Consider the following 143,671-nt stretch of genomic DNA (forward strand, 5'->3'; position numbering starts at 1 on the left):
ATAAGGTGCAGCTGGGGACGCTCAGCCTCCTCCAACCCACTCCAAGCAGGCAGGCAGCTCTAACTCACCCCAAACCAGAGCCCTGGAGGGTAACTTTGCTGTGACTTTGCCATGGCTTTGGTTTAAGACCACAGGGAACCTGCAGTGCCAAGGGGGAGGTGGCTCCCCAGGGGAAAGCAGGGCCCAGACTAGAACTTGCTTGATTTCCGAAAGAGGCAGGGAGATGCCATGGCCCACGCCCCCTGCCAACATCCCTTGGTCCTCCCACCCTCTGTCTCCTAGGTTTGGAACAACCCCAGTCTCTGAGACACTGCCACCTAAACCCTTCCAGAGTCAAGTTGGTCCCCCCGGCCCACACACACACACTGCTCCCTCCCAGGAGGCGTCACTTACCTGGGGGTGAGATGCTGGCCAGCCCCGCTCCTGGAGGTAGAGGATGGAGAGCAGAGAGACTCAGGGAGGAAAAAGAGAGGGGAGAGGCAGGAATGAGCCAAAGAGTGATTACCAGTCGGGGAAATCTGGGGGGAACGAGTGAGGGGGAAGGAGAATCAGAGACCAGAGACGAATAAAAAGTAGAGGGGACTGGAGGGGACATAGGAGAGGGGAGAGCAGGGAGAAGTGGGGATCGTGAGAGCCCTGAAAGGAGGAAGTAAGGGGAGCGCCATGGGGGGATGGGCAGGAGAGCCAGATAAGAGGAAGAGATTGGGGTGGGGGCAGGAGAGCAGGCAGAAGTAGAGGGAGCTGGCCGTTTGGGGGCCTGCACTTTCATCAGAATCTGATGCTGGGAGAAGGCGTCAGGGCCCCTGGGGTCTCTGCTTTGGAGCTGGGCCCTCCCTGCCTCCTCCCCCAGGGCCTTCTTGGCTGCCTGGGAGAAGCAGAGACTCACACCCCTTGGGCCATGGCTACTCGGGCAAGGCCAGCACCCCCTCCCATCACAGATTTTCCGCCTTCCTGGCTGGGTCTGGACACCTGGGAGCCCTTCTCAGTCGGCTCCCACCTGCCCGGCTCAGGGGTGGGGGGAGCTCAGCACCGCGTGGGCACGTGAGAGGGGCTGGGCATGTCCAGGCTTGGCCTCGGCCCGCTGCCCAAGGCTCAGGCTCTCACTAAGCCCGGCTCAGCCTGGCAGAGTCTGTTCTCTGCACATCCCAAGCGCCAGGCTCCTGGCTTACCTGGGCCTGGAAACTTCTGTCCCAAGAAGCCTAGATTCCGCTCCCCGCTGGCTGGCACGGGCGGGTCAGGAAACACAGACAACTCTCCAGGCAGGAAGGAAGGTGCGGCCTGCCCAGCCTCGTGCACCCACGTTCCTGCCCAGAGACCCCTCTCGGGCTTCTAGCTGCGGCTTCTCCGCGCAGGAGGGGGCTTCAGTGGAACCGATGCCATGGCTGGGAGGCCTTCTGAGTTGGCCCCCACCCACCTGCCCGGCTCCCGCCGTGGGGGGCTCACCACCGCGTGGCCCCCTCCCCATCCCCCTGGGCATCTCCACCTGCAGGGGGTCCCCCCACTGGGGCCCTGACAGGACTGATGGTGGCCCCCTCTGTGCCAAGTGGCACGACCCCTTCATTCCTCACTCCAACCAACAAGTGGGCGAGACCTTCACAGGAGAAAGCAGAACCCCAGGAAGATCAAGTCATTCGCCCAGAGTCACCCAGTCGGCACGTGGGGGGACGTGACCCCAACTCCAGCCCACGTCAGACAGCATCTGCAGCGACCCCTCTGAGCCCCCTGAGGCAGCACACACATCTGCACCCCCCCCCAAAACCTCCACCTGGTGCCACTGCTTAGAGGGGACCCTGTGCCTCCATTTCCACCCCAGCCTCCTGCCCACGTCCATCCATGGACCCCCATAAGCCCGGCGTCAGTGCCCACACCTGCCACTAAACTCAAGGTTGTTGGCATAAAACAATCATCACCTCCAGTACGGTCCTTTCAGCCAACAAAGGCTCTTGCAGATTTCATTTTATACTTCCAACAACCCTATGGAACAAGTTTAATTATCCTTTTGGTATATAGAGGGGGAAACTGAGGCTCAAAGGCTCTGATCTGCTGAGGGTCTTGGTGTTGCCAGCACCTTTCCCTTTCTGACTTGAAGGCAGCCTCTGGGTGTCACCACGGATTGGTGTCATCTGTCACTTCACCCCAGCAGGGCCCTGGGGGTGCCCGTTTGAGGAATGACAAACAGGAAAGGGAGAACTGTTGTGTCCCTGCCCCTTGCCCATACCCAGTGTCAACGCCACCACTCCGGACTGCCTCTCCAAGAGAGTCCAACCTCCCGCCAGGCTTCCGGGTCATTCAGACACTTCCCGGCCTCCCCTGAGCCCAGGCAAGGCCCTTAACCTGTTCTAGGGCTTTGCCCCTTGCAGGGAGATCGGCCGAGTCAGCCACCGGGAGAAGCAGCCCCCGGGGCCAAGGACAGGTTCAGAACTGGGTGCAAGTTCCGCTGCACCTGACCTGCCCCCTCTGCGAAATGTGGGACAGACCAAGTCATCTCCTGCTCTGAGGACCTGGCAATCTTTTAGGAATTAATATTTTAACAGATTCCATGAGTCAGAGGAACTCCAGCAGAACGAGGATGATGAAAACAAAAAGGTTTTGCCCTGGAATTCACACAACGCACACGCCCTAGAATCATTCCAGAATAAAAAGTCTATTACAATAGCGCAGATGCCGCACAGGCAGCCGGTGCAGAGGTGAAACGGGGGCTGCTCCCCGCGGCCTTTGTCAGGAAGCCTGACTTGTCTAGGAAGGGGGTGGGGAGGGGGAGGGTAGCAGTGTTGGCGTGGGATGGGAATTGTGTGCATGGGTGACCTTTGCAGAACCTCAGGAGCCGGCGCTCCTGGGGAATAAGCCAGATAAAGAGCCTTGTGCCTGGGGAGCTCAGAGTCCAGATTCCTGTGCCACGACCCACGTGGGGGACAGCGAGGCGGTTCCCATCCTGCTCCCCTCACCCCCCATGCCCGGGTCTCTTGGCCGCATCCCAGCCCCGGCTGAGTGTCGGCTGCCTGTGTCCATCGGGGCGGGCAGTGAGGGAGACTTCGTGGCCCCCAGTGGCTCTCAGCAACCTTGCATTTCTCTCGGGGCTTCTGGAATGCTCGGGAGTTATATAATTTCAGGGATTCCTTACTCTTCCAGAGTATGGGGCTAACACTCAACCTCCAAACGTTTGAAAGAAACAACAGGAAAATCCGATCCTCTTTCTTTCCATAGCACATTTGGAGAGAGTTTAAAATTTCCTCCAAACAAGATACAGCCTTCTGTGCTGGATGGAGGCGCGGATGCATCCAGGAGAGAAGCCAAGCGTCCCTGGCTCCGCCTCTGGGCTGGCAGAGCTCAGGCGCCCGCCGGCTGCCGGTGGGTGGGCCGCTCAGCCCCGTCTCTGCTGCATGCGCCGCCCCAGTTTTTGAGGCCCATTGTACACTTCAAGTGGAAAAAGCAGAGTTCCACACTTTCAGAAAAATATATGTATAGCTCAGATTATGTGCCAGGCATTCTAAACCCTTCTCAAATGTTAACTCGTTTAAACCCATTTAATAGACGGCTAAATCAAGGGCACAGAAGTGCTAAATGGCAGAGCCAGGAGCTGACCACAAGTTGCCCTGGCACCCGCTGTGCCTGGCCTGGGGGGCGGGGGTTGTGTGCAGAGGAAGGGGGAGCTGGGGGCAGCGGCAGGGTTGCCCCGGGGGTGGGAGCGTGGGGAAGCCCCAGGCAATGGGGCCGGAAAGATAGGGCTCCGCGGGGCGGGGCGGGGGGGGGGGGGACAGGAGGGAGGGAGCCCGCCCGAGCACAAGCCGGCCCAGCGCCCCCAGTGCCCCCAGTGCCCCCGCCCAGGGACGGTTATGGGAAGAGGGCCACCCAGTCTCAGGTGGGAAAGCATGAAGGGCAGAGGGAATGGGGGGCCCTGCTGAGAGCTCCATTTCCTCTTTATTGGGGAGAATAGGGGCCCTGCAGGTGCCAGTGGGGAGCAGAACTTGGAGGGACCCCCCCCCACCCCCCATCGCTCCGGCTGGCACGGACCGGGCTTCTGCTCCGCCCTGCTGGGAAGCGGCGGCCCGGTCGTCCCGCGCGTCCCCAGGTCCCGCCTGCCCCCTGCTGGGCCCTGGGCGCGTGGCAGGCGAGTCGGCGCCTTCCCGGCAGAGGGCGCGAGTGCCAGCTTCTCAGGCCACGTTCACCAACGCGGGCAGCCGGCAAAACCCACAATCATAGGACGGCCTATGCTTTGTTCATCCCTGCCAACCACTTACTTGACCTGAGAACTTTGAGTTAAGTCAGCGGTTGGGGGAGGGGAGGGTGTAGTCGGTCACCGCTGGGGGCAGGAAGGGAGTGCCCAGGCTCTCGGTCCCTTCAGGATTAAATGCAGCCGCCCTGGGCTGTGTCCCTCCCCTCGGCTCTGGGGCATGTCCTGGCCTCCCTGGGCGCACACTGCACTCTGAGCATCACCACTCTTCCCCACAGCCACCAGATGTCCTCTGTCCCCCCCATCGTGACCCCAGCCCCCTGCCCCTGCTCTCCCAGCTCACGTGCATGTCTCTGTCGGGGACGGAAAGAGTGGGCGCCCCTGGAGGGTGCTTCTCCCCTCTCCCCTCTCCTTGAAGCTCCGGGACCCTCCTCCTCCCACAAAAGACACGTCTAAGTCCGAACGCATGTCCTGTGAATGCAGCCCTGCTTGGAGGTAGCATCTTCGGAAAGGCTGTTGGTTAAGATGATGCCAGACTGGAATAGGGTGTGCCTACTGGGACCGGTGTCCTTATAAGGAGAAGATATTTGGACACAGAGAGAAGGCGGCCAGGGGTCGGAGGCTCAGGCTGCGTTAGCCACAAGCCGGGAGCGCCGTGTGGCCTGTGCTCCATGCCCGGAGCCCTGCCGTCCTCGGGGGAGCCCGGGGTGGGACATCAGGCCTGGCAGAGCCATGAGGCTGGACGTTTCCGTGGTTTGAAGCCACCAGTTTGTGCTACTTCGGTAGGGCACCCACAGGGTGCTAAGACCCCATCCCAGCTGAAGACCCCGCCTGTCTTCCCACCTCACGGCCGCCCCTTCCCAGACCCTCTGCTGCCTCCCCGCTGCCCCCTCTAAGTGCCCGCGTGCCCCCCAGCCCAGTCCTCGGAGCGCTTCCCTGCTCGGCCTGGCGACGCCGTCTCCCTTGTGGTCCCGTTGGTCTCTGCGGGGCCCGGGCCTCGCCTGGAGCTCCAGGTCTGTCACTGAAATTCCCTCTGCACCCGCCCCTCCGCCTAAGCCTCTCCCATCTCCATCACACAGGCCAACACCTAGAGGTGCCCTCCATGCCCCTGTCCCTCCCCCCAAATCCTCCCACAGGGAGCCCGCCGAGCATCTCTGCAGTGCCGCCACGTTGGACCCGGCACCGTCGAGTCTCACTGGATGTTTCTAGAACTGCAAGGTCAGCATAGGGCCTCTAGCTCCAGGTAGCTATTTACATTTAAATTAATAAAAATAAAATGAAACTTAGCATCCAGCTTCTTGTCACAGAAGCCACATTTCAGATACTCAGCAGCCACATGGGCCGGTGGATGTCAGACTGGAAATGCAGGGGAGAGACCTTCCATCATTCCAGAAAGTGCTCTGGGGCGCTGCTGTAAGATGCATCAGGGGACAGAAGAGGCAATGGCCTCTGCCCTGTGTGTGTGTCCTATGCCCCACCCAGTCCCCAGCCTGTGGCCCACCCAGGTCCATCTTCCCCATGACAGCTAGAGTGGGTTTTTCTGAAGCATCAATCAGCTCATGCCACTGTCTTGCTTAAACTCTCTAGTTGCCTATTCTGGCAACCAGAAGAAAATTCAAATTCCTTCTATGACCATTCAGCAGGTATTAACTGAGCATAAACTGTGGGCCAGACACCCATCCAGCCACTTGCAACTGGACAGATGAGGGAGCAAAAGACTCAGAAATTCTCGCCTCGTGGGAAAAAGATTAAGTCGAGCAGGCAGTGGGGGCGGCGGGGGAGGGGTCCCGGGCATGCAGTGGGGTAGGGTGGCCGGTGGTCTCGCCACCAAGGCTGCAGGCAGAAGGCCAGCCCATGCAGGGTGCCCAAGTGGGAGCCGGCGGGCATGGAGGAAGGGAGAGGGGACGAGGCAGGCAGGTCAGATGGGAAGCCGCTGGGGCTCTGTGGGCCCGGGAGGGGACTTCAGCTCTTAGGCTGAGCAGGCGACGACCCCAGCAGGGTTTTGCAGGAAAGCAAAAAAGCTCCCAGCAACCACGCAACAGCCGCCCTGGCTGCTGGGCTGTAGAAGGGGCACGGGGGGCGGGGGGAGAAGTGAGCTGGGGGTACGGGGCCTGGAGCCCGTGATGGCGCTGGAGGTGGGTTCTGGATCTAGGGGACGCCCACAGGACAAGGCTGAATCGGGTGTGCACGGGAAGCAGGGAAGAGGACTCCAGGCTTTGGGCCTAAGCCACCGAAAAGTGAGACAAATGACTCAGCTTGGGGTGTGCTGGGACGTGAGCTGTTCTCTGGACCCCAAGAGGAGCTGTCACTAGGTGGCGGGATATGGATCAAGAGTTCTGGAAAGTTCTGAGCTAGAAGCTTGACCACATGGAAATTATATAGAAAGTTGGTCCGGGACCTCCTCTCCTTTCCCCGCTCCTCATTTCCTCCTTGGAGACCCCAGTATGGCCACTGGCGCCTCGTGCTCACCCACAGACGCTCTGAGCTCACTCGCTCGCCCTGACCTGCCTGGCCAGCAGCTCCTCATCCCCAACTCCGCTGTCCCTCCTTACCCTTTCCTGCTTTTCATAGTCTCCCCCAGGAGACCCGAAACTCATCTTGCTTGGGGGGACATCCCCAGCCCCCAAACCAAGCCCACCCTCATTTTCCCCGGGAGGCACCACGCATCTGAGGACAGCCCAGCAGCCATGCCCAGGCTGCTCCCTTCTCTGGCCCCTACCCCACCCATGGCGAGGGGCCCACGGTGGGGTCCTGCCTCCCAGGGACCCCGGGGGACCCGCTGCTCCGCTGCTCTCGGGGGGTCCACCCGGCAGGACCCAGCCCCAGGGGCCCCAGGGTAAGAGGCACCAGCCACACACACCCCATACACAGACTCACACACAACCCAGACAGACACACAGACCTACACACACAGATGCAGGCACACACACATACACAACGCAGACGTACACAAAGTCACCCATGCATGTGCGCTCACACACACACACACACACACACTGTTTAACGCCTCTCCTTCCCTCCTCTCCCCTTCCCACTCGTGACCTGGAGGTTTGCGTGGGAGGAGGAAGAGCAGGTGACAGGGAGAGCCTGGAAGAGCTTCTACCTGATCTGTGTGTGTATTTTTAAAACGTAATGCTACATATTAATTATGAATTTGACTTATGTATGAGAGGTGACCTTGAGACCTCCTTCTAAAGCAGTGGAGCCATTCAAAAGTGACACAAATGAATGTGCTCAGCTGGACTCCAGGGGAGGACACTTGTCTTGTGTGCATGGTCAGCTCTGCACATCTCCCGAGTCCCCAGTATACACATATGGGGGGACGCTGTCTCCTTGCTGCCGAGCGCCGACAGGCTGGCGTCCCTCTGAACGGCTCGTGGGTGAAGTCGCGTTCCCAGGGGAGGCGGCACCGCCCAGAAGGAGGCTTCTGCGGTCCCCGGCTGGCACCTGCACTGGTCACCCACCCCCATGTCCCTGCCAGAGCCCCGACATCGTTTCTCTGCCGAGAAGCACCCCAGTGGGTTGGCATGGAGGGGTGGGGGGCCGCTCATGAGCTAGCTTTCTATTTCTTAATGAGGAAGTGTCCTCATTTCCCAGCCCAGAAAGCAGCCGTCACTCCTGGGGGGACAGGGGGTGTCTTCAGCACACTGGAGCCGCAGGGTCTCGGGGACCCAGGGACCAGCTGGCCCCAGGCCGAGTGCTCTGTGCAGGCTCTTGCCCACAGCTGCAACTAAAGGAAAGCGCCTTACCTGCGCCCCCCTCCCCCCGCCCCCACTCCATTCCTGCTCTCCCGGGAGCCTCCCATCAAGTTCTCCGTCCTCTGGATTAATACAGGCAAAGCATAGTTTCCTCCGGGGCAGGGGGTGGGGGGTTGGGGGGGCAGTGGCCCTCAGGGAGCAGGAAGCATTCCTCTATCCAGCAGAAATGGAGGCAAGCCCAGGCAGGCGCTGCGGCCCCTGGCCTCCCGCTTGGCTGCAGTTCTAGACCCCCCAGCCACCTAAGGTGACCAGCCGTCCCGTTTCCTGGGGACAGAGCCTGTCTGGAGTGCACCGACACCCCGGGGACAAGCTGGTCAGCCCCAGGCCAGCCCGGCCGCCAGAGCTGAAGCAATCACCTCGCTGTATTAACTCCAAAGGCCGTGACTCCCTCGGGGGAAATCGCCACTGTCCCTTTATTCCAAAAGACTTTCCGGGAGGGGGGGGGTATTTCTCTGGTGTCCCCAGAGAGAAGGCTGGGTAAGAGAGGCACGCCCCAGCAGCAGTGCCTGCGGCAAACACCAGGGGGCAGTGCAGGGCTGTGTTTGGCACCTGCCCCGCGCTGGGCAGCAGCTGGTTTTCTGAAATGGTCTCTTGAAACCCTCCAGCTCCCCAGCCCGTTTAGCAGTTGGGAAACTGAGGCTTGGAGAAGTTACATCACGTGTTTACATCATCGTGCTCCCTGACCCTCAGTTCCATTTCTTGGCACCCATAGCCTCTGTCTCAGTAGCACCACTCCATCGCTGGGCATGGGGGGCGGGGTCAGTCTGTAACTCCCTCCCCCTGGGGTTGCTTTTCCAGTGGGGAGATGGAAATGCACAAATGACTGCAGTTCAGGGGGCAGCAACTGGGGCCACAGGAGATGGGAAACGGCCTAAGAAGGGGAGAGACCACCAGCAAGGTGTAGGGGTGTGGGACACAGGGTGTAATCAGGGAGGTTGCCATGAGGGAAGTGGCATTTGGGCTTGGCCTTGGGATGGAGTAAGAAGCAGCGCAGATGCACAGAGGCAGACAACTCAGGGCTTCCGTGAAGTGGAGACACTCGCTGTCTTAGGGGAAGTAGCTGCTTAGAAGCTGCATGGAGCAGCCTGCCCCGGCCCTGAGTCCTTGCGAGCTGCCTAGGTCTCTGTCTTTAGGACTAGGGGCTGGCTCAGCTCTGGAATTTTCCTGAATTCCATTATGTTGAAAGTACAGAAAATGGCAGGAGTTCTGCAGATGACCTCATGTGGGGGTGGACGCAAACAAGTGCTCTCCATGGGTGACTGCGGGGCCTGGAACAGGAGGCCCCTCCGCGTTCTGACACTGACCGGCGCCCACAGCCTCCGGGAAGCGGCCACTCCCCATTCCTTGACTGTGACTCGAACCCTCAGCCGAAGGAGCTGCCTGCACAGCGGCCCCTTCTTAACTTTAGAATTGGCTGTCCTGGGGCAGCCTGGGGCTCCTGGGTTCAAAATCCCCTGGCTGTCAGGGCAGGAGGGCTCAAGGGACAGCCATCCCAGCCCCTCACCGCCCCTACCCCCACCCCAGGGATGGCAGCATCCAGGGGTGCCAGGGGGCATTTCCGCCCCAGCAGCCACTGGGAGGGTGTCTGATGGGGCACACGGAGGCGAGACTGCACCTTCGGAGTCAATTCTGATACTTCCACGAAGGGATGACCCTGAAGATTGGCCCCAGCCCTGACCTCAACCCTCAGACCAGCCCCACCCAGCCTCCCAGCCCCAAATTCCCACACGCGTCCACCTGGGCTCTGCCTGCTCCACAGGCCTCCTTGGAAACCTTAACTCAGAGCTGAGAAGCCAAGGTTAAGCCAGCAGACCTGAGTCCAAGTCCCGGCTCTGCTTCTTCCTAGTTGGGCGGCCTTGGGCCTCAGTCTCCCCACCTTTACAGTGGGAATAACAACAGAGCCCCTTCCTAGCATGTGGTGGGGATCCAGGGAGACCCGTGAAGATGCACAGGGCCCCCAGCAGGCGCACGGTAAAAGGCACCTTATTCCTGTCCCAATCACTGTTGTCATGAGGACCCTTATCCAGCCTCCCTGGAACGAGGGGTCTCCATGTCCCCTCAACATCCGGCTGACCTCAGGGTGCACCCACCGCTCCTGCTTCTTGACTGTCCTGCAAAACAATCTCCCACCGAGTTTGCATTTGCCACCAGTCAATGGCCTCGGCTCCCAAATCTTCATGCCAATTGTAAATCTGTGGCTTAATGAAATGTTACATAAAGCAGCAGTTCTCGAGCATTAAAATTATTGAGGACCCAAAGAGCTTTTGTTTATGTAGTTTCTATCTGTCAGAAACGAAAGCTGAGCAGTTGTCAAACACAAGAATCACACAGTATACCAGCTGTGAGCCGCGGCGTGGCCTCTGGAAACCTCTCGTGCATTCAGGAGAAAATGAGTGAAAAGAGCAAGGGACGTGTCAGTAAGATCATGAAAAGAGTTTTGCTTGTGGACCCCCTAGAAGGGTCCTGAAGGTTCTCAGGGATCCCTGGAGCCTCCTTTGAGAACAGATCAGGGCAAGGCGGCTGCCCATATATAGAGGAGGTAATCACAGAAATGCCGAAGGAAGCTGCCTTCCGATGGTGTGCAGTAGCGCCTGGTTCTCTCCGGCCTTAGAGGAACTGAAACCAGAAATCAGCAGTGACACTGTTGTTTCTGCAAGAAAGATGATCCAGAACTCCTATCAATGAACTCTCACACTCACAGAAAAGGCTCCGGGGCCCTATATCAAAAGACAGACAGATAAACATATTTTAAATGTTCTAAATAAAAATAAAATGTATGAGAAATGTATATGTTGATAAGTAGGCGTCCCCCTTACCCAAGTGCCCAAGTAAGGCTGCAATTATGGATGCCGGGAGAACACCAGCCCAGCACAGCCCGCCCTCGCCCTCTGCGGTCGGTGGCTGCCTCCGCCGTCAGGCTGGACACTCTGACCCCGAGACTGACACTGCCCTTGATCCCACCTCCCCGCTGCTGACCACAGCCTTCCATTATTCATGAGCACGGGATGGGAAATCAAACATACTGGATTCCAATGCTGGTTCCAGTGCTTTGCAGCTGTGTGACCTCAGGAAAGTCACCTAACCTCTCTGAGTCTCGGTTTCCCCATCTGTAAAATGGGAAATTACATGCAAACGTATATCTAAAGGAGCTCTCCACCAAGGCCTGCTGTCCTGTAGGCTGTGGTGCTTGGTGACATCGTGGATGCTTTACCCCCTTGGCACAGTGCCTGTGCAAAGCTGCTTAGCTTGTCCGCCCCCCGCCCGGGGCCTTCCACTCTCAGCTGGACTCTCACCTCCCCTTGGCTTCCCACCTTAGGGCTCTACCTCAGGACACTGAATGAATGACCCAAAGCCCTGTTCTGACCATGAAACTGCCCTGCTTAGAAAACGCCGGTACTAGGGGCTTGTTCTACCAAAGTGAAATGCCTTACCCTGAAATCCAAGCCCGCGTTCATTCAGGGCCCACTCAGCATGGCGGCCTCACCTCCTTCGGCCACAACAGCTACGAGGTCAGCGTAACCACGGCCGGGGACACCCTTGGGCTCTGGGTGCTGAGCTGAGGCTTTCGCAGGCACGGGGCCACCCAGGGGGTAGCCTGTTCGCATTCTGCAGCTGAGCAAACAGAGGCCAGGTAACCCCGAGTCCCAGCCCGGTTCTCCTTGAGAGCCCGGAGCTCTCCCGGGCTCCCCACCCCCTCCCTGCGGGTGCTCTGGCCCTCCCTGCTCTCAGCCTTCCTCCCGGCCAGCATGTACTCCCCACCCCCTGCTCGGGGAATGCCCTTTCACCTTCCTAAACCCTGCCCATGTGGGGCGCTCAGCTGCTGTCTTTCTCCCCGGGGCCCCAGCCCCAGCCCCAGCCCCAGCCCGCCCACCCTGCGGGCCTCTGCCCTGTGGTTCTATTACCTGCACAGGCTGGAAGTTCTCCTGCAAGCTCCCTTGCCACTTCCTCAGGAAGCTATCCCTGGCCCCAGGACTAGGCCCCCTGCCCCTGGTTAACCAGGGGGGCTCTCAGAGCGCCCACTCCCCTTCACCCACGCCATGAGGTTTACTGAGCAGCTACTCTGCACAGGCGCTGACCGGCTCCGAGGACGCAGCTCGTGGATCTGATCCAGGCGGAGCGGTAAATGGGGGCTCCACCTGAAGAGAAAGGACCGTCCCAGGTGACCACAGTGTGACTCATTTCTGAAGACAATCAGATGGGCCCAGGGGCTGGAGAGTGCCGGAGAGGTACCGTTTTAGGGAAGGGATGGGATGAGGTAAAGGATGAGTGGGCAGGAGAACAGGGAGGGCCAGGCTGGTGAGGGAAAGGACTGGAGGTAAGAAGGTCGGGTGGCTAAAGCTGAGGGACGAGCCGGGGGGGCAGCTGAGGTCTGAGAGGTCGGGGCAGGCCGGAACAGGAAGGGGACGTCTTTGTATTTTATCCTAAGTGAGTTGGGAGGTCAGTGCAGGCCTTCAATGAAGAGAGTGGCATGTTTTGATGGATATTTTAAAAGATGGCTTGGCTGCCAACTGCAGGGAAAGAGCTGTGGGGTGGAGGCAGGGGTGTCTTGGCCAGCTCTCCTGGCTGCAGCAGAGGAGAGGGGGAGATGATGTGGAGGGCTCAGAATTCAGGGCACAGCCAGCAGGATTGCAGATTCTGTGGGGTGGGAGAAGAAAAGAGGGACACAAAGGATGGAAGGCAGCAGCCAGGTGCACAGCCTCCCAAACAGAAGAACAAGTAAGAGGAGGAGAGCAGGTACAGTGGGATCCAGCTTCAGGGAGCAAGCAGTGACCGGGCAGGAGCTGGACGAGGGGTCCCCAAAGGCCAAGGTGATGGGCCGGACCCCCGGCCCCTGCACTGGGAGAGCCAGGCCCGGAATCCGGCTCCAGGCCCCTCCTCCACACTGTCCCTCTGCCTGCCCAAGGTTAGCAGAAGCAAATCACACTGCCCCTTGTGGTCAGAGGCTGGAGAAGGACAGGCAGGCAGCCCACTGCTCCCAAGAGGTGGGCAGGGTCGGGGAGGAGGAGCCCGGTGCTTTCATGCCTGGACTCCCTGCTATGTCAGAGGAAGGGATTCATCTGGGGAGGTGGAGAGCTGGGGGCCCCCTGCCTCTACCACCACCTGACCCAGCAGCCTCGGGCAAGTCAAGACTCCAGGAGGTCAGGTTTTCAGCCTTGGCCACAACCTGTGCTCCTCGGTCTCACCCTTCACCGTGCAGAGCTGAGGTGCATGCAGGGACTTGGGGAACGTGACCTCCCCCAGGCTGCTGCCCCATGGTGGGGGGGGGGGAAGTTTGCTGTGGAAGGATGGTCTCTTTCACCCTCTTCTGTACCCCAGACCCAGGGCCGGGCATCCAGATGGTCAAATGCAGCCCAGCACAGGACAGAGGATTTCTTCTCCCTACCTGGCCGAGCTCAGCCAGGAGCACAGGCGCGGGTAGGAGCAGGTCCCTGTACCCATGGCAGGAGCACGCAGTGACCTGGGGGGTGATGGAGGTGCCAACCCCTCTCAGCCCCGCTCTCTTCACTGGTAGCTGCAGGTGCCCCAGCGCCCGCCGTCCCGCTCCGGGCCCAGGCCTTATCCATGCAACGCTCCAGGGGCAGCAGCCTTGGTGGCTGTAAGGAACCCAAGCTGTCCGTAGTTCTGTCCTTCTGCCTGAGAGCTGAGCAAGGGTGGGTTTGCAAAGGAGAGCTGAGCAGGGCGGGGACCGGGCAGGGTGGAGGGCTGGGGCCAGGGGTCCGGTCACACAGGTCGGGCCTTCCGGAAGCACAGGCAGGGCAGACGTCCCGGCGGGAGTCAAGCCGGGGCCATGACCTTGAAAGGAGGGTTGGAGGTCAGCCTTCCAAAGCCACCTCTGGGGCGTGAGGCAGCGGCCATGGGGTAGCCAGCGCCTAAGGCTGTCTTGGGAACCAGAAACCTTCTATTTTTAAGACTTTCACAAGCTGTTCCCTTTGAAGTATGACTTACTCGAAAACAGCTGAACTTCAGAAACTTGCAACAGTCCACGTGGCTGAGGTGGGTCTCCTGGGAACTGAGAAAGTAACTTCAGAAAACAAAGTCGCTACAAGTACTTAGAAGTGACTGCTCCCTAGAGCCGGGGAAGCAGTCCAGCCTGGGTGGGGGCGATCGGCTCCTTGTAAGGCGATGGCCCGTGGAAGAAATGACCCCAAACTGTCCTGCGAGTGGCATCTGGGACAAAGGTGGAGCTCTCCCTGCCTCTCTGTGCCCTGCACCGCCTGCTCCAGTCCCGGCCCTCCCCGGCCCCCGTCTGGACAGGAAGGCGTCCCTGGCAGCCTGCTCAGATCTGCTGGGCACCCCACCGTGAAAGGGCGCCCACTCCACCCTCCAGCTGGCTGCCAGCTCCCCGGACACTCCGTCTCCTCCATCCCCCCACCGTGATGGCCGTTGCAGGTGTCATTTTGAGGTGGGGGCTTCTCCCAGATTATTCTGGTGGGTCCTCAAAAGGGGGAGGTTGGAGGTGGCAGTCAGAGAAGGCAATGCGGCCACAGGTGGGAGGGTGAGCGAGAGCCTGACAATGCAACGTTTTAAAGATGGGGGAGAAGCCACAGGCCAAAACCTGTGGGTGGCTCCTGGGCTACCCCGTGAGACCTACAGAACCGAAAGAGGTGACAAATGGGTGCTGCTGGAAGCCACAGGTTTGTGGAAATTTGTCATGCAGCAGCAGGACAGGCATGCCCCTGTGACACAGCTGCCACCCCAAGGGATCTTTCCACTCCTTGTCGCTCCACAGAGAACCTGGCCAGGGCCGTCCTGGGGGAACCCCACCCCCAAAGTGCTGCCTCCCCGTGGGTCTCAGTAGGATTGGCCTCACCCGCCAGCAGAGCCGCTACCCTCAGGGTGCGTTTCCGGAGCAACAGAAAAACAGCCCCGACCCGGCCCCCACCTTACAATACCTCTCTCTCTGCTGGTGACACCTGAAACTCCTCTATGGGGAACCTGCCTTTGTTTTGAGTCCCGAATGGGGCCAAAGCATGTAGGGAAGCACCTGGGAGATGCCACTCTGTGGGAGTTTGTATTAAGAAGTACATGACTTGCCAGAACCTTCCTGGAAAGCTGGTGTTGGGTGGCAGAGGGCGTGCTCCAGCGAGGGTGTGGGAAGGCTCCTGGAAGGCCGAGTTGTGCAAGAAACACTCACAGGCTTCAGCGTGGCCTGTTTCTCCCCGCACGTCATGTCTCCCCTGCCCCCTGCACTGATTTTCTCTGCTGCACAAAGTGTTTCCTTGTCCCGTCACCAAGAGATGGGGTTGTCCTTATTTCCAGGGCTGGAATGTTGCCCCTGGCTCCCCACACCTCAAACACACCACGATGGGGGGCAATGCTGGGAGATAGGGCTCACCTGGGGTGGGCCTTCTAGAAGCAAGGACCTCCCCAAAGCTTCCTGTGGCCCTGAGGACCCAGGACCACGCTGCCCCCCGGAGGATGGAGGCTCCCAGACCCCTACACCTGAGGGGCCCCGTCTCCTCCCTCAAGCCTGCCAGGCCCCCATGGAGCCAGTGGACATCTGCCCGGCTGCTGCCCAAAAGCTGAGCATCCACTGACAATGATGTGCACCAAGTCACTCCGGGGTCTCAAGCCCACAGGCCCCAATGCGAGCGGAGGGAGCAGGCCTGGAGCACACAGGTCACCTAAAGACCTTCCCATCCGATGTCCAAGGCATCTTAGGCAAGACCCAGCCTGGCTAAGGCCAGCCTGGACCCTGCCACCCCAACTCCCACCTGCTGATGGCTGAACCCTCCTTCTCTGACCTGGAAGTCTCTTCTGCCTGGCTTGGAGCATGCTCAGACACTATTTCACACCTACCCCAGCTGCGAGCACCTCCTTAGGGCTGAGTGTACCTGACCAGGCAGGTAAGATGTCTACCCACTTCCACAGGTCATTTCACACACACTGTACACCAGGGAGTACTTACAGCGTAGAGGAGAGGCACAGACTCTTTAGGTCAGAGGCTCCGTTTTTAATTACGTTAAATATTAATAAAAGTACAGCATAACTGTGATTTGCTTAACATACCTTACATGACAAAGGGAGTACAATTTAACACAATCCAATACACAGCTTTTGGGAACCCAAAGTTACTTCAATACCAGGTCGTGAGAAATGCTTTGTTTGCTTTGGTTTGGGACGACAGGCTCAAAATCACTGCCCGAAGTGGTACCTTTGCTGCCAGCAAAGACTGGGTCTCCCAGGAGAAACAGCCACGGCGGCAGGGGCGCCCCCGGGGGAAGGTCCTTAGAGAGAAACCATGTCTGGATGGCACTGATTGGCACAGAAGAGACTGGCCTGTGCATATAAAAAAGATTTGTATAATAAACCAAATAATATTGGAAATAATACATTCATAATACTTCTGTAAGAAGCAGAATTACAGTACATGTTATTCACATGCACAGGAGTGCGTAAGAAAAATCCCTTGTAATTATATTAGGTGTGGAAGAGTAAAACGTGTACTTAAGATGACAAGTGAATTGGCCGAGAAATGAATCTATGAAAGGGCTGCACCCAGAGCGGAGGGGGCCCATCGGCCACACGGCCTAAGGGAGCCCACTTAGAAAATGTGCCCACACATGCACACATGTTGCACACACACCCTGTGTTGCAACTAAATACACACACACTGACGGGATACCTCCCTAAACACCCAGTCTGTTCCCCAGCCAGAATTCCCTGCTGGCTGCTGCACCAAGGCTGGCTGCGAGAGAAAGGGGGGAATTGTTCCTGAAAGTGGGTGTCCAGGACACACTGCTTCTTCAGTAGCAGGAAGAGCCGGGCCGCACCAGGGCAGACAGCCCTTTGCACACCTGCAAGTGGGCTGCACGTCCCGTCCCCAATGGTGCACGGCAGTACACTATGCTTGGACTGCTAACGAACTACAGATTCTCAGGCCATGGAAGCCCCAGTCTCCATCTCACACGTTCCTGTTACAGTTAGGTTGCAGACGTTTGCCCATCCTGATGGAGGCGCACGCGACCTTGACCCAAGTGCTTCAGTTTACAAAAAGCTTCCCTTGACAACACGTGAGTGCACAGCTTCGCTGAGTTCCCACCGGGGCAGGTGGGCACAAATGTTTGCTTCCACTGTCCCCATCACGTCCAAGGAAAGACAAGATCTTCAGCACATCCTTCAGTAAACCAAGCTGCTAAGCAGACTGGAAAGTTCTGGAAAATCCTGTTGAGACTCAGCTCTTACCAATCTCCTTCCAAATCCAAGTATATCATGTTTAACCCAAGTTCATGCATCATGCTTCTGAATTAAGATAAAAACATATTGCAATTTAATGACTGAGCGGGGAGGTTTGGCCACACATGATGGAGAATGTGGACAATAAACTCATTCCAAGGGCAGGGCAGAGAATCGCAGCTTCAGTCATCCAGAACTACAACTGCACCATCACCCGGTTCTCTCCCATCCACCTGATGACGGATGGGCCTACCTAGACTTTCCAGTAAGTGTCAAAGTCCTTGAAGGTGTGCATTCTGCCATTAATGGCAAAAATTTATCTTCTGATTTTAAATGGAATTTCTCATGAAAACATCTGAAGAAGCTAATTAAAGCTAGCTAAATGCTTAGGTGCTGGCTTAAAATTAGTTATTTTCTAAGTTAAACGTAAAAAGGCAACATCTCAAGCACAGAATGGGAGGGGTGCACAACCACAAACTGACATTTTTTTTCCCTTTCATAAACAGTGTAGTTCACAAGGTTTGTATTTGAAGAGACCAAAGCTAGCTCTGGAGTAAAAGGAGGAAAAAAAAAAGAAACCTTCATTCTCCACCCAAAATGAGTCTGAGTGAACTAAACAAAGATGTGTTTCAAAACTGAATGTGAAGTCTAAGCTCTGGCAAGCCCCTGGCATGACCTCTAGCTGCTTAATCAGATCCCAGAATTGTAGAAGCCCAGACTCGGTTCTTTCGCAGGCAGCAGGGCCTCCACCTTCTCCATACTTTCCCCTCGGCCCTCAGTGTGGTGCCCGGGGCCTCATCCCAGGAGCCCTGTGGATGCAGAACCGAATTATTGCGGAATTGGCAATTCCAATGCCCTCAGACAGAGACGTTTTGAGGAGTGTGGAGTCATTTACTGGGCTCTTTAACATCACAAAGGAAACTCTGAAATGGTTATAAGAAAATCGTGTCGTGCCTTATATCTTGGGGTTTTCTCCACACTCTGAATCCCACGGACCCCCACCAAAAAAAGATGGTAAAATATTAGGAATAAAAATAGCATCCAGTGCAGGGCTGGTGGCAGGAACTCGAGCTCATGTCTTTCTCCACGTGAACGCTTCGTCCGCGAGAACCTGCGCCAGCTTGGCATTGAAAGGCCCATAGAAGTCCTGCAGGACCCTCTGGGTGATGGGCCACATGGGTCCCAGGTTCCGGTCCTCAGGACGCCGCGTGTTCGATGCAGGGCTCTTGGTCATCAGGGCTTCTTGCTTTTCACTTAAGGGCCCTGGAATAAAAGGCAAAGCATCCCATAATGGCAGGAAGTAAAAGGGACTGGGCAGAAATACCTCTGTACTTCATGTTAGGACAGGAGTTTTCTCTCAGAAGAATGTGCTTTGAGATTGAAATTCTTTGGCTGGATCCACAGCAGGAGGAGAGAAGGGGAGGTGGAAATGCCATTATGAAATAGGAAAGAAGCTGCATCATGTAATCTTTTAATGAACGCCCTCAGGGCAAGCACATCCCCGTGTTTTATGATTCAGCCTTTACCTGGGGCTTACCTCCTTGGCTTCAGGTCCCAGTTGCCCTGTACGGGCTGATTTGCGTAGCTGTCTGCCTCTCTTTGGCTAACCAGCCCACGGGAATTCTGCTAAACAGCAGTTCTACTTCGGGGCTGCTGTTGTAAAGGGCTCCCTGGCTGGGTCATAACTCACCTGGGGGTCTGGCTAAAGGAGGGAGTAGAGAAGGCCACCTGTGTCCAGAAATCCCAGTGGCTGGACCACCACCTTCAGCAGGAAGATCAGTGACAAGCTGATGGGCCACGCCAGCAGTGGCCCCAGGCACAGGCCTGTGACCCTGGGGCTGCCACTTTCCCCACAGCTCTCTGGACATCAGCCTCTCACAGGCTTAACCTGCTCTGACTGTTGCTCAGGCCTCTCTATCCCCAGGTCTCTGGATCCACCCAAGGTCCGGAGCCCATTCAAAGCAAATAACCACCCCACTGCCCCAGAATTACATTAGATGGAAGGAACCAAGCTGGCCTCCCACCCCTTTGCTGTCCATCATAAAGATAAGCTTCTAAATGCTTCAGAGTCTGCCGGTGGTCAATGAAAGGAAAATGGTTCAAGGACTCAGAAAGAAAAAAGTAATCCCACTCCATCATATTGTCAGATCCCCGCCCCCCACCCCCCTAAAAAGAAAAGGAATATCAGATATGAAAGAGTCTCAACTCCCAGAGGTAGGCACAGATATGCAGAGATATCTGATTAACACAATTCCCAGGTAGGAAAGCTGGACAGGGGAGTCTTCTGTGAAGGAATATGGCTTGTCCAGACCCTGTTTTACACGTGAGCGTGGCTTCACAAAATGTGTCCATACATGCACACACGTTGCACACACACCCTGTGTTGCAACTAAATACACACACACTGACGGGATACCTCCCTACAGCACACACACGGGCAGCATGCCAAACCTGCGCTCACGTTCTTCCCACTCACCGCCTTGGACAATAGCATGGTCTGTCACCCCAACTGGGACTCTGGGACTGGTATCCCTGGATTGGGGGTGGGCTACCCCTCCCCAGAGGCCCAGGAGCTGTGGCCAGTGAGCACACGCAGCCACCTGGCTCTGACACCCGAATCCCCAATGCAATAGCATGGCCCTTCCCTCCCCCAGGCCTGGTGTCCTCGGCAGGACTGTCCAGCCACCCAGTATCCCATCTGTCTTTTGAGGGTCAGCTCACAGTGTGTTCCTTCAAGAAGCCTTCCATATCCCTCAGCCAGCTGAGATCCCAAATCATTCTGGGTGCCCCGGCTCCAGTTATTTGACCCACAGCCTCTCCCTCTGCTGGATGGTCAGTTCCCATAGAGGCAGCCGCCTCCTCACTCTCGGCAAATCCCTCACGCCACGCACAGTGACCCGTGCGCGGTGGGTGCTGTAAAACCAGGTGCTGAACTGACCTCCCTTAGGGAGTTCCTGGGTCCCACAGGGCAGCCAGCCCTACCCGGCCCTTGTGTCTGAGAACTCCTGGAGGAGCCCAAGCCCGTGGGATGCCCGCTCTGCCCCCATCTCCACCCCCACCCACCACACGGCACTCGTACCCAGGTTCAGGAACTGGAAGACCCTGTGCATGGTTGACTTGACATTGGATGCGTGGTCCTCCAGACGAAGGATGAGGAACTGCTCTTTACTAAAGACGGTCAGCCAGTCCAGGAGGTACACAACATAGAGTCCCACCTGAAGCCTCACCTAGGGGCCAAGCAGAAGGCGGGTGTTATTTCAGGAGTGGCCCCCCAACACCTTCAGTCACTCTCCCAAATGTGCTATGCTGTTTGTTTTATCGTAAAACAATACAAAAGTCATCCTAGAGGACGATGCCTTCAGAAATAGGAGTTTAGTGCTCAGTGCTCTTGTGTCTTCAGGACGGGTTTTTGCACAACATGGTCAAAGTGTTCCCACACACAGGGCCACACTGAATCTTCACAACAGCCCTGCCCGCAGCACCATTGAGGAATCGAGGTGCAGGAGGAGGCCAAGTTTACCCTAACTGATGGCGCTAACATCCTTTGCCTGATACCCTAGCTGGCTGGCTGCTCCCAGCAAACCACGAGCTGTGCCAAAGAAACTGTGAAGGCCCCGGGAGTATGCACAGCTCCATGTCCAGCCATGCCTGAGGCTGCGTGGGCATCCGTGACCCAAAAAGTGCCTGGCCATTCAAATGTAATTAGGGTGGAACAAAGCCATTGGGTGGACACTTCCTCAACCTAAATCCTTTCTCCTTCCCAAACGCACACTTACTGGGTGCCCATCCTTCTGCTCCTTCTTTCATGCCAAATGGCAAGCTACAAGAAAACGGCCCCCTTCTCCTTTCTCATGGAGACCCCCTTCCCCAGAGCCTCCACTCTGCCCCCCGCCCACTCCTGTGTCTTCAGGGACCCTACTCCATCTGCCCCTCTGTGGTCTCCCAAATATTTCTTGTCTTTTGCCTCCCCCTAGTTTAGTGCCATTTCCTGAGTTCAGGCCCCCAGCAGCTGCTGGATACTGTCATGGCCTCCTGCCTCCAGACTCTGCATCCCCTGCCACCCCTCACCCACTGCCCATGCACAAGGATCCCAACCAAGAGAGTGGCCCACCCGGCTGTCTCCTGTTTAGAAAGCTTTTAGGTAGACTTGAACTTCCAATTCATCCCCTACCACACAGACGGCACCCAATCACCCAGGACCCCCAGGTTCTCTTCTGAGTCCCACCTGTTCAGGCAGATGCTCTTGTCTCGTATTTCTGTCTCTTCCCAGCTCGACCTTGTGCTTTTGGAGGGCATCTCCTTCCCCCTGTCCCACACAACCTGGGCTCAACATGATTCTCAGGCATTAGCAATGAGCCCAAGACACAGTTAACAAAATACATACAGATACTACAGAGTCTCATCTCTCGCAATTCTTTTTCCATTTCATTGTTTTTCCAATCATGTAGGAGGATATGGAGGAAGAAAAACAATTAGGGGGGGATAAGTTGTCTCCAAAATGCATTAGCTGCATCCAACCTACGCTTTGTTGCTACCTTACTTGTCGCTCATAAAAAAAAAAAAAGATCTCAAACTAGGCCAGCAGTAAAGAGAAAGTGAGGACATGCTGGTCTCAGAAATAAATATGTGTGTCACCACCAATGCAAGAAAATCACTATGAGAACGTCTCCTCCTGCCTGTCTCGAGGACCATGGCTGAGGCAAGCAGCCTGACAAGGTTTCTCTTTTTCAGACCCTGCCTTTGCCGCTCGAGATCTTTCAGGAAGGAAAGCACCTGGGCGTTTGGTGGTAGGTGGGGGCAGGCAAAGAATATTTCTCTGAAATTGCATTGTGACCTTCTTGGTGAGAGCCCCTCCACTGCCCTCACTGAGGACAGTCACCTGCTGACTGAGTACTGTACTGCAGCCAGGTGTTCCGACACCGGCCAAGGCTTGTTCAAGCAGGGGAGGGAAAGGTCAGGGAATAAGCCTGAGAGGGCTTGCAGTGGGGAAGAGTTGGAGAAGGCTTCCAGGATACCCAGGTTGGTTCTCACAGGAGACACCCAGGTGGGTTCTCACAGGGTCTAGCTCCACTGGTCCTCTGAACCCTCCCTCTGTTCCACTCACTGCAATTCCCCCTCACCTCCCACCTCCACCCCCTAGACACCCTCACAAACCAAGTAAAGTTCCAGTCATCTCAAGTAAGTGTTTGGTGTGCACTGTGATGGTTAATTTCAGATGTCAACTTTGCTCTGTTTGGATGTCCAGTTCTTTAGTCAAACAAGTGGCCTATCATTGCAATTACATAGATTGGATTTGCATCCTACTATCAGTTGATTGTATTTACAACAAACAAAAGAGATTGCCATCAGCAGTGGGGGGTAGTCTCTTCATCCAATCAGTAGGCAGTCCTAAAAGCAAGAACTAAGGGGCTTAGAGGTCAGAAGAATTTCTGCCTCAACCCCAGAGTTGGCTCTTGCCTGAATTTCCCCCCTGGGTATTCTGGATTAAGGATCTCAAGGTTACTTTTATCAAAGTTTCTATCCTGCAGCCTGCCTTACGGAGTTCAGACTTGCCAGCTCCCATGGTTCTGTGAGCCTCTTCATATCCATCTAGTCTGTTGGTTCTGTTTCTCTGGACAACACCAAATGATGCACTGAGCATCACCCTACACTTCTATACCATGAAAACAAACCTAAGGCAGGCCCACGCATAATCCTTCCATCCTCACTTTTTCCTGGCATAGGCCAGAAAATCAAATGGATTGAAGATTATAAGGGTTGGGAGGGGAAGTGCCCCCAATACATTTAAAACTAGAAAACATCAGCACTGAGAGAGGCCTTTTGGGGTTATCATCTCTAACCAACTCACTGATGGAAAAACTGAGGCCCAAGGAGGGGCAGGGTCTGTCAGGATCAGCTGGCTGCACCCACTGGAGCTCGGATTTATAGCCAGGTCTCTGCACAGGGCTGGTTCCACCCCATAGGGAACTGGGGGAGAGCTCAGGAGAGGTCCATGCACAGGGGAGAATCAGGCTGCTCTCCAAATGGGCCTCCATGTCCCCAACCCCCCGCCCAGCCTCCCATTAGTTTCAACTCCCCCTTTATTCACCAAGTAATCTGAGTGAATGGTTGATACCAGGTGCCTGGAAGGCCAGGGAGATGTTACTATTTAACGGCTAACGCCCTGGACTCATGGAGCTTGTAATCTAGTGGGGAGACAGACTAGATGGTAACAAACATCTATAGTCATCAATTGTGATACATGCTGTAGAAAAAATGAATAGGAAGCGAGAGAGAGTAGAAGGTCAGATTAAAGCAAGATCCGAAAGACAAGACATTCTTAAACAACCAGGTTCTAGAAGCACATCCCAGGGACAGGCTCTATGGCAACAGTCTGCGGACCTGAGGACACAGCAGACTCCCCTGGAGGGGAGTGCCTACACTCCCCTACCCTCAACCAGGGTTCCTAACTCAGAAGATCTAAGGAGGGGCACCAAAATGTGCATTACTAACAAGTTTCCGAGGGATGCTGATGCTCCTGGCACATGAACCACCCTTTGGGAACCACTGAGGACCTGGAGGGAGAGAGGGTGGCTGCTGAGCACAGAGAGGGAGGGAAGCTGGGGGGAAGCAGGGAGGCAGGTAGGAGCCTTGGCATTTTGCATTCAGGTGCTCTAGGAAGGCAGTGAATGCTCTGACAGCACCAGGGTCCAGGCATGTTTTAGAAAGACAACACTCCCTGTGGGTGGCTGGGCTGGAATTCACCACAGAGGGGACATTTGCTTTTCTCATCCTGTAAGTGAAGAGTCACCTCCTCAAGGGAGGGTATCTACTTGCCTCCTAACTGCCTGGCACTTCCTCCTGGGAACATGGTCTCATGGATGTCCTGTTCAGGACACATGCATCTGAACTTGTCCCCAGGGATCCCACTTACTAAGTTACAGCCTTGTCACCCTCAGCAAAACATAGAATTGAATTTAAAAGCATATGCCTCCTGGCTGGCTCAGAGATTTGCTTTTAGGAACTAACTAGCTAAGGCAGGAATGCTGTGGGTTTCACAGGTTATTAGATCTGGGACTGAATCTTGAGTGTGCCCCTTGTGACCTCCCTGTGCAGTGAACGAGCAATGGTGTCAGACAAAGGTGTGGTCTTTGCGCCCAGCTTCTGGGGGTTCACCCGTGAGCCCCTGAGGGTCTTGGGCCACACCAGTCTATGCTGAGATGTAACCGGTGCTGCGGTATCAGCCTGACCTCTGGAAGAGCTGGAGATAAAGGTCAGCTATGCAGGCAGCCAGTCATGGCCACACGACTGACCCCAGTAAAAACCTGAGACCTCCAGGCACAGGTGAGCTTCCCAAATTGATGAAACTCAAAACTCATGCTAGGAGGCCATGAGTGTTGTCAGCATGGAGTACTGCTGGGGAGGGGCCACCTGAAGCAGCTGCCTGGTCTCTCCTGGAGTCTGCCCCAGGCACCTCTTCCTCTGACTGATTTTAATCTGCATCCTTTTGCCCCAATAAACTATAATCTGAGTTCTGAGAGTCCTGGCGATTTATTAAACTAAGGGAGTCTTAGGGAGTGGCTTGGGGTGAGAGGGTGAACTTCTGTGGGCCTCAATGTCCCCACATGTGTAAACAGGGATGGATCCCAGGGGAACCATGAACATTGAGTGGGGCAAGGCACTGCAAGAGCTCAGGAGAAAATTCAGACGTGCACAAAAGTGGGGAGACTACTGATGCCAATCAGGGACGTATCACCCAGTCTCAGCAAGGTTTCAATGTCCATGGTTGGGGTGCTAACAGGGAGGCGAGGGGAAGGCATGCCCTTTAGTCTGTGTGGGAGGAAGCAGCTGCAAAAATCCTGCCTCCTAGGAATTCATAAAGGCAGGCAAGATGCACATTTGACTCGCCTGGTCCCTGCAGCATGAGAAGATGCAAGGGGCCTGGCTCACTCTGGGGGGTGCATATTTATATCTCTTCTTCAGTGGAGAGAAACACAATTTAAAGCCATTAAAATAAACAGAAGCTCAGTCACAATCCTTCACTATCGAACCTCTCCTGCCCATCCAAACTCAGTCCACTTATGCCACTTCCTTAGGAAGCCCCTGACACCAAGCCCACACCTATCCCTCTCTTTTCTGAGTTTTTCATATACTCTCTGGAAGAGAGATTGGAGCCTGGGAGAAAGCAGTTCCGGACCCTTCTTTGAGCCACACTAGCTGGTCAGGATACCTCGCCTCTCCCAGCCCACATCTGCTAACAGGGACTCGTGCCTTCCTATCTTCCCAATTTTCCTTCTTTCCCTTCTGGTTTGTTTTGAGGACACTTTAGATCATGAGCATGAGGTTTCAAAAAGCTCAATGTGCTAACAAAACAGAGGCGCTGACCCATCACTTGTTGCAGATACAGCAGGTGCATCTCCCCAATTAGGGCCCATCTTGCAACTTGCCTCTCACACTCCAGGGTCTGCCACAGGTTGGATGCATATGAGGCATTACAAAAGGGGAAGTTGTGGGGAAAGGGTCGGGGCTCAACATGGGTCTTAAAGCCCAGATGTGGGTACCAGATCCTCCCTTTTCTGGCTGGCTGACTGCAGGTGAATGCTGCCTCTCTGCGCCTCAGGTGCACTGAGCCTGAGGCTGTGCACACACTACTAGGCCACTACAACCTCCTCTCTACTGCAAAGGCCAGTCCCTCACTCCTGCCCCATCTCCATTTCTTCCCTCCTCCAGGATTTGCACAGATGTCCCTCAGCCACAATCACAGATGACAATAATAAATAATAGCTAAGCAAGGCCAGATCCCACACCTGCCATGCAGGCCAGAAAACCTACCCGTCTCTCGTTTCTTCCTTTAATCGGTGTTGGTCCAACCCACCAGCAAGTCCTTCAAACCCTTCCTGCTAATTGTTTCAGGAAAATTCCACCACTTCCAACCCTCAGCCCCTGCCCGGACTCAACCACCAGCCTCTCTCCCTGGGGTCTTCTACCGTTAACAGCTTCTTCTACATTTAAAAACACATCTATTCTTAAGGAGAAAAGAAGACAGAAGAAACACTGAAAGCCACTGGTGGGTAATTTTGTAAACCAACAGAACGACCCATCCTTAGACGAAAAGCTCTTAGAACAATCTGAAGGTTGGGGGCTGATGGCTGCCCCTTCTAATTGTCGGTGAGTTTTCTGAGTCGCATTAAATGGCAACGCTCCTAAACGTGCCCAAAGAGACAGCAGTGGGTGATCAGCAAGGAAGAAAGCAGAGAGCCAGCGAAAGACCCATTGGTGCTCAGTTTTTACATCCATGATTTTCTGCTTTTGTATCAGCCATCTCTCAAAGGTGACGTGCAGTCCCATTTGCTCATGAAAACCTTTTTCTGTGTTTATATGCTACAATTCAGATACACAATTCCACTTGCACGGTACCCACAAAATGGCCTGTCACGAGGAGGGGGATACGCACAGGCATGGCGTTGTTCAGGGAGGTATTGTAGACACAGGCACGCAGCGAGTAGTCAAGCATGCAATTCTCAAACAGCTGCAGAGCCTCTGTCACTTTCTCATGGAAGTCATCAGCAGATTTATTCGAACTTGCAAAGTAGAGATAGTCTGAATACAACCTGTGAACAAAATAAATGGATATTTTTACCACCTGTGCATGTGAAAGCACGCCATTTAGGCGACAATGAAAATCAATGTGCAATTACATTATCTAGCTTTGTTCATTTAAACACTACCATTTCCCTTTATGCTTCGTCTGTGTGTCCTTACAGGGGAGCCACTGCCCCACTCCTCTCCCCACACATCCTCACCCTTCACACTACGCTGGATCCACTCCCCCAACTCAGACATGTCTATACTGATCCCAAACATCTCATCAGCAGGTCTTCTTTGCCACACTGTGGCTGTGTTTCATAGTAACTGTGAGCTTCCACACAACACCAGACACAAAAATCGCATAATCCAAACAGAGGCCATGAAAATTTTATGCACCTTCCAGTGTCTCTCTCTTCTATTGCAGGCAACAAAAACAAGAGCATCTGTCGCTCTTGCAATATTACAATTTCACATGAAATTCCTGGCCCTATTTTGTAGACGTTCCTAAATACGGAGTGTGCCTTTCTACATTGTTAGGGACCTATTTTTTACAGGGCATAAATGCCCCAGATATGCCTGCCACCACCTGTAGACATGGATGTCTCCCACGCAAGGGTATATGCTAATGCAGACATCTAGCATGTGCCTCACTGGGTCTTCACAGAGGAACTACGTGGTTGCTGCAGCTCCTACCACTCTGCTCTTTTTCTGCTTGCGGAGAGGTTGTCATTATCCTTCGTGAGTTCCCCCGGCTGAGTTGGAGGCACCTTCTGGCCAAGGGTGAAACTGGACAGATACGGGGCTTGTATCTGTATCCCACTTCTCTCTTCTCTCGGCTCAACTCTCTAGACCCCCAACTTCTCCAACCTGACTTTCCTCTTTCCAGGGAAGGCGATACTCCAACTCTTATCAAATACCCATATCTCTGAGGATTTTACATCAGCATCAATGACACCCAGGGCTTCCATCCCCAGCACCCATCTCCATTTCCTGTAGACCTCATGGAACCCCAGGTGGCAGGAGTCAGCTGCAAATGCTCCTTCTCTGCCATCCCTTGCTGCAAATCAAGTCACAGTAGGATACAAGGGTTCACTAATGAAACGAGCAGCACTTCTCCAGAACAGGACAGAAGCTTACTCAGCTCTGCGCCCACCTTCCTTGGTGCAGGGCCTTCATGGCCCTTTAGAATTTGCCCAAGTCCAAGGGCAAGGAGGACACCTTGACTTCCCAAGAGGTTTGCTATCTGTCCACATTTCCCTAGAGGCCAAATGCACACTGCAACAGAAGTGTTGCTTCATCCTAGCTTGGTCAGCCAGACTCCCCAAAAGGACTCCAGCTAAGACTAGTCATTCAAGACGTTCAGCGGCCGGTACAGAACATGGATTCATCAACCCCCTGACCCCACTTCCCCAGGCCATCTTCTTCCCAGTCCATTTCCCAGGATGACACATCAGTCTTTCACTGGTGCCCTCTCCAAAACTAGGACATGATGAGACATGGCACCTATCATCACAGGACTAGTCTTAGGTACTATAACCTAAAAGCTAATGGATAGATGCCAACTGTACATTCACATGGGGCTCAAAATATAGTCCAGTTGTACATGCTGTGCCAAGGGCCGCCTGTGCACAATGAGTCTGATGGCGCCCCCTCCAGGCCTCACACCTCTTAAGGCCTATCGATACTATGGTTCAGCCCAAGAAATGAGAGCAATGAAAAGTAACAGATGCCTCAAAACTGCCATCAGAATTTACATTAAATAAGAAATAAGCAGGTCAAGTGTTCTTACCCAGGACTTCCACAGAACTTCCCAAATTCTTTGGTGGAGCCACAATTCTATTATATCAACTACTCCAAAATAAACCTCAATTGTTGGCTCAAGTGTTCCAAAATGAAATTTTGCTTTGTGGTAATTATGAGCCCTGTAGATACTGAGCTCATAAATAAAATTCAGCATCTACCTTTTTCACAATTTTAAATACAAAGAAACTTCAGGAGGAATATATTGATTCCAATTCCCTCTTTAAGAGGCCAAGAAGTGATTCCTGAGGAAAAAAAAAAAGAGGGAGATGTCCAATGTTCCCTGGGGTAAGACTGTTTATTTTCATCTGTTTGCAGAGCAAGTGACCTCACGACCCCACCCCGTTTTGTGAGTCATGTTCACAGCCTGTTAGGATGAGCACAGCCAAGTCCATCTCCTCAGCAGGTGAGAAGGGACTTTCCTGGTCTCTTCAGCGGAGCTACACCTGGAATCTGCTGGATGCTTCGGGACTCTCAGGCACCCGCTGAGAGTGTGTGCTGAGACGTGCGTCTGCAACAACATCAGCAAGTCCCTCATGCCTTGTGCTTTGTCTGCAAACATCTGAACAAGGACTTGATTCTACATATAGGCCATCCATGGAGCAGCCAGGAGTTATTTCGCCAGCATCTCCTTCCCGCCCTGAGACCGTGGAACAGGAACTTAGCACACACAGGACTAGGGCCGCGGGGCCAAGTTTCCATCAAGACATGAGAAGGAAGGCAAAAGCAAATAGTCGTTCCTGCTTGCAGGGAAGCAATGTCAGGTTCCTCCCGAAGAACAAGGCCAACGCTTCATAAGAAATTTCCAACAAATATCATTGTAATTTCCCCCCATGACTATTCTTCTGGGGAAAAAAGGTAAATTAATGTCCTCAATGAGTTAAAGTCACTTAGATGGGTCAAAACCTCTCAGAAAATGTTGAGAAGGATAGCAAATGATTTAAGAATAAGAATCCAAATGGTTCTCAAAAAGCTGGGGCAGGTACACACATGTAACAAACTAAAACAGAGAGAGATAAACCTAAACGTTCACATTTTAGTGTTTAAAACCAACCGTACAACGATGAGGTAGGGGAAAGAGGCCTAAATGGAAAATGCATAACAGGTTTAGTAGACGTACGCTCACACGTACATCTGAATCATTCTGAGTCATTCCAGAAATGCAGGGACTCAAATGCGATCTTGGATGTGTTAACAGAGTACGGCATTGAGAGTGTGGGAGGGGGGTGCTCTGTGCCAAGCCAAATGACAATGACCTTAAGTAATGAATGAAACAGGGTGAGAGAGAAGGACCTATTCCACCCAGAAAAGCAAGGACTCAGTGGAAAGGCGCCATTTTCAACTGGCTGAAAGATTTGTCTCAGAGAGCTGGGAGGAGACCTGCAGGGTAGGCCATGGGAGAAGATTTGGTAAAAAAGACTGGCTTGATAAAAGGGAAAATCTCTCCAGCCAGGGCAGTCCAGCATGAAACAAGAAGGCTTGGGTGGCATGAGCAGCCTAGATTTTTTTTCGGGGATGGGGTGGGGCAGGAAGGGGGTTGAGAGCTCCAGAGCAGAGTGAGGTCCAGGTGACTCCAACACCATCCCAGCCCAAGTTTCAGGGTAGCCCAGCTCCCTCCTGCTGAACCAACCCATTTTCTTACTCTCAAACCATCCCGAACAGATGGTTGTTCCATTTGGCCAGGGCTGTTTCCAATGACAATTCCAAAGGCAGGTCCAAATCCATTCCAGACCTTCTGTGCTGTGGTTAATTTAGAGTCTGCTGCTGAGTTGCCAGGACGGTGGCTCGTGCTCACCATGGCGCAGCCCAGCTCCCTTTCCTGCAGAGGACAAGGATCCCAGGCTCCCCGTACTGATGGGAGATGGAGGGGCTTGAGTGTTTATGGAGGGGGCAGCCCCTCAACACACTCCCTCTGCAAGGGACCATGTCTCTCCCCTGTGGATAAAGGAGGGGCCAGCAATAAGCCTCACGGTCCCCCCCCCCCCCACATAAAATCAGGACATTCACTGCCCTGGGTTAAACTGTACCCCCAAAAAAGATATGTGTGAGCCCTAACCTCCGGTACCTGTGCATGTGACTTTATTTGGAAATAGAGTCTTTGCAGACATAATTAAGATGAGCCCAGACTGGATTAGGGTGGACCCTAAATCCAATGGCTGATATCCTTATTAGGGGAGATTTGGAGACACACAGACACTTGTGGGGAAGCCATAGAATATCAGAGGTGGAGACTGGAGCACCAAGGGCTGCTGGGAGCCACTGAAAGCTGGAGAAGGCCAGAAAGTCTCCTTCCCTAGAGTCCTGAAGGGTGTGGCCCTGCCAACACCATGATTTTGGACTTCTAATCCTTAGGAACTTTGAGAGAACAAATTTCTTTTGTTTTAAGCCACCCAGTTTGTGGTAGTTTATTATGGCAGCCCCAAGAGACAATGCCAGTTGTGCTAAGGCCACTCCTGAAAGAACTAACATGACGTGACTATGGATGGAGGCTGCTCTGAGCCAGAACCTAATGACTACTTCAGACAGCAGGTGTGCCTACTATTCCATGGGCCTTCACCTGGCCAGGTGACATGCCAGGTGCCCTGCAGGCTTTATCTTCTGCCAGCCTCGGGATTTCCACTGCTGACATGGTCGTGGTGTCTACCAAGAGTTGACCACACCAGGCTGCCCTGTGCTAGGAATTATGTGCATTTTTTTCTGACTGTTATACCACTTTAGGAGATGCTGACTGCTACTGCCCCTCTTCACAAAGGGGAAGGCTGCCATTTGGAGGGGGAAGGCATTTGCCCTAGGCCACAGGGTGCCACATCCTCCAGGCCTGGGGCCCAAACAAGCCCAAGTCAGTCTGACCCCCAGGGCCACTACAAATAGGACATGACCCCTGCCTTTCTGGCTTCTGGAAGGAGACAATCACTGATGAGAGTAGGGTGTTAGCCATGTGAGCTACTGGCTGATTGGTTGGCTAAATATTTTTATTGGTTTAGGTGCAGGGTAATTCGGAACCAAAAGTCAATTTTGGTACAGAATTACTTAATAAGTTACAGGAAGCTATAAAACAGTCACAATGTGACATGTCACCGAGCAGCAAACATTGAGGATTAGTGTAAGAAACATCATCATCATGATCGTGAAAAACAAATGTGTTTACACAGCAGCACATTACATCAGGAGCCCAGAAAAACTGCAGCAACAAGAAATGGTTGGTCATTCAGGCATCAGTAAGAAAGCCATTGTATGACCTTTTATCACTTGAGTGCACCAACCTCTGGATGCATCAAGAATGTGGCAGGTTCAAGCCCAAGCAGATGCTTGCCCTTGCTGCTGGGCACGAACGGTGGTGGAGTGGGGAACAGGGAGGAAGGAGCAGGTCAGTCAGTGGTTATTGTACTAAAGGGCCTATCAGTTGGTAATGGTTTTAGTTCTTAAATAACAATTTGCTTTTTCATCACTCTTCCCCTTTAGGTGGGGCATTCTGCAAGTTGTAGCCCAAATGTCACTGGTGTGTTAACTTCTCCCTACAGTTGTTTTTCTCCTTCTTTTGTAGCATTTTTGTTCATGCCATTTTTAAATTGAGTTATAATTCACATACCATAAAATCCACCCTTCTAAGTGTACAATTCAGTGGTTTTAATATCTCAGAGTTGTGTGTCCATCCATATGCTCTAACTCCAGAACATTTTCGTCACCACAAAGAGTGGGCTGTTGATTTTAACCTGTCAGTTACCAGACAGGCCCAGGTCAGAAGTCATCAAACTCCAAAGACACTCAAAAGCACAAGCTTGCTCTCAGGTTCAACTCAAAAAAGTGTAGACTCTTGGTGGCCTCAGGCTTTGACATTTCTTCCAGTGACTGTTCCATGCATTGGGCTTCTCAGAGAGCCAACCTTTGAGAAAAGAGCTGAGGCTGATGCAGAGGCTGTGGTTGGCTGGGAATGGCTGGCAGTCCTGGACTGGCTCACCCCCCGCAACACTGGCCCTACCATGCCTGGGCTCCAAGAGCGTCTGCTAGCCAATGACATCTGACAGTCATGACCACACAGAGTGTCTTAATAAATATGGCTACATAAAGGAAAGCCAGGGTCACTTGCCTCATTAGTCACCATTTGCCAGCATCCAGCTTCAAATCCTTGCTGATCAATAACTTCCTGGCTTCTGACATAGTACTATCAGTAACAATAACTTACACTTTTCCTATAAGGAAATAAGGTCACTTACGTAGCTGGGAAGGAGGGTTCCATCTGAATCACAAACTGTTAACAATGAAGCAGGTCCAAGCAGGCTGGCTACTGAGAGGAAATACCAGGGTCGCCTCAGATCTTAGCATGTACATGACATCAACCCGGTCCATTTTCTGCCAGATATGAACATTCTTTTTGAGCCTAGAAATGTCCATATGGATGCAAACCTTGTCAACCTCTCCCATTCAGTGGCGCCCCCTGGGTTAGATTCTCTTCCACCACTGCCCTGCAGATGCCTTGAACTCAAGGAGGGCTCTGGGTCCACCTTGTTCTCTTACAGAGCAACCAATCGCAAGTCTCCAGTAACGTGAGTGGAACTGAAGGGAGAGCCTCACGGAGGCAGTACTCGGTGGCCCTGAGACCCACGAGCCTGCTGCAGCTTACAAGCCATGACAGCATAATTTGCCAGGAACCCCGGCAGCAAGTGAAGGGGTGAGAGCACCAGGGTGCAGAGAGGACCAGCTGTACAGCAGGCCCGGGTCCCAGGGAGTGGGACCTCACTGTAAAGCAGCCACCACTCGCATGTCAGGGCAGGCCTCCCGTGACCTATACTGTCACCCTAGTCCCAGCTATGCAGAGATGTGCACTGCACACATGGTATGAGAGACCCTTGAACTCTGCCTAGCCGCCCACCACTCACTATCATTCCTCACATCCTGGCCAAGCCCCCACATACCTCTCCTTATGATCTCTGCAGACAGAGAAACAATGGGGCTCTTTCCACCTTTCCAAATAAATCATGCAGGAATGCATAGGACTGCCAATGACTTTATAAACATTTCCCCCGAAAATAAACAGTGTTAAACAAATGGGAGTGTTTATCAGGTCAGCTTTCCTCCCACCAATAAGCAGCTGTGGGTCCACCCCTCACCCCCCCATCAGCAGTGACTCATGACGAGCTTCGGGGACACCCTCACAAAGGCCCAAGCTGTCCCTGGCTGGGCACTGCCACACCCCTCACACAGCACTGGTGTCCAAGGCCAGCTCCCTTGCCCTCGGAGGCTCAACAATTCAGCCCTTTTAAAGTAACTCATGCCACTTTAGGGCCCACATAAAGGTGTGCTGGTGATCCCCAAACAGGCAGCTTATGAGAAGCAAAATACCAGAATTCACCAGGAAATGAAGATGAAGCTTCAAGAGGCTGCTGCAGTTATCCTCAAGGTGGCTACTTATAATTCCTTATCCTCCAAAGCATTAAGGAGAAAAAAAGGAAAGACAGTGAGAGCTGGAGGGAGGGAGGTCGGGGAGGGATGCAGGGAGAGGAGGAGAAATCAATGGGTGGTTCTTGTCAGAACCTTTTTGCTCCAACAGCCTTTCTCCCCACTCCCATCCCTTGCCCCCAGGGGAGTTCTCCTAATTTCCCTTTGCTGTGGTTTATATTAAAAATTCATCTTTCAGTGCTGGGGAACAGCCTGATTTTTAATATGTGTGTGCAAATGTGTGATAGAGAAAATAGTACATGACTTTTCAAGCACCAGGCTCTCCTCTTCTGCTTGAGAACATTTCAGGGGCATTAAGTTGGAGTTTCCAGGAGCCTGGAGAAGTTGAGCTGTTTGGAGAAGGGTTTCCAGCACTGGATGAGAAGCAAAGGAACGTCTTATGACAAGTCAAATGTCTATAGTTCCTCAAAAGCAGAACTTTAGCTCGGCTGCCTTCCAGTCAGTCCAGTTATCATTACAGCCAGCATCTTGCTGTCTAGGACATGGAGAAGAGCCAACAGCCACTCAGAAGAGTTGAGGTTGAGGTACTCACAGAAAAGGGGGTCCTTACTGCTCACAGAACTTCGCAAAACTGGGGAGTCATTCTCCTGATGGCTCACTATCCAGTCCCTCCCAGGAGCTGGCCTCTTCTGGGAAGATCTGTCTTGCCCAAGGATACCCACCCGCCTTCTAAGGCTGGTTGAGGACAGAAGCCTCCATTAGAGACAACACTGTTCAGCTACCCCAGCTCTGGAGCCCTCCACAGGATTGGTGGAGACGTGACTGCATGGCAACACACCGCTCCCCCAGCCTGTCCTGCACCCCTCGCTCCTTGCAGGGGTCGTGCCTGGGAGCATTCCCCATAAACCCACACATGAAGTGCCCTTGCACAGTCTGTGTCTCAGGGAGCCCACCCAAGCTGGGGCAGAAAGCTTGGCTCCAGATGCAGGACGGGATCCCAGCCCACCCACCCACTTGCTGTGTGACAGTGGACAGGTGACATAAGCCCACGCAGCCCCACACGCCTCACCTGGAAACCAGCCCCTACGACAGCGCCCTCACCTGACTGGAAAGCTCAAAAGAGGCAACACATGGAAAAGGCCTGGCACTGAGACCTGACCTAGTTCCATCTGCGCCAGCTCATTCCCAGTAAGGCCTGCTCCCTGTGCCTACACTCTGCATCGGCTCCACGAGGCAGACAGGAGTTCGCTCTCCAATGTACCAGCCACATCCAAGGCACTCAATGAATATTTGGTGAGTGAGTAAACACGTGATACATTTGATTATTACTGTTATGATTTGCTTCCACTGAGAAGGCCTAATAATACACCCAGTAATTATATACAGCTTTCCATTTGCACAGCAAATGGAAATATATTAAGTCATTTAATTCTCATAGCCCTTGAGGTAAGTAGGACTACTCCCCCCTCCCCCCCACCCCCATATAGATGAGGACATTAGGGCACAGAAAGGTTGAGTAATTTGCCCGAAGTCACACAGCAGGAAGTGGTAGAGCTGGGATTCTAATGCAGGCTGTCTGCTCCTGAGGCTGGGGACTGCTTGCCACCCATGCACCCCACCCAACATTCTCCAGACCAAGTGAAATCAATGAAACCAGGATTCCCATCCAAATGATTGGCCTGGCTCATCACTCCCTGTGTCCCAATGACCAGCTGCATTGAAATGGATGCATTTCATTAAGAGCCTCATTTTGTTCCTAGTTTATAGCCATAAACAACCCAGACCAGTGGGCTGTTAAAAAAATCCATTTCTATAAGCAGATGAAGAACACTGCTCAGATTCCAAGCCTCAAAGGGGCTGGGTCAAAAATCTATTCTCTCAGCTGAGCTGAGTTCTCCTTCTCTTTTGACTCATCATCATAAAATGTGAAAACAAGCCATTCCTGCAGTGGTCATTTCTGTTCATTGCTCTGAGACAACACGCAGAATTAAAACCAAACTAGAGACACGGTGAAATCCTCAGCAGATGGTGCACAACCCTACTCCAAATGTCCCCTGAAAGAAAGGGGGTGGAACCAGCACATTCCAGTCATTTTCCACATTTAATGGGGGCTGTTACTGCCTCCAAATTAAGAGGCAGACTCTAGTAACAACGTCACAAATGAAGAGAACCGTCTTTTCCAGTTAAGACTCAGGTTGAATGATGAAAAAATTCTGCTTGTAATTGCTGGCTTCTTTTTAATTAACTGGGCCAATTTGGCCTAGAAATACTTCACTTCAGATTTGAATTATCTTGATCTTTTAGGTAGAGAAACCTGGAAAATGAACTCTGGTTAGGCCGAGGGGGTTGGTGGGGTGCTGGCTCTGGAAGCGTAAATGTGACTGGTTTGACGTTGCTTAGAATTCCAATATTTTCAAATGCTCTTCCTCTGACCAACGATAGAAATAACGGCTGAATGTGAATCTAGAACTTGAAATATAAGGGCTTTTTTCTCCCCATCAAGCCAGTTTGTAGAAGAAATAGAACAATTTGATCCACACCAGCTGGTGGTGTACAACCCTGGGAATATTCCACTTTCAGAAGTCCAAGGTCACAGAGTGACTGATATGGACTAACAATCCAGTATTCAGTTTTACTAATGGGAACTTGGACTTGCACTGTTTATTTCTCCAAGAATGACCTAAACACACAATGTTTACCAACTTCCCTCGCTGCGGTATGTTTGGAAAAAAAGAAGAAATTCCTATTGTTATATATTTTTATACATGTTTAAAAAACAATGAAATAGCCTGTCACTGTAAGTAAGCCACAGAGAAAATGTGCACAAAAAAACACACACTCCATTGTGCAGAGACTCTACTGACAGCCAGAGTCATGCAGAAGTTCCTTTTCCCCTGCCGGGAAGGCCAGTGCCCTGGTTTTCCGGAGGATGGGGAGAGGAAGGGAGAAAGCAGGTTTGCTGGGTGACAGCTGGGAAAGGCCCAGTGATTTCTACTTTCTGGCATCCAGGCCCTATGGTCTCCTCCCCTTGAGTATGGCAGGACACAGTGACTTGCTTCTCACCAACAAAATATGGAAAAGTAACAGGGAGTCACCTCCCTGACTAGGTTACAAAAGCTTGTAACTTCTGGCTTGACTTGCAAATAGACTCCCTACCTGGCTGACTTTGACAGAGCAGGTCACCATGTTGGAGAGGCTCTGTGGCAAGGAATCGAGGGCAGCCTGTGGCCACAGCCAGATAAAAACTGAGGTCCCGATTCCACAGTCCTTAAGGACCTGAATTCTGCCTACAAACAGGTAAGCATAGATCCTTACCCTGCCAGACCTTCAGATAAGACCCCAGCTCTGGCTGACCCCATGACTATAGCCTGTGGGAGACTCTGAAGGAGAGCACCCAACATCCAGATTCCTGATCCCAAGAAATGGTGACATAATCAATGTGTGTGGCTTTAAGCTGCTAAGGTTTGGGATAAATTGTTACACAGCAATAGATAACTGACACAGAAGGCAATTCCACAACTGGGTTAGCTCCCTGACATAGGCTGCTGCCATGGCATTCTGCCCTTCCCATCAGCACCATCGCATTTGTCACGATAGAGTCAGCGTGCCACTTCTTTGACAAACTGTGAGCTCCAGGAGACGGCACAGGGTCTGCTTTGTCATCCACCATGTACGTCTGCTCAGCACCCAGCACAGTGCCCAGCAGGAGGCAGGGCTCCATAAACAGGTGAATCGATGAGTTATTTCAGTTGGTGAACAGGAAAGCAAGAAACCTTCACTTTCAGTTCCTAGTATAGAGCATTTGTTCTAAACAAACAAACACAAATAAAAAAAGAAAACATGACTAGCTGGGATGCCCATGCCGCCTGTGCAAAGACAGCAGCCTTTCGGTGTGGTCTGAGAGGAAGCTGGGCAGGTCCTGTTCTGCCTCAGCCATCTGCCTGGACGGCACAAGCTGCCTACCCTGTTCCACCCCATTTACTCTCCCCTGAGCTGCATCCACAGAGAAGGACGCAACATTTCAGGAAGAAAAGGAAACAGTACATGTCCTTTACCTTTCTGCTTACCAATCTCTCAACTCAGAAGGCTTCTTCCTTTTCCTTCTTTGTTTACTTGGCAAACTCATATTTGTCCTTTTATAAAGTCCAGCCCTGGCATCGGCTCCTCCAGGACAGCCTTTCCGGACCTCCTCACTGGGAAGCTCCCTCTCCCTTCAGTACCCTCCCCTCTTTCTCATTTTGCTCTTGCTGAAACTGCAGCACCATAACAAATCACAGCCATGCCTGTCGCCCCAGGCCTCAGAACAGGCTGTCCTGTGGTGGGCATGCCGTCCACTGTCGTGACGCTAAACCAAGTCCAGACACAGACCAATCCTATGTCTGTGTGCCCAGAAAGCCACATCCACAAAAGGCTGCCGTTTCCACACTCCCCTTGGACCTCTGAAGTTGAGCAGTCTGACCCGCCTCAGAATGAGAACTGGGAAGACATTTGGGGAGCATAAAGAACACTCCAGAGAGAATGTTCCAACCTTGTGACCCTCAGTTGAGGGAGGCAGAGCAGCTGTGAAAATACCTCGGCTGGCGGCAAGGGGTCAGTTCAGTTGCTGGGCCTCTCCTTTCAAGGCTGGCAGTTATGTAACCATGTCTCCCTGAGAGCTCCACTGGTTTGTGTCCACTTTTCTCCAACCAAGTGAGACCAGGAGGAAAAGGGCCAAATTCCTGCCTCTGAATGTGTGGGAACGATGAGGTAGGACACAGGGAGTCACTCCAAGGTCTGTGGCTGCCTTAGAGCCACAGTGAAGGGACCCTAAGGCTGGAGGACATGGAGAAAGTGGGGAGTGAACACACACTGGCAAACAGATGAGCTAAGGCACATTCCAGCTGCTTCCAGGGGAGCTTGGTGTTAAGGCCGAGGGAGACGTAAGGCGGTGCTATTCAGACCAGACCATTTTTAAAGCAGTGGGTACTTTCTGAGGACTCCACAAGAGAGACAAACACAGAGATCAATTCAGGAAGAGTGACCACAGCTTGTCATTTGGGGGTAACAACGTTAAATGAAAGAAGGTAGACATAAGACTATATTCAAACTATTACATTCATATACACACACACACATACACAACTGCACAATATACTTACTAAACAACAAAACTGTCTGGAAGAAAATATACCAAAATATAAATAATATTTAACCCTGGGTGGGACAATTGTTTTTAAAATATTTTTTCATTACAGTTTTCAAAAGTATTTTCTAAAATCTTCACAACAAATAAGGATTATTTTTCTAACAGGCAAGGATATGGCACCGGGGAAGTAGATCACTGAAGGAAGGAATCAGGAACTTTTAACAGGGATGGGGGTGGGGACACAAAGGGCTGTGGACACTATCTTTAAGAATCTGGCAGGTTCTCCCATTTCAGGAGAATTAGTCTTGGTCTGTGTGGATCTATGGGGAAGAAATGGGGCCAACACGTGGAAGCTCTCCATGACAGATGAGCTTGAAATAAAGAATTTTCTCACAGAGCTGCGCTGCTCTGAAATGACCATTTCAGGAGAGAAGACTCATGCCCCCAGAAGAAATGCGTTCAGGTCTTAACCTGTGTTCCTGTGGGTGTGATCCCACTTGTGGACAGGCCCTTTTAAGATACATGACTAGTTGAGGTGCAGACTCATTTGGGAAAAGGATCTCCAAAGATCCTATTTAGATGGGGCCAAACTAAAGCAGGTGGGCTATAAACTGGCTGAAGTCCTCCTGGGCAAAGGAAATCGGACACGGCAGTCAGAGGCAGGTAGTGGAAGGCAGAGAATGAAATTAGATGGCCATGTGACAGAGGCAGAGATACAAGCAAAGGAACCCCAAGGACTGCTGCAAGCCAGCCACAGAACGCGAGAGGGTACAGCCTGTCAAAACCTAGATTGTGGACTTCTAGCCTCCAAATCTGTGAGACAACACATTCCCACGGTTTAAGCTAATCCACTGTGTGGTATTTGTCATAGCAGCCCCGGCCAGCTAAAACACTGTCTATGCACCTCTTGGAATAGGCCGGTGGCCCTGCATCTCTGAAGTGGTGGTATGGGGTAGGGAAGTGGACCAGCTGATTTTCAAATTCCTGGCCACCTAAGATTCTGCAGCCCACACAGCCTCATTAGTGATTTCAGCACTGCCTAGCACTGGCCAGGCTCCTCTGAACTGGCTGCTGCTGTCATGCTACCTTTGATGCACCCATACTGGAAAACTCCTGATCTTTAAGACAAAGCAGCTCTCTCTCATTTTTCTTCTCTTTGATTTCTCAAGAAAAGCATGAGATGAGATTACACACTCAGCGCTCACAAGGATGTAAAGACGTTAACCAAGTCAAGAGACATGAAATCCTAGAAGTTAAACTATGCAGAGACCCTCCAACACCCCTGATTCCAAGGGTGTTTTGTAAGTCCTCTCAGTACCCAAGGAACCATCCCTGGTCCCTAGGTCAGACCCACCAGAGGCTGGAGGCCCACAGACCAGGGTCAGAGGGCCTAAGGAAACAACCTACATTTCATTTAAACACAGTGATGATCATCCCAAGAATAACACTTACATAAGAAATAGCAGTAACATTGCAAGTGTGTTTATTTTTTAAAAAGAGAGAACCAAAATCTTGGATAAGATAAAAAAAGAGGGTTCTTCCAAACTGCCTGTTTTTTCAGCCTCCAAGCCTAAAGGGCTCACCTCTCCACAGGGTCCCTGAGCATGACGATTAGTTTTGCATTGGGCTGGAAGGCATGGATGAAATCCTGGATCAGGAATGGAGGCTCCCCATCTGTGCTGTTGTCATAGAAGAAGGCCCAGGCGTTGTTATCCCACATCGTGGAGGCACTGGCCTCCCCTGCAAACAAAACACTGCAAATGAGCAATTGCCAGGTGACAGCTCCCACAGACCTGAGAGGCGGAGAGGGAAATGCGGCCCTGCCCTGCCCAGAAGACAAAACGGGCCTACAGGCCTTGCTCATCAACAGTCATGGCAGTCTGGCAGGTGGGACTCAGGAAGGGGGTGGGGGCAGGGAGACTGCTGCAGGGACACCCTCCCCTTAAGGGCTTCCTCTGGAAATCCAGGCAAACTCCACAGTGAGGATCCTGCTTCCCCCAGCATCTCTCCCCTGCATGGGCAATAAAACCTTCACTAGCACTGACCCCCCCACCCCAAATTCACAATATTTAATGTTGCTCTGTGGCATCTGAAGGACCTGCCAAGAATGCACAGCACTGGTGATAAAGGCATAGTTCAGAGAGACTGACCGTCTTTCCATGAAATAGCAAAGGTTAGTCACAAAGCAAATTCTCAGACCAAAGAGAAGGAAGGACCCTGCCTGAAGGCTCACGGGAACAGCCACCCACAGAACCACCTGCCCCGCCACCTTGCACGGCCACCTATGCCATCTCTCTACAAGGTCACCTAGACTGTCAATATGTACACAGCTGGCATCAATCAGTGCTAACCAGGTAGACAGGAACTTGGTTCTAGCCCCAGTTTTATCCACATGATCCAAGGGTGAAAATTCTAAACATACAATCTAGGACAGGGGTGAGGTCCAGACACAGGCATTTTCAGCAACACAGAATTCTCAGATAATTGAACAAATTTCCCTGACCCCTCACCCACACCCCACCTGCTTTTTTAGGACAATCTCCAGAGATTTAGGAAGAAAGGTAAATCAATCAACAAATTACACACTCACTTTCTTGACATTTTACACAGGACTATACACAAACAATCACAAAGTCACTTATTCGGGGTAAATGTGAACCAAGAGACTAAGTCTTTGTGTTCAGAGAAGCAATCCACCCTACAGCAGGAAGCCAGCAGGGCCCCGCTGAGCCTCCTGGAAATGCAATCACACCCAGGTGCGCAATCTGCTCAGCTCTATCTTTCTTTTTTTTCTTAAGAGATAATGCCCTAGCATATACAAAAGACAAGTCAATCAGGAGTCCTTTGAAAATTCTATCCAAAATGCATAGGGAAATCTAAAGAACAAGTGAAGTTTCTAAAACTAAATTGGCCCAAATTTTGGCCAATCTCAAAAATAACTGGTTCTGCAACCCTAGAAGCATGTATCCAACCATCCATCCAAACTTCATCTACCCAGGAAGCATTTATGTGGTGTCTTAACATGTGCTTGGCATTTGGCATTGTGAATAGATGAGTGGAACAAGACAAGCCTGGCCCCTCCCCTCCCAGACCCTCTATTCCAGGTAATCCAAAAAGTAGTCACAGCACCATACGAGGGTGCTGGGGTGGGGCAGGGCTGGGGGCCATGGGAGCAGAGCCAGGGGCCTCCCATATATCTAGAGCCCATCCCCACCCAAGTCCAGCCCCTGTGACAATCCAGCTATTAGCACAGACCACCAAGAAAAGCTCTCTCTGCCCCGAGGGACTACACAATCCCTCATGTCTCTACCAAGGATCTAAAGAGGGCGGGTGGGGATAGGTGGAAGCAGAGCTGAAGCACCTTTTAAGACCAGGAGAAGGGTGGAGCTGATCTGGTCCAACCATCCATCTCACAGATGTGCATGACACCTGAGCTGTCACAGGGCACAGAGCAGCTCTCTGCCTACCTCTCTGCCTGGTGCCCCACAGGTCACACCATGAGGCCTCATAAAGGTCGGCCAAACCTGCCTTAGTTGAATATCACACAGCAATCTTGTTCTCTCTCCTTTTTTTTTTTTTACATCTAGAGACCTTTAAAATTAGGAAACCGAAGAAAAGCTTTCCTTTTTCATTCATCATCTCAGACTGCATTTCCTGGCCTGAGGACACATATGTTTAGCTCTTTCACAAGAACATTAGATTTTCTCAGAGGCATGTGGTGTGGGAGTCATAGTCAAATATTAGACTTGTGATTTGGGGTGTGTGGACCTCCGGGACTGCAGGAAATGAACTAAAAGTCGATTCGTACCGGGGACAAGGGGAATGACCCTCATTTGGCAACCCAGGACTTGGTGTCTTTGGGGGGAAAAAAAAGAATAAATCAATCTGGGCTCAGATACGTGAACCTATCTCCTTGGACACAATAGTCCAAAATAAAAAAAAACACCTTTCAAATGATTGATTACAACTTATGTTTGTAATGAGTTGATGAGTTACTAATAGATTCATTTAATTTGGAGAGCAAAGCACTCTTGATCTAGGACAATAAAAAATAAACCACTTTCTCAGGGGACCAATCTAAGCAAAAGATATTATTAAATTTCTCTCTTTCAGAAGGAAATAAGTGGGCAAACATCTCCTAAGCTGAGTCCAATAAAAGAGAGTGGAGATATATATACATATTTTTTTTAATATTCTTGATATGTCAGATATCCTTGTTTTGAATATTTAAAGACATCAGGTTGACAGGCACTAGGCTCTTTAAGCAGCTATTAGAAGATACCTCAGTGCCAAGGCTAGTCCAGGAGAAGCTGCCGCAGGCTTCCGGTTCATTTATAAAATCCTTACTATTCAATTTGTAAGGATGACTAAACAATTCATTGTATTTATGATCCCCAATCCAGACACGTTGTAGATCATGAAAGAAGTCAAGTACAAGTGCCTGATTTTGATTTAAATTAAAACAAGAGGGCCCAAAGAAACAGCTGCTTTAAAAAAAAAATTCGTATTGGCAGTGCTTGGGCCTCCTCATGATTAGAAAGTCTACTTTCTTGGAGACTTTAAAGAAATTATACAAGGCAGGCTGGGAAATGGACACTCAACTGACCTCTGCAGTCACCTTGCAAATGTTTTGCGGGGGAAGTCAAATTGGGCAGGGAGCAGCACCCGCTGCAAGGAGGTCCCCCACCCCTCATGGGAGCCCCCCCGGAGCCTACCGATGATGATTTTATTCATCTTGCTCTGCTCCTGCGGGGAGCCAGCCTGCAGTCCTTGATGAATCTGGTGGGCGGCCAAGTCAAAGAGGTCCAGGTAATCTTCCACAGGATAGCGGTCCCGGAGCCCATCTCGCAGGCGGACGATTCCTGGAGAAACAAGGAGCAGGAGTTACCTTGCCACTGCTAGGTAACTGCACTCCCTAGGGTGAGCAACAGGGATGGAAAGGCACAAGTGGTTCGGCAGAAGCTGCAAAAGGCTCAGCTGAGGGAGGGGTCAGTGTGAGTATGAACTGGCTGTCCCCATAATCCACAAGTGGTCAAGTGGTAGAAGTCACCACCATCAAACTAGGAAGGGGCAGTGAAAGGATGGTCTGCTTCTTTAGGAGAGTTGGGGCTGGTTAACACGTGTATATGGAATGAGAACCTAAAGGGTGTGGGGCAGCCAGCCAGTCAGGAAGCACACATGGTCCAAACGGGAAAAGGGAGGTGGGCACCTAATCAAAGGGGAGCGGGGAGACAGCACCCTCTAATCAGCCAACGAATCCTTCTTCATCAGGGCAGACCAGCATTTTACTGAGGCTCTAGCTCCTTCCCCTATTCCCTCAGACAGCATTCCCATCTATGCAAATAAGGGGAACTGACTGTCCCCTGGACCTACAGCGAGGCTCAATTCACCAATTATTCTCGCATAGGCCACATACAGTCTAAATTTGCTTCTTGCCTTAAAATTGAACAAATGTCACATACAAACATCAAAAAAAAAAATGCACTGTCCAATTCCCCAACTATGGAAGTTAATGGAAAGTGGAACGAAAAGGCCCCTGACTGAAACAGCAAGAAGTTCAAGGTTGCACAGAAGTCACTTCAAGTATGGGACCGCAGAGGCACGGCTCTGTTCTGCCTGCCCGCGTGCCAGTGGGAAACAGGCTTTCACTAGGGGACAAGAGGGAAACCTTTTAGGGGAACATGACCTATTGCAGGATGTGTTCAAGCATGCCTAGCAGATGAGCAGGGACCTGACGCTCTGGCCTACAGTTTAGCGGCTAATTCCCAAAGAACTACAGATCCTTTGTTTCACTTCATGAATGCACACCAAATTGACTGCTTGTCAGAAAGAGTAAGAGTTGTTCTAAACTTGAGTGCTACTAAGGAAAGCAACTAAGATTCCTTTCTAAGCAGTCTGAGACCGTTACATGGAAAACACCAGCTTGACGGCCCAGACTCCAGCAGAGATGTCATTTATCATCCCTTAGCTCCAATGACCAAATGTCTCCTAGAAGGGAAAAGTTAAGGAAAGGAAACAATTATCTGAGAGCCTCAGGGTGCTAGGAGGCTGGGGTGGGGCTGAAACCAGAGGCAGGGAGGGGCAGGCTGTGGTCCTGGGCAAGCCAGGATCCTCTGCCTTTGCCTTCACTCCCCTTTCTCATGCTATTTTTAGATATATTCACACACTATACATTCTATCCAAAACATGCAATCCATGGCTCACAGTATCATTGCATATTTGTGCAGTCATCACCACAATCAAAATTTTAGAATATTTTCATTACTCCAAGAAAAAAATAGAAAACCCAAAACATATACCTCTTATTCCCCTCCCTTTGGTTTTCACACCTAGGGAACTTAGGCTCCCCAAAGAGAGGTATGGCCTTCATGCTGGATCCTGGGGGACAAACTCTAACCCCTTGGGGGTCTTCTCAGTGATGGGAGTATCTTCTTTACTCTTGGTGCCCACCCCCCTCAACCTGGCAGTTTATGGTTATGGATGACTTGGGGTGGGGCCAGCCACATCAGAAAAGACCAACCACCTGCCAAGGAAGCTGAGGTGGGTACTCGGAGCTAGGTGAGATCAGCTAAACCTTCAAAGAGGAAAGGGGCTGGAGGCCAACTTCAACCGCATGGGCACTAACTCAATCACTGTCCATAATGGAGCCTGGGAAAGAACTCAGCACCAAAGTTCAGGTAAGTTTCTCTGCTTGGCAATCCTCTTTGAGCATTGTCATACATCCCAGCTGGGAGAGTACTACACCCTGATTTTACTCAGAGAGGACACGGAAGCTACACATTTGAGACCCTCAGACCTCACCCAATGGTTCTCTTTTTTTTGGCTGGTTCCGATTTGTATATTTTTGCCCTACTAAAAATATCATCATAAGTATAGCACTTTACTGAGTTCTCTAAGTCACTCTGGTGAATTATTAAACTTGAGGGGGTGGTGGGAACCCCCAAATTTGTAGCCAGCCGTTCAGAAGTGAGGGTAGCCCTGAAAGCCCCTGAACTTGCAGCTGGTATCTGGCACGATGACAGTTTTATAGGGACTGCTCCCTTGACCTGCAAACTTGGCCTGACTCTGGGTAGTGAGTGTGAGAAGTCGTTGCAAGGGTCTTGAGCAAACAGGGAAGTCAGAAGCAAAGCCAAGTCAGCAAGGAAGCTGAAGCACCACCCCTACCCTAGATGGTACCTGGAGCAGTCTTTCTATTCTTTCTCCTTCAGGTGTAGGGCTCCAGCCAAAAGAGCAGAAAGCTGGAATCCCATACAAACATGCAGCTTCTTGCCGGCTCATCCACCTACCTGGCACTTACCACTCAATGCTAGCTGGAATCATGTGTCCAGGCTCTTCTGGAAAAGAACTGCCAATTTCTGTGCCCTTGCCTTGCCCTGCACACAGAAGGCGCTCAACAAATCTCACTTGGTGGTTGGGAACTGGGTGAGTGGTTCTAGAACCTGTTCGTCTTTGCCCGTGGGATCTTCGTCAACTGCATCATCTAACTGAGTGTCAGTTTGCCAGGTTTGGAGGCCAGAAACCCAAAATCAAGGTGTGAGCAGGACTACACTTTCTCTGAAGTCCGTACTGTTCTAGCAGTGGCTTGTCAGCAACCCACAACTCAGTCTCTCTGCCTCCTTCTGTTTCCTAATGTCCTCTGCTTATAAGGCCTCCACACTGGATGAAGGCCCACCCTCACTCAGTTTGGGAACCTTAATGACATCTTCAAAGACCCTATTTACAAATGGGTTTCCCCTCACAGGAGCGGGTCTGAGCGGGTCTTTGAGGGCGACACGATTCAATCCACAACTCTTCGCGTCTCTGACGCTTTCTCATGCAGTGGGCCCCACTTCCCTCACAGAGCAGATTAAGCCAAATGCGCGGCGCCCAGCCGGGCCGGTACCAGGGTCTCCCCTACCCCCAAAATCGGGTCTGAATGAGCGCATGAAGGGCTGGTAAACGCTTTGAACTGTCAAGGCAGCCCTACCCGCCGCGCTCCCGGCCGCGCCCACTCACCGAAGCGCTTCCGGGTCCACCAGTGCGGCTCCTTGATGGCGGAGAACTTCACTTCCGGGTGCAGCCGCAGGCGGTCGTAGAGGTCGGTGGTGCCGCACTTGGGCTGCCCGATGATGTAGAAGTGCGGCAGGCAGCGCAGGCGCAGGTGCTTGCCGTGGGCGTGGCACAGGTGGCCCCAGAAGGCCTTGCGCAGGGCGTCGAAGGTGGAGCGGAAGCGCTTGGAGTAGAGCGCGTAGGAGTTGGTGAGGTAGGGGTCGGTGGTGTTCCTGCCCGTGAACTCCTCATACCAACAGGGGCTCTTGCTGTTTGGAAGGAATTTGTTGGGGATTACCGAGAACATCTGCAACGAGAAAGAGACGCGCCAACAGGGGGACCATTAGCAAAAACGCATTCAAACGACAGTGTGATCAGAGCCTGGTATTTATTACGGTCTCCAAATTTGAAGTAGTAATTGACAATGACCGGGCACTAAAAAGAGGGCGAAATTTGGTAAAGTAGCCAATGACTCTATTTTCTTTTTCCCAAAATAAAAATAAAAATTGGAGAGAAGGAAGTAAAAGTTTAAGCAATAGCCATTTTCTGACATGCCTCTCCTACATACACTCACACGCATGGTTGTCTAATTAAACAACACCGGGAATCTTTTACTGGTTGGATATCTACATGGTGACTAGAGATTTAAAAAAAATACTGATTAGGACAGAACAGAAACAGGAAATCAAATTGAAGCCAACTTAAAAAATCCAAATGAAGGTGATCTGCAGAAATACTTTGTGCCACCTTGACCCTATTTCAAGCAAAAAGTCCTGGAGTGCGATTCACAGAAGGGGCAGTCCTTGAATGCTTCTGGCTACCTCATCCAGTGCCAGGAATCCCCTCCCTGACTTTACATACCATCAGCACTCGCCCAGCCCCCTCTCAGATTATCACAATTGAGAAATGTTTCAGTCATTGTCCCCAAAGATGGCCACAGAAGAGGACACATCCATTTTTTAAAAAATAAATGAATTAATGGAGATTTCCACAGGGCTACTCACATGCAACTCCTGCTTCTTGAGATCTTCTATATCTGGGAGCTGCCTGGACGTAAACTCTATCTTGGCTGTAATGCTGCTAATAATTAATTTGATGCTCGGATAATCCTTCACGTATGAAACATTATTTGCAGAAGGCTGGTGATGATGCTCTTTCATGTCACTTGGGTTTTCACTGTCCATGAAGCTGGGATTACTGGGGAAGCCTCCGTAATGAAAAGATGATGGAATGAGAAGCTCTTGGTGGGCCCCAGAAAGGATGTAAGATGCCATCACCAAGGTCATTATTATCAGTCCAAAAACGAGGCTACATCGCTTGCCCTTCTTGAAGCGCAAACCCCCTCCCCAGTTCTCGTTCCCTTCTGTCCTCACTTCAAGAACGGCCAGCAAGTTCATCTGCTTACTGTCCACGGGAAACAGAATTTTGTTTTCTCCTTTGCACACAGGGCACACCTGGTGACTGTGCTGGGGCCCTCCTGGGCAGCCGACCTGCTGTGTGTGTGCGTCGTCGGGTAACAACTGTGTGCAGCAATTAACGCAGCGCCTCATGTTCTGCCCTGTGACTTGGGGCTTAAAGGGCCATGGGCGAGTCCCCAGGGGTCCAGATGCATGCGAAGTGTGCTGGGAAACTCGAAGGATGGCTTGCAGTTACCTAAGAGGGGGCCAGAAGGCACAGAGCAACAGAAACAAGTACAAGAATTAGCAGAAGCCAAAGCACATTGGTTCAGTTCTGAAAGATGATAAAAGGATGTGATCTCCAAGTGCCACGTCTATAAGAGCCGCTGCGACCAAGGGAATGTCACAAGTTCAGGGGCGATTCCTCCTGCCCCTCAGGTTTTTCCCATGGCACAAAATAAAGTGGAAGAAATCTCACTGAAGGTCAGGGAAACACAGCAAAGGCTGGGAGCTATCATTATCGTCTCATCAGTGGATGGACTGATGCACCATCCATGGGGAGCACCGTGAGGATTTCTTCGTTCACATCGCCAGTGCCTTGAAATGTTTCCTCTTCGATGGGAGCAAAGTTGTCAAAATGGCAGATTATCTAAACCAAAAAAATAAATAAGTTTCATTACATTCGGTGATAATAGCAAGCTGCCAGGGACCATCTTTCAGGGGAAGATCTAACTTGTCAGCCGAGTCTGCTCAGACACCAGCAAATCATACAAGATCGTGGAGGAAAAGAGAGAGGTCTCAGGTCTTTGGTGGTGGACTTCTGTCTCAGCCGCCAGAACGTGGCCCCAAACTCCAGCACTGCCTTCGTCACCCAAGCATCTCATATTCTGCACAATTGCATATTACTCCTTTTAAACATAAACATCGTCTAATACCACTGTCTCAATATATCTATGCTATCAGACCCCAGCATGCCCGGATTCTGCGGATTTGTGCACAGTGATCAAGGATTTGTGCGGTGAAGTGAAATACCGGGTAACATGGAGGAGGATAGTTAGGAAGGGAGCAAGCAGAAAAAATATGATTTTCCCCTCCTAATAGGATCAAAAGTTTCTTAGCTATAGCTAACCTTTATTATCAGTTTAGGAAGCAAGAATTAATGAAGATTGAGAAACAATGAAAGGATTCTCTACTTCAGTAGAGTGTATCACATAGAAAAAACATTTGACTTTAAGTTATTAAGCAATTATCTCCAATGGACAGTATTCCCCTGAGTAACATAACACTTCAGACCCTGGAATAATTTTTCATTTTCATCATCATGGGGAAGATATGCTACTTAAAAATGCATTAATAGAATCCTGTGGTTAGAAAATATCCAAAAGACACTTCTGAGTAGATGTGGTAAAAAGAGCATTAGGAGAGCAAAAAGGAGGCTCCTTAGTTCCTAGCAGTGGTAGTCCACCACTAACTAGCTGTGTTACCTTGAGCAAACCATACAACCTCTCTGAGCTTTTGTTTCCTTGCCAGTAAAATGAGGATAATCCATGTTGCCCTTGTAAGTTTAGGAGTGCCAAATTAGTAAATGCATGAAAAGAATTTACCAAATGCCTAATATTTATCTAGCATCTCAAAAAGAATGGTGGAAAGCACAAATAATAGTAACACCATCTATAACTAGTATTGCCATTATAATTTTTCAGTGTTGGTTCTTGAACTCCAAGAACATCTGGAGTGCAATCAAAAATGGGAGATCCCATGCCACATTATTTTCCTTTATTGCTTGAGAATTACCCAAGAGAGGTAGACTCACCTCCACTCTCTATAGATGCACCCCTCAAGCAATCCCTATTGTCTCCAGAGAAGGTGGTTTAGCTACCCTGGTATCAAAACCACCTCATATTGTCTGGAGGACTGGCTGAACTCTCTAGCAGAAAGTTTTCCTGGCTAGAAAAGCCCAAGTTTTCTCAAAATATGTTTAGGAGATGCAACAAAGCAGTGTCTCCTAAAATGCCTTCCACAAAAGGTTCTGCAGATCTGTGCTTAAACAATTTGGACTAGAGCTGGGATAAAGGAAATTACATGGGCTACTTTATAGCAAGACTTTTCAGGGCCTTTACTATGCTAATTAGCCCTGTGAATCCACAAGAGAGGAATAAAGTACACAAAATTTCCAAAAACAGAATCAGCCACAGAATTCTAGCTAATGTCCCAAGGAACCGTTTGATAAACACTGGTGAGTGGGGGCTGGAGATATGGATAAGGCAGAGGGGGTCCTGGGTAGCTTTGGGGGAAGAACCAAGGAGTAGGGGTATATGGGAGGAAGCTGCTTGAGGAAGCCAGGCCAAACATCTCCATGCCACTTCCCCTCCCTCCCTTGTCAGGATGTCTTTAGGGAGCTGGAGGGACATGCTGGGAACCCAGAGACCCAAACTTTTGCTCCAAACTTTGCTTAACTACTCCTGACCCATTACTTGCTCCACATTCTTCCAAACCAAAGAAACAAAAGGGCAAGATCCCCTACTGGGAAACTCCATCACTAAAGCCAAGAAAACATTTTTTTACAAGGCCAGGCTGAAGTTAAAAATGAGACTCTGACCAGGATCTCAGCGGGAGGGGGTGAAGGTGGGGGTTGGGTGTGACACTGTACCCTTCTCTCTTTCTGAGTGCAGAAGGTCTAATTAGATGGGTTTGTTGTGGGGTTTTTTTGACACAGAATTTGAAGCTACAGGATAAAAATGTATATAATCTGGACCCAACAGAATAGGCAAAATATTCCTAAGCAAGAACAAGTGTATCTTATTTCAAACAGAGCAAATAAATAAACATGGGTAGTCGAGGAAGTTGGCGGCCTGAATAAAGAGGTCGCTAAATCAGCCTCTCCCACAGCCAGACCGTCTCCACGCCTCGCTGCCTAAACATAAAACAGAAGCAAAGCACCAGAGAGACAATTCCAGATGCTATAAGAGCTTGGGAAAAACACTCAGAGAGTATTTTCCTCATCTATCGTTCATTCATTCATTCATTCAGCCATCCCCTCCCAAAGGCTGACTGAGCAGATCTAGCCTCAGCTGCGCGGCAGATCCCAGTGGGTGAAGCCTGAAGCCAATACAAGGTGGAGCTTTCTCTTTGAGAAAGAATTAGAAACTATCTTACGTCTAACACATTTTACAAAAACATTTGGCTGTTGCACAGTATTATGAAATACACCTCGAGAGAGTTCACTGAAGTGGTGACCTATGACCACGCGAGCACACTGCAGGGCCCACGTCAGTGAGGGGCCTGGAGCACCCCGACCCTGGCCAGCCCTCCTCTGGATGGGTGACCGATCCACCGGCCTTTTCCTTCCTGGAGCTCCTACACTGCAGGGCAATAGACAACCAAATGGGTATGATAACCTCCATCACTGAAAAATGCTATGAAGAAAATAAAAAGGGGTAATATGGTAAAAGTCATTAAAGTTGGCTGGACATGGTAGGATACGGAGCAGCATCCTTGGCCTCTACCTACCAGATGCCAGCAGCACCCTCTCCCCGGTGGTGATGACCTAAAATGGCTCCAGATGTGCCATATGTCCCCTGGGGGTACCAAGCTACTGTGGGTAAAAGCCACTGCCTTAGGTTAAGAGGAGGTACAAGAGATAGGACACCCCAGAATGGCCTAATTTAGAAGAGGACAGTGGAGCAAGAACCCGGCTGGCAGAGAGGATGCCAGCCACATGTAATTGGAAGCAAAGGCCCTGTGCAGGAGAGAGCTGGGGGAATCCGAGGCCCTGCGGAAGGCTGGACAGCAGGTACTTGGGAGCGTGGGGCAGGCAGGGGGGTAGTAAGTGCTGGCTGGGGCAGGAGAGAGGGACCAGATCCTGTGGGTGCTTGAAGGCCAGAGCCAGGGCTGGGATTTTCCCAGGTACAAAAAGGACTGCACACTGCTTTTTCCTCCAAAAGGATCTCTATAATAGGTATACCTACTAATGTTAACTCAGCAAAGAAAAATCAAATTAATATGACATTACTGAAAGGAAAATGGATTACTGTTATGTTCCTTAACTGGCGTCCTCCATCTGCCACAAATGATCCTGAGAACAGTCATTCAAAAACCTAACACTCAAGTTGTTCTTCCTTAAAAATAATATTTTACGTCCCTTGCCTGTCACCTGTCTGGAATGTGCACACTTTGGTGCCAGTTGCCTCAGATTAGAAAGGACCCTTGGCACTTCCATTCATGTATTAGACCAAGGAGCACTCAGGGGTACATTTCAGCTGGAGTGTTTCCCAACCTGGGCCCAAATGCTGTGGCCTGTGGATAGAGACCAGAATCGTGGGAACTGGCACCACTGCAAGATATCAGATACTTGCTCCCAAAATAGAAAGCATTCAATTGCCAGCCCTTCTCGGATGACTGCTATTAACCTGGGCACCCCAAGCGTCATTAGCAAACCATTTATAACAAAATTGTAATTGAGAGACCCAGAAATACCACTTTAGATTAAGTAATTGAATGCCCCCTCAGTGTCAAATCAATAAAGGGCATCCAATTCCACCCTAAGAAAACTTATTAAATTATTGTAGCTATAAGCTGATATAGCAGAAGAAAGATGTGTGAAACTTCAAAAGAAATCTAGATGGATCGAAATAAATAGCTTCATCTAGGTAGAATATTTATATCTGCCCTCTGGGGTGGGGGGAGAGAAGAAAAAAATAACTAATTACATTAGTTTGCTTTTGTTTTACAGGGCAAAAAAAAAAGAAGGGTTCTTAATTAACCTTTACTAAAATGCAAAGCCTTCTTCTGATGGGTTTGTCTAACTGCTGACATCTCTCCTTGGGCTATGTATATGGAAATACATTTTTTCAAGGAATATTAATCAACAAGTGGAAGTGGAAACATTTTTCACATCCAGCTCAAAGACACCATGAGAGTGTCGCTGAGACTAAGAAAAAAGCTAATGGGACTGGGGTGCTCTGTGCCAGCAACAAATGATCATTTTCAATCTTATAAGAGGAGTCTTAGGCTTTTGATGATATCACGGTCAACTAGCAGACCCTGAGAGGCAAGTAGCATAGTGGAAAAAACACAGACAGCATCGCCACGCAGACCGGGGTTCCAAACTCGTGCCTGCCTAAGTAACCTGAGACAAGTCACTTAATTACCTGGGCACTATATACTCAAAAGAATTCCTTGTCAGCCGGGTAACATATCACAAAAGAGCCTAGCGGGTCAGGGTTTGATGTGAGCAAGACACTAAACCTCGCTCCTCCCCCCTCCTTGCATGTAAATTGGGACTAACCCACAGGACCTACCCTGAGCGGCGATGCACTAACCTTGTAAGGTGCCGGAAGAGGGTCTGGCCCACAGTAAATGCTGGATCAATGACAGCTGTTCTTATACGGAATCCTGGCCAACCATAAGGACTTGATACAGTGCTTTACGAGTACATAGGGGGAACTGCATGATTGGTCCCAATTTATTAACTGTCCTCATATTCAACTCCTCTGCCAAGCAACTTTGCATATTTTTCCTCCATCTAAAGGGGTGGAATATATTTCTCCACCCTTTGATTTCAGTTCAGTGACCAAAAGAATGAGGTACAAGTGGCCACACACCAGTCTAAGCCCGGACTGTACGACACATGTAGGTGTCCACGTGCCCTCCTGCCTCTTTGCCAACCATGGGGAGGATGTGCCTAGACCAGGAGAGGGGCAGAGCCACCTGACTGCACCCACCCTGGATCAGTCGACCCCTAGCCGGCCCCGACAGACGCAACAGAAACAATAAACGGTTGCTGTTTTAAGCCACTGAATTTTGGAGTGCTTTGTTACTGAGTAAACACTAACTGATACGTTCTTCTGCAGATTATAAAAAACAGATATACTCACTTAAATTCTACGTTTATGAGTTCCAAGAAGTGTGTTTGTATAAGTTAAGGGAATCATGGGTAAGTTAGGCCAAAGCAATTCATCCAAAGATCGAGTGACTCGAAGCTTTTTGCCTTAAAGAGTCCCTTGGCTAAAACCAGAAGCAGATATTCCAGAACAATGCTGGAGAACCAGATGGGAGCTGTTCCCAAATCAGGATACAACTGTCCCAAACCTTACACACCAGGTTATTTTCCAACAAAATGTGTGTTGTGACAACCACGGCTGTTATGTTTTAATTATCTGGACAATTGACCCCCCCCCTGCCCCACTTCCTGATGAAGAGGATTTCCTCCTTGCCTCTATTTTAGAATCACTATAATTTCTTCCTTGCTTCCTTTCCTTGAGCAAGCCCTTCCTGTAAGCTGCATCCTTATGGTTTCCTTGCCAGATTCCATGCTTCCTGATGACTGGGGCACATTCTTGTTTGTTTCTACTCCTTCCATGCTTTGTCTATAACAATGATTTTTGCAGTGACCTGCAAAATCTTCCTGGCTGGACCAAGATGTGACAAATGAAACAAGCATTTTTAAAGTACCCTTGATTCTGCATTAAGGTCAAAATTGTTTTTACTACTAACAACTATCTTACCTGCTTTAGAATAGCATACATACAAAGTGCATTCTAAGTGCATTTACATCCAATAAAATATATCCATTTAAAAAAAAAGTTATTTTGACTGAGATTAAATCTCCACAAAACAAGCTAGCTTCTCATTTACCCAATGTATTGCCTTGTGAGCCCACTTATCCTGGATGTGGGAGCAAAATAGGACACAGCAGAAAATGTTTCTAAGTAGTCGAACTTGGGGCTAAACAGTCTTTGGGGTCAGCAGACAGATTTTCAATCCAGCTTTGCGATCCCAGGAGACTTCCTAGCAATTCTGTAACTCTGTTTTCACACCTGTAAAATGGTAATAAAACTGCCCATCTCCCAAGTTGGATGTGAAGAGGAAATGAGAGAATATACATAAAATGCTAGTGTAGTGTCTGGCATAAAGAGTGTGAGTTCTTTAAATGACACGGATTATTTATGGTATTATAGGAGAAGCCCTGAAGCTCTCACTCAAGGCCTACTTGCTTTGAACAGATATATAATTCCAGGAGTAGGTGTTCAATTTGCCCATCTACAATTGATGTGAAATAACAAAGATGAGGCACATGGAAGCTAGAGGCAGGGATTCACAGCCAAGCTTTCAGTAGGAATAAGATATCAAAACACAGGGCCAAGTGGGGTGAATTGGGTGCCTCAGAAACCAAGGAGGGGGCTCTGGAGAACCCAGATGCTCAGGAGATGGCTAAGCCCCTTCGGAACCACTGTGCCCATTATAACTTATTCACTGCTCAGTAAGGGAGGGTCAATAATCTCAAAACATGCCAGCTGCCAAAGATCTAAAAGTCTAGGATAAGCGACCCTCTTCTTTACAGAAGGAAGGAGAGAGCAGAAAGGAATTCATGGGGAACCCCCAGTCATAACAATATGGAAAAATCTCAAAAGTAACAGTGGATATCCTAATCGTTCCCAGAAACTTAGGGTATTTATGTGACACCTGAGACTCAGAGTCAGAGCTCTGAAGGTATGAGAGTCAGCAGTACCCAACACAGGAACTGTGTGAAAAGTTGAAACGGGATCAGAATTCAACTAAAGCTATGAATGAAGCTGATCTGGGTAGGACTAAGGTAAATCAGACTAAAGGGTAAAGGATGATAGTGTCCATATTTTCAAACTTCAACCTCTGTGTGAGACCGAAGGGAAAGATGTTTATTTGCTGCAAAATTTATATTTTGGGTAGCACATTACCGAATTCAACTTGTATGGTCAGTTTATCTGAACACCATAAGTACATGGAACCTTGAATAAGGTGTGAGATCATGTTGGTTTGTACAGGTTAGTGTGATGCCCTGATAAATCCCAGAGTAATTTGGGCAGTGAATAAAGAAGTATTTGCAAAGTCCCCTTGGGGGACTGGGGAAAAAGGAGGAAATATTTAACTTCCCCATTTGGAGGATTCCTGATATTCTCGCAAGCAGTGGGGACAACTAAATCAATAGGCTGAGCCCTCGATCTTGGGATTTGCCCCTATGAAACTTATTCTTGCAAAGGAGAAGCGAAGCCTACTGATAATTATGCCTCAGAGTCACCCCCAGAGAGCCTCTTTTATGGCTCAGATGTGGCCTCTCTCTCTAAGCCAACTTGGCAGGTGAACTCATGGCCCTCCCCCCTTATGTGGGATACGACTCCAGGGGTGTAAATCTCCTTGGCAGTGTGAGGCATGACTCCCAGGACTCGCCAGGACCCAGTATCATGGGATTGAGAAAGCCTGCTTGACCAAAAGGGGGAAGAGAGAAACGAGACCAAGTAAAGTTTCAGTGGCTGAGAGATTTCAGAGTCAAGAGTTCCTCCTGGAATTTATTCTTATGCATTATATAGATACCCCCTTTTAGTTTTTGGTGTATTGGAGTAGCTGGAGGGAAGTATCTGAACTGTTGAACTGTGTTCCAGTAGCCTTGACTCTTGAAGACAATTATATAACTTTATAGCTTTTACAGTGTGACTGTGTGATTGTGGAAACCTTGTGTCTGATGCTCCTTTTATCCAGCGTATGGACAGATGAGTAAAAAAAAAAAAAAAGAATAAAAAAATAAATAAATAATAGGAGGGGATAAGGGGTAAAACAAATTGAGTAGATTGAAATAGTAGTGGTCAATGAGAGAGAGGGGTAAGGGGTATGGGATATACGAATTTTTTTCTTTTTTCTTTTTATTTCTTTTTCTGGAATGACGGAAATGTTCTAAAAATGATTATGGTGATGAATACACAACTAAGTGATGGTATTGTGAGCCAGTGATTGTACACATGTATGGACTGTGTGTATGAAGATTTGTCAATAAAAATATTTTTTTAAAAAATGATCGTGGGCAGTCAGGGCCCAGACCAAAACCTGAGCAAGCCCTAGTGTATCATAACCCCAACACAACCCCCCCGCCCCCCAGGTTCCTGCTTGCACAGCCTTTCATTTCACAGACAAGGAAACAGAGGCCCAGAGTGGTCCCCAACTTACCATAAAGAGGCAGGGCAAGGGACCCGGGGAGCTGACGCCCAACCTTCCCCTTTCCTCACAGGCAGAGGTCGTCCCGTCCTAGTCTCTGCCCCTGTCCCCCTAGCCTGGCCCTCAGACAACCCAGCAGCTCATCCCTTCAGGAATTCTCTCCCTGAAGAGCAGATTTGCAGTCTCATGCTGGGTCAGAGGTCAGGGAGCTGAGGAACCATGTAGGAAGCAGAGGATGTGATGACACATAGGTACCTGCTTCAATCACCTTGTTGGCCAGGGTCACTGAGTTCAAACTGTCCCCAGGCAGCCTCACTTCATCACTCAGGCTTGTCTCCTCCAGACCCTGAAGTGTGATGGGAGACAGGTAGAATGCCAGGGTCGGGACAAGGTATCAGGGAACGAGGGCATGCAAAGGCAGCCCAGTGCCAAATATGGAAGGGGAAGAGAAAGCAGGACCAAAAATGAGGAGGGACGGAAGGAAGGAGGGAAGGGAGGAAGGAAGGGCTGGTCCCTGAGTCAGTTAGGTTGCTGCAGGAACAATGAAGAGGACTGGAAATGGCCCCAGAGCAGGTGCACAGAAGGCAGGCCCAGGCAGTGCCCACCTCCTTCATTCCTGCTCATCAAATGGACAAGCCTGGACTCGGTGATTTGGGTTTTGAAGCTTCAGAGCTACTGCCAAGTGCTTTCCCAACAAGGCAGTGAGCTCCTGGGGCGGCCCCTGATCCAAGCTCCCCAACATGGTCTCAGTACAGACTTGCTCGCTTACCTATGATCCTGAGCAAGTCACTTCACCTCTCTGGACCTCAGTTTCCTCATTTGTAAAATATAGTGTTGATACTACCCCTGTCAGCTCTTAACACTCTTGGGTATATGATTCGTAATCAGTTCCTCCCAATTAAAAGCCTATCATCATCCTTTGGTTTGTCTTCAAGGGATGCTCAAAAGCCAACCGTTTGGCAGGGAGCACGGAAAAGTTGGTGCAGTGCTTGCTTTGTGGGGGACATAGAAAGTTGGGTGGTTCATCCAAAAGACACACAGGGTGCTTTGTCCCTAATGAGCTCCCATGCTCTTCAGCACAGGTGCCCAGGCACCCATTTGGGCAGAGGCTGCATTGGCCACGTCTACAAAGTGAAGAGTGCACAGCCCAGGCTCCTGAAACATTCCATCCAACTCCAGAACAAAGTCTCCAGAGGCTCCAGAAAAACTGACACTCTGAATTGTAAATGCCATTTCAAGGACACTCCCAAAGCCCATCCGTGTACCCACCATGAGCCAAAGCCACCTCCTAACAAAGCAGTGACTCAGGACCAAGAGCCTGGCCCCTGGCAGGGGAGGGTGGGAGGTGGATAGGAGTCTTTTCCACTGTTCCCGGAGACAGGCTGCTCTCCAGGGGCGCAGTCTGCCCCAGCTCCCTGCACAGCCACCTGGTGCACAGGCTAAGTGCAGCCCGATGCCCCAATCTCTCTGAAGTTGCCAGAATGATACAGTTTTCTCAGACAAGGGGCAAGATGGACAATAGATTTCAAATATTTTCATGCTATAGTTGTCACCAGGTGACTTAAAGGTGCACAAAAGACTCTAAAGATCTTTGTTACACAACCAATAATTTTCTTTTTCTGAAACTACTTGGGATGAAAAACTATTTCTGAACACTCATTTTTATTATTTCCAGTAGTAATTTAAGCCAGTATAGGTCCTAGATTTTCCACTCGAGCTTACGTATCTGCTGACTATGGTTTTCCAATAAGTTAGAACCTACTCAAGACATACTTACAAGGTTTGCTGTGAAACCCGCCTACCAGGAAGGCCTTGGCAACAAGTAGTGACAGTCATACAACTGTACAGTGTTCCAAGGCAGCAATGTCCAGTCACAAAGTTTTAAGACATTTTAAAGGAAAAATGAATATCATTCTTTGTACCAGCTGCTACTTCAAAACATGGACTCAATTCGAGTTGTAAGTGACCTCAGAGATAGCTAAAGGAGGATGAACTGATAATGGACTGACCCTTTCTCAGTGACAACACTCTGAGGCCAGTACTGTAACTCCCCAGGGTACATGTAGGAAACTGAGGCACAGAGTAGATAAAAAACGTGCACAGTGCCCAGAGTCACATGACTAGCCAGCGGCAGAGCCAAAATTCAAAAGTAGGTCTGTTTGGCTGCAAAACCTGTGATCTTTCCCTGTACCACTCCTTTGGGTAGGACGGCAGCTAATGAAGCTCTTACCAGCAGCAGCTCTGTGAGAAACCTGCTCAGGGCATGAGGCCCACTGTACAGCAGGGTGAGACATCACCCCGCTTGCCCAACCACCCTCATTTCCAAGGAAGAGGCACAATGGAGGTCAGTGTCTCCCCACCGGACTCTAAGACCCACGAAGGCAGGGGCCAGACTGGTGATGCTCAACCCTGAAGGCCACAGTGTGTGGCCCAGGAGAGGTGTTCAAGCAGTGTTTGTGGAATTATTGAGTGAAGGGACATAGTTCAGAAAGCACAGCACAAATCCAGGCCAGTGGCTTGCCACTTGTGAACAGCTATAATAGTGACTGCAGCTCACATTTACTAAAGGCTTCCTCAAATCCAGGCACCCAGCTGGGATTTATATGAATTATCCCATTTAAATGTCTAATAATCTAAGAGTTAAGTGCAATTACTGTTACCATTTTGCAGACAGGGAAACTGTGGCCCAGAAAATGCAATGCTCTTACTGCCTTCCTGCCCACCCCAATATGACTTACAGACAGCGGGCCTGGGAGTGGGCTAGGGAGCCAAAGGCCTGCACTTAACCAGCCGTGTGCCTGCGGGCAAACCCCACCACCACTCAGAACCTCATCCTCTTTGTTTCAAAGTGGACGCAATGGCTCCACATCATTGCATGGGTCCAGTGAGCTCAGAACCCAGGATGCTTGATGTATTAGGGTTCTCTAGAGAAATGGAATCAACAGGAGGTATCTGTAAATATAAGATTTATAAAAGTGTCTCACACAACTGTGGGAATGCAAGAGTCCCAAATCCGTAGGGCAGGCTGCAGGGCTGGCAACTCCAACGAAGGGTCTCAACAGACGCCACAGGAGAGGCTTGCTGGCTGAAGAAATAGTGAAAATTCTCTCTTCTCCCTTAAAAGTCCTCAACAAATTGGATCAAATCCAAGTGAGTGAATTATCTCATTTGCCGGAGATGCACCTTTAGTTGATCACAGATGTAATCAGCCACAGCTGATGTCAGCTGACTGATGGCTTAATACACTAGCCTTCTGGTTTATCAACCAGCCATGAAATGTCCTTGCAGCAATGGTCAGGCCAGTGCTTGCCTGACCAGACAACTGGGCACCATCACCTGGCCAAGTCAACACCAGAACTTAACCATCGCACTTGGTAAGCTCTATTATAAACTCTTTTGCATGCTTTGGAGGGTTTCAACATTGGCAAAATGTGCTAGGAAAAAAAAAAATGACACTCTTTTCAGAGTACAGGTCATTTTAATTCTTGTGCAGCTGGACTATCAAAGACTAGCCGTAGACCCTAGTGCCTTCCAACAATATTTTAGCATAAGCAGTAAAATCAACGAAAAGAAGAAGTGGCTCAGAGTATGATGCATAGAGTCTATATATTAGGCCCAAAGAAGCAGGGCAGCTCTGCCCACCCCAGCAGGACCACAGGCCTGTTGGAAAGGCTGGCGCATAGCAGAAGACCAGTACAGATGGCCATCAGGACGGGCTGAGATGAAAGGTCTTGCACAGGCACCCAGCTCACACGTTCAAAACCATCTGCGCATAATGATTTTGCAGATGTACCCAGCACCCCCGAACGAATAAATTAGAGGCAGCACAATTGAAAGGGGAGCAGCTGCACATCCCAACCAGATGGCCTTGCTGATCTGAATCATTTTAAACATTATTTTATTTCCAATGATAAGCAAAATAAGAATCTTGTTAACCCTTGAACTAGGAAAACCACCTGAAAACACTCATTTGCCATTGATTTCTTTTTGATGGAAAGGGCCAGAAGCTGGCTACATCACCACGTCCTCTGGAGGGTTTTATAACAAGGTTAGATGGGGTTTCTCCAGGACATCAGCATTCACCAGCTGCCCACAGACATCCCAAGCCCTGATGGGGTGCGGCACGAAGGCCAGAAAAATACCTGTGGCCCCCACCCCAGCCTGGTGTGGAGACCCCAGGAAGGTGGGGAGTTTGCAGGGGCTGCACAAAGCCACAAGACAACCAGATGGAGCTTCAATGGGGAAAATATTCACACCTCTTAAACATTGTTTCTAAATTAAGGTACGCCCAGATACACTACTGAGGGATACAGAATCTGCATGAAGTCCCAGCTGGCCACAGGCTGCCTGGAACCAGCCCCCAGGAATCCCAGTGACAAGGATGCATTGGGTCCCTTTTTTTTCTTTTTTTTTTTGTATGCTGTACAGTGGGGGTCACATTTCATTCCTTTGTGTGTGTGAATATCTTGTTATCGCAGCTCCATTTGTTATATTGTGTGTGGGGAGATGGGGGGTGGAGTGCACGGGCCAGAAATGGAACCCCAGTCTCCCCCATGGCAGGTGAGAATTTCACCACTGAACTCCCCGTGCACCCCCAGATGTATTGGCTTCTGCCTACAAAGTACCAGGGAGGCAAGTCTGAGAAGTTGTGATAGAGGCCAAGGGGGAAGGAAACCAGAATCGGCCAAGCAGTGCTCAGTGGCAGCCACTCTGCTCAACTATTCCTCATTCTCAAACCACACTAACTGCTCCATTTTGAAGGTGAACAAACTGAGGCTCGGGGCAGTTAAGGGGCTGGCCCTGGAAGCATGCTGGATTTCAATGCAAGCTAAAGCCCAAGCCCCACACCACCGCAGCCAGGATACTGCGGGGAAGGGAGGAGACGCATTTACAGTCTCTACCTCTTACCTCGGGGGCAGGATTGGGGAGAGGGGGGCTTTGCTTTCCGATTATATACACATTTCCGTATTGCTTCAACTTTCATGGCAGCGGAGCAAGTATTACTTTGTAACTACAAGACAATAAAGATGGAATAATAATAAATGTTGAACAAAAAAAAGTGTACCAAGTAGGAAACGGATGGAGTCAAGGACTCCAACACGGGCTCCACATTTGGAAGTCCCCTCTCTGAGCATCAGTTTCCTCATCTGTTGAAAACAGGTGCCGTCCTTACCGCCCTCGACAGAGCAGGTGGAATACGGGATGGAAATAAGGCCACAGGATTCTAAAATACAAAGTATGAGCAGACCAAATGGGGTCTGTGAAAAGTGCCAGATGGGTAGTCACAGCCCAGCCTCACTTTATCTTCTCCTCTCTCAAGTTACCTTGAATTAATTCCTTCCTACCAGATATAATTCGATGTTCAATTGTCCATTTTTTTAAAAAATCCAATTCCCATTTAATTAGAATAGCAGGCCTTAGAGTGAGCCCTGGGAAGGACGTTTTCCTTTGCCTTCTCTCCCACCCCAATGGGAATCCCTGAGTAGACCCCAGAACTCCCCGGAGCAGGCACTGGTGTTCACAAACATAAACGGAGCCAGAGAACGCCGGGGTCGAGGCGACACTGTAGGGCGATGTTTGGGAAAGTTCGCCTTTGACAGAGATGGCCGAGGGTTTTGTGCTGCATGGGTCTAATGGGAGTGGAAATGGGCAGCTACTTGTGGGTAGAGAAATAGGGTGGGACAGCCCAAAGGAAAAGAGCTGAAATACTCCGAGGTGGAAACACAGACCCGTGCCAACTGCTTTGCACCCACCTCTTACGAGCCGCATGCCCTTGGGCAAGCTGCTTTACACTTCTGTGCCTCAGTCTGCCCTTCTGTGGAAAGGACACGATGGGTGCTGTGGGCGTGAAATGAAATGGGATGATCCATGCAAAAGCTGGCGATGGTGCCCACCAATGCTAAGTGCTCAATAAATGACAACTCAAACCAACACCACCATCCTCAGCTGCCACCATCATCATCCTCTCCCTTCCTCCTGCTCCTCAGTCTCTGTGTCAGGGGTCTCAGCTCAGCAGCTGGGGCTCTGGGCTTGTGTGTGATGACCCAGCTGGACCTGAATCAGTGGCAGATTTAAGGCAGGAAGAAGAGCAGTTGCCGAGGCTGCAAATCAAGAACGTTTGAACAAGACTGATTTTAAAAGGCTGGGAGAAGAGTCCTGTCTCTGAAGAAGAGACCTAGAGAAGAAACTAATTCAAAAAATAGTAATTTTAGACCCCCTTCCTGCTTCTTCCTTTAGACTCCTTTTAGACTTAGAAAAACAGACCCAGTTTCTGATAACTTCACTCAACTCTGAGATCCAAATTCCCAACCTTTGTAAAAATAGGCCAAGCAAGTACTTATTTATAGACATATGACCCAAGACACTTGACACGGATATGCCCAGTCGATCCAAAAAGGAAGTTCTTTTCTCCGTGAAGTAGAGACATTCTTATGGTGTTTGGTGGCATATGGATTTTTTCCAAATCTCTCCAAGTTCTTCTTTGAAACTGGAGAGGTGAGCATTCAATAAATATGATAACAAAAGTATGTTCTTCAAGAATCCCTGCATACCCCTTGAGCACAGCTAAGATGCTGCTTAATCTGCCACCGTCCGTACACATTTTGTCAGTGACCAGAGAGCGCTGCCAGCCCAGGAGGGAAAGCCTCCTTTCACAAGTGAGAAAACTGGAGCAGGGAAAGGAGAGGAGGTGATAAAGGGTTTCAAACCAGGCAGCTGAGCTTCAAGAGCAGCTCTGCGTCCTCTGTTTTTATGGAAACAAGTTAATTTAAAAACACTTGTTCAAAAATTAAGTGGATCTTGGCAAAGGCAAACCATCTCTCATAAAGCAAATGATCAATGATGAGAGAAATCGTAACCTCTTCTAATTAACCGCAGAGGAGTGGGAGCTTTTCATGAAAATCGGGAAGGCATCCAGGCTGGGACTGAGGAAAGTTGGGACTTGTTTGCAGAGAGCCTACTTCCTCCTGGGCTAAAAAGTCTCAAATTTAAAAAAAAAAAAATTGTATTTTAAAAAGTCCTTGTAGCTGACTTCCTAGCAAGAACTGTTCTGGTGTCTTCTTCAGAAAAATAAATATTTAACTGAAGCACACAGTTGTTAAGACCTAAAGTCAACTCAGCATCAGTAAGAATTTCTCTCGGCACAATCCAAGCGCCCACATGCTGTCTTCCCATCCTTCCAAGGGCACAAGGGAGGCTGAGGAGCAGCCAGGCGAGCACTGGACTTGGAGTCCACAGGAACTCATGGTGAGCAGAGTAGGTCCGTCCCTCACCATGTGGCCCTGCCAGTCCAGTGGACAGCAACTGGAGATGATCGTGGGCAGGTTGCCCTGCCTCGGAGCCCTCCTGCCAGCCCGTGGACTGTCACATGGTGACAATCTCCACTCCCTACAGTACAGCTGGGAAGATGAAACGAGAAACGAAGCTCCATCCCTAATTTGTCCATGTCTGCCCCTCTGTTGTGGTCTCTAACCACGCCCACCCCCATCTCCATCTCTCTGTCCCACCCCAGCCTTCCTGGCCATCTACCTGTCTCCCCCCAACTTCAATGGCTTTTTTTTTAACCCATTAACTCTTGCTCACCCTTCCAATCTCAGCCATGGGGCTGCACCCCCCAGACCCAGCCCAGTGCCTGCCCTTATCTTGCAAAGCCCCTGCCCAGTCCCCAACGCTGGGTGTGCTTATTCGGCTGACATCAGCCCTGCCCACCCAACCCTAAGCCTTGTGAAGGCAAGTGTATGTCTTTTGTTCACGTTGACAAATATTTCCTAATTTTAGGAAGGAAGGCCGGAGGCAGGCAGCACATGTAAAAATTAACACAGTGGTAAAGAGAGAATTCTCCCCAAAAAGGTCTTTTTTTTAATTATTATTTAAAATAGAATTTAAAATGCCGCAGGTTTTAAAATCCTGCCTCTCTACGATTAGTCTCTTGGCACCTAAACCCCCTTTTCCGGCATCTCTCAGCCCCCGGCTTCTACTGACCCCTGCAGTGGACTGTTTGGTGGGTTGCCCCGAGCTTCTCTGGTTTTGGGGGGTCCTGACACCCGCTGAGAGCCGCTCCTCCCTCACCCTCCTTCTGTTGGAAACAGAAACACAGCACCCTGGAGAGCCCAATATGGTATCTCATTCACATCAACTGCAAGCACTCCTTCTTGGCTTTTCTAAATTAGCTTTCATACTTAAGAAAATACCAAAATGATATGTCTTAGGAAATTACAGGATTCTTATGTGTAGCCAGAAGTTTTCTTTATTTTTTTTTCACTTTTTTTTTTTTAGCATTCTCAGTTCTTATAACCTTTTCGGGCAAATTTCTAAATGTACTCCACCAACATAATTTTTCAGCACATCCCAAAAGCCCAGGTACTGAGCTTGAGACAAAAGAACATTTTTAAAAATGTCTCCTCCCTTTGGATCATTTTCATTCCTTTCCCATAGAGGAAATTTGGAAATATTTCAAAAACATCAAGTATCCAGAGTCAACAAAAGACCCAAATTACCTTCCTTCCTTCCTTTCTTTTTCTTTTCCTTTCTTTTTCCACTATTCTATACTCTGCAATGAGTGTGAATAGAAAGAGACCCAGTAAGAATTATTCAGAAGAAAAAAAAATAGCAATCACCTTTGTAATTAAATGAGCACCTCCATTTAATTAAAATTTGTGGAATTTGCTGATTTTTATGGGGGAGGAACTAGATTTTTTTGGTTAAAAAATAATACTTTATTTTAAAGAATGTCGGGGCTGAGAGCAGTTTTCAAGCAGCTCTCAGCCAGCAGCAGGGAAGGAGGGAGGCACAGAGATGGAAAAAACTGCTATTTATCAGCCTCTTTAGCTAACACGTGGCAGGTCAGGGAATGGGACTCAGGCTGTCTTTTGTCATCGTGCGGATGTGTTCTTTCATTTGTTTCTGCATTATCTCTGGACCTGCCCCACTCCTCTCTTTATGAGAGTGGTTGAAAGAAACATGTTGACACTGTCCACAGTGCAATTCCAGATGCTGTATTTTTTCCTAAATGTTCATCAGCTGGGCTAACTTTCACCTTCTGGTGACAAAACAGTTTGCAATCTCGCTGAACCATCTTTAGGTGATTCAATCTCTAAGATGTACTCACACCCTTTTTGCAGCTGTAAAACCTTAGGTGGCAAATGATAATGAGCAACCCCCAAAGATGCCTTTCCCCAGAGAGAGCCAAAAGCAGTATGTGGGGTTCTTTTTATAATTTAAAAAGGAGATAAGCACCACCACTTTTGAAGGCAGTTTGGCAGTTTCCTACAAAGTTAAAAATAGTCTTGCCATAGGAGCCAGCAATGCATTGCTAGGTATCTACGCCAAGGAGCTAAGAACCTGTGTCCCCACAAAAACCGACACACGGATGTTTAAGGCAGCTTTATGCATAATTGCAAAGACCAGGAAGCAACCAAGATACCCTTCAAAAGATGAATGGATAAAACTGTCGAGCATCGATGCAATGGAATATTATTCAGCAATTAAAAAAATAAGCTATCATGCCACAAAAAGGCACAGAGGAAGCCTAAATGCACATTGCTAAGTGAAAGAAGCCAGTCAGAAAAGGCTATACACTGTATGATGCCAATTACATGACATTCTGAAAAGTCAAAACTACAGAGACGGTAAAGAGATCAGTGATTGCTGGTGGTTCAGTGGGGGGGAGGGGCGGGGGTAAACAGGTGGAGCCCAGAGCATTTTTTAAGCGGCGAAATGATTCTGTATGATACTGCAGTAGTGGGTGTATGGCACGCATTTGCAGAGACCTGTAAAACTGAGCAACACAAAGAATAAACCCTAACTAAAGTAGGGACTTCAGTTACTAATAATATACCAATATTGGTTCATCAGTTGTAACAAATGCACCACACTAATGCCAGATATTAATAATCGTGGGAGCTGTGTGCAGAGGCACGGGGGGATGGGGATGTAGGGGGGTAGGGTTGGAGCTCTGTACTTTCTGTACATTTTTTCCATAAACCTACAACTGCTCTAAAGTCTATAAAAAATGGAAAGAAAGAAAAAAGGAGATGAAGCCTTCTCATCTTGGGGGGATGGGGGACTCCCCTACCTGGGCTGCTACACCCCTCCCTCCCAGAGGGGTGGGTCCAGAATAGGGCAGCTGGTTCTCTGTTCTCCTGGCTGCTTCTCCCTGCCCCTCTCCTGCCCCCACCCACCAGCTCAGCCACAGCATTCTCAGACCCTGCGAGGCCTTTGGGGGAGGGCAGGACTTGTGTCAGCACATTCCAAGATCCTCCTTTTGCCCCAGCACCCCACCCCCAATAGTATCTGACCACCAAGAAGGGGCTGTGCCGCAGGAGCAGAGCCATTCACACATTCCAGGGTCTGACCGTCGCTGACCGTGCATGTCCCATCCCCGGAGCACAGAGGCAGCCCCTGCGGGCATGCACCCTGCCACGACCCAGGCACCCAGCATACTTCAAGCCTCTGTCAGAGTATCTCGGGGGATCACAAAGAAGAGATCGGGAACATTTTTCAAAGGTAGCATGAAGCTCTTAGATATTTATCTTCTATGGATATTTTCTGGCCAGTGATTTGCATTCACATCATTCTATGAAACCACAGGCATATTCCCTACTTGTTCAGACTCATTTGTTCAGCCATGCTAGACCTTGAGGAAGGACGCATAAAAGGGCAAACTTCTGCCCCTGCGCCACCAAGACGTGCAACCCAGGAGGGCCTGGAAACCAACGGAACAGAACCTGAGAACCAAACTGAGGCACCAGAGTGGCCTCTAGCTTAAAGCTCTCCTTTTCCAGATAACCAGAGTCAGCCCGTCTGCCCAGTCAAGGTCGGCTCTTCCAGGCCGATAAACAGGTCAAGTGGAGAATTTCATGTGTGGGGCACTTAAGGGTAGAACTCAAAGTCTAAACCATCAACTGCTTCCGGGAAACAAAGTTAGAAATACAAGTTACCATCATTTCCCCAAGGAGAGTTGGGTTTTCCAAGACTTCATTTAAGGTTGTGTCTAAACATGTAAAGTGAAAATGATACATTGAGGCAATTATCCAGATACTTAATGTCAAAACTCCCAGACCTTCTGCTTCAATTAGTGAAATAACTGAAGCAAAAAAAAAAAAAAAGAGCATGTGCAAATTCCGGGCATAGCTGCCTCTGTGCCTCAAGGCCCCTTAGGGTCAGAGACATGGTGGGGACACGTCCACGTTGTTGTGAGCAGTTCACGGGCTGAGGTTCCGAGCATGCGGTTTTCGTCCTGGCTCCGCTGCCTGATGCCAAGCCCACCTCAGGTCCCCCATCTGAAAAGTGGAGACGGTGATGACAATGCCTGATGCTGCTGCAGGGAGAACAGACACAACGCACGCAGGGCACATATCCTGGAGCCTGACACCCACTTCGGGCCAATTGGTCTTGTCATCATCTTCACCATCAGCAGCAGCAGCATTATTCCTACACCACCTGCTATCACCACCACCATCATTTTCCCCATACCACCTGCTCTCTAGATCTGTGTTTAGCTGACGGGTAGCCTATGTCTCTGCTCATCTGCGTCACGCAGTTCCATTTTTCATTCTGGCCTCTTCTAGAAGGCTGGCTCGTGAAATGCATCAGAAATGAATTACTTTGCTGTCTATTGCAATAACTGAGCCCTCCTCTCTTAACTCAGAAAAAAAAAATCACTGACACAACCTCCAAACACATGCATTTTAATGTCTTCTGAGTCAGCTGTGAAAAGAATCACTATGCACTGATTAATATTCCTGCTCTTAACTACACACACACACACACACACACGCACACACATCAGAAAGACAGAGGGGATAGCTATTTTTAAAGTAGGACCTTGCTTGTGAATAACTTTAAAAACATTCAATTCTAATAAGAAACAAATCCAAACAGTAAGAATAGGATCACTTTTATTTTTAAGGCTAAGTTGTATGGTATTTTGGGTTCCAAGAGGTCAATGGGCTCCCCCATTCCCCAAGGACCCGATTAGAACCGTCCGATTAAATCAGGAGGCTCTAAATGAACCCATTCCACAAAGATTTCCTCAACCTCAACCGTGTGCCATGCCCAGTGGGATGGAGCAGTGAGGCAAGCAAAGATCAGTCAGCCCAGCTGGCAGGCCAGCGGCGGAGGCAGCCCAGAATCCAACTAAGATGACGGGTAACGGGTCGGACAGGCTGTGTGCAGGAAGCACAGTGAGGGTGGGTGACAGCATCCACTGGCAGGATAGGGCTGCCCTCCCGGAAGCCACAGCCTGGCTCGGCCTCGACGGGGCTCTCAGGGCTTCTCCACAGTGGGCACCAAGGGGGAGGCAGAAATGGAACCCAGCTTAATGGCGAGGCCACCTTTCTGCAGCTTAGCGGGATCAGAGCAGCAGCTCATTTCCGAGGGCATGGAAGGGAGCAAAGGGCCCTGGCATCAAGCCTAGGAGGACCTTCCTTCTTCGCACCCAGTGGGTGGGGTCGCGCAGGCCAGCACAGGCAGGGCCAGGGCTGGGATGGGCCCGAAGCCCAGCTCCCAGGTAAGCCCAGCTCCCAGGTAGCCCAGTTCCCAAGTGAGCCCAGCTCCCAGGTGAGCCCAGCTCCCAGGTGAGCCGGACAACAGGAAGAGGGTCTCTAAGCGCCTCCATTCCCAGGCACCCTGGGTCAAATTTCAGTGAGAAAGGGAATCCTCAGAGCATCCCTGTGTGGAATACAAGACACGTAGGTAATTTAAAATTTTTTCAGGTGAAGTTCATTTTAGAAGATTTATTTAACCCAAAATATTGTTACCAGACAAAGGTGAATTCTCTGCCCGATGGCTCAAATGACCAATTCCCAAGACACTGGGGTTTCAAAGAGAAAAAAGTTGATTGCTAGGTGTGAAGCAAATTGGATGGCCTATTAGCCCAAAAATCGGTCTCCCCAAGTTTAGGGGGTTCAAGGTTTTTACAGAGTCAAACAAGCGGAGAGGCTGTTGTTACCATTATGATATTAAGGCCACACTGGGCTGAGACCAGGCTAGAATAACTATTACAACAGTGAGTATAAACAGTGTGAAATCAGTTCAGTTTCAGTAATTTCAGGTATCTTTTTCTATAATACAGAAAGAAAAAGAAAGCATATATTTGATGATTCAGCAACCATAATTATACCTTAAATTTTAATTTCTAGGTTAGAATATCTAAAATATTATCACGTCGACATGTATGCAATAAAAAAGTTATTAATAAAGCTATCTCGCATTCTTTTTTTTGAATACTAAGTCTTCAGACTCTTATACCTATAGCACATCTCCATTGGGATGCCAGATTTTCATCAGAAATACCTGAACTATACTTAGATTTCATAAAATTCACAGTTGAAACAGGAGATTCATGTAGCCAAGGTGCTCCAAATATTCTTTAAATTTTTCCAATAACTGACTCAAGCATCTGTGTCAAAATTTAAATTAGCTAAAATTAAGTGAAATTTAGTGGGTGCTTGGGTGGTTCAGTGGTAGAATGCTGACCTGCCATGCGGGAGACCATTTCCGGACCATGCACTCCCCCCCTAAAAAATTAAATGAAATTTAAAATTCCAAGTCCTGAACGTACTAGGGAGATTTCAAGTGCTCACACGTGGCTTGTCTTATGGTACCAGGAGGCACACAAAGAGAGCATTGACATCCTTGTAGAAAGTTCTAGCGGGCAGACCTGCTCTGGACCTCCAGCTCCTAGAGAGTAGGGTCTGCTTTTTATTTCCTTTATTTATCCCCCCGCTTACCCTCTTCCTCCAAAAGGCCCTGGGAAGTCACTGCTTCCCCAAACTGATAGAAGACTCACCTCCAGGGTGCTGGTGCTTCTAGACCCCAACCCAGAGTCCTGAATCTCGGGAGCAAGGTGTGGGGGCAGGGGAGGTACAGGGGTGGGAGAGGCAGGTGGGCAACAATCCAAGATGACCATTTACCACCTGCAGGTCCACCTAGGTAAATGCTGTCCCGATCAGGTCCTCCCCTGGGCACTGGGGCAGCCCGGACAGCTCTGCACTGTGCCCACAGGTGGTGGGGGAGGGGCTCCACACCCAGCCCCCCTAACACACAAAGCAAAGGATGCTGTGCTCCATTGCATCAAAATGAGGCTTCAAAGGCTTCTGGGACTTTCCAGAGATCTTGGGACAGTGAGCAGCAACCTGAGATACAGACCCAGCCTCCTCCCTCCTGGGACAGCTTCCCAAGTCTGCATTATCCAGCCATCAACCCCGGAGCAAAGGCAAAGGCAGGGAGGGGGCTCCACCTTGGCACTCAGCCAGAGCTGGCCTGCTGCTCAGGGACAGGGACAGCGTCCTTTCACTGTGGAGCTTTCCTTTCCTTGTCTGGCACAGGGAGACCAGCAAGCCGCTGCTCGGGGTTTCCATGAGCATGAAGGGACACCCAGTACATGCCAGTTCCCTTCCCACTGATCTGCAGACACATCCCTTGTCACGAACAGCCCAGGGCGCAGGGAAAGCTCTTTCCCCACCCAGAACGTGGGGTGGGTAGGCCTGGCCAGTTTGGCTGTGCAAAAGGAGGAATTATGCGGAAACCAGCTTGTTCTAAGCCTGGATTGCTCTGCAAAAAAAAAGACTTATCTAGGCACAGCCAAAAAGTAGTGGCACCCCAGCCCCTTCCCAGGAAAGCGGGACCAGGCCCCGCCCCCTTCGACTCCCCGGGAGGCTTTACTTCAGTGAAAGCAGACGTCCAAAGGGGCTTGACTAAGATGCTGGATTCTGGGATCTTTCCTGAAACCAACAAGTTCCCAACGTCGGATATAAAAACTGGCTTCCAGTGAAACGTGGCCATGGGGTGCAAAATCCCCACAGGGTCAGAGGCATCTTCCTGGAGTCCCCCTGGGACCTTGTCTACTCGGTCCCCAGTCCATCCTCCCACACAAGCCCACAGAAGGGCCAGGAGCTGGTCCCCCAGTGTCTTCCTTTGGGACCTTTGGGCAGGGGGCAAAGGGAAGTCAGTCATAAGTTACATTTTTCCCAGGCCCTTATTTCACCTTTGAAGCCACTCACACACTGCTGCTGGCTGTGTAAATTGGGACAACCATGTGGAAAAACAAGCTGAGGCTGCACATACTTGTTCTCAAAGCCAGCTATCCTGATGCCCAGTGCATACCCAACAGAAATGCGCCCGTGTGCTTACTGGTGGCAGGTGTGGGAGTCCCCGCAGCCCCAGCCATGATGCCAAAAGCTGGAAACTGCACAAGTGTCTCCACCCAGTAGAATAGATAAATACAGTTCAGCTCCGACAAAGAACAAACTGCAGCCACGCCATGGGACAATCTCACAGACACAAGGTTTAGCCAAAGCAACAAGACACGAAAAAGAACCTACTGCACGAGTCCATTTATATAAAGTGCAAAACGAGGCAAAACGTATCTGGGCTGTCAAAGTCAGGAGAGCAGTTACCCCTAGAATGGGTGGGAGTTGGGGAGGTGTTGCAGTTTAGTGACTAAAAAGGAACCAACGGTCCTGGGTTGTAGTTAATATATTTTGACCTGGGTGGTGATGGCACAGGCGAGTTCCATTTGTAAAAATCCATCCAGCTGCACACACACGATAGGTGCTCTTCAATGCGTATGCAAGACTAATTAAAAATAAATAAATAAAGCTCACCAAAAAGGAAAGTTGGAGCTGGCGGTGGTGAGCTTCTGCCCAGTAGGGAACCAAGAAGGAAGCACAGCACACAGACAATTAGACATTGACCATCACGCCGAACGCTGTCTCCTCTCGAAGGCCAGGAGCCCCTTGCCTCTTCTGTGCTTGCTTTTTTTTTTGTTCTTGCATTTTTAAATTGTTAACAGAGCTCATAACCATGCAGGGTTTCTTTTATGACCGAGCAGTCAGACAGCTAATGACCTCCACTTGCCAGGTCTGAGGGGTTCCCAGGATCTTAAATGACCGCTCCTCCGGAGTGGACGCAGCAAGGGGGCTGCAAGCCCGGCCCTCCTGGTCTACACCCCGCACCTGTCAGCTTGTTGGCACCTAGAGCCCCAGCTCACCCGGGCAGGAACCAGGGCTAAGGTGGGCGTTTCAAAAGCGTCTTTCCAGGTAAGCCATTTTATTAGGGCAAAAGCACATGCGATCCACAGCAAGCCCGAGCCGGTCCGCTGCACCCCCAGGGAAGGTAACTTGTGTTCCATCCCAAGAGCCTTCCACTCTCCAACCACGGAGGGCCCCGGGGGTGAGAAAGACAGCAAAACCCTACGCTGTTCCTATTAGAAAGTTCCCAACCTACAAGCTGCTTCCAGAGACTTTCTCAACCCTCCCGGTAACAAAGAAAAAGTAAATCGCTGGGAACCTAAATGTCCCCTGAAGAAGCTCAGGTCCCCTCAGGGCAGTGGGCTGGAGGCTCTGGGCAGCGTGTGTCACCCTCCCCAGGGGGTGAGCGGGGGTGAGGTAGGGGGTGGGAATGGGTGTCATGAAATCAGAGGACCCCCGCTGGGAATTGGTGTAGCCTCTGCTCCCATCCTTGGATGTCCTGCAGACCCCTTCTCAGCATCTCCTCCCTCACTCAGGGGCTCAAAACTCCTTGGTGCCCCTGCACTCAATTCCAGGCTGGGCTCAAAGCATCATCAGGCACTTTCCCACCCCCCTTCACCCGCCATGGCCCCCCTTGGTAGCACTCATCCACAATGGAAAACAAAGGAGTACTCGATGAAGCATTTGTCTACCCACTAGATTCTAAGCTCCATGAGGGCAGGGCCTGGGCATGTCTTATTCCCACCACAGCTGGTGGGGACCACTGAGCAGGGGTGCCAAGGGGGACAGCCTTGCCTTGGGATCCCAAACCCCTGGTTCTCCATACATACTCTTTCACCCCTACCCCAGCATCTCCTCCAGCTTAGAAAGAGTAGGGCACAGTCTTCAAGGGCATGCCTTAGAACCAAGTCTCAGCTGAGCCACTGCTAGCTGGGTGATCCTGGACACATTAACTAACCTCTCTGAGCCTCAATCATAGCATCTATAAACAGCTATCAGGCCACCTGCCTCTTGGGGCTGGTGTGGAAATGAGCTGAGCCATGTCCCAACAATGATAGTACCATTTCCTTATTTCTTCCTAGTTTCCTTCCACTTGAGACCAGTGCCGAACATGCCAACTCACTGGCCCCAGCCTGAATCCAGTAGCTGATTCATCTTGGATATAGGAGGTAAACAAAGCAAACAAGATCCTCACTTTTCTGGAGTTTTGATGGCAAGCAGAGGGGAGGGGTTATTTACACTTTGTGCACCTTTTCATGTTTCTCTTTCTTTCTTTATCTTCTATATTTCTATATTGAGATTTTTTTTCCCAATGGTTTTAAAACAGACTTATTATTCAAGTTATCTGAGACTTCCATATCAAGAAATAAAAATATTGTTGGGTTTTTTTCCTGTTATTTTTCTTTTCAAAATAAAAGCAATAATTGTGGCTGTCTTAACATAAAAGATAAATAAAACCACTCGAACTTGAAGCTACTATTTTTGCTATTTACCGAGCAAGTTAAGTACTATCTGAGAGTTCCCACGATCCGGAGGCATGAATGCAGCAGAGGGTCTAATTGGCACAGCCCAGGTACAAGGCAGACCCTTCTCCACGCCTTCCAGGCTGGACAAGCAGCTGCCACCTCCGAGCTGCCCGATTCCTGAACCTGCCTTCTCTCCCCCGCCAGGAGCCATAAAAGGCAGTTTTCTTTCATTCTTCAAGCCTCGCATCCCCATTCAGATCCATCAACTTGTGACAATGACAAAAAAGCAGTGTCGCGCTCCCTTTGAGCTCACATCTCCAGTGACCTCTGTACAAACTGAGGACAAAAGAAGGAAAATCCAGCAGCAGTACACGCTAACTCCCCCGAGACGCTGCTCTCAAAAGAGACCTGATCTGGGCAGTTTTCCGATTCATTCCGAGCAGAGCGTATCCCCCACACCTCCTCCTCTAGTCAAAAATGACTTTAATCCTCGGTTGCGATCCCCGATTCCAATTGAAAACCTGAAAACTCTGGGCTCTCCTTCACTGGATCCTCCCCCTGTCTTTGGCAGCCAGCCCTGGATGCTGCTTTCCTTTTCTCCACTGGCTTCTAAGAGGAAAAGGGCGCCCACTGCCTGGGCACGAGTCTTGGCTGGCCACTCTGGCATGAATGGGGACTCAGCACAGTCGGGGATGCGGCCTTCCCAGCCCTGTAGTCACGGCCTCCAAGGGACGATGCACTCAGGGCTGGGTTTTATCTCCTTGCCAAGATGTGCAGTGCCCCCAGAATTGGCAAATTGTCTCTTCCCATGATCAGGAAATGTTTAGAGTGACCCAAGAGGCTGCCCCTGAAATCCTGAGCCCTCTCCAGGGGCCTCCACTCAGCTGAGAGGGGCAGAGCCCCATCAGAAGGCAACAGAGATGTGAGGCGCCTAGAAGCCAGGATCCCCCTCCGGGGACAAGTCACAGAGCCACAAAGAGAACCAGGCATTAACCATGAAGAGGGACTGTAGGACTGTCTATGTTCTTGCAGTGAACAATTTGCAGGGCCCAAGGCAATGTGGAAATGAGGTGCCCAACCTAGAAGGGCTTACCCAGACCCCATACACAAGGGCCCTGTGCTCAGGTTCTCCCTTCTTCACAAGGCTGGGCTGTCAAGACCGTGGGTTTCATTAGAGGATTTTGGTCCTTGTCCCTGTCCATTCTGAAGGGCCAGAGATGGATTTCTCTAGACCCCTAATGATGGAACTTGAAATAGCCATATGAAATCCCATAAGCAGACCAGGACAACTCACTCCCAGGAGTCAATTCAGCTCAGCAAAGATGTCCTGAGCCTGGCCCTGGCACCCTCCCTACTCCCCAGAGAGCAGCCCAGCCCTGCTTACAGCCAGTGCAATCCATTATTCTCACTAGTTCCTATAAATTCACTTGGGCCATACAAGATACCAGGGGCTGGCAATGTGGGTGGGCAAGTTGTGCCATCATCCCAGGCCCTGTACCCCAAAACGGCCGAGAGCTCCACTGTCATGGTCTTGAAATGGTTAATAACTCTGAACAAGGGGCACCCCATTTCCACATTGCCCTGGACTCTGAAAATTATGTTGCCACCCCGGAGATGCCTAAAGGGGGATATAATCACAATGAAAAGGAAGAGGGAACACTCACCTCGAGATCTTTTCTTATTCTCGGTATATGCTACAGCTGACGAGCAAACTGACCATCGGAGCACCTCATCGCACTTGAGATTTGCACTCACCTTCGCTTTGAGTAAGGACCTCGGCGGGGGCATTTCAGAAACAGAACCAGAATCTTCCGACCTATGCCAGGAGTGAGGTTATTAGGAAGAGCAGTTTCCGCGAGCCTGTTTATCATACCTCTGATCTGTGATGTCGTCTTCTCTAATGCACCTCTGCCTGACGATTTAAAAACTACGGGGCTCTCTAATTCATCACACTAATGTAATTACACATTCATCCCCGCTGAGGAGGCAGTCTCACTGGAGTGGAGGCCCCTTCCATGAAATAAATGACCTGAAGCTTACACCCTTTCAACTCCTTTAAATGGGAAAATCTCTACCTTTGTTGAATGATGCACTGGGTCAAAGAAAATGAACCTCTCCAGCGAGCGCCCAGCTCCGTTAGTTTTGACAACCTGTCCCCAAGGCTGTGCAGTTTAAACATCATTTACAAAGAAGCTTAATTTTAGCCTTTCTATGTGGGGACTACAAAATCAATTAGGCATACATGGATGATGCCATCGCATCTCATCCTGGTGGTGGCTCACGGTTATTGGATGAGGGGCTGGGTGTGACCCCCTCACCACTCCTACCAGCTGTATTATGAGTATCACCCCCACTCCAGAGCTGGGGCAGGGAGGGGTAGTTTCTGGCACCATACGCTGTGCAGGGATATTGCATTTTAAGAAGTCAGTTTGTAGATGTGTTAATTAAAATACACCAGAGCATAATTCAATTGGAATTGAGGTTCCCATCAAATCCAATCAGGCAACAGAAATCCTCCCAAGCTTAAAAGCACCTACAAGGGCAGGGTAGCAGTTTCACATGAATGTTTGAATGGTTTTACCTCTGCTGGTATAACCGTTTACCAGTAAAGCCAACCGGACTCAGAAATGAATGGGACCTGGCAGATATCACCCAAGCCCCTTGCACAACAGGTCATGAAACACAGGCTCAGAGAGGTCGGGTGAGCTGCCTCGGATCACACAGTGATCAATGTGGACAGAGACCAGAAGTGTCCAGCCTGCACTGAGGCAGGAGGTCGTCCAAGGCAGTCTCCACAGCCAGGCTGCCTGGGTCCAAGTTCCAACTCTCCCACTCAGGAGCTGCATGCAGCTGGGCAGCACAAACCTCTCTGGCCTCAGATTTCACACCTGTAAAATGAGGCCATTTACTCCTATTGACCTCACTGACTGCAGAGAACATTAAATGAAATCATGTAGATAAAGTCGAACACAGACTGAGTATTCAATGAACGTTGGCGTCTTCATTTCCTAGGGCTGCATAACAAGTTACCACAAACTGCGGGGTTTAAAATACCGGACATTTATTCTCTCGCAGCTCTGGAGGCCAGAAGCCTGAAATCAAGATGTTGGCAGGGCTAGTCTCCTTCTGAAGGCTCCAGGCGAGGACCCTGCCTCGCCTCTCCCAGCTGCTGGTGGCCAGTGCAATTCTCGGCTTTCCTTGGCTTGTGGCAGCATCACCCGCATCTCTGCCTCTGACACTCCATGGCTGTCTTCCCTCCATGTGTCTGTCTTCACATCATCCCCTTGGCGTTCTATATCTCTTCTCCTCTTCTTAGACAGACACCAGTCCTTGCAGATTTGGGTCACCCCCCACTCCAGTATGATCTCATCTAAAGTAATTCCATCTGCAAAAGCTCCAGTTCCAAAGCAGGTCCCATTCTGCAGTGCTGGTAGTTAGGACTTCAACATATCTCTTAGGGGGACACAATTCAACCCATAACAGTTGGTTGCCATCATCAAGACTCAAGTTTCCCGACTGCCAGCCCTAAGCCCTACTACGCTTCTCTCTGGTCACAGATTCCCTGAGCATCCCTTGAGGGAGGGATGCTCCCTCTGAAGAGGAGGTAATCTGTGTGCAGACACCAGGGATGATGCCCCGTAGGGCCTCGGGGGCGTGGAGCAGGTAGAATGCGTGAATCATGGGGCTCCAACGATTTGAAGACCTAATGGAAACTAACTTTAACTGATGGCCAATGGGAAGGGATCCAAAAAGAATCTAAAAGAGAAATGGCAGTGCTAAAGTTGATGAAATTCTAAAACACTTCCAGAATGCTGAGGATCTCTAGGCTTAATGAAATTAAAAGGTGACAGAATAAGGAAGAGAAATGATTGTCCCTGGTTCTAGGTTCTCCCTGCAACCAGAGTAGTGGGATTTAATATCCCATTGTCAAGGATTCAAGCAATGGATTCAAGTCCAAGCTCCACCACTTATCAGCATGACTTTAGAGAAGTTACCTTACCTCTTTGCAACTCCTTTTTCACCTATATGAAAGTGGAGCTAATAATGATATCTATCTCAGTCATACGTTAGCAAAGTAGTACTGAGTTAAATACTACTTCACAGAGTTGGTGTGACGATCACTTGGAACAAGAGCTGTAAACTCTGAAAACGATAAAAATGCAAATTATTCATGCTATTATTTTTATGATAAATTTTTAAACATAAGTAATTAGATTTTGGTTCCCTAGGTGCTAGAAGAGCAAAGTTTTACTTCTGCCATTTCTCCCTTTTATGAAAATATGATACATTATACCATGCTCTGACCTGGACTTCAGTAAAAGTCCTGGATCGAAAGAAAAGTCATCTGCCTTCCATCACTTCTCTAGGATCAGTGTTGCTTAACGTTGAGAACTGTTTACAGACATGAATTACTTTTATGTCACATTTCCGGTAGAGAAACCACCCAGTATTCTTAATGAAGGGAGGAAAACATATATATTTATGTTTTAAAATATTATGCATTATATAAAAGGTACCATATATTCATATATGAGTGTGTGTATAAATATGTATAAAATCCTAATGCCTTCTGTACAGTGAGCTCTCATTTAGTGGCTAAAACTGACACAAAATACACTAAACTAGATGTAGTCTCAAATGGAAAGATCTTTCTTTCCTATGTCAGAATCACTCTACAGCTAGATAAAGCTATATCCTTTTGCTATGAATCTCTTTTTTATTTATTTTTGTGAATGTATTTTTTCACTTTATATGCAGGGAATGTATTTCTTAATTTGCTAGTCAATTAAAAGGTGCTTTGATAAAGAGTTAAAAAAAAAAAAAGGTGACAGAATAAGGTCTTCAGTTTAGTTAACAGAATTGCACCAATGCAATGGTTTTGATAATGTACGATGATTCTGTAAGACACTGTGGGAGGCTGGGTGAAGGGTATACAGGAACTCCGTACTATTTTTGTAACTTCTTGTGACTCTAAAATTTCTAAAGAAATAGCTACCACAAATTATCAGACAACATCTAGGGCTGCCAAAAACCTGTCAACACAACACATTCTCAAAAGTCATAGAGGTCAGTTTCCAGCAGCATGGCCATGCGTGGACTTGGGAAGAGGCTGAAGGGATTTCTGCATGATTCTAAATCAAACTATCCAGCACAAAAAGACTTTTTTTTTTTGTCTGTACTTACTATAACACAGGGAAATGTATGTTTTGACAGCAGTTTAACAATTACTCACAAACAACATAAAAAGGAGATATCTGTTACCACTACCATTGCTGATAAGCATTGGTTTTGAAAACTTTGCAAAGATACACTTTTAAGGGAGTCAAGAGAGTTCCAGAGAGGGATTCAAGGTTTATGAACGTAAACAGACACAATCTGTTGAGGCCCTACTATGTGTCAGGTCAGCCCATTGAAGCCTTGGGATTGGTTTCCATGAAGGAAAGACTGACATAAATGGACAAAGAGGGCAGACAACATGGTGTGTGGAGCAGTACAAGTGAGAACAAGTTCTTCTAGGGTGTCCTGAAGAGAGAAGAGGTGGAGGACCCAGGAAGCCAGAATGCTGAATGGGCCATTGTCATGGAAGCCGTGGTTACCTGGTGCAGGGAGACAACCTGGGGGTCCACCACCCAGGGGTATGGAGTCAACTGCAACACAGGGAAGGAGAAGGCAGGACGATGGAAATGTGGAGCGCTGCAGGAGCTGAGGTTCTTACAGAGGGTGGAAAAGAAATATCTGGAGGGGGGAAGATGACATCCCTCCCCCAGATCCAGAGGCCGGACAGGAAAACCTTCCTCCACCTGAGAAGGCTCAAGAGGAAGTGACGTCCTGAGGAAGGGCCAGGTCTGGGTGAAGGTCAGGGCAGGAAAATAATGCTCAAGGAAGAGACCAAGTTGGTAGAGGGTCTTCTCTGGCCTCGTCCTCTCAAAAGAGTCCCCTTCCCTCCAAACCACGCTGCTTGGAATTATCACCAAATTCAGGTTAACAGCCTCATGCTCACCTTTGGGATTTCACAGTGCTATTTCTGTCTTGTTTTAATTTAGAGCAGTTTTAGCCGCCCACCTTAAGACTTCCCCACTGAAGCACGTGTTTACATAAAAATAATTTCTGTTCACAAGTGAGCAGAACAAGGAGTCTGGGTTTGTCTTTGTTTTTCACCAGCCCTGTTTGTGAGACTCTGCAGCAGCTACCTGCCGGCCAGCTTTGGGCCAGAAGCGTTTTTTACAGAACAGTGAAAAAGGCAGGAGCTGCAAATGATGCTTCAGAGGATGTAGAAGAGAAAAATATTGTTGCCAACCCAAGTGTGTTATAAATTAAGTCGGCTAGCTGGCTTTCCAAAGCATTACTGAATTTCATCCCATCCCATCCACCAGAGCCCCCTGGGGTCTTTGCACTTGCTCTTTCCTGAGCCTCAGGCAGCAGCTTCTTGTTGTCACTCAAGGATCAGCCTGGATGGTGGTCCAGGGTGAGACCCTCCCTCATCACCCAGTAGCGCTCCACTGCTTGGTCCTGCTTCATGTTTCTGCATGCTAAGGCCTCTCTAAGGTACCCATGCTGTCTCCTCTGGTGTGTGTGAACTTGCCCACATCCAGTGAGTGCAGGGACCACTGGCTCCCCAGCTCCTAGGCCAATCCTGGCACATACCAGGTTCTTGACAAGAGTTCTGGATCATTCACCAGCAGGTGACTCTCAAGAGACATTGCAGAGCCTGAGTCAGAAGAGCTGGAGAAGTTCAAGGGTAGGGTTCCCAAGTGTTTTCTATTCATGAAGCTGAGCAATCCAAGTCACTTCATCTCTGTTAGTCTCAGTTTCTCCAGCTATAAAGGGGACTGGCTGAGCTGGGGTGGGGAGAAGGGAATGTGTCTAACAGATGATTAGTAGATCTTGCTATCTACTAAGTCCCAAGGAATTTGGCCTTGCCTACACAGTCTGACCTTTGTCCTGGCTCCTGGGGCATAAACTCTAAACACTTGGAATTTTCCCAGTGATAAGACTGTCTTTGTTATTCATGACCCCCTACCTGATAGTTTATGCTAAGGATGTGACTCAGGGTGTGCCTGCTACACAACCCTTTAGGGTGGGAGCTGGCCAGACCAGAAAGACCAACCATGGAGCTAGGGGCTTGGGCCTTTGTGCCCAGTGCCATGAACCTGAGCTCAAGGGAGAGAGCTGAGATTCAAGTTCAACCAAGTGGGCACTGACTCCATCAATCATGGCTATATAACATGACCTCAATAAAAACTCTGGACACCCAAAGCGCCATTGAACTTCCCTGGTTGGCAATCCTGAGTATTGTCACACTTTGAAACCTGGAGGGGAACTTGCCCCTGAGGATGACGGAAACTACGTGCTTAGAACCCTCCTTCTTCCAGATTTCTGCCCTAAGCGTCTCTTCCTTTGGTTGGTTCTGATTTGTATCCTTTTGCTGTAATAAAACTATAATCTATAACACTGTGTGGCACTATTCCAAGTCATTGGTCCTTCTAGCGAACTACTGAACTGGAGGGTGGTGGTGGGAGCTCCTGAACTCACAGCTGGTGTCTGAAGTGAGGGCAGTCCTTGGGGGACTGTTTCCTCAGACTGTGCAGTTTGGCCAAACTCTTTGTACTATCCCTGCATAATGAGTCTAGGTTTTCAATTCTATCCAGTATACTTTGCCTTATGTTGGGGATTGACTTGTGTCCCCCACAAAAGGCATCTTCAAGTTCCAACTCCAGTCCTGTGGGCATGAACCCACTTATAAATAGGATCTTTGAAAATGTAATTAGTTGAGATGTACCCAAACTAAAGGAGGATGGGCCTTAATCCAATATGGCTGAAGTCTTTATAAGCAAAGGAAATTGGACATGGGAAAAAGCCATGGGGAGCATCCAGAACCCAGAAGAGAAGGGAGAAGACATGGTCATGTGTATTGCCATATGACAGAAAAGTCAAGGAACCCCAAAGATTGCCCACCAGTCAGAAGATACAGTGGAAGGAGGAAGCCAGACTTCCAGGGTCTGAAACCATGAGCCAATAAATCCCTGCTGTTAAGCCAACCCATAATATATTTGTTTTAGCAGCTAAGAAGTTAAAGCATCTTCCTTCCTATCATCCATCCATCCATCCACCCACCCATCCATCTATCTGTCCATCCATTCATCTAATCATTCTTTCTCATGGGCTAGGCCCTTTGGATTCAACCTTGAGTAAGACGCACTTCCAGTCCTAATGGAAAAAATACGTTTTTTAGTGGCAGAGACAGAACAGAGTCAATTCCTGCACTGACCAGCTAAGTGTCAAAGGAGACCCCTAGACCTTCTGGGCCCCTGCGGGGATGACTGGAGGGAGCAGTCACAGATACAAGAAAAGCGTTTTTAGAATCCCCCAGTTGCTACAGAGTAATGGAAAATGTATATTGATATCATCCTGGGATTCTACTCATGAAACCCAGAGAACGTCCATCTAGATCCCAGCACAAAGAGAGGACAGAGAGGCTCATTCCTGAGATCATCCTGCCAATGATCTGTCCCTCATCTTGGTGTACAAAAACTGGAAACACTGCTTTCAAAAGAATGCTTATAATGGCTGCTAAATTCCATCAGTGGCTCTTAACTGAGCTGCTAAAGAGCTTAAAGCATGTGTGTCCCTGTGTGCATGCACAGGCCTGCGTGCGCACATGCCCGTCACCTAGCAGGACTGATACAGGGCCAGGCTGTGTGTGTGTCGTTCTGATGCTGCACCCCTGGTCTACGGCCACTATGTTTCCTCCAAAACTTCCTTCCTCTTATTAGGGCTTTAAAGTTGTCTGCTGATATTAGTGACAACGGATATATCCACGAGGCTCTTAACAGACGAACTGAGTCTGAAAGGCTCAGTGCAGAAAAAAAAAAAAAAAAAAAAAACCACAGGACTGTACTCCCAGCCCATGCAGAAGAATCAACCACAAGGCTCTCCCACACCGGCCCCTGCATATTTCTCCCCGTGCTTTAGCCCAGCATAATTCTTTAGAAACAACGTCATAATGTGTCCTGGAGTTACAATCAGGGCCCCTTATTTATGGGCTTGGCCAGATCAGATAAAATTTCATTCTCCGAATTGGTTCCTAATTTAATTATTCCCCAGATAAGCAGCTCTGCCTCCCGTTGCTGCAGGGGGAAAAGAACTAGAGGGCCCTGGTGCCACAAGTTGCAGTTTTCGTTTGGCGGCAGGTGAAGGCTGAGGTGTTTCTCAGGTGCAAGGGGAGGTAGAATGCTGGGCTCGGACACAGCAGCCCTCAGAGGTCCACCAACCAGCCTTTATTTCTTGTCCTGGTGCCAGTCAAGAAGGAGACCAGGGACATACTAAGAGTTCAGGGGCGATGTTTGGAGTGATGGAATTGAGACTCTGAAAATCTAGATTTAATCCTGACTTGGTGGCCTCTCTGTTCCTCAGTTTCCCCATCTATAAAATGGGTCCAAACTATATTTATCTGAAGGCCCATCTAACTTTAAAATTCAAACATTCTCAGCCAATAGCACCAGAGGGGGGCTCAGGACCCCATCTGAGAATCAAGTTTCTCCAGGGTCAGGGAAAGAGCATGTGAAAAAAAAAGAACAACCTTAAACCATTCTGATTTTCAGTGGGCAAATCTTCTCTTCCTTCCATAAACCAAAAAAGATGCTGGCTCAGAAGATCCAAAAGCAGGCAGACCTCAATTTTCCTATTGATTTGTTTCAGTTTTAACAATCAAAAGCCAATTTATCATCTACCACCCAAATGGCACCTGATGCTTCATCTGCTTTTCAATATATCATTTTTAGTCTCAGAGCCAAATTGTGTACAATGCAAAGGACACATGGATTTTTCAACTGTCAACTGGCGGGCAAATGATTTTTTTTTTTTTTTTTGCCTGGAAGATATTTCTGATGATGAGCTCACGCTTGCTAAGCTCCCACTCTTCTCTTTTGTACACCTGTCCATATCTAACTTCTCACAGAAACTGCTATCGAGCAGGTATAAATGCTCCTCAAAGTTAGACCGACCCAAAATGTCAGGCTACTACTATTCTCATTAATCAGAGTGACTTTTCTTCCCCCTCCATTATCTCACTGAGAACTTTCTTAGGCAAGTCTAACGTGTTCTAAACGCAGCTATTTCCTCTGACTTTCCAAATAATGTACGTGTGTTGCTGGCCTGGTGTGGGGCTGGGAGGGACGTCTCTGGAACATGCTCTCTTTACTAAATACGGTGATGGAGGATTAGGGAGGGTGACACCAACGTAGGTCAGGAAAAAGATGGCCACAGAAATAGCTGTCATGAGTTTTTCCCACGTTCAAGGACACTCAGAGCACACAAGAAAATGGTCCTTCCTAAGGGCTCAACCTTTCTAAGCCCATACAATGATTCTTTCAGATGAGGCAGGTTCACTGATTAGCCGAAGTAAAGATCAAAGAGGGACATTTCTTGTTAAACACTGGGTGCTAGAGAATCTTAAAAACAACCTCCTCCCAGCACCACGGGCAGAAGCCCTGGCCCAACCCCAACTGATGCTTGATTCTTCCCCACCCGGACCGTCAGTCCCAAACCTCCCACTACAGAGAACAAGGCGGAGACCAGAAACAAGAAGACAGTCTGCTTCCAACCACTGGGTGACACATCTGGGTCGCTCTTCTGGTCCCCAAGAACCTGACGGAGAAGGATATCACACAGAGGCGCTCACTGCTCAACCTTGAAACAGAAACGAGCACTTCCTCCTCCCTCCGCCTGAACACAGAAAGGACACCTAAACCCCACTCACCTCAACAGCACCCTATAGCCACAGCAGCTCTGAAATGAGGCACCTGAGCACACAACACAGAGACCAGCCATCTGGTCAACCCCCAACCTGGATATCAAGGAAACTAAGGACAGGTGGCCAGGACATGATGGTCACCCAGTGGTCTTGGCTAGAGCTTCACCACACCTGGTACTGCTACACCCTTGCCGAGAAAATGAAGAGAAGTGGATGCTAGACACACAACCCACACTCCCCAGGGCAACTCTGATTCCTTATAATCCTGGAAAGCCATTGCGTGCACAAAGCAAACATGGTGTAACGTGTATACATTTGCAAGACACTTTATATAAACAGGGTCACACATCAGAGAAAAAAAAATCCCCTGCAGACCAGTAGTCTAATTTTCGGTTTGGAAGTTATGGTCACTATAAATACATGCCAAGACATATTTATATTTTTACTGCAAATATTTACATTCCAAAGTAAAGATCATGGACCTTAAAGACAAGCTATTTATTCCAGCTATAAGAAATGTTAAGTCTTCACATTTCTTGACTGAATAGATGGCTTCTGCTTATATTTCTGAAACACCAACTAAATTTCCATGACATTTTCCCCCAAGACTGTAAAGACACAAAAATATGTGGTTACTTCCTTTTTAAAAGGCCAGAAACCTAATGCCAGGAAATCCAAGGTTGCGACATTTATGTTCGTCTCCTTTGGAAATGTAATGACAAACGTGAACTCTCCTGCAGCATTCGGCCATATCCGGACTTCTCTACTGTCCTCTGGGGAAACCTCCAGAGGCTCATATGAAATCCACAGCAGCCATTCTCCAAGAGAATCAGGCTTTTGAAAAATACTTTTTAATTAGTGCACTAATTCAACAAATGGCAGTGGCTCCTGATCATGTGGGGCACGCTCTGCAAAGTGTAATGAGCCTGAAGCGCCCTCCTCACCCCGAAAGGCCCAGTGGGCCGAGGAAACTGGATGTGCTATAGCTGGGGCTGGGTTCGAGGATGAGAAATACAGTGAAGTGGGAGCTGCGGGAGCTCAGAGAAGCAAGGTGACGCTTGGATGGGAAATGGGGGCACACATGAGCGAGACGGCACAAGGGACGGAAGTGACAGTGGGATGGCAAGATGAAGACTGAGGACAGGATAAGGGGAGATGCCAGGCCCGGTTGGCCAAGGGCCTCCTGGGCGGGGGTAGGGCGCAGAGCCCCATTTGCCCACATGGGGAGGCGAAAAGGGTTCTCCACGCCCAGGCTGAGTCAGCTAGTGTTTCCGCTCCTGTGAACTGCGTTAAGGCTAAAATGTCAGTCTCCAGGTCTACAGCGAGTCATTATCTTTGCTTGGCTAATCACTCCCCTGTGCTCTACGATGGAATGAGAAGGGGAGGTCTCTTCTTGAGACACATCACTTCCTTTAGCAGATAAGAGCACAGCGTTGGTATGGCCCCGGTTACGTACTCCGTGGCCTACCGCCCCGTCCATCACAGGCCTCAGGGATGCCGGTGTCCCCTTCCACTGGCCAGGCCTGGGCTCAGCTCTTCACATTCGCTCTCAGGCAAGGGGGGTGGGGTGTCCGGGAGAACCGCACCCAGGGGTCCCTCCCTGCACAGGGAGTTCCTCCAGGGTAACTCTCCTGCTGCGTCTACACCTGGGGGCATCTACATGCATCACCCTGCCCTACCTTTCCCAAAGATTGGGGACCCTTCACCCAGCTGGCTGCCACACATGCAGAAGAGGGGCTGCCCAGGCAGACGCTTCAGTTTTCAAACTTGGCCCCTGACTGCGGGCGCATCCGCCTCTTCACCTAGTCCTCGGTTCAGGGTTGGGATACTTGCTTGCCCCCTGCCCCCACGTCAGCCACGTCCTCCAACGTCCCCTTTAGTCGGGCGGCAAACATCACACTTAGACCTCTGCCTGTCTAGTCTTCCTTCTCTTCTATCTCTTCATGGGTTCAGAACTCGGCCAGGAAAGGCATTCAATTTGGGGAGTCCCCCTGACTCTAATTTGGGCTATTTCTAATACTCAGACCACCCCACTAGGTAGAAATGATTGGCCCCATTTTACAGATGAGAAAACTGAGGTGCAATGAAATTAAGCAACTTGCCCAAGGTCCCAATTAAGGAATAAAGAAGCATCACAGGGATTCGGACCCAGGTTAGGGTGGCACCCAAACCAAACCCGCTCCCCACACTGCCCCTCTCAGGGCCTGTGGCTCCAAAACACCCAGGCGACAAGAACGTCTGCCTGGTGATGGCCCAACACTGGCTTGCTCAAAACCTCAGAGGTACGGGCTGAACATGAGCGAGGAAGCAAGTGCTGTAAAAAGGGCAGCCAAAGCTGCTCTGGGCCCCTCTGATTCTGAAATGTAGATTCCCACCTCACAGCCAGGTATCGCTGGCCCAGGCTCTCGGGACGCAGCAGAGCAGGGTGGGACTTCCTGACCATCCCAGGCTGCTCCGGGGAGGGGAACTGAACTGTCACTTCCCTTGACACATCCTCACCCTCACTGTCCATCTGACCACGACCAGCCGAAAGGGTCGGTAGGCTCATACGCCATTTCACGAGAAAATTTCAAACCACCCAGCTCCAGCTTATTTGAGGGAAGAAAAGTAATTGACTGGTCTGTATCTAATTACTCACCCATGTTGAGGCATTTTCCAGGCACCTGGGTGACTGGGCAGCCTGTTTCAATATTTTCACCACAAACACAATTCTGGAATGTGTCCAAGTTTCCATTAGAGTGACACCGTCTGCTTTTGAGGATCTGCCAGTCTCACTTTCTTCAGAGACCCAAAAAGCCTGGCTCAGGATTAGTTCTAGAAACGTGAAATTGGTGTCAGGAAGAGCTGCCCCAGTAATGAGGCCCCCGCACGCCCACTCAGGCTTCTTTTAAGCTCCACGTGGGGCTCAAGACGTGACATTCAAAGCGAGTGCATCGGCACGTTTCCAGCCAGGGCTCCCTGGTCCGTGCACTTTGGTTAATTGCATCAAATAGGAGCACGGCTTAAAGGACACTCAGACAGCCCAGGGCATCAGCTGAAAGGGGCTCCCAGGGCAGCGGCAGATAGGAAAGCAGAAGCCCAGAAAGACACAGCAACCAGTCTAAGGAAACCCAGCTAGGAGTTCAACATGTCCAAGAACTCCAGAACTTACAGGGCTCAGGGAAATCCTTTGATGTAAAATATGCTGGAACTCATGCATCACCTCCAGGAAATACACACATACAACATAAAACTTTACCTGCAATTTCGGAGCCCAACTAACCTGTCTATGAGCATGGGAGCTAAAGGATACTGTAGAAGCCAATGTTTACTGAGCACCTACTGAATGCCAGCTAGGGTTACAAGCACCTGGCAGGCACGAACACACTGAGCGGAGGTGAAAGCTCCCAGGCCATTGCTGTCCCCGGCTCCTGCCACACTCTCAGGCCCTGCAAAGGCACTTGTCAGCAACATTATGCAGCACTCCTGCCTCACCCACTAATCTGAGTGCTGCACTCAGGATGCTGAGTGCTGAATCTCTGCACCCATGCACCTGGCCCAGAGCCTGCACCTGGAAGGGGGTGCCAGGAGGAACCCAGAAACGCTGAAACTGCCACTGTGTGTGAAAGAGATGCCACTCATGTTTCCTGCACATCTCTCTAGAAATCAGTGGAGATTGAAACCTTCTCACTTGCCACTCCCCGTGCATCTTCACCACTTGCTGATTCACACTTCCTTCCCCTTCTGGGTCTACAATTGTGATTTCCAGACCCCCTTCATTTCCCTCCTTCTTCCACTATCATTCCTTGATCCTGTCAGTCTTCTGCTCATCTGGATGGCTAAAAGCTTGGTCTGTGTTATCTCAAACAGCCTCTGAGCTCACCAAGTAGGGCTAATGGGAACACATATGTGGCCTGCTCAGCACAGGACCAGCTGGAAATCAGTGGGACCAAGCAAATGGCAGCTGCTAGGATCAACTGCCCTCCTCCCTAACCCTATACTTAAAAAAACGCTATGGGTGGGCAACAGTGGCTCAATGGTAGAGTTCTCACTTGCCATGCCGGAGACCCTGGTTTGGTTCCGGGACCCTGCCCATGCAAAAAATAAAATAAAAGCTATGTTGACCCAAATCTAGTCCAGATACTTCCTTTTCTTCTTGGACATTTAGACTGGACACACTAACCGGATACCTGCTACCTTCTGCTTTACTTTATGCTGTGAAGACATGCGTCGCACCCCAATGACATCGTCTCAGTGCTTTATTTTAAAGGAGTCATCTCAATAAAGAAATCAGAATCAAGGGCAATAAAAAAATACATTGTGCAAGTCAAAATACTCTCTGTCTTCCAAAACCTGGTCAGCTAAGTGAGAATACAATCTCTTTATTCACAGTACAGGAATAAAGCTAGCCTTTGAAGGAAATTACGATCATACCTGAACATCCCAATTTATAGACAGAAGGAAAGGGAGGCTGCATTTTTCTCACCGTGACTAGAACAATCACTCCTAAACCACAAGCTGCTAAGGAGATTTCCCCTGCCTGATTTATCAAATAAATGACTCTCCCATGACAGCTACTACTTTTTAAAAGTTTCTAATCTTAGAGTTTGAGAAAACTCATCTCTCACACCAACAGGTTCCAAATGGTGGCTCTACAAACCCAGGATGGCTGAGGCAGCGGGAAGGGACCCGAGTTTGAGATGTGTGGATAGGGAAACCCTGAGCTGCCAACCACAGGGATTGGCCATTCATCATGGAGTTTCCAGGAGGCCCCAGCCCAACATGGTGGAGATGAAAATGGACCCCGGAGCTGGCGATCAGAGACCCGGCTAACTTCCCACACACTGGCTACACAGCCATGGACAAGTCATCGGATTGTTTTGAGCCTTAATTCCGACATCAGTATAAAAAGATGCTCCTCTCTGCCCCCTCCTGCCCCACTCTCTTCAGTCCCTATTCTTGTCTTATTGTGCTTCCCAGCACTTAACACAGCTTAGAGCTAATTTATGGGGCACAGGCATTTAGGCTGGGACCCTGCCTTATCTTAATTCACTGCATCATCTCCAAAGGCTCAGCTGTGCCTGGCGCACAGCAAGCTCTCCATATCCATTCAGCAAATGAAGTTCTATGAAAAGTTTTATGCAGAGTCTCCCTTTCCATCTGGCTTAGAGGGTGGGATACATTAAATAGTTATCGAATGAATGAAGTCACACAGATGACACAGGTACAGGAAAGGGCCAGCCCCCATGTCCAGCTCCAGCCTACAGCACATGCAGGATGGGCAGCATGAATTTTTCATCCCTTGGCTCTGTTAATGGGTGTGACCCAGGTTTGATCAAATATGTCACTTCTCTCTGACAATGGGACATACTCTGCAATAGGCAAGCATGAGGCCAGATGGCAAGTTCCAACCTCCTAGCAGTGCACTCTGCCCCAGCCTCTCTACTCCTTTGAGATTTTGAGCCCACACGTAAATATCAAAGCTTAAGAATTCTTTTGAAAATTAAGACATCCTGGCAACCTGGGACCTGTTTTTCCATAGCTAGCCCGAGCTGAATGAGACTGCTCCCCACGGCTGGGGCACCTGCTCACCTGTCCAAGCAGCCCGGGATCTACCTCCCCTCCCCATTCCATTTTGCTTGCTGGTTCCAGCACCTTCCAGCCCAACGTACCCAGCATGAATCTAAAGCATCTTCTACCTCTACCTACTGGTCACAAGGCCTGAGGCTCCTGTGCCTCAGGTAGTTAACAGGGTGTTTCTTCTCTGCTCTGTCTCCAAATGCCAACTAAGCAGAGCCTGTTTCCCAAGCTTTCCTGCAAACCTTGCCTCTTCCTGATGCAGGATTAATGTTTTGTCTTCCAAGAATGTCAAAAACCAATTCCTTCTTCTGACATCTCACCTCTCCTGGCTAGAGGCAGCAGTAACAGGGATGTGAAAGGCGCAAAAACACGCCCCCACTCCCACCTCCTGCAGCCACAGTGGCAATGCAGGGTGCCTGGCCAGGACAGATTTTCAGGCAGTGTGAGCTCCAATCATCAATGCAAACCAGAGGTGGTCTGTGAGGCACGTACTGTGGGCCCGACTCCCTGCCCCATACAATGTCTTGGATTAATTAACCCTGTGTGCCCACCCACAAACCAGCTCATGGCTGTCATACACGGGCACATGGTGGAATTTCCTTTCAAGGCCCTAGAGGCGGCCCTCTGGGGAAACTGGGCCCTGGAGAGAAACCTGGCCTGCAGCTCTTCTTCCTGCTCACCAGTGCACTGGTAAGGAGACTATGGCAAGCCTGACTCAGTTTCCCTCTCCAGGAGATGGAGAGAAGAGCATCTTCCTACTGGTTTCCAGTAGTACTGGGGAGAAAAAAACTTACTTGATAAAAGCTGCCTAATGAAAATGTGTTTTTAGTTCCATACTATTTTGAACAAAGTGATGTAAGATCTGTCTGCATTTATGTCTCAGTCAAGGTTTTGATTCAACAAATAGTTGGTAAAAGTAATATGTGAGATGAATACTGAGATGGCTGCCTGGCTTTGCAACTTTAGGGGTTACGGGTGGGAGTTAGAAAAGCTAAGGAGGCAGAGTGTGGGGAGGGGAAGGGTCCTGGGAAACTCTGGGCAAATCTCTAGGCCTCAGTTTCCTCATGGGACCTTCAGGGTGGGGGGTGCAGGGGCCTTTCCACTCCAACACTGGGTGACTACCCTACTGCAGGGCGTCACCGCATCCCTCCGGAGCCGCAACTGGTACAGAGACCCTGGGGGCTGGGGGTGCTGCTAGGAAGCCATCACCCGGACCAAGCCCCCCTCTGCTCCATCTCACTGACCCGCACACCACATCCTTTGGCCCAGAGTCTTCGGGCTTCCCGGAGCCACAACTTCATTCCTGAAAACTCCGTGCCATTAATTTACTCAACATGCTCTGCTGTCACAGCAGCCCCGCGCCCGCGGAGGCACCCGGCAAGGCGGCCCGGAGGAGCCAGAGATACCTCCAGAGGTATCTGGCCCGGAGGAGCCAGAGATATCTCCCTGCCTCGCGCCTCCATCATGAACCCACAACGCAAGGCGCAGCCCCCAGCAGCCCGCAGCCAAGCGGCAGCCTTCTGCGTCTACACTGGCCGCTCCAGCCGCGCCGGCAGAGCCCGGGCGCAGGGCGGGAGGGCACCGCAGGTGGCCGGACCAGCACCCGGCGGGTAAGTAGCCGCGCCCAGGACCCAGGCAGTTCCGAACCCTGAACAAACGCGCGCGGGCGCCGGCCGGCGGGTTCGCCCGGACGAGTCAGAAGGCACTTCATTCATTCCCCCAAGGGCGAAGTTCCCTTCGCCCCAGCGCCTTTGTCCCTCAACCCCTGGGGGCTTCAAGAGGTCAACTGCCCCACGACCCGTCCCTTTCCAAGGCCAAAGCGTTCCCCTCACCCGCACACACAACCCAACAGACTCACAGTCCATCGCGACCGCCACCGTCACCCCCGCGCCGGGATCGCTGCCACCCAGCTCGGGACAGCTTCGCCGCCGCGCAACCCCGGCGCTCCGACTGCCGGCAGCCGCCCTGCAGGGCCGAGCACACCGGCCTCTCTCGGCAGGGGAATCGCCCGCAACTAATCACGCCTCCTGGGGAGACACTGCCCCGCGCGGGGAGGCGACAAGAGGGGAGGGAGGACGCAGGGGGCGGGAGCAGAAGTTCAGGCAGCCCGAGGCCAGGCTGCACCCCCGTCTCCTCCTGGGCCCGCCCCCGTGGCCATCCCTCCCGGAACCAGGTCCCACGGTGTCGGTGCCGGGGACCCCAGCCTCTTCGCCCGCAGCGGCCGCGGGACCAATCTGGGGATCTGGAGGCCATTCCGGATCAGAGCCGGGCGAGAGGGTGGCGGATACCGACCTATCTGCCCTGGGCCCGTCTGGAAACTTCCCCGAAGTGCATAGGGGAGCGGAGCATACGGTTGGGGGAATCCTCGTCCCTTCCACGCCCACCCCACCCCCGCAAGCTCGCGTACACGGTGAAAGTCCTGGTCAGTCTGTCCGTCCGTCTGTCCACCGCTCTGCAGCTCCCCGCACCGGACAGCGCGGGGCGCCCGGATTCCGACTCCCGGAGCCTTTCCGCGGGACAGCGGGCCGGTGCGTGCCCCGCGGCGTGCGCCCCCCATCGGCTGCCAGCCGGCCGCATCGCTCCCCCTTCCGCCCGCTCTCCCGGGCTCCGGGTCCCCTAGATCCGGCCGCATTCTCCCGGGTCAGAGAGGGGGCGTGCGGGCTCCAGCGCTGCCTCCCGCCAGCCCTTCGTGCGGGGTCCCCGGAGCGCAAGGGGCCCGAAGCGCGGTCACAGACCGGCGGCGGGGGAAGGGCTCCGCCGCGGGCCGCGGGAACCGCAGGGTGCTGGGCCGGGAGGCGCGCGGCCCAAACCTGCCTCGCATCGGCGTGCTCGCAAGTTCATTGTCTGCCTGGGCGGCCGCCGCCACCGCGCCGGGAGTGCCACGGGGAGTGAGGCTGCGCGCAGCCTCCGCCGGCCCCGACTCCCAACGCCCAGCCACCGCCGCCACCGGCGCTTCCCGGCCGGAACCCGCGGAGGGGCGGGGGCGCCCCGAGCCCAGGCCCAGACCCCCGCCCGGCGCTCCGCACCCCGGCCGCTAGCCCGCGCCTGGCACCCAACTTGTACCTGACAAGCCGGACTCCAACCCGGGAGCCTCTGCGGCTCGGGCTCCGCGGGCGCGCGCCCAGCCCCACGCTTGGAGCCCGCATCCAGCGCACGTCAACCTGACACCCCGAGCGCTGGGAGGAAAAGTTTGGGAGTGACGTGCAGATGGCGAATGAAACCTCCGAAGAGAACCCTCCCCCCGCCCCATGTCGCGCTGACACACATCAGCTCGGGTCTGGAATGTGAGATCAAGGCGTGTGCGCCGAGCGGTGGGGTGGGTCCCCGCTCCCTTCCCTTCCAAGTAAATACTGTTCGTGTGATGCGGGGACCCCAAAATAAAACGCAAACCGAAAGCCCGGAGCCTGGCGGTGACACTCTGCCAGAGGCATCTCTAAGGAACTTGGAGGTCTGGAGCGAGCCCATACATTGATATTCCAGGCCACGTCGCTGGTGGGTTCGGCGCCCTCTGTTGTCATTTCGCAACCCGCGTAGGCTCGCCCGGCAGCTCGGCTCTGCTTCTGCTTGTTTGCTTTTAGTCGGGGTGGGGGAAGGCGCGGCTGGACCCGGAGCGCCACCGCCTGCCGCAGTGGCCCCCCAGGCGGCTGCTCCAGAGAAACACCTGGGCGGCCCGAGGGCAAGGAGGCGGCATCCGTGGCTGAGTCTCCAGTCTCTGGGCTGAAGATGCCATCAAAGAAGAAGCACTTGGGATTCTGGAAGATTCGGCTCAAGGGGGCGCTTGGAGCACCAAGCCCACCTTCTCGGGAAGCTGAGCTCTGAGAGATTAAAAAAAAAGAACGTTGTCCCAGTCCCCATGGCCCTCTCTTCCTCAAAGCAAGCAGAAGTGGAGCTGGAAGCCCTTGGAAGAGTGGAGAGTGCCCACACTCGCATGACGGGTGATTCCTCGTGGTACCTTTCCCCTCTTTTCTTCTTTCTGGAAAAACTGTGATTTTTATTGCTTGAGGCTCCATCTTACCCCCCCAGAAGGTATGACCCACCCTGAGGTCCTAACTTCTGCTCAGCAACTATGGCAGCTAAAGTTGCAGCCACATTCTCCCATAAGATGGGAGAATGGGACAAGAGAGGAATTCTTCAAAACCGTGCTGTTTTCCTGCAAATAATACCTCTTACATAAAATCTACAAAGGAAGATTAATGTAAAAAAGAGTCCGACCCTAGAATCTCAGACTGGATTGCTTTTTCCACGTAGACGCCACTTGGTGATTTTATTCTTTGTTATTTTTTTTAAAAACAAAAACCTTTTTCTGAAAATACAATGAGCTGCTTTTTGCAGGGTTCACAATTCCCAATAGATGATGATGCCATTTTTCAAGGTCTCACATACGTTGCGGCTTTGGGGCTTATTTATTAGCTCCCAAGAAAAGCCTGCCTTTCAGTGAGGTTTATATGCTCAAGTAATTGCATGGTGGGGAGGGGCAAGGCGGACACAGAGCAGGGAGCTATTAAAGAGGGTCGGTTGTACATGCGTCTAGAAAGACGGCTGCGGGCCAGGCAGCTGTCAGACCAGAGTGTGCAGCGGGTTTAAACAAACACAGGGAAGGCTCTATGTAAACACGGAGGAGGAAATCCCCCTCCTGCAAGGGTGAGTGGAACGTAGTTATTCCCCGGCCACACATGCCCGCTCTTTCCTCTCCTCCCTCCAGGTAAACAAACGACTTGGTTATAGAGATGGCACAGAGCCCACCCAGATGACTTTCAAATTCAGGTGTCAGAAATCACAGTAGACATGGAGCAAATCGTTTTTAAGTAAAATCGCAATGCCGCTTTGATCTGAATCCCACCAGGGCCTTTCTAAATGTATTTATACACGTGCCCGAGATTAGCTAGAAGGAGATTGTTCCCCCACCCCAACATTAATTTGAAAAAAAGAAATGCTCAAGAATGGCACTCGAGCCTGTTATTCTGGAGAATTGAGAGAACACCTAGACGCCAGGTATTTGTGAATGGGTGGATGGATGGACAGATGGGTATGTAACCTCCAGAGAGGTTGATATCAACATAGTATTAATGGATGAAAAACACACAAGCATAATTTAAGAAAATAAATATCTTTTGCCACGTGTACTGTCCGGGGCCTCCCTTATTCTGCAATGAATTGCCTGGGTTCAAATCCTACTTCTGCCACTTACTAGCTGAGTGACCTTGGGCAAGTCACTTCTCCCTCCCTCCTGTGCCTCAGTTTGGGGCTTATAATAGCACTTTTTAGTGGTAGTTTAAATGATTAATCCCAGTTCTTCATTATCCCCTGGTGGCATTGCACATCTAACCCTTGTCATAGCTTTATTGTGTGTGGAGTGAAGTTTTCCACCCCTAGACTTTGGTCTTGCCCATATGACTTGATTTTGGACAATGAGATATTAGTGAAAGTGACTGGATCAGAGGCTTAAAATATGCTTGCAGATCTGGGCTTGCTCTCCTGTGCTCCAGTGATCCACCATGAAAAGAACATGAGAAGAACAAGCTCTAGAATGAACACACAGAGCAGATTTTGTTCAACTTCTAGACTGGAGCCAAGTCACCCCACCTGCAACTCAACTCAGAGCTGCCTCAGCTGATCTGCAGACAAAAGAGCAAGAAAAACTTCTTGCTATTGGAAGCCACTGAGTGTCAGTTTTGTTACACAGCATTAGTGTGGTAGCAGCTGACTAATACATTACCTAGTGTGCTGATTTCAGTGTTAATGACAAAATGTATGAAAAATATTTAACACAATTCTTGATACATAACAAGAGTTGAAAAGATGAGCTATTATTAATAACCATCATTATTGACTGTAGCTTTGCATGTAATAGTCACATAAGTGTCTCTTAATTGATTGATTACTTGAATAGAAAGTCTATGAGAGACCATGCAAGGACATCAGGAAATTTGAAGACCAGGAACCTGCCATGATTTCTGAAATTATTCATTCATTCATTCATTCATTCATTCCCTGAATACCTGCTATATACCATACACTGGACTGAATGTCTGAGCCGCCAAGATGCCTAAGACTCTGTCCCCTCCTAAGGAAGGAAACCTACAGAGCTCTGGCATGTGATAAGCATTCTGCTAAGCACTTTCCCGTGCTACATCATTTGACCCTCATAACAGCCTTAGGACATCAATGCTACCTATCCCCATTTACAGGTGAGAAGACCGCAGCTCAGAAACCAAACATGTAGGAGAATACAAAAGACCTCCCCTCTATCGTTAGTGTGCACTAGTGCCAATGAATTCAAGTTAATAGTGGGCAAGCCCCACTATTAAAGGGATGCCTATGGCTCGTGTCACTCTCTGTGCCTCATTTGTTCTGAGTTCCGTAAATAATGAGGCTCAGACAATCCAGGTTCTGCTTCTAGCACCAGCTCCCCGTGTGACCTTCAGCCCTTCTGTGGGCCTCAGTTTCCCCACCCAGAGGAGTGAAGGACTTTTAAGGCTCCAGCTGTAGCATTTATAGAGCCATGAAATTAGTAAGAATTGCTGGAGGAGGTCAGTTTTGAGGGGGTCAAGGAATGAGCATCACAGTTCTGGAAACTGGTCCAATACTTTGAAAGTGGGGAGAGGAGAGTTCTTAGAAGAGCCTTGAGCAGGACCCACCCAGACCCCAGCTCAGCGAGGGCAACTTTACCCATGGTCATTCCACCATGAGAACCCTGTTCCTTTGAGACCAGAGCCTTTGGAGTTTTCCAAGAGCTTCCTATCAGAAGGTGATGCCCCTAGGAGAAAAACCATCTTAGATTCCTAAAGGTCTTCGTTATCAGTCAACACCTTAATTTTCAGTTAATACTTCAGCAGAGGCTGGAGAGAATCTTCAATTCACCTTCACCACCTTGTTTCCCAGATTTGAGGTTGTTTCCAAGCGGACAGCATTGGGGGAGAGGAGCTGGTAGAGTCGGAGTTCTCTGTGCTGGTAAGGGCTGCACCTGGGAGTGAGGGGGGCGCTTTCAGGAAGGGAGTGCTGGGGTGGCCCACTTATAGGCTCTTGAATTCATCTCAGCAGCCCTGACTTCAGATTTCTGTCACCTCTACCACCAGCAAACACCTGTCTCCGACTCCATGACTTTGACAAATTTAGACTGCTCAGTAACCTGAAGTGCATTTCAATCGCATAAATTTAGAAATACTCTGGTTAGACAGATCCCTTCTGCGGTAATGCATCCATTAAGCGCACTTTAAGCCAATTTTGGTATGCTAATCCATCACAAATCGACGTGAAATTTGGGTTCTTGTGAAAATTTCCAACACCCGATCCAAAACCTCTCCCAGCTTTAAATAATAATAAATAGTGGTCCCTTAAAGCTGCAGACTTCAACTCTGCATCAAAACTCCAATGAAAAAAGAAATGGGGCCGGTTTTAAACCGATGTCTGAGCTTGTATGCTCACTCTAACAAGGTCCCCCAAGGGCATTACAATTACTCCAAAGGTGCTGTCACAGCTTTAAGGTTCTAGAACTCTGTTTGGGGGGTTCATTCCTCACTTAAGTTATAGATAAAGTCCCATAGGGAGAAATAATCCTCCTCATTTCAGAAACTCAAGCTTGATTCTGTGTCTGTCCCTGTCTGAGGACTGTAAACCCTTCAAGGACAGGAAAAGGGCTGGGTGCGTCTCTGTATCCCCAGCCCCTAGCTCAGAGCCTGGCACAGCACATGTGCCCGGTGAATGTTTAGTGAATGATCCACCTGAAATCACCTGGTTTCATTATCAACTGTCCATCAGACTTAGCTTCATGTGATTTTCACTATTTCTTAAAATAAGTGTCCTCTCCAGCAATGAGGGTTGAGGATCTTTAAAACACAGGCAGTAGCCTCTGCAGGAAGATCCAGATGAGGCCCCAAAATGATTTTAGGGATGACAGCATCATCAGAATGGGTCAACTCTTTCTTCGACGGACTCGGATCTGAGGTGAATGTATCGCCGGTATAATCAGCATTAATTGCATTAATGCAGTTGCATGAAAGGACGTTTTGCTAATAAGGGAAAGTTTACAACCAGTAACATTTTAACTTACTTCCTTGGCTTAAGATCTACAACCCACCCAACAGCAAAAATGAGCCGTTGACTTGATAAATTTAGAGCAGCATCCCCTGTCTCAAAGTGGAATACCAGAGCCTTCTAAATAAATTTCATTTTCCTGATTGAACGTTTAATGCAGTCAAATGTTTCAAAGTGGTGGCTACTAGGAATGGCACGCCCACATGCAGAAGCTCAAGTGGGTGTTTGCAACAGGCGCTCCTTTTCTGCTGCCAGATCCAACCCAGACCTGCTTGGTCACCCACCCTACCCCTGGGATTGTCCCCCCCACCCCATGTACCTGCCCAGGTGCCTGAGGGAGAAGCCCCAGTGTCCTTCTTAAATCTTGACTACCCTGTAACCCCAGCTGCAATTAGCCACGATCCACTTCCCAAGCATGACTCATGGTGGAATCATATGGTGCGTCTTGAAAATGTAGATTCCTTAGCCACCGATATCAGAAATTCCGTTTCAGTAAGTCTAGGGGAAGGCCTAGGAATCTGAATTTCTGAAGATGGTGCCTGGGACCCCACGGTCTGGTGCCCGTTGGAGTTTGAGAACAGTTTGTTTAGACCTGTATAATCCTTCGCTGCGGTCTGTTGCAGAGCTTCCTAGCTCCTCTCCCTGCCTCCCCACTCAACCTCCACCAGCCCATCTTTCCCACATAGCTAGGATCTTTCCAAACTGTAAGTCTGAGCGTGTCCTCCCGCAGTGAAGCGCCTTCGATGCCCACTCCCCAGGGCTCCCACTTCACCAGCAAGGTGAGTCAGTCTATACTGCTAGGCAGGGCTCAGGGCCCCCCGCAGCTGTGGCCCTGCCTCTGCTCTCACACCGTCAGCCCCATCCACACTGCTCCCCAAACTAACTCAGGCACAACAGACAGGGCGATTCTGAAAAGATGCGTCGTGTGACTGTGGCGTAATGACACATCGGTGTCCATTTCCAGAGATCATCCGCTCGTGGAGAGGGCAGGGGGTGTTAACGAGAGAAAATCTAGCTCCTGTGAAGTTGCTTTGATGAAATTGAAGCCCAGTGTGGCTGTGGGTGTGGGTGGGCGTGGAAAGGGTCTTCCCTCTGTCTCCACCAGGACGAGAGTAGCGCATGGGGACACCTGATGGATGGGATGCCAGCCCCAGCCTTGGGCTCTCATCCCAGCCCCTCTCTTCACTCACTGTGAGACCCTGGGTGAGCCCTGTCCCCTCTCTGGGGCCAGTCTCCCTCCCCGGGGCATGAAGAGGGGTCTGGATTGCCTCCTGGGACTGTGCCCTCTGCAATGTGTCATCAGAATCTTTATCACCCATCAGGAGAAGCAAACGGAAAGGGATTATATCATTATCAGCGTTTGTTTTCTATCACTGCATAACAAATTATCCTAAATTTAGCAGAGTCCAAAATCAAGGTGTCAGCCAGGAAAGGCAATGGGGAGTGGTGAGGTCTGAGGCACCGTGGGGCCCATGCACCCATCCAGAGGCGGCTGGGTCCCAGCTCCCTACTGAATGGGGCATGGGAGCCAGAAATCTAAGTTTTAATTTGAAACAGACTAATATATTTTTTCCTTGTACAAAAATGCTAATAGCAACTTTATGTATCATAGCCAAAACCTGGAAACAGCCTAGACCTCTACCAACAAACCGACTGAATAAACAATTGAGCTATATTCACATAATGGAATAATACTCAACCATAAAAAGAATGAAACACTGACACCTTCAGCATATATCAGCCTCAAATACATATGCTGAATGAAAGATAAAACACAAAAACAAAAAAGAAGGCACACTGTATGGGCCCATTTATTTGAAATGCTAAAATATGAAAAATTAGCATATAGTATTTCAAATCAAATCAGTGGTTGTTTCTAGTGGAAGGTTTGACTGGGAAGGGGCAGGAGAAATCTTTTTGAGTTGATGAAAATGTTCTGTCTCTTGACAGGGATTTTTCAAAACTGATCGAAGAGTTTACTTGAGGTATTAGGATTTCACTATATTTAAATTATAACTTAATAAGTTAGTGATCAAAATATTAGTAATTGTTGAGCCGATGTATTTTTTAATCTTGGGATTGGCAACTAACTCAGGAAAAAAAAGTAATAATAATTGTAAAACACAGAGAGAGCTAAGCCAAACAGACTGAAGGGGAGATATGGCCCCTGGGGCACTGCCTTGTTACCTCTGGGGTTGACAAATGTCAGTGGCTCCTTCTGGACCCTGTACAAATGGCTTCTGGACAGATCCCGTGAGGGACTGAGAGGACATAGCTCCATTCTGCAGGTGAGAAAGCAGAAGCTTATGCTGCTGACCAAAGCCACATAGCTAGACAAATGCAGGCGGGAGACCGGGCGGGACGTCTGACTCTGCTCGGTACCTTCCAGCCCAGAGACTGGCCCGCGCCCCCCACCCCCACCCCGGCAGGTCAGTCGGGGACTCTGAGGATGCATTCGGAGGGGTCGCTTCTGGAGCCTGAGCCTTGTCATCTTGCTCCAGATTTGCATATTCATGCACCATTTTCATGTGCCACCATGGACGATGAACATTTCAGATGGCGACACTATGGTTACAACCTTAAGGCAGGTGGACATTTCTTGTTTTCTCTTTGTATTCCCTAGCCGAGGCCAGGGGGGAGGGAAGTAGAGCCGAAACTGGGGCAAAGCGGGGCAGGGGAGTGGCGCAATAGCTGGTGAGTGGACACTTACACAGGACGTCACCTTTGCCTGCCATCCCTTCTGCCTCCAAGCCACCAACCTCTTTGGTGCAGCTTCTTCTACCTAAAGCCATTGATCAAGGTGACGTCTCGCTGTGAAACTGTTTGAAAAGGCACCAGTGGGGGAACCCTGGTCAGGGGGGCAACTCCCTCCCTGCCACCCCCCTTCACCTTGCATCTGGCTTCTGGTAGGGGAAGGAGGTCTCCTGGGACATGGCAGCCTCAGGGCTCCCCGGCACGCGCAGGCCGGCTCCCCCTCTTTCCAGAGCCAGGGGAGTGATGGCTTTGCACTGAGGTGAGGGGCACTTGGCCTCCCCATTCCAAGAGCCCTCAGCTGCCCACCAGGGGCTGCACTAAGAGGGAGCCCAGGCCAGCCCTCTCACCCACCTGCCAATTTCTACCTGACCTAGGTAGGGCCTCTGGGGGTCCCTAAGCTCTTCTCCTTCCCTCTGGGAGCCAGCTCACCAGCCTTCAGAGCCGCTTCTCTCAGGCCTCAGTGGGGCTCAGAACTCCAAAACCATTTCCTCAAGATTTGCCTCAAAATGGGCTGAGTGCTGCTTCTCTCTCCTGCCAGGAGCCCTCTGCCCCAACCAGACCCCAAGCTGACCTCTCAGGCGCCACCAGGGCTGAAGGGGAAGTTATAAAAACAGCAGCCTCTTCTTTCAGTTCACTGGGAGAGCCAAGCTGATATTTGAAGTCATGGAATGAAATTTTCATAGAAATGTCTCACAATTTTTGTTCAGAACATTAATTATGGGGAGGACTGGCGGGTCCCAGGCCCTCTTCTGAGGAGCCACCCCAGGACTATCTGAAAATGCAACGCAAAGAAACAAAAGGAACAAGGTGAGGAGCCAAGCTAGCTCAGTCAAGACACACCCAGGCAGAGTGCCACAGTGACAGGACAAAAAAACTTGAGTACTGTTAGGGTTTTACAGTTTTCAAAGCACTTGCACATCTGTCTCTTCCTTTGGGACCCCATACCCAAATCTTTCTCTTCCCTTATATAACTTTTTATTCACTAGCCTTTTTATAGTTTTTCCACACTAATATATGTGGATTCTCATAAACCTGCTTTATGAATATACCATAATTTTTAAAATCCATTTCCTTATTGCTGGATGTTTAAGGTATTTCCAATTTTCCCTATTCCCAACAATACTGAAATGTACATCTTTGTATATGTTTCCCAAGTGGGAGATCGTCTTTAAGGGCACATCCCTAGATGTCCAATCACTGAAACTCCCTAGATATCACCAAAGGCTCTCCAGATTGCCCATTTACATTTCCACCAGTAGCAGCTGAGAAACTCCCATAGGCAGCTTCCTCAGCATAAGGTGGCCCTGCATATAGAGGAATTAACACGCCATTTTATAAATGAAGCAAAAAGCCCATAAATGTCAAGTATCTGGAACAAGGACTAATAAGCCATGAGTGTAACCAGTGGCATGTGCTGGTTTGGAGCTGTATGTACCCCAGGAAGTCATGGTGTTAAAGTTATTCCTTCCCTGCGGGCATGGACTCATTGTAAGCAGGACATTGTGATGAGGCTGCTTGGGTTAAGGTGTGGCCCACCTCATTCAGAATGGGTCTTATGGAAACCCGGAAGAGAAGGAAGAGACCAGCACACTCAGCTGTGCATCCTGCCATGTGGCAGAGGACCCAACGATCGCCAGCAGTGGGGCTTCGGGAAGAAAGCATCGTCTGGATGATGTCTTGGTTTGGACATTCTCATGGCCTCAATCTGTAAGCTAATAAATTCCCATTGTTAAAAGCCAACCCATTTCATGGTACCTGCTTTGAGCAGCCTAGAAAGCCAAAAGAGGGCATTCCCAAGTCTAACACTCTCCCTGCTAAACCACCTTCACTTCAAAAACTTCTATCTTAACAGCAGCACTGAGGAGTGAAAGTTACTCTGCCCATTTTATGAACAAGGAAGCCGTGGTTGGGGATATTTGCCTTCTGCAGCTTCTCAAATCCTTTCATCCCTGGAGTTTTCCAGAATCCCAGTTGCCTTGCCCATATTCCCAGGGATCGGGGAACCAAGCAAGGGTGGCATCATGTGAGTTTCTCAGTCCTTGGGCTTTCCAACTCGGTATTTAAAAAATACCAACACATGAAAACCACAGAACACAAGGTTATCTGCACCTTGGCTAATTTCCTGCTGACTCAGTCAGGTTGGGAAGGAGCCAATTTTGGTAACTTCTCTGGCCTTGTGTGTGAAAAATATTTATTGCTGAATAGTCTTCAAAGGCCCTCGGGCCTTCCAAAGGGAAAGAGGCCCCTACCAGTGTGTCTGGGTTTCCCCAGGCTGCCACTTTGCAGGAGTGACTCAAGTGTCGCTTCTTCCACTATTTTTCTAGCACGGTTTGTGTTTTTTGCCCTCGAGAAGTTGAATTTGCCCTCCGATTTGCGTAAACCAGAACAGGAATTCCGGTTTCTATTTTTACCCTATCATGGTTTCGCTTGATGAACCAGGGAAGTGACTTAGTCCCTCTGCATCTCTCTGTTCACCCGTCTGCAAGATGGCAGGCAGGCTATGCAGGTATTCACTGATTTGTAAGGCTCCCAATACTGATTCCTCTCTGCAAGAATCTGAATGGAACTTGACTTTTCCTAGAAGTGAGAAGAGAGAAAACTTGTTAGGGGTGGAGCTGCTGCCCCTTCTTCCAGGAGGCTGAACACGTGGGTGTCTGTGTTGACTTGAAAGGAGCCCTTTGAAATGCCAGCACGCAACAGAGAAAAAGACAAAGGACTTCAGGGCACAGGAAAACTCTCCCTCCTATTCAATAATGCAAGAGACTTTTTGCAACTAGCTCCTGTCTGCCGAGCTGGGACTGAGGGAGCCCTATTTTCAGAGCAGAGAATTTTACAACATATTGGATTCCAAATTCCAAAGACCAGGGGCTTCAATCATGTTTCAATCGCCTGGACAATTGCAAAGCAGGACGTTTTTGTGACATGCTCAGCTGTTTTTTGCGTTCAAGCACAATTCCACTTGCTGTATTACAGCACCTTAGTTTTTTTGTCCCTCCCCATCCTCACCTGGGAACGGAGGTGTTCAAACTGGGAACTGATCACCCACCAGCTTCAGAACTTCGATTGCTGGGAAAATACCCAGGGCTCTTTAATCTGTCAGTCGCACCTTTGTTCTCTGGAAACTGGCTGATTTCCCTGTTTTCTCTAAGGGGCGCCTGGTGGGGATCTGGAAGGGTGGCGGGTGGCGTGTGTGGCGGCACAGGGAGGCTGGCAGGAGGGGTCTGTGCTCATGGGCTATTCATGGGTTGACAGCTCTTTGTTTAGCTCAGGTCTTTCTCTTCAGAGCCCTGGAATGTTCTGTCCTGCTGCCTCCTGGGGAGATCTGCGGCTGAACTCCTCATCATCCCCCCAAAGCTGGCCTAGCCTCTCTGATCCCTATTTCAGGGAATGAGACCCCCAAGCAGAGAATCTGGAAATTGCTCTGGACTCTTCCCCTTGTCCCCAACTTCCAACCAGTCTCCTGGTTCCACCAGTTGACAGCTTGAGGACTTGCACCCGCACTGCCATGGCCTCAATTCAGCCACTGCCTCTTTTGCCCAGGTCTCTGAAACTGCCTTCTGACCGGACTCCTTGCCCCCAGCCTTGTCCCCTCCAACGCATTGTCTTTATCACCCCACTCCAGCCCCTAGTAACCCCACCTTCCCTGCTCTCATTACTGCAGGCAACTGAGCTACTTATCATACCTCAAACATCCTTCTCTTTCTTGTCCCTGGGACTTTGAAGAGGTTGTTCCTTTAGCTGGGAGGCTCTCCCCACCCAGCCCTCTGTGGGGCAGACGTATTCATTGCTCACTGAGTATCCACAAGCTGCCCAGTATCTCCATTCCCCATGCTGGTAGCTAGGGCCTTGCGATGAGCTCTGGCCGAAGGACTCTGAGTTAGATGGCATGGTCATTTCTGTGTTGAAGTATAAAAGAGCAGGTGTGTACTCTCCATGTGCCGTTGGTTCCCTCTTGTTTAGTGGGCATGCCAGTGCTGAGGCTGGGGAACTCCAAGGTCAAGGCCACCCCGATCACTGAGCCACTGCATGGAAAACACCTATATGTTGAGTCTTTCAATATGCGTGGGCCAAGTGTGAACAAGAAACAAATGGTATATGTCAAGCCACTAGGGTCTGGGGGCTGGTACTATAGAAGCCAGGCCCCTCCAGATTGATCCTGTATTGCCACAGCTCCAGTTCAGGACCCAACCTTCTTTTGCCCAGAGTGCTGAGACTGGGGAACTCCAAGGTCAAGTGCCATCCTACTCACAGTCCTTTGGCCATAGCTCATCACACAGGCTCTAGCTATCTGCAAAGGGAATGAATATACCGGGTAGCTTGTGGATACTCAATACTAGCTTGTGGATACTCAATGAGCAACATTATGCCTGCTCCACAGAGGACTGGGTAGGGAGAGCCTTCCAGCTAAAGGAGCAACCTCTTCAAAGGCCCAGGGACAAGAAAGAGAAGGATGTTTGAAATATAGCAAGTAGCTCAGTTACCTGCAGTAACTGATGAACTCCCTTCCTTCTTTCACACAGGAGTCACCCCCTCCTGAAAGTCTCCCACCAACATCCCAAATGAACTCAGGTTCCCAGCCTATGTTTCTGTGATACCCTGACTTCCCCAAGGGGAAAACCTTTATCATTGTCATTGGTCACTGCCATCATCATCGCCATTGTCATTGTCTGTCATTACCCGAACACTAAGTGCTTTACATGTATATCTCACTCACCTGTTTCTGATACTCACCCTCTAAGTAGATACTATTTATTGTTCCCATGTTACAGACCAGGAAGCTGAGGCCCAGAGTGGGCATGTGGCTTGTTCACCTTGCTACTGAAGGGCAGTCTACCCCAGCCCACAGCCAAGAGGGCACCTCACTTATCACCTCTCATACCCCATCACTTAGTGCAGGTTCCAGTAGGTGCTCAGGAAAGCGTTGTTGAGGGATGCTTGCTTTCTGACCTTCCTTTTATACACTAGAGGCTCGGGGGTGGAAAGGCACTGCCTAGTTAGGTGCTGGGGGCGAGTGGCACACTATACCCAGAAAGATGCCCATCATGTGAGCTCCCTCCAGAGTCTTTCACCTCATCTCATCTTGCAGAAGGCTTTTGTGATGGGGCCTTTTATTTTGGAAGGAAGTTGGAAGGGAAGAAAGGCTTACAGTCCTATCACTTTCCACCACCTTGACACTTGGGCCCGGAGGCTTTGGTCCCTGCAGCCCTGCAATAACCCCCTGGCCTACCTTCATTCTGCAGAACCCCACAGGCTGTCCCCTACACCCCACCCCTGTGCACCAGCTCTTCTCAGGTGTCTTCCTCATTTGATTCTGAGACAGGGGTTATTATTCCCATTTCCTAGAGGAGGACACTGAGGCTGGAGATGCTGGATCCTGCTCAGCCAGCTCCTAAAAGGACAAGCTGTGGCTTGACTCCCAGGCCTCAGGGTCAGAGCCCATGTGCTTTCTCCACTCAGCCCACCTCTGTCCCTGGGGATTCTGCATGCAGCCCTGGCAGCTGCCTCTCTGGTAGTACACTTAGCACCAGAAACATTGTCCTTCTTCTGGGCACAAAGAAAAGCGAACCCAAGGGAACAAGTGAGAGGACAGTGCAAAGATCATGGGGAGGCTGGGAGTGTGAAGAGCTGTAAGGTGAGCAGGTAGTTTGGATTTTGTCTGTTGTTGGCTGGCTGCGTGATGCCAAGCTCTGGCGAGAAGAGAGTGCTGTTACCTGGGCAGGGGTTTATTTTACTGACTGTGCTGAGCTGAGCAGCCACTCAGCCCCCAAGAGCACAGCTCAGGTAAAGGTAGTGGTTTGTTCATCTTTTTCCACCCACCTGGCCTGATTTAGGACCTACTGTGATGGCCAATTGGGCTTGAGTTCACCTTCATGGTCAGCTTTTGACTTATTCTTAGAGATTGGAAAATCCATAAAGACCGTCTCCCATCCCCACCAGAGTGGTTCTCTTGAAGAGCTGTAGATCCCCTGCCAGGGATGGGGAGGGGGCCCCTGGGAAACTTGCATAGACAAGTGGCCTCACCAGGCATTGACTCAGGTTTGAGGAATTCCATCAGAAACTGAAGCCCAAATAAATATCAGAGGTGATGTGGCCAATGCACAGGGAAGCATAGAAGCCAGGTTGTTCTTCTTTCCTTCCTTCCTTCCTTCCTTCCTTCCTTCCTTCCTTCCTTCCTTCCTTCCTTCCTTCCTTCCTTCCTTCCTTCCTTCCTTCCTTCCTTTCCTCCTTCCCTCCCTCCCTTTCTTCCTTCTTTCCTGCCATAGCATGTGAAAAGTTCCCTACACTGAGGCACCAGGGCTCCAATCAGCTTATATAAGCGTGGAAACAGGACATCGTCCATACCCGTTGGGAAGGAGGGCGCAGGCACAGAGGCGTGCAGATCAGAGGGATGGCAAGAGCAGGAGATCCCTGAGCGCACCTTGGCTGGAGCAGTGAGCCTGTTTGGGGAAGGCGCTGGAAGAAAAGCTGGTGATCTTGACTCAGGAGTGGGTTCAGATTTTGGTTGTGCTTAGGCCACCTGACTGGGAGAGGGACGTTCTCCTGCAGATCAGAGGAAGCCAACAGGGGCTTTTAAGCAGGAAGTTGACACTCTGCTGGGGCTTTTCAGGAGGTACTAGAGGCAGGAGACCAGCACAGGGGCCGCTCCAATGGAGAGGAGTTACCAGGATTCAGGGACCAGCTGAATGCGGGTGGTGGTAGAGAAGGAGAATGGAGGAAACCCAGGATTCCAGCTGTGGATCCCAGTTGCCAAGATAAAGCATTCTGGAGTCAGTGGATGCTTCAGGCGAAAATCACTTTCATTTCATTTTTCCCTCCCTCAAGTTGCTCCATCTCCAAAACCTTCCTTCAGCCACTTAAGAAATCAGCTGTCTTTCCTTTACTTAGCCATCATGCATGGCCTACAAGTGAGGTCTTTAATATTTCAGGGACAAGAACCATATTGCCATAACAAATAGCATAGATTAATTAGCTTCAACAATAAAAATTTATTGTTTCACAGTTTTGGAGGCTAGAAGCCCAAAATCAGGGTGGCAGCAGGGCTGTGCTCCTCTGAAGTCAGGAGGGTTCGGGGGGTGGTTGCCAGACACCCACAGCTCAGTCTCTGTGCCACCACATGGCCATGTCTCTCCTGTCACCTGCTGTATCCAAATGTCCTCTGCTTTTAAGGATTTTTCCATCATAGGCATTAAGGCCCATTCTCTTCCAGTTTGGCCTCACCTTAACTGATAACATCATCAAAAAAACCCCTTACAAATGGTTTCATACCCACAGGACCAAGGGTTAAGACTTGAACATGTCTTTGTGGGGAACATGATTCAATCCATAATAACTATATTGAAAATCTGATGATTCTAAGAAAAATGCTCCTAGGAAAGAGCTCCTGGGAAAGATTTTCTCTTCTTCTTGGGACCATGTCATCTATATGTGGCCATGACACCCATATCTGGTGTAACCATCTCACCTCCAGCAAAAGATGAAGTCAACACACAGCATCATGCAGAGCTAAGCAGGTCATCCCTGTCTAGATCATGCCCAGCTCTGGACTTCTGGGTTGTGATATAACAAAGGTTCTTGACTGTTTAAACCAATTCGGGTTGAGCCTTCTATTACATAGAGCAAAATCATCCTAAATTGATAACTTAGGTATGTGGACCTGATCCTGGGGGGCAATGTAGAAAAATGATAAATGCTGGCGGATGGATGGATGGGTGGATGGGTAGATGGGTAGATGGAAGGTGGATGGGTGAATGGATGAATGAGTGAATGGATGGGTAAATTGAGGGTCAATGGGGATGAACAGACAGCCATGTCCTGCCCAGAAAGCATGAGACTACTACAAAGATTCGTCAGAAGGAGGTCCCAGGGCAGAAATCTGTGGCAGGAGCACCAGCCCACCAGTTCATGCCATATCCGACCCTTGCAAAGACCCTTCTCCAGGTGGGTGAGGCTGGAAGTCTACTGCCCATCCAGCCCCTGAGATGGGCCTTGACTTAGGACATCAGAATCCAATGTGATATGGTTCTGGTTGACACTACCACACAGGCACAAGCAATAATTCCTAGGAGAAGGCACAACATGCATGGTCTCTCCTTCTGAGACCAGTGCCATTTCTGACTGTATCAATACACAGCCATTAGAAAGCACATTTAATTGAAAATGCAACCATGTAATCATAGCCATCACCTCTTTATTCCCTCACCAGTAACAAAAGAGATAATCTCAGAACTAAAACCCAGGCAGTGTCATTGCGGGGCCTTCAGAGAGCAGATGGGTCACAAAATTAGGGCACTTAAGCCCCATGAGCACACTGCGGAAGGCAGCTGCCTAATGTGTGCTAAATGCTCATCGAATGTTTGATGAATGGATGACAATGTGCAGGGCACCCTAGAACGCCTTTGAGACGTCTGTATTTTGGGGGAATGCACACACAGTCACATGGACCTGGGTTTGTATCCCGGCTCTACCATTTCCTGGATGAGTGACCTTGGAGTGGTCACTTTGCTTTTCTGTACCTCAGTTTCCCCACTTGTAACATGGAAGAAGGGAGGCTTTTCTTTGTGAGGATTAGATCCACATCAAATAGAGGGAACGGCTTCTGTGGTGCTGTTGGGGAGTGGGGGAGGCACTTGACACCTGGGAGGAACCGAAAGTATTAAAATAAAGATGGAGAGTGGAAGGAGGGCAAACATAAGAGAAAGAGAAAAATTGGGGCAGGTTGTTGGGGGGAGTGGCAGAAAACACTGGCTGGTAATTCAAAAAGAACATTTTCACATCATGCCTCCTAAAATTTTATTCTTTTCCACAGATTAAATATTATACCTTTTTAGTTCTGAGTAGATTATTTTCTTTGTTCACCCAAGCTAAGCTGCTCTCTTGCTGAGCCTACCAGGTCACAGACCAAAGCTGGGGGCACCTGATGGAGTCACAAGGTCTCCCCAGTCTCCCCAGCATCGCTGTGCTCTCTTGGCTTTCAAAGACACCCTCACCATTCATCGCTGACTGCAAACCCCTTTAAGGTCATAGGCCCCCTTTCTTTCTGTAAGGATCATAGAAGAGAGAACCGAATGAGTCCCTTTTGGAGAGACGTTAGTGCAATGGTTTTTCCATCAGCTCTCGAAACTCCCACCACATCTCCAAGACAGTGGCCTGTGCAGCCAGATTTACCGATGAGTCCTGCTGGCCCCAACACCTCATGCTTCCACAGCGTATGGCAAGGCCTGAGCATGCAGAAATGGTCTTGGTTCCACTGGAAACGAGATTCTCACATCCAAGCAGCTGGGGCAAATGATGTCCTGCTAGAGAACATTCTCTGCATTTCCCCCTTGACCTTGAAGCCCTATAGTCTCGCTTACCACAAGATGCAAATGGAGATCTGGTGAGTTCATGAGGTGGATAGACAAATACTCTGCTGGATAATACTGATTATCTTTGGGGACAGAAATTGTTTTGCTGTTGTTTCTAATTGAAAGCTTTTCTATTAATTCCTAATGGTAGACAGAATAAGGAATATTGAATACCTGATTGCCTTTTAATTAATTACAACCCCGAATATAGTATCTTAGCCAACACATCACAGAACCGGTGACGTTTTACCGAACTAGGGAAGTTGGGAAAGCAATGGAAGGAAAGCTTCAAGGTCACCCTGACTGTGGAGGGTGGGGGATGGGGAGGAGGGGGGGCCAAGGCCTTGGGTGATGATGGGGTTAAAGGTTAACTATTTAAGTCTTGACTTTGTTCTCAGTGGGTTTTGGTCCCTCATCAGCGAAGCTGCTGGACAGGAAGCCTTTCCCATCAGGAGCCTAGGAAAACAGAAGTGAGGTCTCTTTATTGAAGGCAGAAATGGGGTACAGGGAAGAGCATCGGGCTAGGAATTGGAGACATGAGTTAGAGACCAGCTCCACCCCTGTCCCTGCCACCGCCCAGCGAAGTTAACCAGCCTCCTATGTCTCTGACTCCTGTACTGTTAAAATGAGACTGAGAGCGACCTCAAGAGAGTTTGTGAAAACTCAATGAAATGATTTATTATTATTTTCACATAATTGATGTATGTGAGAGCACCTTGTGACATAGGATTTCATCCATGCATTCATTCAAAACACACTGATTTAGCCCCTGGTCTATACCAGCACTGTTCTAAGTACTAAGGTCAGAGCAGCAAATAATCCCAGGCTCAAATCCTGCCCTCAAGGAGAGTCCCTTCTAGCGGGGATGGGGGGGGGGGGGGAAGCGCAGGGAATGAGCGGATGAGTGGGCAAAATGCATGCTTGCTAGCAACAAGGGTCAAGAGAAATAATCAAAGAGGGAAGGACAATAAAAGAGGCTGGGAGGAGAAAAATTGGAGGCATTAAGTAGAGATGATGTTTTCAAGGCGTGTAGCAGTGAAGAGGAGAGGAATGGGGTGTTGGCTGCAGGGAAGTGGGGTCCCAAGAAGAGTTGTTTGGTTTAAAAGAAGAAATTGCAGCATATTTGGATATTGATGGGAATGATCCCATAGAGAGAGAGAAGAACTGACGCTGGAGAAAGAGGAGTGAAATGCCAGAGAAATGCCTTTTACGCAGGCAACAGACAGGCTGAGTGTCCCCAGTGAGAAGAGAGGGGCACTGGGTACCGCACGCAGGAAGGTGAGAGTTTGCGGACATTCTCTCACGGGACTTTCATTTTCTCGCTGAAGCAGTTCAAGGTCATCAGCTGGGAGTGGGCTGGGCTGGGGGTGATGGGGAAACACTGGGGCAGGAAGGCGAGCAATGCTATTTGTATAATCAATAATTTGGCTGGCCTTTGCTCTGGCTCCTGTGGAAGTAAACTGGCAGCACTTGGAATTTCCTGAGTGAAAGGACTGTCGTTATTCCTGGCGTGTCTCAGGATAACACCTGATAATTTATACAAAGGGCGGGGCCAGCCCGTGATTAGAGGACTGAGGCTTTGAGCCCTGTCATTCTCATTTCCTATCAACCCGAACTCTGGAGAGTGGGTTCAACCACGGGGGGCATCGAGTCCATCAGGAAAACTCCCACATAATGAAAATAAAACTCAGGACACCGAAGCACATGTGAGCTTCCCTGACTGGTAAAAAACATCGATATGCCTAGAGACTGATGCATGCCGACCCCACGGGGAGAGGACCTGGGGAGCCCTCCCAGACCGTGTCCCCTGGGTCCCTTTTTGCTGGTCTTGGTCTGTATCTTTTTAAGTCTAGAGTTTTTCTGATTTCTGTAAGTGGTTCTAGAAAATTATGGAACCGGAGGGGAGAGGGTAGGAAACGCTCATTGTAGCCAGCTGGTCAGAAGTGAGAGCAGCTCTGGGATCCACCACCTGCCCCCCACACTTGCAGCTGGCGTCTGAAGCAAGGGCTGGAACCTTAGGCCCATGAACTTGGCCTGACTCCCGGCAGAGGAAGTCAGAGCTGCACTGCAGATGCACTTAGCGGTCACGGTCAGCAGTTTCAGGGGAGACCGGGCAGTGCAGCTGCGTGTCTTCCTCCAGCCACATCTGGCTTCAAGGGTGCAGGCCAGAGCAGGCGTCAGCAGGGGCTTAGCCACACGCGCATACCAGCGAGAAGGCCTGGGAAGGGCTGGGGGTGGGGACAGTGGTTGCAGTAATGGCCCAAGGATCTAGGCTGGCTGAGGACGGGGTGAGGCCCAGGGAAAAGGTGGAGGACCAGAGGATCGAATGTCCAGGCAGGATCAAAGGGCTGTGAAATGGGGAGAAGACATGGAGGATGGCTGTCTCTGCCGCTGTTCAGACACCCGCTGCAGCTCCGAGTTAGGTAAATCCGCGAGTATTTGCAGGGATTTCCTAGGAGGCCCCGCCCCACAGAGCACAGTCGGCGAGGTGGACAGCAGGACGGCCACCTGCCCTGCCCTTCGGACCCTGCCATCTGTTCTGGAGAAGGAGCCTCGGGGCACTTTCTAAATCCATTCATCTCCCTGGATAGTCTGACAAGGAGGACTCCAGCAATTTCAAACTCACCAACAGGTGCCAGGCTCTGTTCTAAACCCTACATGTGCATTTGCTCCCTTAATTCTTACAATCAGAGAGACTCATCTTAAAATGGGCATTCACAAGGCTGGGGAGTAAATAATTTGCCCCAGGGTACAGAGGGTGTCCTGTATTTGTCCTTGGAAAATCAAAAAGCCAGACTCTTTTTATTTAATTTGTTTTTATTGTGAAAAAGTGACATATATACAAAAAAGCAATACACCTCAAAGCACACTGCCACAATTAGTTATAGAACAGATTTCAGAGTTTGGTATGGTTTACAGTTCCACAATTTTAGGTTTTTCTTTCTAGTTGCTCCAAGACACTGGAGACTGAAAGAAATATCAATATAATGATTCAGCAATCATACTCATTTGTTAAATCCTATCTGCTCTGTTATAACTCCACCTTCTCCTTTGATCTTTCCCCCACTCTTTAGGGATATTTCTAATTTTTTTCCAACTTTTTCATGTTGGAAGGGCTCTCAATAATATGGGATAGGCGATGGAATAATTGATGTTCTGGAGAGGCTGGGCCCTCTGGGTTTCAGGACTTACCTGGCCTAGGAACCATCCAGAGGTTATAAGTTCTTGGAAAGTAATCATAATGTCAGGACCTTTATAGAATCTCAGAACCCTAAGTGTTCTTTAGGGTTGGCAGAAATGGTTTTGGTTGAGGTTTGCCAAACTGTGATAAATAGCAATATCTAGCTGATGCTTGTGTAAGAGTATCCTCCAGCATAGCCTCTCAACTCTATTTGCACTCTTTCAGTTGCTAAAACCTTATTTGTTATAAATCTTTTCCCCCTTTTGGTCAGGAAGACATTGTCGATCCCATGGTGCCAGGGCCAGGCTCATCCCTGGGAGCCATGTCCCATGTTGGCAGGGAGACTCATGCCCCTGCCATATCCCAAGAAGGGGGGAGGGGAATGATTTCACTTCCAGAGTTGGGCTTAGAGAGAGAGAGAGAGACGGCCAGGTTCTTACACAGTCCCCAACACCCCTTCCAATTGTGGGGACCCCTCATCTGCTGCAAGGAATACATGTCTAAAAAATCACTCATCTGGTGCATTCAACACATCCATTTTACAGCTGGGAAAGCTTAGCCCCAAAGGGGAGGAAGACTTTTCAGAAAGTGATTTCTGCAGCATGTCGGGGCAGAGCTTCACACAGTCCAGAGTCAGAAGTCCGGGTTCCTCTCCGAGATTCACCCTTGATTCCTGGGACCTGTCTGAACCACTTCAACCTTCAGAGCCTCTGGATTCTCATCTGGGGGTGATGGCTCAGCCCTCGGGGTGGCTTTTCTGAGGACAGAGAGGGTTTGCTGCTCAGAGGGGAATCACTTACGGCCAGGGATATGAAGGATGCAAATGCTTTGTGACATCTCAAGGGCCTGGCAGGCGGAGAGTGGGACCCAGGGCACCGTCCCTCAATCCTATTTCTTTGGTCCCAACTCGCAGCCTGGCACGCGGCTGGCCACGCGGCCCCCTCCTTTCTCACTCTAGCAGGAACCCTGGCACACATCCGCTTATAATTGGATGGCCACTGGCGCACCACTTTCAGAGCACTGGAGTGGAATTTTTTAAGTGTCTGTTCTAATTACCCCTGGCTCAGACTCCTGAATACTAAAAAAAACGGGGAAAAAAAATCTAATAGTCAAATGTTCCACTGAGAATTATTTTTTTTAATCCATAATACTTTAAAAAAACATCCAATGTTATTCTGAAAACAACTTCCACTTGAAATTCATTTCAGCTTGAAAACAAGGACTTGGGGCCCTGGGAGGATCACCCCCTCTTCCCCCCACCCTCCACCCGGGGCCTGGACCCCCCACCACCCCTAGGCAGTTTCCCAGGTAGTGGTTTGCTTCTAAGCAGCCCGGCCTGGCCTCTCTTCAGACAGCAGACCAGGCTCTAAACCAGGCTTGATAAAATCAACACCCTTTTGTAAAGATGCTTTTGAGCTCCCACGGTCAGTGGCTGAGAGCAAAGGGACCGAGAAGGACACTCCACTCAGCCCACCCCTAGCCCCCCACCCTCGGCGCTTCAGAATAACCCCACGGAACACTTCCCGGGCGCTGGGGAGGTTCCGGCCAGCTGAGAACAGCCACAGCTCGGCAGGAAGGAGCCGGGGGGCGGGAGGGAAGCTGCCTCTCCCAAAGTCCAGTCCCGTGGGTTTCCCTCTGCAGCCAGTCCCTCTGCCGTCCAGCATCTAACGGGACCTAGACCGAGGGTGCGGGAGACCTTTGGGGTGCACCCTGCTATGGAAGGCTCCAGAAGGACAGACACACAGCCAGGCACTGGCCCAGGGTCTGAGCAAACACAGCCCCCACCCCCAACTCAGCCAGCAGCCTCGCCCCCCACCAGCCCTCAGCCCCAGGTCACTCCCAGCACCCCAAGGCTCTTCCTACACTTCGGGTGTATCTTCTGCCTTGATAGCTTTGTGTGTTTGTGGTAACATCAGTGTAACACGAAATTTGCCATTTTAACCACTCTAAGTGTTCACTCAAGGCATTAATTGCTTTTATTATGTTGTGCTACCATCACCACCTTCCATTACTATAACTTTCTCATCACCCCAAACAGAAACTTTGCACCCATTAAGCAATAACTCTTCATTCCCCAATAACTCTTCATAACCTCGAATGGACTTTCTATTTCCATGAATCTGCCTGTTCTAGATGTTTCGTATAAGTGGACTCATACAATACTTGTCCTAGCATAATGTTCCCAAGGTTCATTCATGCTGATGCGTATCTCAGAACTTCTTTCCTTTTTTATGGTGAATAATATTCCACAGCGTGGTTAGAACACATTTTATTTATCCATTCATGTGTTGATGACCATTTGAGTTGCTTCCACCTTTTAATTATTGTGACCAATGCTGCAATGAGCAGGGGTGTACAAGTGTCTGTTCCAGTCCCTACTTTCAGTTCTTGGGATATGTACCTACGAGTAGGCTGGCTGGGCCCTGTGGTGATTCTATGTCTTCACTTTCAGGGGAGCTGTCACACTGTTTTCCACACAATGGCACCATTGTACGCTCCATCAGTCATGCACAAGAGTTGCAATTTCTCCACATCCTCACCAATACTCATTACTTTCCATTGCTTTAATAATAATCTACAATGGGTGTGCCTTGCACACTTTGGGTCTTTATTCTGCTCAGGCTCTTGGCAGCATTTGGCACTTGTGGTCTCCTCTTGCTTGAACCTTCTTTTCTCCTTCTCTCTCTTGGCCTGCCTCTTACACCCCTGGCCATTACTTCTCAGCCTGCTCCTTCTCCTGTTTTGCAAACATCCATCTTCTACCAGGACTTCTTGCAGCCTCTTCTCTTCCCCCCAGGTGTGTTCCCTGGGAGAGCTTATCCACACTCCTGATCTTTATTTATACCTCAAGTACTGAGTACCTACTATGTGGAGGGGACTACATGCTGGTGTCAGAACCAAGGCTGAGTTCAGCTCAGGGCCAGCCTGGTTCCTGCAGAGCTGGTGCAACCAGACAGGTGGAGGTGAGGTGCAGGGCCCATGGAGAGAGGCTGTCAACCTGTGTCCTTTTACTTTCCAACAGTGGCCTGAGCCAACTGGTACCTGCAGGGTGTCATAAGGCATTCTTCCCTTCCCATTAGAGTGTATTGTTAAAAACAGACCCCCATAAATTCAGGAAAGATAACTCTCCCCTTGTCACATTGTAAAAAAAGCAATTTTCTGCTCCTAAGAAAACAGATTCATATCTAAGCTCATCCCAGCACCTAGAGACCTAGCACCGTACTGCACCCCAGGAGCTCTTCCTGAAGAGGAGTGAAGAAATGGGCTGGGGCTGGGGCTGAGCTGGGGAGGCAGGACTTGGGGAGGGAGGAGTGGGGGAGGGAAGCAATGTGTGCTGGGCCAACCCACTTCAGGCCACGTTAGGGAATCCCCAGTGGAGAGCTGGGCTGCTCCTGGGTGGGGCTCCCTCCTGGGAACCGCATGGTGGGAATGGACACTCTCAGCCGACCCGGCTCCCAGGTTCCTCCTGGAACACATGTCTTCTTCTCCATCTCACTTACAACCTCCTCCTTCAGGAGCGCTGTCTCAGCACTCGGCCACCCCCTTGAGCTTGTTGTATACCTGCAGAATGAGCCGCTTACTGTCACTCAGCTCCTGTCCCATGGGCTGCAGATGTTTCTTTTGTTAGATTTGTTTATTCCCTAAAGGAAGCTTGGCCTGGTAACTGGACCCTAGCAGACCTGGGTTCAATCTTGGCTTTCTTACTTAATTAGTGGGTTCCATCCTATCAGAGCCTCAATTTCTTCATCTATAAAATGGGGACAAAATGGAACCTACCTTCTAAGACTGCAAGTAGGAAAGAGATTAGCAGCTAGCTTAGTCTCAGGCACATAGCAAGTATTGGCAAATGTTAAGCGGTCTCCCTCCCCTTCTTTCCCTGCCTGCCAACTGCCAGCTGCTCCAGAAGTAGGGTTCAGGTCTCACCTTGTCTCCGTTTCCTCCAGGTGTCTGGCAAAGTGCCCTGCACAGCGGGTGTTCTCCAAATATTTGTTGAGTGTTTTTTTAAAATACCTAGAAGGAGAGGACACGGGATGGTCTCCCCACCTTGTTTCTTGCCCAATAACTAAAATTTAAAACTGATAAACCTCACAAACACCAACCATTCTGCAGCCATTTCCTTGGTTACAAACACACAGCATCGAGCACATTCCCCTTAAACAATAGGAGGAAATGAGGGGACTGGGAACACTGCCTGAATATTGCTGGATTGTTCAGAAGCCCTGAGTTTAAGATTCTGGTGGTGTGAAGTCAGGAGGAGACCCTGGTTGCAGATAGGCTTGACTGTGAAGGAAAATAGGACACAATGTGGGGTGCGTGTGCATTGTGCCGTATATATCTGTGTGTTGTGCATGTGCATTGTGTCCATGTGTGTGTGTTGTGTGCTGTGTGATATTGTGGTGTGTGTGCAGTGTATGTGTGTGTGTACACACTGGGGAACACACATCTCTGTCCACAGATGGAGATCAAGCCCCGGCTGTTGCAGCCTGGGTTGGACTCTACTCCCAGGAATTCTGCAAGCAGAAGACACCCCCAGGGGTGGGAAAATGGAGCCCGTGTGAGAGGCAGGTGTTAAGAAGCCTACACAGGTGCAGAGCATCCAGGGGTTCCGGGGAAGAGGGGCCCACTTGTTTTGTTTTTTTCTTTTAACTTTTTTTATTGTATAGTATAACATATATACAAAGCAAAGAAATAAAAAAACAATAGTTTTCAAAGCACTCTTCACAAGTAGTTACAGGACAGATCCCAGAGCTTGTCATGGGCTACCATATGATCCTCTCAGATTTTTCCATCGAGCTGCTCCAGAATATAGGAGGCTAGAGGGCTTAAATATTTTTTTATCCTCACAATTGGCTTTTTTTCCTTCTTTTTTTTGTGGACGATAACATACATACAAAAAAGCAATGCATTTCAAAGCACAGCACCACAATTAGTCGTAGAACATATTTCAGAGTTTGGCATGGGTTACAATTCCACAATTTTAGGTTCTTACTTCTAGCTGCTCTAAAATACTGGAGACTAAAAGAGATATCAATTTAATGATTCGGCATTCATATTCATTTGTTAAATCCTGTCTTCACTGTATGACTCCACCGTCACCTTTGATCTCTCCATCCCTCTGGGTGTTTGGGCTATGGCCATTCTAACGTTTTCATGTTGGATGGGGCTGTGGCTAATCTGGGGTAGGGAGATGGAACTATCTGATGTTCTGGAGAGGCTGGGAGAGGCCCACATTTTTGATATGGGTACTGATGAGGCAAAAGATACAAAGAAAGGGTTGAGAACCTTGATGAGTAGAGAAAACCCTGGAACAGGAGTGAGGAGACCCAAATCCTAATCCTTGCCACCCCATTGCCCTGTGAGGACCAGAAACCCACAGGAGAGCCTGGGAAGGGGAGCTGTTAAGGTCTGGATGAGCATCACCACCATCCATGGGTGGGTCTGTCTGTCTCCTTTTGCCCTGCCCCCCTGCCCCCGCCCACCCCATTTCTATGGCTCAGCACCCAGGGCGACCTGAGACACAGTAGGTTCTCAATCATTGTGATCAACAATTCTCAGTTCCAGCTCAGGGCAAACCCTGTCAGATTTTATGTTGACTTTTTTTGAAATATGTTCCTAGCTGTAAGTCCGTGAATAGTTATGGAACAGCAGCTGCCTCTGGGAACATTATCTTCAATGAAAAGATTGAGATTCATTAGATTTCTGCATTTACCAAGGAAAAAAATTACCCAGAGAGCTCTGAAGAAAATTCCATTCCATATTTTAAAGTCAAAGCCTGATTCTTAATTTCCTAATGGATTTATAACAGGAGAGAAATTACCCCTTAATAGGACATTGCTGCTAGACACCACATCTATTCTAGTTTGGAGTTTAGCTGGGTGACCTCCTGGCTGCAAAGCCCTGGCTCCCTTCAGCCTCGGCGCTGAGTGCTTTTATGGAACTGTAGATGGAAGATGCATTTGGCTTGTGGTTCAACACAGCTTCTTCCTCAGGGTCAGCCGATCTGGCTTTCCCAGCTAGAACCTCTGCAGGGCCCATGGGCCTGGGACCTCCTGGCAAGTTTCCTGTGACTGACTCCTCCATGCACCCACCTGGGCAGTGAGCCCCCTCGGACTCCGCCACAGCAGGGAGATGCCAGCAGCCCTGGAGTTTTAAAACCTCAAGAAGGAGCCTAGGAGGTTGCCCTATTCAACACTCTGGTTAAGGGTCAGGAATGGGAGGCCCAGAGACAGACTTTCAGGGGCTTGTCTGAGGTCACACGGAGAACTGGCTGCCCAGCCAAGACTGGACTTCAAAGCCCTTCCCCTCCACCGTTCTTTCATTCATTCAGTATTCACCTGTGCCAGTAAAACAGTGGCCCTGGGCTCACCGGGCTCCTGGCCTAGCTCTCTGCCTCTTGCCCCAGACCCCTGGTGGTGTGGGAGGGGGAGATGGCAGTGGAGCTAGAAGGAGAAATCTATAGTACCTGCTGTGCTCACTTAGTACCATCTTTGTGGGATGCTGCCTGATTCTCAGAGCGGAATTTGTTTAGCTCTACCTCCCAGAATCATGTCATCAGAGGAATGCTCTAGAAAAGAAAAGGAGTATGGTGTTCAGTTCTGAGCAGAGCCCAGTTTAAATGCACGCTGTATTTTCAGCTCCAAGCTATAGCATCTAAGATTCAGAGAGGTTCAGAGATCACCGGACCCCCAGCCGGCAAGCGGTGAGCTGGGACCAAATCCCCCCCACTGCTGTACCTCCATGGACTGGGAGTGAGGCTAAAGGCAACCCAGTCTGGCAGAGGAAAATGGCTCTGCAGCTGCTCTCTGGGGCGCCTGCTTCCAGAAGTTTCCATTTTGCCCCCACACTAGTGGACTGAGCCGTGCCATGCCGGAACCAGGGAGTCTGCTCTGTGCTTGGTTCCAGTCACCTGGCCCTCGAGTCCTTGGACCTTACCACGTCCCTGGACACCAGCATTTGAACCTGGAGCCTCACAACCCAGGCTCTCCAGAGACCGCCTGCCCTAAAGGCTGAGCACATGCTTCCCTTCCTCTTCTGCCAAGTGGGACACACATTGGTAGAGAAGGTTCAGGCAAATCTTCCTGGACTAGATGGAGAACCAGAGCAGCTCTGGGGCCAGGTAGAAACTCCTGTGTCAAAGTGGTGGGAAGAATTAAGGCAGCTTTTTTTTTTTTTTTTTTTTGGTTAATGTTCATATTTGGAGCTGCAGATTGAGGTCTTTGGGGAGCACATCAGATTCTCTGTCAGGAAACCACTGCTCCCCTGATGCCAACAGTTGCCTATTAGATCCAGGTAGAGCAATGGGGGATGTGTCTCCTGAGTCCCAGCCTCAGGGTTTTTCTTAGACCCCTCACAGTTCCTCTGCCGTAACCCCAGTGAAGTGTCGGCCGCCAGAACACTAGTTCAGTGCCAAAGGAAACTCATAGCCTGGCCTCCCAATCACGGGCTGAATGTGAAGGACTGGAGGAGGCATCCCTCCTCCCGTACCCACCATTCCCAGTTCTGACTCACATGAGCCATGTGAGCAGATGGCATTGGGCAAGAGCTGAGCCCCCTTCCAGCTCTGCTGCTCAGGGCACAGAGGGGACCACAAAGGGGGCAGCGTGGAGCAGCCGAGAGAGTGGAAACTTTAAGTCACATGGACCCTCCACATCTCAGCTGGCAACTATCCTTGGGCACCTAAATAACCTCTGTGAGGCTCAATTTCTGGTTTTAAATGTGATCAAGAAGAAGAACTGAGATGAGACAAGTTAGCCCACACCTGGTGTAGGAATTTGCTGAGCGACCCAATGGCTTTTACAGCCCTATATCCACGATATACCTTCCCGCCGGCGTCCCACGGGCCACTGCATTAGTGCAGCCCCTCTTGCTGGGGGGAGCGTAGCCACGGCCCCCTGCCTTCCCTGGGCCCTGGCCAAGAAGCCCAAAACACCTCCGCCTCGGGGACCATGAGTCTCCTTCGACAAACCTTTCTCTAAGTAAGTGACGAGTCCCTGTAATGAGCCAGGGAGTCAGGCCTGTGTTTGCCCAACCCTGAGCCTCACCCCTCTTGGCCCACTTGGCTGCTGAGCTTGGAATTGGAGGATGAGATGAGAGAGTTCCTGCAGAAATAAATGTTAAGCCTTTGAATTATTTATCAAAGCTGCACAGTTTACATGCAGCAGGCCAGAGAGGGTGCTACAGTGTGGGTCTCCACCCCGGCCAGCTACTCCAACTCTGGATTATCACCTGCCCCATGCTCCAGCCTCTGCGTGATCCCACCGACACCCATACCCCGCCCCCACCCCCATTCCTTACCTTGGCACTAACAGGTTGCTCAACCCAAACCCTCCCCTCTGAGCTGATGGGCTGTTTGGTGAGCTCTGGTCCCCAGCTGAAGCAAGGGGCAGAGGCCTGGGCCAGAAAAGTGGGGAGGGGTCTGCAGAGGACCCTTCACATGGAGAAGCCAGGCATCCAGGGCCTGTGGGCGGACAGGGCGTTATGGGTGCAGATGAGGCTCTAGCCACAGGGCGACATGCCCAGGTCATGTTGAGAATGGCCCTGGTCTTAAGGACAATGGGAAATATGAAGCTTCTGGAGAAGCAGGCAGAACACCTTGCTCAGATGGTCGCCGTGCATCAGCCTTGGCCCACTTCTTCTCCCCAGACATCCCTGGGCCCAGCCCCAGCCTTCTAAAGCCCATCACACCCCTGGGGTGCAGCCAGTGGCCCCAAAGTCAGACAACAGGATGGACAGCCTCGCCCACCCCACAAGCCCAGTGGGATGCAGAGGCCCTGACCCGAGTCAGTGGGAAGCAGGCAGTGGGACTGAGGTCCTTGGTGAGGACAAGAGGCTAAGGATAGGGCTGGCAGGTTTCAGCTGGAGACCCCAGAACGTCCCATGGTCCCCATGTTTGTCACTGTGCAGGGAAAGGCATGGGATCCAAAGCTGGGGTCCCAGCTCTGCTATCTACTGCCCAGGTGCCTTGGGCCCATCGTGGCCATTCCCTGAAAGAAGATGACCGAGTGAGCCTAGAGGGCTGTGAGACTCAGTGTGCTGTCATGCAGAAAGCTTAGCCAGGGCTTACTTGCAGGTCTCAGTGGCAGGATCCCCCACTCCCTCCTGAGTTCCCTGCAGCCAAACCTCCCTCTCACCTCTCCTCAGCGGTCCCTGGCTCTGGGTGGGGGCTGAGGGAGCCACGAGGGGCAGGCAGGGGCTGTGCCAGGGCAGCCCAGTCATGCTCCCAGCCCACAGAGTTGGGCGTTTGCCTGCGCCCGAGCCCAGGCTGGCCCCAGGCCCACAGTGCAGGGTCTGGCCATCCCCACTGGCCAGAGGGAATCTAAAAACACACCCAGAACATTGCTAAAGGGTGTGTGTTTAAAACTGGGGCCGCCCCCCAGGTGGCCGGAAACCATGCCAGCACTTCTGAGTCATGCTGCGATGGATGATGTAGAAGACCCTTCTCCTCGGTGGCCTCAGGGGAGTCCAGTTTCCAGCAGGGCTGGGGAATGGTTGAGAATCACCCAGAATAGAACAGAATTGGCACGTGCCAGCCCAGGAGAGGTCTGAGAGTCCATCAGTCCATACCCTGCGTGCCCAGATGGGGCGGCACAGCCCAGGTGACAGACAGGTCACTGCAGGCACAGGGCAGCGAGGGTGGGGCCGAACCAGCACTGGGTCCTGGACTTCTACCCAGTGCTCCTTCCTTCACTGGAGCTCAGCTTGACCTCCCTGCCCCACTCCTAAGAGGGCCTGTCCGTGATGGAAATGAGAACCAGGCCCTGAGGCTGAGTGCCTGGAAGTAGAGGGGGTTTGCTAGGGGCAGTGGGTGGGCTGGGAGACCGGGGGTGCCCACAGCAGGGAGGGGACAGGAGAGAAGGATGGAGTGGGGCGGGGTGGCCATGGGGCCAGGCTGGCTGCACCACCTGCCAACTGTGAGCAGGGCAGACCCGGAGCTCTTGGGTTCAAGTCACTTCAGCTTCATGGGGCAATGGTCTAACAGTCCAGTCTGCCTTTGACAGCTGTCGAGAGGACGGCCAGTTCCATGTGACACACACGTGCTCCAGAGGTGCTTTCCTTACCTCCCCCTTCCGAGCCCTCTGCCCAAGGCCTCCTGTGTCACATCCCTTTGTCTCCTCTGCCTGCCGCCCTCAGCACCCCATCTCCTTCCTCACTCTTCCTCTCTCCCAGCCAGCATTCCGTGTCAGCTCCCCGGGAAACCAACATCCCACCCCCACCCGCCAGGATGCCCCAACACCCCAAAGATGGCAAGCAGCATTCTCTCCCCTGCACCCCAACTTCACGTCTCTCCCCAGACAGCCCCCTCTGTTCCCCGTTCCCCCAGGCCACCCCCGCTGTTCCACCCTCTGTGCATCTTCATCCTTAAACGGAAGGTGTGGATTAGACTGACTCCGGAGGTGCTGGCCCGAACCTTCTGCACACGCCAGGCCCAGAGCCCACGCGGGCAGCTCAGGCCCAGCAACCCCCCCGCAGCCAGCCCTGCCCGGCCAACTTCCACGCCGGCCTAGCGGCCCCGCTTTGCATAGCTCTCTGAATGATCATTTGCACTTTTCACCTTTGCTGCTGAAATGAGGTTTTTTCACCCTCAAGTGCTCCCATGGGGAGGTGCAGCTCCGTGCATCCAACAAGGGCCGGTGGGAGCAACCAGGAAAGGAGCCAGCCACATCCTCTGTCCCCCGGGATGTCCCTGGGCCACAGCCTGTGAGTCCCATCTCCATGCTGCGTGGCCACGTGTAGCCCAGGAGCCTGGATCCTCCCTGCCTGGAGCCCTGGGACTCCCTGGGCCATAATGGAGAATGTTAAAAGCTTCCTGGGAAGCAGCTGCTCTCGGTTCCCATGGGGGTGGGGGTAATTGATGTAATAAGGGGTTTCCAATTATGATTCATGAGGCAACTTTGACCCTCCTTTCAAATCCTCCCAAGATGTTTGCAGCAGCTCCTGGGCCTTTAATATCTAGCTCCCTCTCAGGAGAGCCACCCACTTGCGCCCAGTCCTTTTATCAGTCAAGAAAGAGCCCCTGGTGCTGGGGTCCAAGGCAGGAGAGGTTGGGGGTAGGGGAGGGGGCAGCAAGGGCAGATCCCACCTGGACACCTCGCTGTGGCTTTCACAGACGGCTGAGCCACCACCTCTCAGCCTGTACTCTCCCTCGCTCTTCTTTTTGTTCAATAGAATTGAGGTGAAATTCATATAACATAAATGTAACCATTTTAAAGTGAGTAATTTGGTGACATTTAGTGCATTTGCAATGTTGTGCAACCACCCGTGCTCTCTAGTTGCAAAATATTCTCCCTCCCAAAGAAAACTCTGCCCCCATTAAGCAGCTACCATCCTCCTTTCCCCAAGGCCTGCCATCCCCCAATCTGCTCTCTCTGTACAGATTACCTGGGCTGGATGTTTCCTACAAATGGAGTCATAAACTGCATGATCTTTTGTGCCTGGCTTCTTCCTCTTAGCAGGATGTTGTGATGGGTCACCGGGTTTCAGCAGGTCTCAGAATGCCATTCTTTCTTATGACAAATAACATTCCACTGCAGGGAAGACCACATTGGGTTCAGCCGTTCAACACTGGAGGGAGACTTGGGCTGCTTCTACCTTTTGGCTCTTGTTTATAAGCTGCTAAGAGCAAGTGTCTTTTGAGTCTCTGTTGCAATTCTTTGGGGCATGTACCTAGGAGAGGGGATGCTGGGTCACATGGTGGTCTGAAGTTCAGCTTCTTGAGGCACCCCCTCACTGCCTTCTAGTCCCCTCCCTTTCCTACAGCGTCATTCCTGGGCCTCGAAGGATATGAAACGCCATCGTTGGACTGGAGGGCTAGAGGGGCACTGGGAGGCCCAGCCTCGCCTCTAGGAGCCCCGGCCTGGATGGCCGATGCATCCACTAATCCAGAGCAGTTGGCACCCAGGGCAGCTGACCGTCCCAGCAGCCCAGGGGAGCCCGGGAAGCAGGCCGCGGGCAGCGCTGCCCTTCACAGTTTCCCTTCAGCCGCCCCTTCGGCCGCCCCTCCGGCCACCACCTCGAGGTCAACAAGCCCAGCAGGTGCTGAGCACCCCCCTCCGCTCCTTACAGGCTCCAGGGAAGCGGGGCCTCTCCTCCCAGGGGACGGGCAAGCTGGGCAGCCCCTGGGCCCCCTCTCAGAGCGGGAGGAGGGAGAAAAGGAAGTGTGGACAGTCTCGCTCCATGCCCTCTTTCTTCCCGCCATGCCCCTCACACCCCCACATGCACAGTGGGCTTGGGGTTGCTAGGCGCTGGCATCGCAGGGGAGTTTAAAGGGGCTTTGGAAAAACACCTCTGCTACAAGGGAGGCTGCTTTGTCCCAGCAAGAGAGAGGCCCAGACTGGGGCAGGCTGGCCAGGGAGAGCTATGGGCCTGGGGGAACCAAGGAGAACAGAGGCTGCTGCTCAGGACAGGTATCAGTCCTGGGAGGTCAGGAATGCTGAGCAGGGAAACTGAGGCAGCTACCCAGGAATGCAGACGCAGCAATGGGGGCGGGGAGTGGAAAGGCTGGGTGGCTCAGGGGCCCGTCACATGCTCATAACTGCTGTCCCATCATCTGGTCTGCTGAAGCCAGAGAGGACCCCTGACCCTTACCGTGGGGGGTGGGACTCATGGGAGAGAGCCGTCCCTCCTCTTCGCCTTCCTCCCACTTGCTCTCCGATTTCCCTTTAACTCACCTCTCCGTTTTCCTGGTGTCCCCCCAGGCCCCTGGATTCCAGGTCGCAGTAGGAAGGCCCTGTGCACTTAGTCATTAGGGGGACTAAAAGACACCAGGAAGATAGAGTGAAGTCAAGGGAGGAGGGAGCCTGGGAACCCGAGAGCCACGAGGAGTGGAACAAGGAAATAAAGAAGGAAACACATCTCACACACACACACACACACACACACAAAAGTATCATTTGAAATCCTGGCATTGATACATTTCACTCAGTATCTTGGATTTTCCAACAGACCCTCCGGCAGAAGCCATCACTGTCCTTTTTCTCCTGTAACTTGGCCAAATCTCTCCAGTCGCTGGCATTCTATTTAGCCTCAGGCTGAAACTTGGAAGTTCTTAGATATTAAAAATTAACATTGGAATGTGCACTTTTCTTAAAGCAAGAGCAAGCCGAGAGACAGAATTTAAAAAGTCAGCTCTCTGTGTGATCCTTTCTCTTCCCATCCTCCAAGGTTTTGGTATTTTCATTGATTCACTGCACAAACATCTAATGAGCTCCTACTGTGAGCCTGGCTTGGTTTTGAAGACAATGGGAGAACTTTTATAAATTTATAATATTTATACACTTCTCAAAACACGATTCAATTTCAGAAGAAACCATTATTGCAATGTGAAATGACAGCCTAGGAAGAGAACAGAGGGTCTGAGGGGGTTGTCTACAGTTACCAATTTAGGGCCCCCCAGCCATGGCATCTCACTAAGCCCTCAGCAAGCAGCACTGCATGTTTGCTCCAGGCGCCTGAGTCACACCAGCACCAGGAGGGACCCAGGGGAGATGGACACAGAGGGGAGAGCTCTTCTGCAAAAAGAAAGAGGCATCTGGGATTCCCATCAGCTGGGAATCTACAAGGCTGAGTTGCAATGTGCAATGGCACATTCTGAACAGGCACTCGAACAAACTTTTCCTTCACCCAGAATTGTTTACTCTCACGAATGATCATTTTTTAAAAGTCCCTTTGTAAATTAATGGTTGCAAAAAATACTTGTATTCCCCCCACCCTGGGTTTTCAAAGGAAAGTATAAAAAGTACACATTCTGATGAATACCCTTTCATGAAAGGTTGGAGCAAAGACAGTTTCCAAGGGGACTGCTCACCGTGCAAAGGGAAGGACCTTAAGCCAGGAGTCGGGGTCCGACCTCTACTGTGCTCTCAGTGAGCCTAGGGGCCTTCAAGGCCTCCTCCGTCCTCAGGTGTCCATGCAGCACGTGCTTACATGTAAGTTCAACACCCTCACGTGGCCCCAGTTGGTTAGAGTCCAGAGCCCTTTCTGCTGCCACGGAGGGGATGCAGCTGTGACTACGGCATTGAAGAAGGTGCCTCAGCCTGCCTGAACCTCAGAGAAGCTGGCAAGGAAGTAAAGGGACCACTGTGGAATCCAAGTGCAAGATGACAAGAGGGTGAGGGCTGAGCTACGGCATTGGAAGGGGAGATAGAGAAAGAGGTAGCAGATGGCCTGGGTGGCCTGGTTTCCTGAGCAGGACAATGGGTAACAGGATCTGGCCAGCCCCTGACCAGGACACCCAAATGAAGTTTAATGATGACCAAAGAAGAGGAAAGGACTTGAAAATATCAAGTGCATTGCAATGCCGGGTCCAGTGAAGTGGCATCCTAGCTGGATACAAAAAGGACAGGTTGGTTTGGTTAACTTTATTTTTATAAAGCTCTTCCAGAAGTAAAATTTCCCCACTAAGGTGGGAGAAAAAAAAGGCAGGTTGCAACTTCTTAAAGTTGTTCCTAAATGTAGGGGATTATACAGTGAAAATCAGATTTTAAAAAAAGTGGGGGAGAACTTGGAAAAGGTAAGAAAAGCAGCAGCCATAGACTCTCCTTTAAATATTTAAAGACCACACCAAGGTTTTTTGCAAAGATTGCGTCTTATTCCAACATTGTTTTTCACGTGCTGCTCCCACAGTTATGCCCGGAACCGTCCCAGGGCCAAGGGGGCTCCCACGAGCTGCCTGAGGTCTCGTGGCTGGTCGACATCGGTTGTGCAGATGGAATCAAGGTCCCTCTTGTTAAAAGGACCCAACCTGGATCGGCGCTGCTAACAGGGGGGTTTAATCCCAGCATTCCAGAGCAGTCCGGAGTCATTCGTGTGTCCCAAATCGTTCCAGTGGGAATTAGAAGAGGGTCTGTGTGTAAACGTTAGGTTTCGAATGAGCAGTGATGGTTGATAACTGGAGTATTTGAGAAAGGTACTTGCATGATCCTACACATTTGTAACTCTTCATATTCTGGCATAAATTGTCAATTACTTTCTTTGTTTATAGTAGCTGGAGATTCACTTTTTTTAATCAATGAAATTTTATTGAGATACATTAGCATACCATATAATTCATCCAAAATACATGATCAGCGGCTCACAGTATCATCATATAGTGTGCATCAACACCTCAATCAATTTTAGAACATTTTCATTACTCAAAAAAAAGAAATAATTAAAAAGTAAACCCAAAATATCCCATACCCCTTGTTCCCCATTATTATTATTATTATTATTATTTGTCTTTATTGCTCATCTATCCATAGGTTATAAAGAGAGTATCAGTCACAAGGTATTTACAGTTACACAATAAAAGCTATATAGTTATGTAATCATTATCAAAGATCAAGCAACTGGGTTACAGTTCAACATTTTCAAGCATTTCCTTCTAGATATTCTAATACACTAGAAACTAAAACAAAATATCTATATAATGAGTCAGCAATCATAATCATTTGTTAAATCTTAATTTCTCAATTATACCTCTTCCCTCTCATTTGCTCCTTCTCTTAATCTTCTGGGCTGTTTGGGCAATGAGCATTTAACTTCTTGCTGGAAAGTGGTGTTAATTGTATGGGGTAGAGGAATGAAACTGGTTGATATTCTTGGAGACACTGGTACCTCTGGGTTTCAGGGCTTACCTGGTATAGGAACAATCTTAGGCCTTAAGTTTCTGAAAAAAATAATCCTACTAAGAAAAACTTGTTTGGAGGCTTAGATAGAGCCTAAGATATACTTTAGGGTTTTTAGAACACTGTTGGCTGGGGCTTGACCAACTGTGACAATTTTGCAGTTTCTGGCTGAAGTTTGCATAAGAGTAACCTGCAGAACAACCTTTCAACTCTTTGTGAAATGTCTTAGCCATTGAAACTTTATATTGTTTCATTTCTTTTCCTCCTTTTGGTCAAGAAGGTTTTCTCAGTCCCACAATACCAGGGCCAGGCTCATCCCTGGGAGTCATGTCCCACGTTGTGAGGGAAACTTACATCCCTGGAAGCCATGCCACATGTAGCGGGGAGGGTAGTGAATTTATTTGCAGGATTGGCTTAGAGAGAGGCCATATCTGAGCAACAAAAGAGGTTCTCTGGATGTGACTCTTAGGCATAATTATAAGTAGGCTTAGCTTCACCATTGCAGAAATAAGTTTCATAAAGGCAAGACAGGCTCAAGGTCAAGGCTTGGCTTATTAAATTGGGAGTCTCTAATTCTTGAGAGAATATCAGGAATTCCTCAGGTGGGGAAGTTGAACAGTTTCACATTTTTCCCCAGACCCTCAAGGAGACTTTGCAAATATTTTTCTTATTTTCTGCCTGAAATACTCTGGAATGTATCAGGGTATTACATTAACATGTATAGAATAACAAGATCTCATTCCCCATTCTAGGTCCCATATAATTATGTTGTTTAAATAAACTGACCAGACAGGTTAAATTAGACAGTATGTGTTCTAGTTTGCTAGCTGCCAGAATGCAACTCACCAGAGACGGATTGGCTTTTAATTAAGGGGATTTATTTTGTCAGTTCTTCAGAGGAAAGGCAGCTAACTTTCATCTGAGGTTCTTTCTTATGTGGGTAAGCTCAGGGTAATCTCTGCTGGCCTCCTCTCCAGGCCTCTGGGTTCCAACAACTTTCCCTGGGTTTATTTCTTTCTGCATCTCCAAAGGCCTGGGTTGAGCTGCAAGTGCTGAGATGAGGTATGCTGAGCTGCTTGGGTTGTGCCGCGTTGCGCTCTATCATTTAAGCACCAGCCAATAAACTCAAACGTCATTCGTTGCAACAGGCACGCCTCCTAGCCGACTGCAGATGTAATCAGCAACAGATGAGGTTCACGTACCATTGGCTCATGTCCACAGCAACAGAACTAGGTGCCTTCACCTGGCCAAGTTGACAACTGAATCTAACTATAACAGTATGCTACAGAAAATTTAAATTTTGGATCAAATAAACATCTCTTCCTTTGGTCTCACACAGAAATTGAGGTTTAAAATATAGACAATACCATCATTTTTTTTTGTATGCTATATGGCAGAGTCATATTTCATTCTTTTTCCATGTGAATATCCCATTATTGCAACATCATTTTGTTTGTTTGTTTTTGTTGATTTCTTTGTTTGGGAAGTGCATGGGCCAGGAACTGAACTCCGATATCCCACATGGCAGGTGAGAATTCTACCACTAAACTACCCTCGCATGCCCAACAATATCATCTTTTACCCTGTGTTCTGATTTACCTTCGTCCAAACCAGATCCATTTCTTTCATATCTCTAAATGAAGTCTGATCTCTTTTCCAACTTCTATAACGTTGCTGTATGGACTCATACGGACTTTCAGAGCTGCAGAACTCTAAATCTGAGTCTCAGATGTCAGACAGATACCCAAAGTTCCAGGGAACTACTAGGTTATACACAAAGAGCTCAGCATCTCCACATTCAGAAATAATAGTTAACACTCAGTAATAGATGTGATTGCTGTAGGCACTTACAATGTAGAAACCTTTACAAGAAGCCTTACTGAGCATTCTGGACCCCTCAATCATGGATTGCCCAATATCTACCCACTTTCTATCCCCCTGATGACCTATGTTTTTTAATTCAATTCTCAGAATTTGCTCATAATAGTTAGTTTATATTAATGAGACCATACAATATTTGTCCTTTCGTTTCTGGCTTATTTCACTCAACATCATGTCCTCAAGGTTCAATCACCTAGCTCTATGCTGCACAACCTCATCCCTTCCTGAGCCACAAAATACTTATTTTATGTGTACACCACAGTTTGCCCTTCTGTTCATCAGTCAATGAACCCTTAGGCCACCTCCATCTATTGCAAATTGTGAATACTGCCACAATAAACCCCAGTGGGTAAATGTCTATTTGTGTCCCTGCTTTCAGTTCTTCCAAGTATATGCCTAATAACGGGGTGACAGGATCATATGGCAACTCAATACTGAGCCTTGCGTGGAACCACCACCTGCCCTCCAGAGGGGCTGCAGCACCCTACTTCCACACCTACAGTGAATAGGTACCTCTCTCTCTCCACGTCTTCTCCAGCTGTTATATTTTCCTGTTTATTTTTTAAATAGTTTTATTCACACACCATATAATCCATCCTAAGTAAACAGTCAATGGTTCCTGGCACATGGTTATGCATTCATCACCACAATCTATATGAGGACATTTCCATTTCTTCCACAAAGAAAGAAGAGGGAAAAAAGCCCAAGAAAAACAACAAGAGTTCCGTACCCCTCCCTTATATCCACTCTTATTGACATTTAGCTTTGGTATATTGCCTTTGTTACAATCAATGACAGAATATTACAATGTTACTATTAATTGTACTAATTTGCATTAATTGTATTTTTTCCATATATGGTCCCATTTTTAGCACCTTGCAATGACATTCATTTATTGTCCCTCATGTAAAAATTTTCTTATGTTTTGTATATTTAATCACCATTATTTGTCCACTCTAGGTTTCGCTAATATATATATATTATATTATAGTCCCAGTTTTTATCCTCTGTTTTTCCTTCTGGTGTCATACATGATCGTAGCCTTCCTCTTTCAACCATCCTCACACTCAGGTTTGTTGTTATACTTATAATATTGTGCTGCCATCACACAGTCTTGTGTTATCCATTTCTGAACCTTCACAATCAATCCTGTTGAATATTCTGATCTCCTTCAGAATCAAATGCCCAATCTTCACCCTCTTCTATCTCCTGATAACCTGTGTTCTCAACTTTAATTCTCAGAGTTTGCTCATTATAGTTAGTTCATATTAGTGAGACCATACAGTATTTGCCTTTTGTTTCTGGTTTATTTTGCTCAAAATAATCTCCTCAAGGTTCATCCACATTATTGCACATGTTATGACTTTATTCCATCTTATAGCTGTGTAATATTCCATCATGTGTATATATCACAATTTGTTTATCCACTCATCCATTGATGGACATTTGGGCTGTTTCCATTTCTTGGCAATCGTGAATAGTGCTGATATATGCATTAGTTCGCAAATGTACATTTGTGTCTCTGGTTTCAGTTCTTCCATGTATATACCTAGTAATGGGATTGCTAGATCATATGGCAACTCTATTTTTAGCTTCCTAAGGAACAGCCAAATAGCTTTCTAGAGCAGCTGCACCATTCTACATTCCTGCCAACAGTGAATGTGTACCTATTTCTCCACATCCTCTCCAGCACTTGTGGTTTTCTGGTTTTTTGATAATGGCTGTTCTCATAGGTGTGAAATGATACCTCATTGTGGTTTTGATTTGTATTTCTCTAGTAGTTAGTAAAGTTGAGGTTTTTTTTCATATGCTTTTGAGCCATTTGTATTTCCTCTTTGGAAAAGAGTCTGTGTAGGTCTTTTGCCCATTTTTAAATTGGATTATTTGTCTTTTTGCTGTCAAGTTGTAGGATCTCTTTATATACTATGGATATTAAACCCTTATCCAATATGTGATTTCCAAGCATTGTCTTCCATTGCATAGGTTGCCTTTTCACTTTTCTGACAAAGTCCTCAGATGTGCAAAAGTATTCAGTTTTGAGGAGATCCCATTTATCTACTTCTTCTTTCATTGCTCACACGTGGGTAGGTCTAGGGAAAGACTTTCTACCACAAGAAGATATTAATATTTTTTAGAAGAAAATTCCCTACATTTTCTTCTTAAAGTTTTCTGATCTTAGCACTAATGTTTTGGTCTTTGATCCATTTTAAGACCTCTTTCATTCTTTTGGATCTGGACATCCAGTTCTCCAACCACCATTTGTCGAAGAGCCTACTCTGCCCCAGTTGAGTCGACTTGACCACCTTAACAAAAATCAGTTGTCTGTAGAGGAGAGGGTCTATCTCTGAAGACATTCATTTGTGGGGGGGGGATGGTCATGGGCAGGCTCCAGAAATTGAACCCGGGTCTCCGGCATGGCAAGCAAGAATTCTGCCACTGAGCCACCATTGAACTGCCTTGAGGAGATTCATTTTTAATTTCTGTTTTAGTGGAGGAGAACTTTGGTGTAAGAGAGTTCTGTGGTTTTCAATATTTGCAACACTGAATATTTCTGGGAGAAACTAGCAGATTCTAAGGTCTTAGAAACCCATACTTGCAAAGTGTAGATGACTACTGAAACAAGGCATCATTATTATTAGTTATGTATTGAGAAGTTTGTTTTTCTGAACCCTGAACTTGTGAAGCTTAGCCAAATTGTGCAAGCGCCCAGGTGCATAAACACATTCTGACCCACCTGAGGGGCCGGCATGGAGCAAACTGGCAAGAAATGTCACTTGGACTCTGCTAATGGAAATGAAGAAACATGGACCCGCCCAGTTAGTTAATTTCAAATGCTGCCACTGTTTGGATGACACATCACAAAGGAGGACGTTTTTCTCCCTGTCGGTGCAAATCAGCCCTTTGGTCCCATCAAACTCCCTCCTGCAAGGTAGCAAGAGCTTATGCAATTTAATGGCTGTGCTGGGATGGCTGGTAGAACATCCCCACTGACTCTGACTGTGTTGGAAAGATGGTTTGGATGCCTTGGCAGCATCTTTTGGGGCTGGCTTTGAACAGGGTTGACTTTTGGGTCCAGCTTTGGCAAGGAACCCACCTGACCACCTCCGTGGTTTCACCTTCCAATGGACTTTGGTAGCTGTCACATCCATCTCCAAGGCCAAAGTCCTGGGGCCAGGGAAGACTCAGGGCAGCTCCAATGCCACATCCACCTGTGCAGCACTGATAGCTGGAAGGCCCAGCTCCTGGCCTGCTGCCACCCTGGACACCAGGTGCATGGGGCCTGGATTCTGTCCTGAATGAGAGGAAACCATTCTGTCTCCCTTCTAGATTGTGACAACTGCAAAGGAAGGTCTCCCTCTCAGCCATAACCCAAGGCCAGGCACTATTAGCAATTGTTGGAATAGATGTCGGCACACTGTACTCTATACTGTGATCCTTCTAGCCAGCTGACATAAGTTTTCAAGTCTTTGGAGTGTGAAGATGGTTTGTTATTAACAAATTTGTTGATAAACTCACTATATTAAGATGAGAAAATTATGTCATCCCCTGAAGGATAGCAGAAAATGCACTAGTTAAAATTTAACATTCATTCTTGATAAAAATTTTTAGCAATCTAGGAAAAGAAAGGTATTAAAGTGTATTAACATGTATTAACATGATAGAGAGATAAGTTTTAAATCTACATAAACATCATACTTGGTTGAGTCATTAGAAAAGATTGCTTTCAAAATTATGAATGAGGCAAGGATACCTGTATTAGTTTGCTAAAGCTGCCAGAAGGCAATCTACCAGAAATGGAATGCCTTTTAAGAAGGGAATATATTAAGTTGCAAGTTTACATTTCTAAGGCCATAGGAATGTCCAGACTAAAGCACCCAGAGAAAGATACCTGAACTCCAAAGAAAGGGCTGATGACATTGGGGGTTTCTCTCTCAGCTGGGAAGGCACATGGTAACTGCTAGCTTTCTCCACTGACTTCCTCAAACAGGTCCCCTGGGGGCGTTTTCCTTCTTTATCTCCAAAGGTCTCTGGCTGTGTGGGCTCTAAAACTTTTTCCAAAATGGTTCCCTCTTAAAAGGCCCGGTAAGTGACCCCACTTTGAATGGGTAGAGACACACCTCATGGAAACCACCCAATCAAAAAGTACCACCTACAGCTGGGTGGGCCACATCTCCACGGAAACAATAAAAAAGATCCCATCCAGCAATATTGAACGAGGATTAAAGAAAATGGCTTTCCTGGGGTACACAAGTTTCAAATTGGCACAATGCCTATGACCACTCTTTTATTCAACAGAAAAAGTTGACTGTAAGAAGAAAGGATTGATCATTCAATAAATGGTTCTGGGAAAACTGATTATCCTTCTGGAAAAAAAAAAGGATTCTTACCTCTTATTGTATGGTGGGGGAAGAAAAACAACAAAACATAAACCATAGAGAAAAAATATAGTACAATCAAAAAAAAAAAAAACTTCAGCCAATCAAAAAAAAAAAAAAAACCTTCAGCTAATCAAAGATACCAAAAACAGGAAAAGGCAAACCACAAACTGGAAACAGTTATTTGCAACATATATAACTGTGCTGGTTTGGAGCTGTTATGTGCCCCAGTAAACGCCATATTCTATTAACCCATTCCTGTGGGTGCAGAGCTATGGTGGGTGGGAGCTTTTGGTTACTTTATTTCGATTGAGATGTGATCCAGCCCATTCAAGATGGGTCGTAACCCTTTTACTGGAGCACTTTATGAGGATAAAAGACAGAAAAAGACTAGAGAGCTCAAAGACAAGCTCCCAGGGAAATTTGGGGAGAACAGAGGGAAAAAGTCCTGGATAAGCTAAGAGAAGCTCAGAGAGGAGGACACTGGAACCAGGAGCTGAAAGCAATGAAACCCAGGATCAAAGGACCAGCAGATACCAGCCATGTGCCTTGCAGTCTAACAGAGGAACCCCAGATGCCAGAGGCCTTTCTTCAGAGATGGTATCATCCTGTTGATGCCCTAATTGGAATATTTTCATGGCCTTAGAACTGTAAATTTGTAAACTAATAAATCACTGTTGTATATGCAAACCCATTCTGATATGTTGCATTCCAGTAGCTTTAGCAAACTGAAACAATAGCAAAGAAAGAGTATTCTCCAACTATACATAAAGAACACCTTCAAATCACTAAGGGAAAAAAAAAGCAGAAAAGAAAAAGGGAAATATGGACAAAAGTTATGAACAGACATGTTACTGAAAAGGAAACAGGACAGTCTACTCATGGTCAAGGAAATATCAAATCAAAACTTACAAAGTGATCCCATTCTTGACCCAATTCATTGTCAAAAATTTAAAAATCTGTCAATAGAAAGTTTGGTTGAGCATGTAGCATGAACAGAAGTGTCTTATCTACTGTTGAGTGTATAAACTGCTCCAATCACTTTGGTGAATAATTTGGCAATTTCTAGTAAAACTGGAGATGTACTTGTTCTGTGACCAGTAATTCCACATCAGCCTAGAGACCTCCAAGGAGTTCATGCTTGCGTGTGGAGACAGGTTCAGGAGAGGTCACAGCAATGACGTTTTCAATTGCAAAAACTTTGGAAACAAACTAATTGTTCCTCAGGAAGAGAAAGGATGAGGGCATATGTGCGCACATGCATGAGCACACATGTAAGAACACACACATGGGCACAGGCATGTTGCACATGCATGGACATGGGCATGTACACATGCATGAGCACAGGCACCTGCACACACATGAACAGAGACATTTGCACACAGGTGTAATGCATGCACATGGGCACATGCACACACACGAAAACACACACTGGAATACTACAGAGCACTGAAAATGAGTGAAGTAGAGCCACATGCATCAGCGTGGAGCAGCCTCAAAAACAGGAAATGGAGCAAACATGGCAAGTTGTGGAAGAGTGCATAGAATGTGAGTGACATCATTTACATGAAACTTTAGAATGGTCTAAGTGCTAGTGCATATTGTTTAGGGATCCAGACATACATATAAAAATGAGAAAAAATAAAGGTAGAAGTTAGAGTCTGAGGAAGAAGGAGGAAAAGAGCATTTTAGGAGGGAAAAATTGCTTGAGCAGGGACACTGAGGTCCACCCCGGTAGGCTGAGTGGGGAAACCGTGAGAAACCTGTGCATTTAAAGCACTCATTCCGAGGATGCTTGAAGCTAGGGAGGAAGAGGTTGTCAGCTCATGAGTAATCTTGAATTCCAGGCGAAGGAGCCAGGAAATTATCCTGAAAGCAATGGGGAGCTGTTTAAGAGTAAGTGGGTGAGTGATTCAGTCATATAAGCATTTTAGAAAGGCCATTCCCCTAGCAGTGTGGAGGGGGTGGGGCTGAGGATAGGGCCTTCTGAAAGCAGGAAGCTGGGGAGTGGACTAGATCAGAGGGAGAGGTGACAGAAGTCACCTCAATACTAAGTGCCCAATGCATATTGCAAAAGAATTCTAATGCTTGTAGTGTGTCCACATGGAAATGAATATGCAATTTGTAGCTGGCTTTAAAGTTCAAAACACAAGCCTCAGCCTCTCCCATGTGTTGATAGAAACAGCTTAAATTGGCAGGTTCCAATTAACTTGGCTGAGTCCCACCAGCCTCCAACGCCCGAGTTATGTATTTATTGGTATTGAGAATGGGTTGTGCGACTGCCCGTGTCGTCAGGTCACTGCTGAAGCTGAGCAGTAGCCTTGCTGTTCCATTTCTTCCCAATAAGCATCGAATACAGAGCCCCGGCTTCCCTGGGCCAATGGCCTTCCAGCAGAACAAAGCACTCTGAGGAATTAGTGATTTCCAACTTTCAGCCCAGCTAATAAAAGGAACTTGAAATTTTGAGTTATTTCCAAATTGGCAGAATTATGGTAGATAGGAATACAAAGTGAAGGCCCAGCGTCCCAGATATTTAACACCCACCATTAACATCAAAGTCAGTTCTCAGATGAAGTTCAATGCTGAGACCTAGTGACCAAAGGTGACAGACCCTCCCCAGGCTACATATCGGGCTCCCTGCGGTCAGTGCCAGAGACATTTGCTGAGCAGCCGCCGTGGGAAGAAGACAATGTCCCTGCTGTCAAAGAGTTCACGTTCCCATGGGAGTGTAAGGTTATGACAAAGCTAGCAACAAGATGGCATGCATCGTTCCAGGTACTGGCTGGTGCTATGAAGAGTGTCTAATAAGGTGATGGGGGAACCTGGGGCTGTTTTTCCCAGGGTGGTGAGAGAAGGGGGACATTGGCTGGTCTCCAAGCAGGAGAGCAGACCTCACACCAGTTAGCTCAATAGAAGGGTTGTCATTAGAGAAAGAGTTACAGAGACACAGGAAGGGAAGAATGGGCAAATGGGATGGTGCGGCTACGCAGAGGTTAGCCAGGGGGAGGGCGGTTCCCAGGCCAGGAGGGAGCATCCCAGAGGGAAGTGTTGGCCAGTAGAATCTGGAACCACAGAAGAGATGCAGGCCCTGCTTGAGATGACCCCTGAAGCAGACAGAAAGAGAGAGAAAATGAAGGAGAGAGGAGGGAGAAGTAGCCTGCCTCCCCCTTCTCCCGTCATCTAAGATGCTGTCGACCCCTCCACTGACAGAACCTAAACAGGACCCACTGGGCCAGTGAGTCTGGAAAATGCGTTTTTTCCCCCAGGGAAATGCAGCGTTTGCAGCAGCCATCCTATGACACCGAGCAGGGCACAGGGAATGGGGGAGAGGCAGGTCTTAGGGCAAACAGACAAATGGCCAGAATGGGAGGTAACAATTGAGTTAAGACCCAAATGATGAAACGAGGGAGCCAGGAAAAGATCCAGGGAGAAGAATTTCAGCAGAAGGGACGAGAGAGCCAGCCCGGCAGGGATGGGCGCACCAGCTTCGGCTTCACCATCCAGAGTTGGCACTGGCCCTGCTCGGATTCTCTTTTGTCAGATCTTCCCTCTTCTCCCAAGCTTGCCTCTGTCTTGCCTGCACAATCGAGTGGAGCCAGCCCTTCAGGGTGCTGGGGGGACTTGATGGAGCTGCTGGACAGACAGACCATGTCGGAACTCACGCTAATTGCTTCCTCCATTTACTGACTATTTACTCTGTTCCAGGAACCCTGCAAGAGCTGAAGGTTCATTATTATTTACATTTACAACTCTGCGGAGGCTTTGTTCTCCCCATGTGACGGATAAGGAAAGCAAGGCTCCAATTAAACAATTTACTCAAAGATGAGTAGTCATTCGCAGGGCTGGGGGTTCCCTTCATGCATTCAATTTGCAAATATTTAACAAATGTCTACCAAGCGCCAGGCTGTGAGAATAAAATGGACAAAGCAAGCATGGAACATACAGTCTCACAAGGAAGACAAATATTCAACAAATAACTGCACAATAAGTAATGTGTTTATTATATGTCTACTGAAGAAATTAACTGTGCCAATAAATCTTCTGATAAAGTCAAGAACCCTACTCAAATTACTCCAGTATAACATTGATTCTTTGTTTTCTATATTAATTTCTACTCGGTATTTATCATTTTCTCTCTTCTTCCTTTATTTTTCTTGGTTTACTTTGAAGTTCTTTTTTTTAACTAAGGGTATAAATTTTCCTCTGAGTACTGCTTTCTCTATATCCCACAAATTTTGATATACTATTCTTTTATTCTTGTTCAACATCAAAACATTTTGTAATGTCTGTTATTTCATCTTTAATTCATGAATTACTTGGCAAAACATTTAAAAATTCTCAAACATATATTTTTACTGCTGATTTTTTCTTAACTGTCGATTTTTTAAATTTAATTGTTTGTGCTCAGAGACAGAGTTTGTATGATATTAATTCTTTGGTATCTGTTAAGATTTCATTCAAGACCTACTGTATGATAAATTGACGTAATCATCTGTGCAAGAGAAATAATTTACAAATATACGTCAGTTGCAGGGTTATTTTTGTGTTTTTTTTTCATAAAGTCAAAAGTTAATTCAACATCTGAACTGAATTTTTTTGTCTGCTTGATCAATAGAGATGTACTAATCTCTCATTATAGATACATTTGTCAAGTCCTTCTATTTCAGTTTTTTGTCTTATACTCTGAGAACATTTTTTTAGCTTTAAATTTCAATATGCATAATATTATAGCATATCTTGATGGATTATTCCTTTCATTATTATATGGACTTTCACTTTATTCCCTTTTTTTAAAAAACTTCAATTGTCTTTGATTTGATACTGCAAATATAGATCAGCTTTCCTTTGGTTGATATTTTCAAGACATACCTTTATTCATTTCCTTACAACGTTTCTGTTTATCTTGCTTTTTCATAAACAAAGTACATAGATATTGAATTTTTGTAACTTTTTTATTGTATTGTATAACACATATACAAAGCAAAGAAAGAAAAAAGCAATAGTTTTCAAAGCACTCTTCAACAGTCCTCTCAGATTTTTCCTTCTAGTTGCTCCAGAATATAGGAGGCTAGAAGGCTTAAATATTTTTTATCACCATAATTAACTTTTTACTTTCTTTTTTGTGAAAAATAACATATATTCAAAAAAACAATACATTTCAAAGCACAGCACCACAATTAGTTGTAGAACATACTTCAGAGTTTGACGTAAGTTATGATTCCACAGTTCTAGGTTTTTACTTCTAGCTGCTCTAAGATACTGGAAACTAAAAGATAACAATTTAACGATTCAGCAATTATATTCATCTGTTAAATCCTATCTTCTCTGTATAACTCCACAATCACCTTTGATCACCATCTTTCCATCCCTGTCTTAAGGGGTGTTTGGGCTACGGCCATTCTAAATTTTTCACATTGGAAGGGTCAGTCATTGATATGGGGTAGGGAGATGGAACTATCTGATGTTCTAGAGAGGCTGGGCCCTCTAGGTTTCAGGATTTATCTGGACCAGGGACCCATCTGGAGGTTGTAGGTTTTTGGAAAGTTACACTAGTACATGGAACCCTTGTGTAATCTTATAAATTGCCTAGGTGTTCTTTAGGATTGGCTGGAATGATCCTGATTGGAGGTTGGCTGGTTATGATAGGTAGCAAGGTCTACCTGAAGCTTGCATAAGAGCAACCTCCAGAGTAGTATTTGAATGCTCTCTGTCACTCATACTTTATTAGTTAATTCTTCTTTTCCCCCTTTTGGTCAGGATGGAATTGTGGATCCATAGATATTGCATTTTTATCTAGTGTGACAGTTTTTTTCTTTTACTATATTTATTTAAATTATTCTGATTACTAATATGGTTAGACAAATTTTTATTATTTTTGTATAACTTTCCTATTTCTTCTGTTAGATTTTCTTCACCTTCTCCCTTCTCTCGGATAAAATGCTCTATAATCCTTCCATTTCACATTGTGTATTTGGTAATCTTAAATCATTATCACTTATCCTTAAATCTTAAACAAACATACTAAACCATAATTTTTTAAAGTCAAAATGTAAGTAGAGTTCTACTTTCCTCCAAGACACATTACTAATACCTAAATACTTCAGTTACTGAATACCACCTTCTCTTATTTTTTAGCATTTTAGTTCCAGCCTATTTTTTTAATTCAAAAGTAGAGTTTCTTTTTATGGTTGAACAGTTGTTTATAAACAGTTAACCCATTTCTGTTTTCACTGACTGTTTTTCTGAATCCCGTCTCCTATTTCTTTTCTTCTTGCTGAAATACATCACTTTAAAGCGCTTTGAAGAGGGTCTGTGGGTACTTTTTTCTAGACTTTATGTTTGAAAATTTCTTTATGTTTCCCGCCCTCTTAAATGATCAGTTAGCTAGGTATAGAATTCTAGGTTTCCAATTCTTTTCCCAGCACTTTAAAAGGCATTGCTCCGTTGTTTTCTGACAGCTACTGTCATTGATAGGAAGACTGCTCTCAGTCGAATATGTTCCTTTTAATGAATCTGTTCTTTCTTTTTGGTCATTTTTTAAAGATGTTCTCTTTAGCTTTAATATTCTGCTGTTTTCTACTATGTGTTTAGATGTAAATTTACTTCATTTGTCTCAGTCCTCAGAGGTGAATTTGGTCTGGGATTTATGGCTTCATTTATTTCTGGAAAATCTGCTAATATCTATTCAAATACTCTCCTCCATTCTATTCTTCTGGAACTCCTATTATTTACACCTGAATTTCTAAATATAACCCCCATATTTCCTACGCTTTAATTATTTGCCTCTATGCACTGTGTTCCTGGTGAATTCCTTAGTAATAGCTTCCAAATCTCTAATCCTCACCCTAGAGTTTATCCCTTCTATTACCTTTTAGTTTCAGTGACTATTTTTCATTTCTATGATATCTAATAGGTGCTTTTCCATATTCACTAGGCTTTTTATTTTTGCCTATTTTTGTTTCTCAAGAAAGGAAAGTTATTCCTGCTTTCTTGTTTATAGATAAGCATATTAAATATATATATTTTAAAGTTCTCATCAAACTCTTCTACAAAATTTGTCATTTTTAGTGGTTTAGTATCCTGATGATAGATATTGCTGAATTTCTTAGCATTGGATTTTGATTTTTAAATTGTATTTATTTTTAAAATATTAGTTTGCATGCTCACCTTGAGTCAGTGGGCTCTTATTTTTGTTTTCTCTCTCTCTCTCCTCCATCTAGGGGTTTCCAGTTGCTTCCAGTCAGCCTTCTGTGTTCCCAGTGTAGAACCTCACTTTATGATGGCAGTCAGCTGTCCTTGCCCTTGGGGACACCGAGGGGACATTACGGATCCAGTTGCAGAGCCACAGCTTCCTCGTTCCAGA

General features: G+C 49.2%; 1 protein-coding gene and 2 long non-coding RNA genes across 7 annotated transcripts; 1 reads left to right on the top strand and 2 right to left on the bottom strand.

The window, feature by feature from the left end:
* Positions 1-15,544: 15,544 nt before the first annotated feature.
* CHST15 (carbohydrate sulfotransferase 15) lies at positions 15,545-94,685 on the bottom strand. Of its 5 annotated transcripts, none has more exons than XM_077126337.1 (8): positions 94,601-94,685; positions 48,028-49,069; positions 46,991-47,330; positions 43,711-43,857; positions 40,579-40,735; positions 26,540-26,696; positions 20,186-20,333; positions 15,545-18,369 (listed from the first exon to the last, which is right to left on the bottom strand). In XM_077126337.1, the coding sequence occupies exons 2-8, from the start codon at positions 48,571-48,573 to the stop codon at positions 18,179-18,181; spliced, it is 1,686 nt and encodes a 561-aa protein (XP_076982452.1). In that variant the 5' UTR covers positions 48,574-49,069; positions 94,601-94,685; the 3' UTR covers positions 15,545-18,178. The 5 variants fall into 5 exon arrangements, with proteins under 5 accessions (XP_076982452.1, XP_076982450.1, XP_076982449.1 ...); XM_077126335.1 differs by having other exon boundaries at positions 94,524-94,637; XM_077126334.1 differs by lacking the exon at positions 94,601-94,685 and adding an exon at positions 94,197-94,326.
* LOC143654415 (uncharacterized) lies at positions 28,838-34,107 on the top strand. The gene is made up of 2 exons (XR_013161801.1): positions 28,838-29,331; positions 32,991-34,107. It is a non-coding gene; the product is annotated as an uncharacterized LOC143654415 (long non-coding RNA).
* A 23,661-nt stretch (positions 94,686-118,346) lies between the features above and the next one.
* Positions 118,347-125,222, bottom strand: LOC143653284 (uncharacterized). Its single transcript, XR_013161221.1, has 3 exons — positions 124,999-125,222; positions 120,910-121,011; positions 118,347-118,457 (listed from the first exon to the last, which is right to left on the bottom strand). It is a non-coding gene; the product is annotated as an uncharacterized LOC143653284 (long non-coding RNA).
* Positions 125,223-143,671: the final 18,449 nt, after the last annotated feature.

Source organism: Tamandua tetradactyla, chromosome 13 (genome assembly GCF_023851605.1).
Source record: "Tamandua tetradactyla isolate mTamTet1 chromosome 13, mTamTet1.pri, whole genome shotgun sequence".
In the NCBI taxonomy this organism is placed as follows: domain Eukaryota; kingdom Metazoa; phylum Chordata; class Mammalia; order Pilosa; family Myrmecophagidae; genus Tamandua; species Tamandua tetradactyla.

Bases quoted from the DNA above. Each gene is read 5' to 3' on its own strand.
- CHST15 (XM_077126337.1), bottom strand. From the start codon at position 48,573: ATGAGGCGCTGCGTTAATTGCTGCACACAGTTGTTACCCGACGACGCA. The intron at 47,331-48,027 runs GTGAGTAGCCCT...TTCTCGTTGCAG, and splicing joins TCAAGAAGCAGGAGTTGCAT to ATGTTCTCGGTAATCCCCAA. The intron at 40,736-43,710 runs GTAGGCTCCGGG...TTTTGTTTGCAG, and splicing joins GATGAATAAAATCATCATCG to GGGAGGCCAGTGCCTCCACG.